The 141,739-nt window shown below is 48.8% G+C and overlaps 7 protein-coding genes across 10 annotated transcripts in view; 3 read left to right on the top strand and 4 right to left on the bottom strand.

Annotated features, from left to right (window-relative positions):
* Positions 1-34,152, top strand: part of ANKRD27 (ankyrin repeat domain 27) — a 47,284-nt gene extending 13,132 nt beyond the window's left edge. The window contains exons 7-29 of one of the 2 annotated variants that reach the window (XM_040409588.1): positions 2,003-2,056; positions 2,134-2,199; positions 2,867-2,943; positions 3,142-3,263; positions 3,565-3,643; positions 4,544-4,676; positions 11,983-12,072; positions 14,282-14,409; positions 15,592-15,674; positions 16,221-16,336; positions 17,291-17,383; positions 18,271-18,468; positions 19,284-19,334; positions 19,423-19,548; positions 21,526-21,570; positions 21,773-21,892; positions 22,161-22,358; positions 23,322-23,441; positions 23,521-23,679; positions 24,423-24,522; positions 24,851-24,920; positions 31,233-31,302; positions 32,937-34,152. In XM_040409588.1, coding sequence (XP_040265522.1) covers positions 2,003-2,056; positions 2,134-2,199; positions 2,867-2,943; positions 3,142-3,263; positions 3,565-3,643; positions 4,544-4,676; positions 11,983-12,072; positions 14,282-14,409; positions 15,592-15,674; positions 16,221-16,336; positions 17,291-17,383; positions 18,271-18,468; positions 19,284-19,334; positions 19,423-19,548; positions 21,526-21,570; positions 21,773-21,892; positions 22,161-22,358; positions 23,322-23,441; positions 23,521-23,679; positions 24,423-24,522; positions 24,851-24,920; positions 31,233-31,302; positions 32,937-33,413 — 2,775 coding nt within the window. In that variant the 3' untranslated portion in view covers positions 33,414-34,152. The remainder of the gene's footprint in view (positions 1-2,002; positions 2,057-2,133; positions 2,200-2,866; positions 2,944-3,141; positions 3,264-3,564; positions 3,644-4,543; positions 4,677-11,982; positions 12,073-14,281; positions 14,410-15,591; positions 15,675-16,220; positions 16,337-17,290; positions 17,384-18,270; positions 18,469-19,283; positions 19,335-19,422; positions 19,549-21,525; positions 21,571-21,772; positions 21,893-22,160; positions 22,359-23,321; positions 23,442-23,520; positions 23,680-24,422; positions 24,523-24,850; positions 24,921-31,232; positions 31,303-32,936) is intronic. The other variant, XM_040409589.1, reaches the window with a different exon arrangement.
* Positions 34,153-37,539: 3,387 nt separating this feature from the next.
* Positions 37,540-43,307, bottom strand: PDCD5 (programmed cell death 5). Its single transcript, XM_040410283.1, has 6 exons — positions 43,142-43,307; positions 41,882-41,922; positions 41,527-41,588; positions 40,969-41,060; positions 38,796-38,867; positions 37,540-37,969 (listed from the first exon to the last, which is right to left on the bottom strand). The coding sequence occupies exons 1-6, from the start codon at positions 43,211-43,213 to the stop codon at positions 37,925-37,927; spliced, it is 384 nt and encodes a 127-aa protein (XP_040266217.1). The 5' UTR covers positions 43,214-43,307; the 3' UTR covers positions 37,540-37,924.
* Positions 43,308-60,356: 17,049 nt separating this feature from the next.
* Positions 60,357-71,037, top strand: DNAJA2 (DnaJ heat shock protein family (Hsp40) member A2). Its single transcript, XM_040409028.1, has 9 exons — positions 60,357-60,531; positions 65,632-65,691; positions 66,056-66,276; positions 66,356-66,436; positions 67,375-67,508; positions 67,863-68,059; positions 68,205-68,349; positions 68,435-68,562; positions 70,374-71,037. The coding sequence occupies exons 1-9, from the start codon at positions 60,454-60,456 to the stop codon at positions 70,560-70,562; spliced, it is 1,233 nt and encodes a 410-aa protein (XP_040264962.1). The 5' UTR covers positions 60,357-60,453; the 3' UTR covers positions 70,563-71,037.
* Positions 71,038-79,638: 8,601 nt separating this feature from the next.
* LOC120980087 (borealin-2-like) lies at positions 79,639-82,887 on the bottom strand. Its single transcript, XM_040408959.1, has 9 exons — positions 82,749-82,887; positions 81,517-81,645; positions 81,151-81,194; positions 81,011-81,071; positions 80,854-80,939; positions 80,708-80,772; positions 80,199-80,313; positions 79,840-79,926; positions 79,639-79,701 (listed from the first exon to the last, which is right to left on the bottom strand). The coding sequence occupies exons 1-9, from the start codon at positions 82,885-82,887 to the stop codon at positions 79,639-79,641; spliced, it is 789 nt and encodes a 262-aa protein (XP_040264893.1).
* A 6,813-nt stretch (positions 82,888-89,700) lies between these two features.
* LOC120980086 (borealin-2-like) lies at positions 89,701-102,464 on the bottom strand. The gene is made up of 10 exons (XM_040408958.1): positions 102,322-102,464; positions 101,391-101,515; positions 100,896-100,939; positions 100,756-100,816; positions 100,599-100,684; positions 100,455-100,522; positions 100,128-100,211; positions 90,346-90,463; positions 89,858-89,944; positions 89,701-89,763 (listed from the first exon to the last, which is right to left on the bottom strand). The coding sequence occupies exons 1-10, from the start codon at positions 102,462-102,464 to the stop codon at positions 89,701-89,703; spliced, it is 879 nt and encodes a 292-aa protein (XP_040264892.1).
* Positions 102,465-110,629: 8,165 nt separating this feature from the next.
* Positions 110,630-122,746, bottom strand: GPT2 (glutamic--pyruvic transaminase 2). The gene is made up of 11 exons (XM_040409481.1): positions 122,514-122,746; positions 119,463-119,552; positions 119,281-119,389; positions 118,921-119,054; positions 118,280-118,523; positions 118,122-118,201; positions 117,831-117,967; positions 117,206-117,380; positions 116,971-117,126; positions 114,395-114,507; positions 110,630-110,935 (listed from the first exon to the last, which is right to left on the bottom strand). Exons 1-11 carry the CDS (start codon positions 122,724-122,726, stop codon positions 110,845-110,847), a joined length of 1,542 nt encoding a protein of 513 aa, XP_040265415.1. The 5' UTR covers positions 122,727-122,746; the 3' UTR covers positions 110,630-110,844.
* A 4,049-nt stretch (positions 122,747-126,795) lies between these two features.
* On the top strand, positions 126,796-140,721 carry C10H16orf87 (chromosome 10 C16orf87 homolog). 3 transcript variants are annotated; one of them, XM_040410026.1, is made up of 5 exons: positions 126,796-126,909; positions 134,296-134,392; positions 135,127-135,309; positions 137,618-137,728; positions 140,223-140,721. In XM_040410026.1, the coding sequence occupies exons 1-5, from the start codon at positions 126,844-126,846 to the stop codon at positions 140,339-140,341; spliced, it is 576 nt and encodes a 191-aa protein (XP_040265960.1). In that variant the 5' UTR covers positions 126,796-126,843; the 3' UTR covers positions 140,342-140,721. The 3 variants fall into 3 exon arrangements, with proteins under 3 accessions (XP_040265960.1, XP_040265959.1, XP_040265961.1); XM_040410025.1 differs by having other exon boundaries at positions 137,615-137,728; XM_040410027.1 differs by lacking the exon at positions 137,618-137,728.
* Positions 140,722-141,739: the final 1,018 nt, after the last annotated feature.

The following is a 141,739-nucleotide window of genomic DNA, read 5'->3' as shown; positions in this document are numbered from 1 at the left end:
AGGCCTGATCTTGTGCGCACACTTGCGTTCAGTCCGCCCCACCGCAGTGACAGAATTTTTATTTTTTCTGATCACTGCAAAAACACCGTAAAATCGCTGCGGCGCTATAAAAAGATCACTTTTGAGGGGCATGGCGAGTTCATAGAAGACTTTATTTTTTTGGCACAAGTTAGCGGAAATTAATATATATTTTTTTTTTTCTTACAAAGTCTCGTATTCCACTAACTTGTGACAAAAAATAAAATCTTACATGAACTCACCATACCCCTCACGGAATCCAAATGCGTAAAAATGCCCTGTGAAATCCTAAAGGTACTCATTGGAATTTGGGCCCCTTTGCGCATCTTGGCTGCAAAAAAGTGTCACACATGTGGTATCGCCGTACTCAGAAGAAGTAGGGCAATGTGTTTTGTGGTGTATTTTTACATATACCCATGCTGGGTGAGAGAAATATCTCTGTAAATTTACAATTTTGTATAAAAAAATGGGAAAAGTTGTCATTTACAGAGATATTTCTCACACACAGTATGGGTATATGTAAAAATACACCCCAAAACACATTTCCCTACTTCTCCTGAGTACGACGATACCACATGTGTGACACTTATATTCCAGACTTCTTCTCACGCTTTAGGGCCCCTAGAATGCCAGGGCAGTATACCCCACATGTGACCCCATTTTGGAAAGAAGACACCCCAAGGTATTTCGTGAGGGGCATGGCGAGTTCATGTAAAATTTTATTTTTTGTCAAAAGTTAGTGGAATATGAGACTTTGTAAGAGAAAAAAATAAATAAATAATCATTTTCCGCTAACTTGTGCAAAAAAAAAAATATTTGAGGAACTCGCCATGCCCCTCACGGAATACCTTGGGGTGTCTTCTTTCCAAAATGGGGTCACATGTGAGGTATTTATACTGCCCTGGCATTTTAGGGGCCCTAAAGCGTGAGAAGTAGTTTGGAATCCAAATGCGTAAAAAATGCCCTGTGAAATCGTAAAGATTCTCATTGGAATTTGGGCCCCTTTGCCCACCTAGGCTGCAAAAAAGTGTCACACATGTGGTATCGCCGTACTCAGGAGAAGTAGGGCAATGTGTTTTGGGGTGTATTTTTACATATACCCATACTGTGTGTGAGAAATATCTCTGTAAAATGACAACTTTGTATAAAAAAAAATGGGAAAAGTTGTCTTTTACAGAGATATTTATATTGATGACCTATCTTCAGGATAAGTCATCAAAATCTGATCGGGAGTCCATCTTCCGGCCTCCTCCCAGCATACCAAAAACTGCACTGTACATTTTATAGTTGCTTTGCTTGGTATTGCAGCCCAGGCCCATTTAATTTAATGGGACTGAGCTGCTCATAGGCCACGTGACCGATGTACAGTGAGATCATGGACTTGGTGCTCTTGCACATGGCCGTATGCCCTCCTACACATATGGTCCGTGAGCAGCATTGATCGTGCGCACGGGAGTACACAACTATTGTCCCGCACTCATATGATGTTATGAGTGCGGGACAATAGCCCCGCGGGCGGCCCGACGTGCACAGCATCATAGTAATCCATGATGCTGTGTACTCCCATGTGCACGATCAATGCCGCTCACGGACCGTATGTCTCGGAGGGCATAAAGTCGTGTGCAAGAACCCTTAGGAAGAGGGTGTGATACTCACAAGAGCGCCTCTGCCTCTTCAGATGGCTGATTGGAGTCCGACCCCCACCGATTTAATATTGATGGACTATCTTCAGGACAGGTCATCAATATCAAAATAACCACGCACGGAAATAAAAAGTGGAGAGCGCGGCGTGAACGTGCACACTTTTGAGCAAGCCCTTCTAACGGCGACCTAAAACCATGAAGCGAGACTTGTCGTGCTGCTTCCTGACGCAGGCAGTTAAAGGCAGGATGTGTTAGGTGCGTTCTTGGCCATCAGAGGACGCTCTGTCGCCTTCGTCCGTTCACACTGCTGGTTATTACTGAGGCTTTTTCTTACGTTTCAGAGAACCATTGCCAAGCAAGAAACTCAGATGAATCTGATGAAGCAAGCCGTGGAGGTAACGGGATTATCGGTGACCCTGTTGCCTATGGATAATAAGTCTTTGCCCGTCGCTCACACTCTCTTTCTGTGCAGATGTACATTCACCACGGCATCTACGATCTCATCTTCAAGCAAGTGGGGACCATCGAGGCGAGTGAGGTAAGTGACGAGCTTCAGAAACGGTAATGAAAGCCCTGGTGTGTGTATGACATCGGATACTGTCAGCAGAATACAGACCGCCTCATTTCCTTGCAGCTTTATTGCATATAAAGGCAGAGCTCCTGATAATATGTTAGTAAATTGCCCATAATGCATCTCTGCAAAGCGCAGATCAGAAGCGTTACTGACCTATAGGGCTCTGTTCACACTGCAGCGTACTTTGGAGGTACATGTCTGAAAATCCTCTTGCGCTATTCTATACAAGAGGAAATAAAGGGGAATGCTGACCTATATCGGTTTGGAAGGCGTCTGCCTGGTGAATAGTGACATATGGATTTGTTTGACTTGTGCGCATGCGTCAAAGGAATACTGCAAATGCAGTGTGAATTCAGACTTATGGAAAATAGCTGAAAAAATGCAGTAAGCTACGTCTAGTGGTGGCTGCAGGCAACCAGAATTTTCCAATTTAGAGGGATTTACCGTTCATAGGATTGAATGGGGTGGGGGAGGCTGGCTGCCGGGAGCGGCTGGAGCCGTGGTTTACTGCTTTGGCCCCCTCAAAGTCTTTCCAGTGTTTCCTGCTTGCAGATAGCTGAGACCATGCCGACCTCGGAGAACGTGGCTTCCTCTGCCTCCTGCTAATTATTAGTCTTGATTTAATTGTCAGGATGCTGCCTTTAACAAGATTACGAGAAGCCTTCAAGACCTGCAGCAGAAGGATATAGGCGTGAAGACCGAGTTCAGGTAAGGAGGAGATGAGGTGATGTGAGGGGAACGCCATCCGGATCCAGTTGTCCTTAACTTTAGCTAAACTGGAGCAATGCAAAAAGTGCACACGCCCTTTACACGTTGGATCTCTACAGTGCGATGGATGCCTTGTACTGGTGAGTGGGGTGCTAATGGACCCAAGTGCAATAATGGGAATGTTTGTGTCTCCTGCAGTATTAACATTCCTCGCGCTAAGCGAGTCTTGGGTCAGCTGAACCGCTGCACGTCCCCCCAGCAAAAGCTGCTCTGCCTGAAGAAAGTGGTGCAGACCATCATGCATTCTCCCAGCCAGAGAGGTACGAGGTGCTGTTGTGACTGTGCCTCACATTACTGAGCGCCCTTTGTGCAACCTTAACAGCTGACCGCCACTGTGACGTGACCGGACTTGGTCATGTGACTCATTCATTTCAGTAGGAGATCTGTCACTTTCTTTAATCAGGCGACAGATCATCGTAATAATTGTATTGGATTTTATCAGATTCCTTCCTGGCCACCCCCTGGTTAAACCCACGGATTAAGCACTAATCTCTTGTGGCGTTGGGAAGTGACTTTCACCATTTCTTGCACTTCTTTATATATATTTTTTATCTCGTGTAGTGAACATGGAGACGATGTGCGCCGATGACCTTCTGTCTGTGCTGCTCTACTTGCTTGTGAAAACTGAGATTCCAAACTGGTAGGTATCAGCAACTTATATTTTGAGGGTTTTTACTTGAAAAAACAGCCCATAAAAATGTAGAACCAGCTAAAGGGATTTCCCATCGTTGAATGTGTCTCTTATTGTATAGATCTTAAAAAAATAAGCATATTTCCTTAACTAGTGTGAGGCCACCTGGTGTCCATTTACCTAAATAGTATGTCGCCACCTCTCGTCCTTTTACTTACATACTATGGCATCACCTGGTGTTCATATACTTACATAGTATGGCACCACCTGGTGTTCATATACTTGCATAGTATGGCACCACCTGGCATTCATTTACTTACATACTATGGCATCACCGGGTGTTTATATACTTGCATAGTATGGCACCACCTAGTGTTCATTTAATTACATAGTATGGCACCACCTGGCCTTCATTTACTTGCATAGTATGGCGCCACCTGGCGTTCATTTACTTGCATAGTATGGCGCCACCTGGCGTTCATTTACTTGCATAGTATGGCGCCACCTGGCGTTCATTTACTTGCATAGTATGGCGCCACCTGGCGTTCATTTACTTGCATAGTATGGCGCCACCTGGCGTTCATTTACTTGCATAGTATGGCGCCACCTGGCGTTCATTTACTTGCATAGTATGGCGCCACCTGGCGTTCATTTACTTGCATAGTATGGCGCCACTTGGTGTTCATTTACATGGATTTGTCAGGAAGGAGCTGCTTCTGCAGTAACATGGCAGTATAGCCGAGAAGACTCCTTGGGAATTAAGAGGGGACTAATTGTTGGCTGCCAGAGGGGGAAGGAGAGACATGTTCCTATTGATAGCCTTTCAGGACTTTTGGTGTGAAAATGATTCGTGGTACCCATGTAAACTCTACAGGAGCTAAGTCTTCTCCTTTTTATGTTTTTTACAAGGACGGCAAACCTGAGTTACATCAAGAATTTCAGATTTTGCAGCAGCGCCAAGGATGAGCTGGGGTACTGCCTGACGTCCGTGGAGGCGGCCATTGAATACATCCGGCAAGGGAACCTGTCCCAAGCAGCTGCTGTGAGTAGGACGGACACTGTGGGTTTCCTCACAAGTGACACTTGCCACCCATCCACAGGAAGGTGACAAACGTACCATGGTCGTTGGGCTCTACCAGTCACTGGAACAGGGGTCATCAGTATCCGATCGGTGTGGGTCCAACACCCGGGACCCCCACCGATCAGCTGTTTTAGAAGGCACCGGCACTCGCAGTAGCACCGCATCCTTCTATGCCGTACATCGTATAGGAGCTGTGTTTGGTATTGCAGCTTAGCCCCATTCTCCTCAATGGGGCTGAGCCGCTCCTAGGTCATGTTCACAATGATCGGGACGTCACTGGCCTAGGGAAAGGTGAGAGAAGGCCACAGCGCCTCTCTCCAGAGGATAGGTCATCAGTAAAAATATCTCGGAAAACCAATTACATTATAAAATAGTGAAACTTACAGCTTTGAAATACCCGAAAGCAAGAGAGGGGAAGGTGGATTTCTCCTGTCCCGTCCTCGTGTCCATTGAGAGATATGGGGCATCAGAGGTGCACGACGACCGCTTATCTCCTTGTATAGAAGCGGTCACGTATTACTTCTCTCTCCGCTGGCAGCCGGCTACGGTGACATCACTCATCCCTGTCTGGTAGGTCATGGCGACTCGCCTGAAGTCTCTTCCTTTTCAATCAACTCATGAAGGCAACGATGCAGCTTTTTAATGCAAAGCTTCGTACAAAAATGGATATTTAAAGGGCCGAATGTTTCATCCGGGTACTAGTGCATAACATCGATTGCCATTAAGTCGGCGCACGTGAGGAGCCGCACGAGGAATGGGCCTGAGAAAACGGCAGTGTCTGAAATGTTAATGGGCAGCGTTCCATAAAACCGAACCTGATGATGGGGGTTGTAATGTTGCATTAGCCAGGGGGCGTGGCCTAGCGGAGTATGTGAGCGGACGTGTGGTGCAGAGCTCCTCCGCTACCTCGGCTAATTTATCCTGTTAGACTCCTGAAGTTGAACTTCTCCTTGATTGCTGGGGAGACCGTAACAGGTCAGCATGACCCGTAGAAAGGAGCAGCGAGGGCCGGAGAAGGAGAACCAAGATGGCGCCGGCGGCACTCCAGGGCGCTCAGGCCGCGTCACGGAACTCCAGAAAGAAGTGGCGGCCGAGTTAGTGAAATATGCCCGATTATCGATGGCTGCATCTGGTAAAGGTACTCCTAGAAAATCAAGGGTTACTGAAGACATGTCTGATGCAGACTCTGATACTCCGGCGGCTTGTTCAAATCGTTTTGGCGCGCTAGCCGATACACACGAATGTTTGCCGTCAGGAACGCTAGATTCTGATGCAGAGGAGCCGACTTTAAAAGATGTCATGCAAGCCATAGCTAAATGTGGCAAGTCATTGAACACCCTTACCATGCAAGTGGGGGCCATTAAGGAGGATGTCTCAATAGTGAGGCACGATATGAGAAAGCTGGCTGACCGCACGACAGCTCTGGAGGGTCGGATGGGAGAAATGGAGGACGCCATGACACCTCTGACTAATAATGTGAGGGACTACTCAATGAGATTGGACATTATTGTCGCAAAGCAGGACGATCTCGAAAACCGATCTCGCAGAAATAATGTACGGGTGGTGGGAGCACCAGAGAAAGTGGAAGGCGGGAATCCATCAGAATTTTTTGAATCCTGGTTACGGGAGAACTTTGGCGCATATGTATTAACTCCCTTATTTGCCGTGGAAAGGGCCCACAGGGTCCCTACGCGCCCTTTACCGCCGGGTGCCCCTCCCAGAACAGTCCTGATCAAGATCCTACACTTCAGAGATCGGTACATTATTTTAAGAAAAGCGCGGGATAAACCGGATCTGTCTGTTGATGGTCATAAAGTAGCACTCTTCCCGGATTATTCGCAAGAGGTCCAGAAGCGAAGGGCCAGATTTACAGATGTGAAGAGGCGTTTGAGAGCACATGGCGTGTCTTATTCCATGATGTATCCGGCCAAGCTACGGGTAGCCGCATTGGGAGCCACACATTTTTTTCGAGGATCCGAAAGAGGCAGCAAGATGGACGGATCGACATGAGAAACCGCTTGCAGCAGAACAAGGCTGGTCTGCACTAGAAGTGCCATTATGTTTATAGGCTCAGGTCATATGATCCTGTTTGAAGCGGCCTTGTGGTATTTGGGTGTGAGTGTTCAGGTGTGGTGTTATGTATGACGTGGGTATGTGAACAAGAGTCTTACTGTAATATTCTATTGGAATGTATAGTCTGATAGGTATAATCATTCCTTAACTGTTTTCTCATATAATTGTCCGAGGAGTAATGTGAGGGAGGTTCTGGGCCCTTTTCTGAGCTCACTACCTAATGGTTGCGCACCCACAGTTATTTCTAGGTACGCTTCAACCTCTTCTCCAAGTGACTGGAGGAAGGTTCTCAGCACGCGATTAACTTCAATAGCGGGTTGTGTACCCTTTTTCCCACAGGCCTTATATAGGTGTTATTGTGGGGCCCGTTGTTGGGGTGATCGCTGTGTTGAGTAATAACTTGGAAAGTTTTGGGGAGTGGGAGGGGGGTGTTATGTTTAACCTAAATGCACGCACTGTATATGAGGATGTAGGTATAAGTCTACGGTCTGAATATGATATGTCCTACTACTATGTCTGTTCTCTTAATGCTATTAGTCTGGATGCTAGACTTACACATTCTAGGATATACAAATATGGCGGGGAAGGTTAATGTTCTCAGCTGGAATGTACGGGGGATTAAAGATGTGATTAAAAGACGGGCGGTTATGGACTGCTTAAGTCTTACCTCAGATCAGACTAAATTGCTTACCCCTAGGTGGGCAGGACACTGTTACCATTCCACCTTCTCGTCCTATGCAAGGGGGGTGAGTCTCCTGATACACAGGTCAATTGCGTTTCAATGCATTGCTAAAAAGGTGGACAAAGAGGGGAGGTATATCTGTTTACATTGTGTGATTTTTTGCAACTACATGTGTTCTAGTAGGAGTGTACATTCCACCGCCATATTCACCAGTGGTACTTAAAAGCATTCTACAGTTTATAGCAGATGTGCCTGATATTCCAGTCTTATTGTTGGGGAACTTCAATAATATTCTCAATCATGACCTGGATAGAATGGGGTCGGGTCAAACGCCTCAAGTGAAAGGGATGACGCCTTTTGGGGTTTTGATGCAGGAAGCTATGTTGTTAGATTTTTGGAGGTTGAAAAACCCGTTAGTAAAGCAATTTTCATGCTGCTCTAGTACATATAATTCCCTATCCAGGATAGACCTCATTCTTGGAAATGCCCTTATAGGACAATACGCGAGGGACGTGCAATATTTGCCACGCAAGATCTCGGATCACTCACCGGTAATAGTGGTTCTTGACCTCCGTAAAAAGCGGAGCAATAAGTGTGGGGGTTGGAAGTTTAATCCTTACTGGTTACCTCTCCTACCAGATGCTGGCGGAATTGGCGAAAAACTTAAGGAATTCTTCCAGATTAATTTACCGTCCGCAACCAAGTCAGTAGTGTGGGAGGCATTGAAAGAATTTTTGAGGGGTCTGCTTATAGCGGAAGTAAACAGGAAAAAGAGTGAATCTAGGGCACACACGAGAAAGTTAATCATGGAAGTAGAGGCAGCTGAGGCGGATTTTATCCTACAACCACAAGATATCACTAGAGAGAAATGGAAAGAGTCCCAACAAAAATTGAATGACCGGTTACTGATGCAGGCAAAAAATAAACGATTCTTTCAAAAGCAAACCTTCTATGAGGAGGGGGAGAGAGCGGGTAGACTTTGGTCACTAATATCTAAAGCCCAATTACAGTCTACGTACATTGAGAGATTCATATGGTGTTATGCAAACTGAATCACCACATTTGCTCCAGGTCATGTATTCCTTCTATTCCACACTATATAAATCTAAACTGAAAGTTACAGATGGGGAGATAGGTCAGTTCTTGCAACCCCTAAAATTGCGTACCCTATCAAATGAACATAAAGCACTATTGGACGGTCCCATTACTGTTCAGGAGTTAGAGGTAGCATTAAGTACAATGTCTAATAACAAAGCCCCAGGAAGGGATGGCCTACCGGCCGAGATATACAGACGTTATTCCGACATTCTCCTCCCTCAATTACTGGAGGTTTGTGATGATGCCAAGCGGAGGGGTCGGCTCCCGGACTCCATGAATGAAGCGGTCATCGCGCTCTTGCCCAAGCCAGGTAAAGATGTGCTTGAAGCTGAATCCTATAGACCCATTTCTTTACTCCCAGTTGATATTAAACTTTTAGCGAAAGTATTAGCGAATCGTCTGAACTCAGTGATAACTACCTTAATATGTCAGGATCAAGCAGGCTTTATGTCGACGGCGGTAAATATCAGACGTCTATTTCTGAACATTCAAGCAACACATGTCCACGCCTCGACCGCGGCAGTCGCATCTCTTGATGCGGCCAAAGCGTTTGATAGCGTGGAATGGCTTTATTTATGGTTGGTACTTGAAAAAATGGGCTTTGGAGTTGAATTTATTTCATGGGTTCAACTACTGTATGCATGCCCTAGAGCGGCAGTGAGGGTTAACGGGGACCTGTCTGATCCGTTCATGTTGTTTAGAGGAACTAGACGGGGTGTCCACTGTCACCGCTTCTCGTGGCGGTGGAGCCCTTAGCGGAAGCTCTGAGAATGGCTGCTACTGTCAAAGGACTTCAGTATGGACCTAGAATAGAAAAAGTGGCATTATATGCAGACGACTTGCTTTTATTCTTGGACGACTGGGAGCAGTCTCTCCCTGCTGCTATGGCAATCATTAATCAATTTGGGGCTATGTCTGGGTTAGTGATTAATTGGTCAAAATCTGCCTTATTTCAACCCGGCAACGGCCTAAAACACAAGGCGGACTGGCAGTACCAGACCCTTGGTCCTATTATATTGCAGCCCAGTTACAGCATTTTAGAGGATGGGGGGGATGTGACACAACTGAATAGTGCGGGTCGTATTGTTCAACATTTGATACATCGTACGTGCTTATTGTCGGCTCTAGAGGATGGTTCGTTTCATTCTCATGGTACTCAATATCCATTGGTAAGCATGATGCATAAGATATGGTGGAAAACTAAAGAAAGAATGAGTATAACCGGGTATAGTACTCACACACCTATATGGCCCAATTGCCTATATTCTGAATTGAATAAGATCAGTAGAGTGCAACAGTGGGAGCAATATGGGTTGGGGAGGATGGCTCAACTGTTTTCGGATGGGTCATTGAAGAACTTTGAGGTATTGAGACAGGAATTTAGTATTCCACATAAATATTTCTATGTGTATTTATGGTTGAGGCACGCTATTCAAACTCGGGAAAAGAAGGGGAAGATCCAACAGGCAGCCAGATGTCCTATCATTGACTACACAGCAAGGTCAGGGCCCACTAGTGGGGTGATATCCATTTATTACAACACACTCAGGGAGGAAATTGATAAATCCAACCCACTGAAATTGTATGAGAAATGGAAGAAGGATATTGAGGATCTAACTGAGGAGCAGTGGAAGGAAATTCTCACCGACCTACCGACGCTGTCATTGAGCGAGTCATATAGGATCTCACAATTATATCTCCTGCATAGGGTCTATAGAACACCTGCACTACTATTCAGAATGGGTTATAGGGAGAATGATGTCTGTCCACGTTGTAATATTAGTAGTGCAAATTTGATCCATCTTATGTGGAATTGCCCACGATTAAGAAGGTATTGGGTTGAGGTAGTGGAACTTATAAAATGGGGTTTTTCAAATCAATCTAGAAGTTGGACCATTGACCTGTTTACTTGGTTTTGTGAAAGTGCCAAGAAACATGCTTAAAAAAAGGTGGCCGTTATGAGGATATTGTATCAAGCGAGGAAGTGCATAGCATTTCACTGGATTGCTGAAACTGCTCCTACGATTCAGGAAGTAGTAGGTAGGGTGCACACACTGGTTAAGCTGGAGGAATAGGTTTATTTGAAAAGGAACTCGAGAATTTTTTTTTGAAGTGATATGGTCCTCGTGGATTACACATTATAACTTTGTCTTAGAGTATGTCTGCAGGGTATGAAAGGAATGTTAGAGACGGATGTGTATGATAAGATATGGGATAGTAGATTATGATGGTATGTTTGTGCCGGTATACTATGTGGATATATATTTAGAAGTACGGAAGCTCTGTGATGCCATGTACTATGATTTAAGAGAATGGACTGTGATGTTTCCAGATGGACTTTCCAATCACAGTTATGGACTGTATACTGCTTCTTCTAGATGGTCGTGCTTAGGGGTGGGGTTGGGTGGGAAATTGTTGTAATTGTATTACAAATTTTCTTTAAAAAGCAATAAAAAATTATCGGATTCAAAAAATGTTACATTATCCAGCTGTACACCGATCATCTATAACATTAAAACCAGCTACCTGATATTGTGTAGTTCCCCTTGTGCCTGTTGAGGAGGAGTGGATTCCACAAGACCTCTGAGGCGTCCTCTGGTACAATCACTCAAACTTTAGCAGTAGATCCCTTTTAAAGGGGTTGTCTAATCTTGTACATTGGGGGCATATCGCCGCCCTTAGAACGGAGCCTGCAAAGTAACAGATGGCGCACAGAGCATGTACGGCCGCCTTCCATTCATTCCTATGGGAGTGCCGAAAATATTTTCGGGATCCCATTGAAATGAATGGGAAGCATAAGCGCGACCACCGCTCCATTCGCTTCTATGGGAATGACGGGAATGGCTATTTTTGGCAATCCCATAGGAATGTATGGAGGGTGGTCGCGCATGCACCTTGTGGGCTCTGTTCTAGGGATAGGTGCGGGTCCCAGAGGTGGCGATATGCCCCCAATGTCCAAGATGAGACAACCCCTTTAAGTCCTGTAAGTTGCTCAGTGCGACCTCAGTGGATCAGGCTTGGTGTCATTTCTTCCCCAGGTAAGTGACGCACACCCGGCCGTCCACGTGATGTAATGTGATTCATCAGACAAGGCTGTCTTCTCCCATTGCTCCGTGGTCCAGTTCTGCCCCTCACATGCCCGCTGTAGGCACTTTTTGGTGGTGAACAGCAGTCCGGTCAGGCAGTGGCGCTCTGACTGCTCTGCAGCTATGATGTATCCTGACACCTTATTATCACAGCCAGCAGAAATGTTGTCAGCTGTTTGTGCTACAGTATCTCTTCTATGGGATCGGACTGGATGGTGCTAGCCTTCACTGCCTTCACGAATCGCTGAGCCTTCGACACCCACAGCCTTGGCTTTGACACTTCCGATATTGAAGTATTCCAAACTCATCATTGCATTTTGTATTCCAGGATCCTGATGGGAGTGATAAATCTCTGCTGTGGCAGAGAATGAACTTGCTGTCTAGGACCTCCTCTGCCCCCATAGACTGCTTATTCCAGGTGAGTGGCATTGATGTCAGGTAGGCCATCCAATGTACATTTACGTCACGGGGATGGAGCGGGCTCAGAAGCTGAGCCCGCACGGTCTACAGTATTACAGCTGCAATGGCCAGGATTGGAGATAACCCTCCGATGATCCCGGGCATTTAGTCCCTTAGATGCCACAGACAACAGAGACTGCAGCATTTCGTCAGTTGGACAGAAGAAAGGGTCGGGGGGGGGGGGGGGGGGGGGGTTTAACAGGTCTGCCATGTTTGAAAGCTTATTAAGTGCTGACAGATGCAGGACCCAGGTTTTTTTGGTACCTAAAATGGTATCAATCAAACTGCAGCTCATTCTGCAAAAAAATATGCAGCTCCAGCAATGGAAGAATAAAAAAAAAAAGTTATGGCTCCCAGAATATGGCGACCCAAAACTAATCAAGATAACACCATTTACATCAAAGTTTTCAATACATTATATGGTGCTATTAAAATATGACTACAAAACAAAAAAACTGCCCTCAGATGGCCGTGTCAGCAAAAAAATTGAAAAAAGTGATGCAAAAACAGAAAAAAAAATTGCTGTCATCTGTGCCCATAGCTGCAGCACCAAGGGGTTAAATGATTTTGCCTATGGGGACCTCATCTCTCCATATTGCCTCTTAAGCATCATAGCGTGTGACCCCTTTTAGGCTGCATTCACACGTCTGTGCTGTGTTGCGGACCCGCAAATTACGGGTCCGCAACACACCCGCCCGGCACCCCCATAGAAATGCCTATTCTTGTCTGCAAGCTGCGGACAAGAATAGGACATGCTCTATCTTTTTGCGGAGTTACGGACCTAAAGATCGGGGCCGCGCACCGCAAATGCGGATGCGGACAGCACACTGTGTGCTGTCCGCATCCATTCCGTCCCCATAGAGAATGAATGGGTCCGCACCCGTTCCGCAAAATTGCGGAACGGATGCGGACCCATTTTGCGGACGTGTGAATGGAGCCTTAAAGAGGATATTTCATGTGTGTTGTGTGTTTTTTTTTTTTTTTTTTTTTTTTATTTAATCGAGATAAATACCTTTTACTTGAGCTTTTTTTTTCTCCCTGGCTGTGCCGCCCTCCGCTGTAATTGGACCGCGGCACTGCCAGGGAGAAGGAGACACCCATTGAGAAACCCTGGCGCCGCCTCCTCCCTGTACCGATGCTCAGTATTAGCATACTGAGCATCCTAACCTCAGTATCTGAGGAAAGGGATTTAGGGGTCATTATTTCAGAAGACTTAAAGGTAGGCAGACAATGTCATAGAGCAGCAGGAAATGCTAGCAGAATGCTGGGGTGTATAGGGAGAGGCATTACCAGTAGACAGAGGGGGGCGCTCATGCCGCTCTACAGAACACTGGTGAGACCTCACTTGGAGTATTGTGCTCAGTACTGGAGGCCATATCTCCAGAAGGATATTGATACTTTGGAGAGAGTTCAGAGAAGAGCTACTAAACTGGTCCATGGATTGCAGGATAAAACTTACCAGGAAAGATTAAAGGACCTTAACATGTAGAGCTTGGAAGAAAGACGAGACAGAGGGGATATGAGAGAGACTGCTAAATACATAAAGGGAATCAACAAGGTAAAAGAGGAGAGAATATTTAAAAGAAGAAAAACTGCTACAAGAGGACATAGTTTTAAATTAGAGGGGCAAAGGTTTAACAGTAATATCAGGAAGTATTACTTTACTGAGAGAGTAGTGGATGCATGGAATAGCCTTCCTGCAGAAGTGGTAGCTGCAAATACAGTGAAGGGGTTTAAGCATGCATGGGATAGGCATAAGGCCATCCTTTATATAAGATATGGCCGGGGCTATCCATAGTATTCAGTATATTGGGCAGACTAGATGGGCCAAATGGTTCTTATCTGCCGACACATTCTATGTTTCTATACTGAGCGGGAAAAGTACAGGGGGGCACAGCGGGGCATAGGAGCCAGATTTTAAAAAAATCAGGCAGGGTGGCAGCATCGCCCCCACAAGTAAAGGTATTTATCTCAATGAATAAAAAAAAAAACATGAAAGGTCCTCTTTACAATTGGGGTAGGGAGCTGCCGCTGCAGGGTGGTCCTCATATATTACATGGTCACCCGCTGGTGAAGGCGTCGTGTCCTCTCCAGTGCAGGGAAATGTTATGCCCTGTCCTACCTCTGCTTGCTTTTAATTTGCCTTTTCACATTTTTCTCCAATGTAGCACATTGCTTCTGGGAATCAAGAAGAAGTGGAGAAAATGCTGAACCAGGGAGACGCAGATGAGGAAGTCGTCCAAAAAATGTGTCACCCGCTCTGCTCCTGCGACAGCTGTGATAAGATGGCTTCTGGGTAAAGACTCTATTAAATATCCTATTCATTGTATGGGTCCTGAATGAAGCATGTCCGCCACTTACATGATGTTAACTAACTCTGGTGAAGATTTGACATTTACTTACAATGCATGGCGCCACCTGGTGGGCATTTACTTACAATAAGTGGCGCCACCTGGTGCGCATTTACTTGCAATGCCTGGCGCCACCTGGTGCGCATTTACTTGCAATGCCTGGCGCGCATTTACTTGCAATGCCTGGCGCCACCTGGCGCGCATTTACTTGCAATGCCTGGCGCAACCTGGTCCGCATTTACTTGCAATGCCTGGCGCCACCTGGTGCGCATTTACTTGCAATGCCTGGCGCCACCTGGTGGGCATAGTGTTTAGCAATATGCAGATCCACATACTGAGCTGAGTGCTGGTGGACACACATGCTCAGCCACTCTCCCCACTGCCAGGTAATATGACAGTATAGCTCAGACAACTTGTACAGCTTTTCAGCCTGTAGATGTAAAGAAGTGTGTCCTGATTCACTGACGGCAAGCAGATATGTTGCAAATGATGAGGAATTATGTAACATCCTAAAGTATATTAAAAGTTGCAGAAAATTTCCTTCAGCAACAATTTAAAGAGATTGTCCAGGATTTTGTTATGGCTGGCCTGTTTTCCCAAGATGGGCCACCAATATTTGGTTGACACCCCGCACCCCTGCCGATCAGCTGTTTCAGTGTATGGAGCTGATTACTGCTGCCACTGATGTGAATGGTCACCAGCTCCATTCACTGCACCATAGACAGGTGTGTATTTCCAGCTCCAGAGTTGCACTGATGCAGCTGATCGGCAGGTGGTGCGGGGTGTCGTACCTTCTCCAATCGGATATTGATCACCTGTCCTGAGGATGGGCCATCGATAAAAATCCTGGAATACCCCTTTTAAGCATGATCTGATAATTTCCAGGAGTTGTGTATTGGTCTTGGTTAGCAGATTGCGGGGTGGAGCGCCGCGTGCAGCTCCGTCCATAGAGTCCTAATAACTGCGTGATGCTTTGTGGATTTATATGCTCCATTACTGCCCTGTAATGCATTCTACATTATCCTGTACACCCCGAGCTGCTCATCCCAGGATTATTCCTAAATGATTTACTCCTAATGGTTGCATATCTGTCTGATTGATTTTTATATATATTTTTTTTAACCTAGAAAGTTAAATGACACTTCCATTGTTACTCCACTTTCTCGAGACGATCGCGGTTACACCCCCCTGCACATTGCCGCCATTTGTGGTAAGTCAGGCCCTGTTAATTGTCTCATCAGGACACCCCCTTTTCTGATGGATGCTGGCGGAGGCTGTCGCCCGCCTTACAGGGTAGCAATTCAGATCTGTGGCTGATGGGTTGGACTGGCCCAGCGTTGTTGTCAGAAGTACACAGCTTTTTAGTGGACACTGCTGGGGTGCAGGTTGTCAGACTCCTGCTGATCAGCTAGTGATTGCCTATCCTGAGGATAGGCAATCAGTTGGTAAAGCCTGGACTACCCCTTTAACTTTGAAACTCTACCCCTAGTCTGATCAGTGGGGGCCGGACTGCAGGGACACCCACTGGTCAAGAGAATAGTCCCCTGTCTCCCCATATGAATGCAGTGCCGATCGTGCATGTCCGCTACTGCTCCGTTCATCTCTGTGGGACGATGGAGATAGCCAAGCACTACCCCCGCCTTCTTTCCAGCAGTTCCATAAAGATGAATGGAGCTGCCACCTAAGGGGCGTTCACATGGTGGAAATCTATGCCATGTATATGTAGCAGAAACCTTCACCTCTTTCATCTTTTTAGGTCAGTCTCAGTTTATTGACCTCCTGATCTGTAAAGGAGCAGCGGTGAACGCCACCGATTATCACGGCTCTACGCCTCTTCACCTCGCCTGCCAGAAAGGTCATCAGAAGATAGCGGTAAGTTGGGGATGGGCTCTGCATCAGTCCTGTGCACATTGACAATAATTGTGCTGAAGGGTTAACGTACAGTCACACACGGCAGAGTTGTTCACTTGAATGGGTCTGCAATACGGGAGGTGCGGAATGGAAGCACGGATCGGAAGCACTACGGAGTGCTTCCGTGGTGTTTCTGTCCGTGCCTCCGCACCGCAAAAAAATAGAACATGTTCTGTTTTTTACAGTGCGGACGGATCACTGACCCATTCAAGTTGATTGGGTCTCAATCCGTCCTGGCCACCGCAAATTGCAGTCCCCAATGCACAGGACGGCCGTGTGCATGAGGCCTTATGGTGACATGTGACTGCGCACCATTTAAGAGGTTTTTCCGAGAGTTAAATATCGACCTGTTCTTGTCGGTGGCGGTTCCGACTCCTGGCACCTCCGCCGATCTGCTGTTTTTTGAAGGGGCTGCAGCCACTGGATGAGCGTTGCTGTCTCTTCATAGTATTTCAAGCACAGCGCCCACACGTTGTATAGTGGCTGCTCTTGGTATTGCAGCTCAGTCACATTCATTTGCATGGTACAGAGCTGCAGAAAGGCCACACGACCGATTAACGGCACCTCGCTGGCCTAGAAAGGGGTCGCAATGCCTGCTGAGTGCTGTGGCCCCTTCCAACGCGGGTGCCTGGAGTCAGAAGCGCCCCCCCCCCCCCCCCCCACTGATCAGATATTGACGACCGGTCCTCAGGACAGCTCATCAATATTTAAGTCTCAGAAAACGCCTTTTTAAGATTATAAATGTAAGGCAGCCAGTCAGACCTAATGATCAGACAGATCTAGATTTCCGCTGATTGTCACACCTGACATTCGGCGCAATGTTTTAGCGCCGGGTCATCTAGCCCGAGTCTAAATGTCATTCTCATCCTCCTGTTTCCTGACATCTCTTCTGTGTCCTCTCCCTTTTTTTTTAAGCTGCTCTTGTTACATTATAAGGCGAGCAGAGACATCCAGGATAATAATGGGAACACCCCGCTGCACTTGGCCTGCACCTATGGACATGAGGATGTAAGTATGAGCAGGATGGACAACATGGCGGAGCAGCGTAGATACTGCTGGTGTAAATCTAATCCTATGGGGAGATGAAGCCGTATCTGCCACCCACCCCATTTCAAGCGCTCACTTGCTGGGAATAGTTGGCCATTTTGCTGTGATTACAGTAGTACATACCTGTGACCTGTAGGTGGCGCTCTTATGTTACTATCACTCCCCAAATGCAGGTTATACCATTTCTGTAGTTTTGTGTTCACTTTGCACCCATTGGGCTTACACTTTAACGACCCCTGAACCCTTAAAATAAAAAATAAATCCCCTAAAATATAAGCTTCTGAGATGTTAACACTATAGCAGTTTCTCTGTTGTACCCATTTCTGGGAAAGCTGGGTGGCCACTAGTACGGCCTTTATCTCTACGGTCACTCAGCTTTCCTATACTCCTGAATGTCACCTAGTGTTAGCTCGATATGGAAGCGTCCTGGAATAACTGGGCAGATTAGCCATTCAGGAGCTCCGGAAAGCTGGGTGTCTGCTAGTATCCTCATCGCTTGTCACTCCTAGAGTCCTCAGAGGCAAATATGCCTAGTAATACTGCAGTATGGAGGTATTCTGGAGTGCAGGAAAGCTGAGTGATTACCCAGCTTTCCTAAAGTCCTGAACGTCCGTACCTCATGGCGTAGTAAGGCTGTATCCTGGGATAACTAGGTGTACATTAGCCATTCAGGAGTGTAGGAAAGCTGGATGGTGATCCCGGTGGAAGCTGAAGGCAGCCATTGTGACCCAGCTTTCTTTAGGATCGGATACAAGTGATAGCATTGTGTGGGGGGGGGGGGGGGTGTATTACTGGGGGTGTCTGTACGTGGTGCCAGCGTGTGATACCTGTAACCTCTGTTCTTCCAGTGTGTGAAGGCTTTAGTCTATTACGATGTAAACTCTTGTAGAATGGATTGTGGTAATGAGAAGGGCGACACAGCGCTCCACGTCGCCGCCCGCTGGGGGTACCAGGGGATTATTGAGGTGCTGCTACAGAATGGAGCCGACCCCAACGTGTCAAACAAGAGGAAAGAGACGCCACTGCAGTGCGCCTTGAACTCTAAGGTAAGGGGTCCCGGCAGTGCCAGACTATGGAGTCTCCGAGGGCCTTAAAGGGGTTATGTAAGAATCTGTGAAGGGAAGATGACTTACCTGCTTCCTGGCTCTGGCTCCACGCTTTTTCTCTCTTCGGACTGCGATGCTCTGCTGGGGTCCCTCGCTGTAAACGTCCAGTTTGACATTGCCTGCAGCCAATCAGTGACAAATGGTCACCTTCGCGGCCACTGATTGGCTGCGGCGATGTCAAAATGGATGTTTTCAAACTGGGAGCCCAGCGGAGCAACACAGGCCTGGAGGAGAAGGAAGAGGGGAGCAGGTAAGTTATTTTCCCTTTCTTGCACAACCCCCTTTTAAAACCTACTGGTTTTCACATCTGAGGGTTTGTTACTGCTGTATCCAGACTTGCTAATACATTATACCAGCACTGCTACATTGTAACAGACGAGAGACTAGTTCTGCTGATGGGCTTAGCTCACAGAGGATTGTATAGGCTCGACACATTGTAGCATACCTATAGTTGTGTAAAGTATTAGTACTGTACTGGTTTCCAGCTTCAGAGGGTAGGCAATTTTTCCATTCACTGACTGCAAGCAGAAAACTGTGGATTTGAACTGAGTGATATAGGGAAGGGATATACAATCGTACAACTAGATAGATTTGCTATTTGGGAGTCTGGGGAAGCTTGGTTAAACCCTGTAGGAGCTGTTAGAGCGGCCATGTTGGACGTCACGGCCTTTAGCTGGATGTCTGCCCGTCACTGGCCTGATGTGATGTGGAAGTCGCTCCGCTTCCAAATTGATCGCCCTTCTATTTGTACCTAGATCCTGTCCATCATGGAATCTGCACGTGTGGGGGACGGCAGGAGGTCGGAGGTAAGGAGCGGCTGCACAGCAGCGCACTGAATGCGAGCTCTGCTTCCTTCCCACGTATTCATGTGTCCCCTTGTGTCTCTTATTGTGGGTCGTGTTTCAGTCCCTCAGCCAGTCCCCTCCTCGCTCCGCGGACACCATCAGCCGAGACTCGTCCGAGTCCAGCCTCTCGTCGCCGTCCACCAGGCAAGATGACGTCAAAAGCAAGTATAAAGATGTAAATGTCTACTTCCATTGAAAACAGTAGCTAGGACTAATTCCTTTTATCCGACAATAGTGGTGCCGAGCGGGTTAGTGGCCAAGCGAAGGCCTCCCCCAATGCCTGCCATCTTGGTACTTCCATTACACAGTATATCCGGACGATGCTGCAGATACCGTACACTGCAATAAAGAAGTATTGTATATTATAGAAGTGATTGCAGGTTAAAGTGTTCTTCCCACAAATAATATTCTACATTTTTCAAACCAGCACCTGGATCTGAAAACTTTTGTAATTGCCTGTAATTAAAATTAATTATAGCTACTGAGTTATTCAATGAAATCTACCTGTATAGCGCCACCTGCTGTTAGTTCTTTTTCTAATTTCTCTGTCCTGCTCACTGAGATGGAAGCACATTATTTTTATTAAAGCGCCATTCATTCCATAGCGCTGTACATATGATAAGCGGTGCACATACATAATACAGACAATTGCACTAATCATAAACCAGACTAGTTACAGACTGGTACAGAAGGAGAGAGGGCCCTGCCCGTGAGGGCTTACAATCTACACATGCTCAGTTTCATCTTTCAACTGCCACCAGCTGCAGCAGAAAGGACATGCCCCTTGAGCTTCCGGCTTCAAATGAATATAGCAGAGCAATTGAGCAGCACATGGTGGGGGGGGGGGGGGGGATTTCTGAATCCATGTGAGGTTCAGGCTGGCTCTAGCTTTGCTCAAGAGTTGTCCTGTACTAGATCATACATAATTTTCACTTTTTAATATTGATCATGGGATAACCCCTTTTAAGTAAAAAAAAATAAAAATTTAAATTAAAAAAATCTTAAAACGTAAAAGAAAAATACTATTATAGACAAATGTAAACAATAAAAAAAAATACCGTATTTTTCGCCCTATAAGATGCACCGGCCCATAAGACGCACCTAGGTTTTTGAGGAGGAAAATAAGAAAAAATATTTTTTTGAACCAAAAGGGGTGCTTTTGGTGGGTTTGAACTAATGGCGGTCTGTGCATGACACTGTTATGGGGGATCTGTGGATGACATTATGATGGGGGGGGGGGAAATCTGTGGATGGCACTGTTATGGGGTGGTGGATCTGTGGATGACACTGCTATATGTGTCATCCACAGATCATCCCCCCCTTCCCCCATAACAGTCCCATCCACAGATCCCCCCCCCCCCTCCCCATCATAATGACACACACACACGCGCACACGCACACGCTCCTGTAGTAAGCTGCTAGTGCTTACTACAGGAGCGGGACATGTATCGGTTAGTACGGTACGCAGGGGGAGCGCATCATTATTCAGTTTAGATCTGATGATTAATGTACGTATAATACAGTACATACTGAGCGGCGGGGCCAGAGTATTGCGGCCGATCTCCCCGCCTACTACAGTCCCTCCTCACTAATACATCGCAGTCTGCGATGTAAATTGCCAGCATTCGCCCCATAAGACGCAGGGGCACTTTTCCCCCACTGTTGGGGGGGGGGGGGGGGGGGGGAAGAGGGGTGCATCTTATGGGGCGAAAAATACGGTAATCATCAGTGTCCAAAAATGTCTGAAATATTACCGTATCCCGTTATTTATCCTGCATGCCGAACACTGCGAATACAAAAATTGTACAATGTAATTGTAAAAAATTATTATTATTATTTTTGCCTCCAAGTTATGGCGGCACAAAGCATTCCGATCCCACTACATTACCCTTTTGCTTGTAATTTCAGTAGAGGTCAGATAGCAGCCTAAAGGCCCCAGGCACCGCTTAACTTGTGTGAAACAACAGTGTCGGACATTAATAATCCTGTCCGTCAGGTCCCTGGGCAGATCCCAATGATCTAGGCTGGATCTAATGTGTATGTCCCATGTTACAGAACCCATAGGGTACACTTACCTGCAGTGGTGCAGTAGAAAGGCGACGGCGGGTCAACGTGTAAATTGTGCATCAGAGGATTTCTTTGTCTTCCTCAGGTGGAGAAGCTGTTGCGAGCCATCTCTGATGGAGACCTGGAAATGGTACGACATCCAAGGGTGTTGCTCCCTCTGACATCTGTGGGAGATTTTCTTGGAAATGTAGTGATGATGGTCGAGTATGCACGCTGCCGCTCCATTCATCTCTGCGGGACTGCTGGAGATAACTATGTAGAGGGGAGGGGGTGAAGGACCCTCATTCTCAAAATCCAGCCTGTATCACCTTGTCTGTTATCTGCCCCTGCAGGTTCGTTACCTCTTGGAGTGGGTGGATGATGACTATGATGATGAACTGGAAGACTCGCTGGTTGGGAAGGAGTTTTGTCACCCTCTGTGCCAGTGCCGCACATGTGGTCCTGTTCAGAAGGTCAGTCCATTATAGGGACAACCACTTTACATATGGCGGTAATCGCCACTTATGTCCCCCTCCCCCAGAGTTTCTGCAAGCAGTAGGTCATTGATTCCTGTGGGCAGCACGTAAGTCATCACATTCCCATTAATGTACCCCACATGACCAGCTTGTTACCAGGGTTGTCTAAAGGGGGCCTCTACTTGTAACACTCGCCCACTTCATAACTCTTTTTCTATCAGCCTAGGGAGGTGATATTTTATTTTTATTTTTTTTTGGATTTCAGAAGCTGAACAGGATTCCCAGTAATGGTCTGGGGGTCAATGTGACCAGTCGGGATGGATTCACACCGCTACATATCGCAGCCTTAAATGGTCACTCCGTTCTTGTGACTCTGCTCTTGAAACACGGGGCCCACGTGGATGCAAAGAATGGGAACCGGGCCCTTCCTCTGCACCTGGCCTGTCACAAGGGACATTTTGAGGTGAGTTTAAATCCTGGGAATGAAATCGCAGGAAGAATGTTCAAGGTGGGCACTGGCTGGGGCTTAAGTAGGTTCTACGCTTTGGACAATGCCTAATTGTTAGAAAAGAAACGCACCAAGAGGTGCTCTGCGGTGAAGTAATGCAGGGGCAAAATACATAGAGCTGACAGGCACTCGCCAAGGGGGGTTGTGCAAGGACAGGCACAGCATTGGGAAAAGCATGGCAGATAACACTGGATGCCTGGCGCACTGCCCTAAGATGATCCAGCAAGTGTCCCTCGGCAGCTGGAGTAAAATGAGTTAAAATAAAAAACGGCTCTGGAGATCAGGAAACCAGTTTAAATGTTTAATAAAAAACAACCATATGACTCATTTCAGAGGTGGCTGTTTTAACGTGAATTCAATGATTTGAGAATAAATAGGCTTAAACAGGGTAAGTGATAGAAATATTTATTAAGGGGACAGAACCAATCAGTACTTAAGTATGTAAAATACCCTTACAACACAGTGGCCTACCCCCGAAACACGTCAAATGGTTGTCTTTTCATAGACTTTTAAACTGGTTTCCTGAGATCACTACAGGGTAAATGAGGCATTACACTGTGTCCATTGATGTCAATGGGTTATCTGTGCATGTGGCATGAGTATGGCTGACCGTTGCAGTGGCCATATTGACAAAAGTGCATCTGCCTCCTGATCATTTTAGTGCATCTATAAGATGCAGTTGTGCCCACTTAAAGGTACTGGAACGGGCGGTGAGAAATTTACAGGCATTCCAGGTAAGATGGGTTGGTAAGACGAGCCAGGAGCGATCATGTGACATCTGCTTCTGACTTCGTAGACTCCTTCACCTCTGACCAAGAGGCTTCTGCCTAGAGATCAGAGACTTGGCGGTACAAAAAGCTTGATGTTCACTTTAAGAATCTCCCAGATCGCTGAATTATAAGAGAATGTATTTTCCAGGTGGTAAAGAGTCTGATGGAGTTCAGCACGGGGAAGAACAAGAAGGACATGAACGGGAACACGCCCCTAATCTACTCCTGCATCGCAGGCCACCCGGAGATGACTTCCCTCTTACTGGAGGTAGAAGATGTTTGGTATCTGCTGGAATCTCCAGTTATATAACCCCTCAATGACCAGTTTATTTCTATTCCTTTCCCAGCAAGGAGCATCTGTCAATCTCAGCAATGTAAAAGGGAACACTGCCCTGCATGAGGCCGTCCGCAGGAACCATGAAGGATTAGTCAAGCTGCTGTTACTGTACGGTGCCTGGGTGGACGTGAGGAACAAGCGTCAGTATTGCCCACTGGACTTTGCAAAGGTAGTATGTGTCAGGGGGTCAGAGAGTGCTTTAACCACCTAACTGGGCTGTGGGAAAAGTGCATAACTCTTCTGCCCAAACTGGGCTCGGGCATATGTGGAAGGGGGGGCTGCTTTAGCCACTAATATCTCCTGAATGTTAGCAGCTAGAGGCATGGGCCTGGTCTTGTTTGAAATTTCCAGGTTTTCATACAAGACCAAAACGACAGCATTCGCCCAGGATAAGCAGGAGATATCGCTGTTAGAAATTTAGTCTGGAATAATTGCGGTAAAACCTGCTTTTACTTTCAGCTGCATTCACTGCATCCCGATTTTCTAACAATACTATCTTCCCATATAGTGAAGATAATGCTTTTGGAATGTTATCTTTCAAACAATACAAAGCCCACATCTCTAGCTGCTACCAAACCAGAGATATGAGCAGCTAAAGCAGCCGTTCCCTTCATTCTGGAGGGGGAGCATTTGCAGAGCTGACAGGCTGTAGGAGGAAAGACAAAATGCTGAAAATATATAGAATGTGGCATTATTATCACTATACGGACCCACAGCATATAGTTATGTTCTATTGACCCTTGCATAGTTAGAGATATGTGACGTCCTATCTAACACAATCCCTATTCGACCTCACAGCAGCAGGGCTGTAGCTGACCTGTTGTGTTGGAGACTTCCAGGCATGAGATGACGGTTATAACGTGGTTTTCTCAGTCCATATAAAACAGCAGTCGATTGTGTGGTTGTTCACAGAACAGCAGAATCCGACAGCTTCTTCTCTCCGCCTCCAGCCACGTGACAGACAGCGGGGCAGCAGCGTCCGAGGAGCAGCCCGGCCACATCCGGAAAAAATGTGAGATGATGGGGGATAATGCGCTTTAATATATGTCCGTAAAGTCCTTTTTATAATATATAGGGGGAGATTTATCAAACTGGTGTAAAGTAGAACTGGACTAGTTGCCCCTAGCAACCATCAGATTCCTCCTTTTATTTTTCACAGCTCCTTTGCAAAAATGAAAGGTGGAATCTGATTGGTTGCTATGGGCAACTAAGCCAGTTCTACTTTACACCAGTTTGATAAATCTCCACCACAATCCTTATTGATCATTCCCCCATTATCTGTGTTAATGGCAATAAGAGACGTAAACCTGTTACCAAAATACTGTCTCCCCTCCTTCCAGCAACGACCTCTAGTCCGACCAGCTCAGAAGCTCATGTAACTCCCAGAAAATCTGATGTCACTCCATCGAAGTAAGTTATAATGTTGTATAAGCATGTAATAATGTACCCTTATATAAGTTTAATATAGCAACACATCCTGTACTGATCATGTATTATACTCCAGAGCTGCACTCACTATTCTGCTGGTGCAATCACTGTGTACATACATTACTTATCCTGTACTGAACCTGAGTTACATCCTGTATTATACTCCAGAGCTGCACTCACTATTCTGCTGGTGCAATCACTGTGTACATACATTACTTATCCTGTACTGAACCTGAGTTACATCCTGTATTATACTCCAGAGCTGCACTCGCTATTCTGCTGGTTTTGAAATCCAGATCACTAGAGCAAACACTGTGCAGACATGTAACAAGCAAGGGAAACTGGGATATTTTCGCTTTGAAATCGGCAGAATTGTGATTGCAGCTCTGTATATTGTGATTGCAGCTGAGTATAATAAAATGTGCTGTAAACTGTCACTTTGGGGCCGGTTCTGTCTGTCTCTTTCAGTCTCTTGCCCGGTCCCATATATATATATATATATATATATATATATATATATATATATATATATATATATATATATATATATATATATATATATATATATATATATATATATATATATATATTCCCTAATAGGAGATTTGATCTGCTGCAGTCTCAGGATTAATGGGATAGAATGATAGAAGTGGCTTTTTATTCCCTCGCCGATCCCAGCAGATGGCCTTATCCTGTATGAGAAGAAAAGCAGATTTGGTCTTTTTTTTTTTTTTTTTTGCACTTACTGCAATTTTGGGGGAAATGACCGGATTAAGTCATTACACAAGATGAAGAGGTGACCCTGAGGTCAGACACGACGGCTCCCTGTACATTAGGAAATAATCTGCGCTTTTCCTGTATGTATCGGCAGGTTCTCAGCCCCACTTCCCAGTTTGGTTTGATGGGGGAAGTGGCATATAAGAAACGGAATTGTCCAAAGTGGTCGACCCTTTTAAGAGGGGAATTCATAGGTCACCACGTTGTTCCCTCAGACCATCTTGGCGACATCTGAAGTAGCTCTCCATTGTCAGGACCCTTTCAGACGGCTCTTTATATTTCGTACTGTGCCCTTTCACTTTCGCATCACTGTGTGACAATCCAACCCAAGAAGCTGAGATATGGGGAGCTGTTTGGGGCTCTCACACAGGAGATCCACTTTACATTCACAATTTCCTCTAAGCTGCCCAGCAAGGAAAGACCGCTCCCACAGGGGCTACCTGAGCTTATCCCTTAAAGGGGTCGTCTGCTTTTTTTTTTTTTTTTCTATTGATGACCTATCCTCAGGATAGGTTATCAATATCAGATCAGCTGTTTGAAGATAAAGCAGCGCTCGTACCGTCGCAACCGGAGTGGTGAGCGGATGTAATGACAAGTATGGCATCCCCATTCAATTCTATGGGATGGCTCGTCTCTATTCAGATTGGTGTGAATGGGGACACCACACGTGTCATTACACCTGCTCCCCGCTGCAGCGAGCTGGTAAACAGAGAAGGGAAGGCAGTGCTTGTACGAGTGCTGTTTTCTCTTCAAAAGCTGATCAGTAGGGGTGCCGGGAGTCAGACATCCCCACCGATCTGATATTGATGACCTATTCTGTGGATAAGTCATTAATGGAGAAAAGCAGACAACCCCTTTGTTAATCGGGTAAAGTGTTTGTAAATAGCTCTGCTCGACCATAGAGAAAACTGTGCAGCCTTTTAGTTACAGCTGCACAGTCCTTTCTATCCTTTCACTGCACTTATCTGTATTAATGGTGCGGGAAGAAGGAAACAGGACGTTACAGGGAGAAAAATAACTGGAGAGGTAAGTAACCGCTACTAACCCTTCTACTGCCACCATCTCCGATTTACTGTTTCTCTGCCCTAGACCACCAGGGATTCTTGCATTAATCCTTTCACTCCCTAACACCACTAGAGATATTTACATTAACCCCTTTCACTGCCCTAGACCACCAGGAATATTGACATTGACCCCTTAACCGCTCAAGAGCACCAGAGATACTGGAATTAACCACCTCACTGTTCAAGACTACTGGGTATAGTAGCTCCTAGACCACCAGGAATACTGGCATTAACACCTTTCACTGCCCTTAACCTTCAGTTATATTAATACATGTGGACACACCTTCTTCCTAGACCACCAGGCATAGGGATTGCTTATTATCCTGCGGGTTTTGTTTAATCACCATCTGGTTATTACGGGGCCACCTTTGTGGAGAGGGGTCTTTTCCCCCTCCCCTGATCAATATCGCACAGTGGAGTGTTGCACTGGGGTGTATATTGTGAGGGTTAGCTCTCTTTCCGGGGTCACGCTTACAGACTTCTTCTCAGACCACGTAGTTTTCATATTAAAACTGTGCTTCAATGTGACACAAGCACCAACAAAAACAATACAAAATAAAAGCCTGTTGTCTGGGCTCTACCTAAACACGTTAACTAAAGCCCTGACTAAACCACAGGTTACAATTCATACCTGGCATCAGGCCCGGCTTTCCCAGCCAAACAGTTCTCCAGCCCCCATGCTGCACAAATACGAGTCCCTTTTGGGGGATCGTGGCCCAACAGTCCTCCAGACTTTGGCCTTGTGACCCTTGTACCGCAGGCGTCACTGTGTCCCCCCGAATTACAGGCTGTCACTTAGCCTCGTGGTCCCTTAGCCTACCAGTCTGAGATCACTCCAAACATCTGTTGGTCTCTGGTCCCGGATAACACATTCCCCCAGACTGACACCCTGGGAGGTGCTTTATCCCAGCCTGATTATTGCAGAACTCACCTGCGATCCTCTCTGGACCAAGGGAACACCCGTCCTGGAAGGGTGTGGATTGGCAGATCCCACTTCCGGTCCTATCTGCCAATCCAACTAAAATCCAGCCGAGAATATACCGAAAACAACCTTGTCTCAGCAACCTACATGCTGCTGAGACTATTGCATCCCGGATTTTAGCTATCCCACCCAGCTGAGGTATCTGAGTGGGATATACAAACCTTCCTGTACTGTCCACAATATATATAGAGACACTTATATATATCTCATCCTCCTAATTTTGGTCTGTTCTTGCCTCATACGTAATTAAAGAGGCACAGAAGAAACAAAAAAAAAAGCTAAGTGTATCTCCGGTTTCAAAAAATTACCGGACGGTTACCCTAAAAGATCTGCAGGGATTGTATCTCTAACATTGTCCGGGAGGAATGGGTCTCTCTAACGGACGAGTTCCGTTCCATGATTCAGGAGGAGGTCAAGGCTACATTATCCCAGCGGTCGGAGTTCCTCCTTCTCTGATTCAGAATGCATGGGTGACGATGCTCCCTCTTCCAGGCAGTGGGAGGAGGACCCCCTTTTGGAAGGAGAGATCACTGAGGGCAGTAAAAAATTCTACTTTACCACTGATATGTCGGACCTCCTAAAAGCTGTAAGAGCCACCACGGGGAGTGGAGGACGTTCAAAAACCTTACTCCATTCAGGAGAAGATGTTTGGGGATCTAAGAACAAAAATAGCCAGAGTATTCCCAATTAAGTAAACATTAAAACATTAGAGATGTGATCTTAGAAGAATGGTCAGACCCTGAGAGGAGGCTAGGGGTGTCCAGAGAATACAAGAACCGCCTGTTTCATCCGGCAGAGTCTAAACTATTTGACGAGATCCCCAAGATGGATGTACAAGTGTCAAACGTCAATAAAAAAAAAAAAAAAATAGTTGCCTTTCGAGGACACATCACAATTGAGAGACCCCATGGAGAGGAAAGCTGATGGCTTATTACGTAAATCTTGGGAGGCGTCTATGTTAATCTCCTCAAATCTAACATCGCTGCGACCTCAGTAGCGAGATCTACGTAACTTTGGCTGAACGAGTTAGAATCCCAATTGAGGAATAAGAAATAATAAACTCTATCCCTCTCCTTAAATCAGCAACGGCCTTTTTTAGCGGATGCTTCCGTGGAGTCCATCAGATTGGACTGAAGAATTTTTTCATTTGCCTGGGAAAAGATAACATCAAAGCCCTCGGCCCAGGAGGTAGTCAGAGCGGGCTACAAGATAGAATTCTCTTCAGTCCCCCCCCCCCCCCCAAAGAGATTTCTTTTATATCAAATCTGGGGTCAAGGAAAGCTCAGAGCGGCATTTGGCAAAGTATCAAGGACCTCATAGGGCTAGGTGTCGTAATTCAGGTCCCAGTCTCAGAACAGGGCCAGGGATTTTACTCCAGTCTCTTTCTGGTAAAAAAAAAAAGGATCATTCCGTATGATCATAAACCTGAGATTCCTCAACAAGTACATTGCCTACAGGAAATTCAGGATGGAATCCCTGATTCCCCTAATAAAAAAGAACGCATGGATGTGTACTGTGGACTTAAAAGACGCGTACTATCACATCCCGATCCACCACAACTCTCAAGAAATTCGCCATAAAAGACCAGCATGGCAACACTTGCCATTTTCAATTTACGGCTCTTCCGTTTGGAATTTCCTCGGCTCCCAGAATATTCACAAAATTGGTGATAGAGATGGTCGTATTCCGGAGACGGAAGGAGCTGAATCTGATCCTCCTATCTAGACTATTTCCTATTAGTGGGCGATACGGTAGATCAATTACTGACCGATCTAGACACGTATTTTTATCCACTCTAGAGGAGCTGGGCTGGATCGTCAGTCCTCAGAAATCCTGTCTGCATCCATCGACCAGAGTAGGGTTCCTGGGTGTCATCCTGGACTCGCAGTCACAGACCACCTTCCTGCCCATAGACAAGATTCAGGCTTTGGGGGAAAAAATCGTGACCTTCCAGAGGAAGAGAATCCGCTCTGTGAGAGAAGCTATGAGTTTGCTGGGAACATTGACGGCCTGTATCCCATCAGTAATGTGGAGCCAGCTCCATTCCGGTCCCATGCAGTCCTGGATTTTGAACATCTGGGACAAACAACAGAAGTCGCTCGATCGCAAGGTTCACATTCCAGGCTACGTAAAGACCTCACTTAAACTGGTGGAAGGTGAGCAGCAATCTCTCACAGTGAGTGGTCTGGAGGAGGTCTCCGTATGTCCAGATTATAGGATAGTACTCAGACTAGACCCAGGGTTCCTACCCAAGGTGGTATCTAACAGAGATCAAGAGATCCTTCTCCCGTCATTTTGCAATAATCCAAAAAATAGCGGGGAGAGTTCTTTTCACTCCTTGGACGTACAGTTTTAAAATACTTGGAGGTCACAAAAAAATGTCAGGAAGTCCGATAGTCTTCTGGTTCAGTTCTCAGGAAAGAACAAAGGGAAGAAGTTATCTAGGTCTTCCGGTGCTAGGTGGATTAAGTGCACAATTTCCCATTGCTATACCGCTCGGGGAGTTTCTTGTCCAGCGAATTTAAAAGCGCGTTCAACTAGAGCTATGTCCTCTTCTTCTCAGGCGGAAAGAGCAGGTGCCTCCCTGGAAGACATTTGTAGAGCGGCAACCTGGTCCAGTGTACATACCTTTTTTATGAAGCATTACCACCTAGATTTTTCTAATACTGCTGATCTGTCTTTTGGACGTAAAGTTGTGGCCATCATAGTGATATGGAAAATCGGAATTAGACTTACCGGTAATTCGGCTTCCATGAGATCACCATGACGGTCCGTTATTCTCTCCCTAATTTCTTTTTCTTTTTGCTGAGTACGGGTATGAGTCAATACCTGCTAATCAGATAATAAGAAAACTATAGATGGTCTCCAAAAATAAGAAAATAATCTCCCTGACGAACAGGGAGACCTCTCTCTGCCCTGGCCTCTGTAGGGACAGGAAACACTGGTGTATGGTGGAGGAAGGGGGTGTTTTAACCTTTTTTTCTGTTCCTGCCCCTACAGAGGTCAGGGGTCAATCTCCTTGTGGCCGTCGCGTTGATCTCATGGAAACCAAATTACCGGTGAGTCTAATTCCAATTTTTTTAATGTGGTTTTCTATTGCCTGGCTGAGAGGAAACAGGCCAAAGGCCTTGGGAAAGACTGATGATTGACGTGAAATTCTGTAGGCCAAATTGTGTGGACCCGGTTATACCCCTGATATGTACCCGCTGTGGAGTGAATAAAAGAATGGGAATTTGTCCCAAGGCAAGTGCCGTGCTGTTTCTTCATAACTTTTATACCCTGTGAACTTATCGTTTTCATATGCCTATGGACTTAATGGAGAGGGGTTCCCACACTATGGGGTGTGTAAGAACACCCGAGCGATGCATAGGGACAGTACCAGGAGCACACGGTCTTCTCCTTATTGGATTTATAGTCAAGTTTATTTAGTTTCAGACCTGACATTTACTCACGTTCTTCCTTTTCTCACAGATCTATAAATGAGAAGAAAATTAGAAGAGATAAGAGTATGCCCAACTTTGACGAGGATCTAATCCATCAGGTCTGTGTCTTACTAAAACTCTAAACTGCAGCTCCTGGCTTTAAAGGGAACCTGTCACCGGGATTTTGTGTATAGAGCTGAGGACATGGGTTGTTAGATGGCCGCCAGCACATCCGCAATACCCAGTCCCCATAGCTCTGTGTGCTTTTATTGTGTAAAAAAAACTATTTGATACATATGCAAATTAACCTGAGATGAGTCCTGTCCCGGACTCATCTCACCTCAAGTTAATTTGCATATGTATCAAATCGGTTTTTTTTACACAATAAAAGCACACAGAGCTATGGGGACTGGGTATTGCGGATGTGCTGGCGGCCATCTAGCAACCCATGTCCTCGGCTCTATACCCAAAATCCCGGTGACAGGTTCCCTTTAAGCTATGAGGGTCTGTGCTGGGGACGTGTCAGGAGGGTTCTCTGCTCTAGACGCCCACTTTCTAGATACCTTTTTGATTGCAATTTATAGAAAGGAGGGTCTCTGGACCCCCACTACTAGCCAGAGCAGAGAATGGCACCAAAGACTAGGCCTCTTTTCTCTCTGTAGGATGGGTATCAGAGTGAAAGTAGATTACGTGAGCTGGTCCCCCACCCAGTGCCCACCCAGTGCACCTAATGTCCCCTTACAGCTGGAATCACATTTGCTGTTTTGGCACAGTTTTTCTTTAACCAAAGCCAGGAATAGATTAAAAAGGAATGGGAGAGATAAGGGAAGGAATTAGACTTATCCTTCCTGCCAGATCCGCTTCTGGCTTTTGCTCAAAAAACGGCATCATAAACTGCATGTGTGATTCCAGCCTTAGGGCTCATGCACACGACTGCAGTCCGCAAAACACTGATACCGGCTGAGTGCATGCTGCCATCTGATGCAGAGTGAACATACGGTCGTGTGCATGAGCCCTTAATGTTAATGAAGGCTATAAGGATAGTGTTTTTTGAATCCAGAGCCAGTGACGAGAGGGGAACCCACTTCAAACTTTGAGATTCACAGGCGCCATTTAATTTTGGTGATATCAAAACAGTGAACCTTTAGGGTCCATTCACACGTCTGTGTGTGTTTTGCAGATCCGCAAAACATGGACACTGGCAATCTGCGTTCCAGCACTTAATAGAAAATGCCTAATCTTGTCCGCAATTGCGGAAAAGAATAGGACCTGTTCTATTTTTTCTGGGAACGGAATTCCGGACCCGGAAGTGCAGATCCGCAATTCCGGATCCGGGCAGCACACCGTGCGGGCCCCATAGAAATGAATGGGCCCGCAATTCCGTTCCGCAAAATGCGGAACGGAATTGCGGACGTGTGAATGGAGCCTTAAGTGATCTGAGCTGAATCTGTAGCTGGCCCAGTGTCTGGACTCCCTGGCATCACCAAGGAACCTACAACATAGGGGGTTGCCCAAGGTTAGGGGAAAAAAAGCTTCCCCTTCCCACAAGCTGCGTGACTCTGGGCCATAGGCTGTCTGGTATTGCAGCTCTGCTCCCTTCACTTGAATACTGCATTACCAGAGGCAGTCTTAGAGTGGCGCTGCTTTTGGGGGGGGAGGCACAAACTAGACCTGCACTTTAAGGTTACATCGGCAACAGCCCCCTATCAGATGTAACTGATTCAGTCCTCACAATCTGCTCCTTCGCTTGCAGCTCTCCATCAGTAGACTGGAGGATGGGAACCCGAAACCACTTGGTGTCCGGAGTTTTGCTGAATTCACGGAAGGTGGAAAAGATGAGTTGGACTCCAGTCTAAAGGCTAAATATACCGTCAGAAGGCACAGCCTTAACGTAGCCTGTGTAACGGACACTGACGAGAACATAAGTGACATCAGTGACACTGTGAACGGGACAGACGTCAGCTCTCCGCTGTCTGAAACCTGCAACCTGGACCTGGAAGAAGCCTCTAACCAGGAGCTGTCAGAAATGAACGCCTGGAAGGATCCAGCCAATCCTCAGACCACAGATATTACCCAAAAGCTGGATGACTTGGACTGTTCCGGGGGCCCGGAATGCTGCTGTGTAGCTTGCACGTTGGCACTAGAGTCGTCTTGGTCTTTGGTTGACTCATTCAGTCAGGGCTGCTGTGATGGTCCTGAACAGGAGGACCCCAGTGCGGTCAGTCCTTAACCATCACTAGTAGGGCTTTGCTGACATGGCGATCAGGACTCCTCTGATGTAGAACTAACCTGCGGTGTATGTAATGTCGTCTGTGGACTCGTCCAATTAATGTGTCACTAAGCCAAACACTGTTTACTGATGACAGAATGGAAGCACAAGAAGGGAAATATAAATCACTGAGGGCATCAACTGCTTACTGACCAGTCACTATGATTATGTAAATGTTGGCATTGGGTGTGATACCCTAATACAGGGGTAGCCAACCTGCGGTTTACCAGCTGTTGCAAAACTACAACTCCCAGCATGCCCAGACTGCCTACAGCAGGGCATGGTGGGAATTGTGTTTTTACAACAGCTGGGGAGCTGCAGGTTGGCCATCCCTGCCCTAATAGTTATACCTGTGTCATTCTGTCCACTTGGAGCTAATCAAGAGGGAGGGGGGGCAAAATAAAATTCTTCAGATTCACATGATCCCTCTTAGCCAGTAAGAATCTCTGAAAATAATCATAGGACGTGCACTTCCCAGAAACAGTTCAGACTGCACCATATGATCCTTTTCAGAGCTGCCGATTGGCTCAGAAACACAAAACATATGACTTCAGGAAGCGCTCTCCAGTTCAGCACTTAAAGGGGTTGTCCGGGTTCAGAGCGGAACCCGGACATACCCTTATTTTCACCCAGGCAGCCCCCCTGATGTTGGCATCGGAGTATCTTATGCTCCAATGCTCTCTTTTGCCCTGTGCTGGATCGCGCAGGGTTCGGGCTCTTTTGCTTACAATAACACACGGCCGGGCGGAAGCTTCCCCCCTGCAGTGTGTTTGGTGATGTCACCGGCTCTGATGGGTGTGCTTTAGCGCTGCCCTAGCTGTTTTACTGGCTAGGGCAGCACTAAAGCCTGCCCATCAGTGCCGGTGACGTCACCGGGTTTCCTGGCAGCCCCATGGAGAGCCCCGGTACGTCACCGGAACTCTTTAAAAAGGCCTTTGCCCTGCGCGATTTAGCTCAAGTCAGGGGGGCTGCCGGGGTGAAAATAAAGGCATGTCTGGGTTCAGCTCTGAACCCATACAACCACATGTGGTGCAAAAGAAGCAGACTCTCTCCTGTGGAAAGTCTGCAGCATTTCCAACTAAGTGGATTATACTTCAAAAATTGCACTGCAAACTGATTTGCATACAGGTTTTCAATTAGCTCCTTTCCAATGCGAAGACCTGCTTTGATTCCTAAGGCCTTTTTCACACGGGCGGGTTTTCCATCACGGTGCGGTGTAAAGCGAACGCTCCTGACCCATTCATTTTAATGGGTCTGTGTTTTTCATGCATCATTTCTGCATTCAGGAAAAAAATCTCATGTCCTATATTGTGTTTTTCACGCAGCTCTTGTTCCATAGAAGTGAATGGGCCTTCAGTGAAATCAGGATACAATGCGTTTTTCGCTGATGGGTTGCTAGGATATGTGGATTGTTTATTTTTTTTCCACGTGTCTGATTGCATTCGGCGGTTCAATTTTTTTTTTTTTCCAAAGTGGGTGCAATCGCTGACAAAACTGATTGAACTTGCCTGCCAAACCATCAGTTTTTCCCTGAACAGATCCCGACACAATCCGTAACGCCCACGTGAAAGAGGCCTAAAGCAATGCTGCTGCAAAAACCAACCGATTTGGGGCTTTTTTTTTTTGCATCGGTGGACTTTGGCCAGATTCGCTGAGGAAAATCTAGTGATCTTTCTAGTATAGCTGTACCCTTTGGGGGAATCACATGGGTGTCATCATGCTAACAGAGCAGTCATAGTGACGGGTATCTGTTAAGTTCCAACCACTGCTTTTTCCCTTGTCTTAGGTGTATAGCACAGGTAACTTTTTTTTTTTTTTTTTACGCAATTTACCATTTCTACTAATATTTGGTGGCTTTTTACCCCCAACACTAAGACCTCATTCAGACTGCTGTAACGTGGGTGCATTTTACTGGCTGTATTCTGACCACAGGTCCCATAGGCACATATCTTGTATAGGTGCAGGGATCGGCAACCTTTAGCACTTTTCCAGCTGCTGTAAAACTACAACTCCCAGCATACAAACATGCTAGACTGTTCGTCTAACACCCATAGAAGTGAATGAAGCATTCTGGGAGTTGTAGTTTCTGAACAGCTGGCATGCCGGAGGTTACTGATCCCTGCCATGGAGGATGTGTTGCTGTGGTTTTCATCTATTTTGGGTGTTGAAGGAGTTAGTTTGCAATCCATGCGCTGTAAACCCACAGTCCTTGGGCTGGGACTCTGAGCGGCTCTCAATATCTGCCACACATAGGGTGAAGTGTGCAGAGAAAATACATGTCACCCATGCAGATTTTGCCACGGATTTGTCATGTAATCTGTGGCAAAAATCTACTCCTTGTGGCAGCACCCCCAACATTGTAGGCAATACTGCAGTGTTCCTTCTTCAAAAACGAACGTAGCCGATAGCCAATGAGGATCCTTGCTGCACAGTTACCTGCAGGCGACTCCGTGGAGCCCCAGTGCTCACGTCTAGGAGCAATTTTAAGTGAAATTCTCATTAACCACTCATCTCCAGGCACAGGATCGGTACTGCCCCTCTCTTTCCAACATTTCGCTGTCCCAGTCCAAGGTCCCTTTCACAAGTAATGATGTGCGGCTATTTTTCTACGTAACTCATGAACGCAGAGTGTTTCTGATGTGCCTTTCACCTGTGCCAAATACTAAAGGTTTAACACAATAAAGGACTCTACAAAATGTGTCGGTGCTGTCTGTGTGGGGAGGGGATCACACTCCATTATGTACTAACACTGGTAGGGAAAGAGATCAGACAGTCCTGACCCATTTTGCTCTGGTCTTGACCCAAAAGCTCAGACTAATCTACTGCGATTGCACCAAAAAACGTTTGGCAATAGGTGCATTAAATTGCCCTATTGCATCTGGCATGAGGTAGCTTTACAGTAGGTCTTATTTGCAAGTTTCTAATCATTTGGGGTCTACAGCTCTGTTGAGATCTATGTGTCTCCATGGCAACAAACAAAAACCCCTGTATTGTCCGACCCTGCGGTCATTCTTCCTCCTGTCCTCTATGCTAGCAAACATTCAGTAGGTTACTAAGACACAGGGGGCTGATGGAAGGACATATGACAGCATACAATGCAGGTTAATGCGTCTCCATGGTAACTGAAGGCAAGCCATTCCTGTATGATCTGATCCTGCATGGTCAGACTACTCCAAGCATGTTGTCCGTTACCATGGTGATGCACAAGTTTGCATAGAAGCCGTGAAGAAGAGATGGGACGTGTTTAATCAAGACCTATCACAAAGTGGCTTCTTTTTTTTTTTCATTGCAGGTGCATTGGCATGATAAAAAAATAAATAAAAAATAATTAATTAGGGTACTTTCACACTTGCGGCAGAGGATTCCAGCAGGCAGTTCCGTCAAAATGTATGCCAACTGATGGCATTTGTCATCACCGTATGACAACTGCATTGAAATGCCAGATCAGTTTCTCTGGTGTCATCGGGAAAAACGGATCCAGCATTTTTTTTTCAAATTTTTGGCGGTCCGAGCATCCGCAGACCGCAATGCCGGATCCGTTTTGCCGGAACAGTCATTAATGCATGTCAATGGGGAAAAAAATGCTGGATCCGGCGTTCTGGAATTTTGGACGGAGATAAAACTGCAGCATGCTGCAGTATTATCTCCGTCCTGAAAAGTCAAAAAGACTGAACTGAACGGATTGCTCTCCATTCAGAATGCATTAGGATAAAACTGATCAGTTCTTTTCCAGTATTGAGCCCCGAGGACGGAACTCAGTGCCGGAAAAGAAAAACGCTAGTGTGAAAGTACCCTTAGACAATTTGGGTGGGGGAGGATTAGAGGTACACTAACCTTACTGCAATTCTGTAGCCAAATAAAGAGCATTTATAAGAAGGTCACTGTTACCTGCACATTATGGCACCACCCAACCTGCTTGGTGGAGGAGCTTTCACAAGTGGCATCCAATGCATAGTCCCAAACTGGAGTACGGGGAGTAGTTACCATGATCGGTGTAGCACCCGCTGAATCACTGCACTACTGGTCTGGTGATAGGTCCCCTTTATATTACCAACCCACAAACCATCAGGGCAATACTCATCACAAATACAGCACAAAAACAAAATGTTTTTAATTTTGCATGTTTCTTGAGAACAATGCTCAGCTATCGCTGTGTCACATCCACCCCTCTGGTACAAAAAGTTGTCAGAGCAACATCTCGTAATAAACAGTCCAAATAATTTACTATTTAAAAAGAGGGTACTACTTGAGTAACTGCAGGGGGTGTCGCATCGAGTGCTGCGGGGTGTGCCCAGGCCCTATGGCAACTGGAAATGAACGCAGCAAATGGATGCTCAATATAATAAAAAAAAAATAATCATAACCACAATCATCATTGACCGGGGTCTCCCTCGGGAAGTCGGATTAGTTCAGTGCTTCTCAATGTAACGCAAGTGCTCCGGGTGCAGAGTCTGTACCGGGCCGGCCTCACCTCAGTCGTCTTCCTCGTCCGAGTCCATCACCTTCCTTCTGTTAAACTGGAAGAAAAAGAAACCATTGCATGAGCTTAGAATGGCGCAAAAGTCCAATCACCTGCAAAACCACAACGCCCAGCAAGATCTGACAACCGGTGGCCATCAGGGCATGCTGGGAGTTGTAGTCCTGCAACAGCTCAAGAACCAAACCTTGGAGACAATTGATTTTGAGGACCCTATAACTACTGCCCCACAGTCTAGGTAGAACTTTCCAATATAGCCCCCTAACCAGAGGACAACGTCTGCCGAGGGAGGGGATATCGGCTATAAATGCGCACTTCAGCCAAACTGTGGGATTAGAAAAGACAATTACTCCTACCAATAACTGGATTTTCTATTTAGCTTCCACAGGAACAGCTTAATACCAGTACTGTAGGTGAGGCGTATGGAAAAACATGGCTGCCTTCTTCCAAAAACAGCACCAACCCCGTCCATGGGTTGCATCTGGTATTGCCACTTGGCTCCATTGGACTCAAAGGGGGCAGAGCTGCAATACTGCCCACAACCTGTGGACGGGGTGGTGTTTTATTTATTTTTTTGTAGAAAGCAGACATTTTTTTAATCCTGGACAGCCCCCAAGTGACACTACAAAAGTGTGCAAAGTGTCCGATAAGGGATAATTCAAACAAGCCAAGGCAAGATCCCCCATTTTTTTAAGTAGTAATTTTATCAAATTATAATGTCAGCTGCACAAAGGATATTTTAGAACCACCATGCTTTATACTGCATGTGATATTACATGCTACACTTTTGGCTGCAGCTACTAACAACCCCTCTCCTCATATAGATTCTCTCAAAAGTCAGTGGGTGTTCAGCATTGACCTCTTACCTTCACCGTTGTCTTCTTTTCCGTCTGCTGACTCACTTTCTCCAAAATCTCTATTAGTCCTTGCTCAGAAAGCTGAGGAGAGCAATAGGGGAGGGTTACCGGTCAGCAATGCAGATACACAACAACCCCCAGCACTTAGAACGTACAACATTCATTTTACTCTGCGCAGTTACAGCCTGGAAACCATCACATAGAAACATAGAATGTGTCGGCAGATAAGAACCATTTGGCCCATCTAGTCTGCCCAATATACTGAGTACTATGAATAGCCCCTGGCCCTATCTTATATGAAGGATGGCCTTATGCCTATCCCATGCATGCTTAAACTCCTTCACTGTATTTGCAGCTACCACTTCTGCAGGAAGGCTATTCCATGCATCCACTACTCTCTCAGTAAAGTAATACTTCCTGATATTACTTTTGAACCTTTGCCCCTTTATTGGGGTGTGTCCTCCACATTATACACATGAATGGCCAGTTTAAAGGGCATCTGTCAGCAGTTTTGTACCTATGACACTGGCTGACCCGTTACATGTGCGCTCAGCAGCTGAAGGCATCTGTGTTGGTCCCATGTTCATATGTGCCCGCATTGCTGAGAAATATGATGTTTTAATATATGCAAATGAGCCTCTAGGAGCAACGGGGGCGTTGCCGTTACACCTAGAGGCTCTGCTCTCTCTGTAACTGCTGCATCCTCTGCACTTTGACAGGACCAGGCAGTGAAAACATCACCACATCTGGCCAGCAAGGTGGAGAAGGTCTGGCAGTTGCCGAGAGAGCAGAGCCTCTAGGTGCAATGGTAACGCCCCCGTTGCTCCTAGAGGCTCATTTGCATATATTAAAAATACAATTTTTCTCAGCGATGCGGGCAAATATGAACATGGGACCAACACAGATGTCTTCAGCTGACAAGTGCACATGTAACAGGTCAGCCAGTGTCATAGGGACAGATCTGCTGAAGGATGCCCTGTCATACTGACAGTTTTATGTCAGTATGATCCTGTAGCAGTAAGGTCATGCAGAGGCACACAGCATGAAAAATCATGAGAATGCCATACTCTCCTGCAAGTCCAGAACAGAGGATCACGCTCACACACAGAGTGTGGACTTACACGTGTGCAACAGTCCCGAGATGCCCCGTGAGGAAGCGCATAGCGAAACGATCGTCGGGCGGCGCGCTCCAGGCTGGGTCAGTAACCTTGATTGTTACGATTACGGTTAGCGATAATGTATTCGGCTATGCAGATGTACGTCACCGTTCTTCACTATTAGTATTGAGCGGTGAATTGCATTATATGGGCGCACGGTTGCTACACGGAGCCTTATATAGGATTATATTGCCATTTATAACTGCACTAGTGCCTTATTCTAATTGTCATACTCCAGTTTATCTCATGTCTGCTGCTATATGTATTTTATGATAATTATGTTATAGATGTTTATGTGGATTGCTCAATAAATTATTAAAGTTTATACTAAATTTTGCGTGGTAGCGTTTTTTTTTTTAGCTTAATAGGAGTTGTATGTATGATTCCATGCGAGATACTTATGGTATTTAATCTTTGGTGTTTTACATGTCAATAAGACTATAATCTGTTAACCTGCTTGTTGACTGTTTCCGCATGATCAAAAACAGTAAAAGTAAGGCCTCTTGCACACAAACTTTTTTCCCCCCGTTTACGTTCCGTTTTTTGAGTTCATTTCAACGGATCCGCCAAAAAAACAGAAGGTGCTCCGTATGTCTTCCGTTTCTGTATGTCCGTTCAAAGACAGAACATGTCCTATTATTGTCTGTATAACGGACAAGTATAGGACTGTTCTATCAGGGGCCAGCTGTTCCGTTTGGCAAAAAAACAGAATGCACACGGACGTCATCCGTATTTTTTGCGGACCGCAAAATACTGAAAAAGCCACACGGTCGCGTGCAAGAGGCCTAAACGTGATAAACAGCAAAAAGGTGAAGACAATATATTCGTGGGCTGCTGGACTTTGTCCTTGCATATGGATTTTAACACTAGAGATGTAGTTTGCATTTGTGTAGCTTGGGGGTTGTAGTACCATCGATTGGTAGGGACCCCAAGATAGACAAACTAGAAACATGATTTTATTTCAATTTTTGCCTTTTGCCTTATAAGGAAACATTCTATAGAATAACATGGAGGAGGGCACTCACCTTGCCACCCAGTTGCCCAAATTTTGCCATCTGTATAAGGTAATTTTCCACAGCTTTGGCTTTTTCAGGCTTCACTAGCGCCAAATTATTCACTGTGTGAAAGAAAACGAGATTAGAATTTTTTATTTTATTTAACTGGGGTTGTTTAAAGCCCCCTGCTCATTCCAGTGAGCCCCCTAACAGGGTATGAACACAACTGTGCCAAAGTCAGGAAGGAGGGGATGGCATGTCTGCAGGATGTGATTACAAAGGGTCTGTAGCATGCTACCTACCATGGAGCTGCATAGGTCTGCATAGTAGCTGCAACCCTAAAACAGGAAGAGGATATCTGCAGCACTGCACAGTTGCAGAAGTTTGCATAGCCCAAGGGCTTCCCCGTCCAGGATTGGATTTACCATATGAACGCCGCCAGCCTGACCACTGGGACCTCCACAGCACCTGGTCAGTAGCATGGCAGTAATGGGTGAAGGACAAAAGGACCGAGGTGTTTTACCTACTGCCAGAGCACTCACAGGGGTCACACCCTCACTACCCACATTATTGACGAGTGATACTCACGCCTCGCCCGGGCAGCCTGGCTCAGGACCTGCGACAAGATGCTATTCCTCATCTCGTCCTCCCTGTAATTTAAAGGGACGTCAATTACCGGTACGGTCTCGTTACTGCACTGTATACCAGATGGCTCGGGGGCTGCCGGTTCACAATTACAGTCCATTTACACACAGGTGGGACCCCCGCCAATCAGACAATTAACCCCATCCTGTGGAGTAGCTTGAGTTGTGTCAGGACATTACGGTTTTGCATCCGACCATTATCCGTAGCCATATGCTCAGTCAAAGAACCTGCACCTGGACGTAGGGTCACCCGACTTCCGATGAGGGTTGTAGTAGCAGGTTCTCACGTATACTATTACCTTTGTTTGGCTTCTTGCTGACTCTGATCACTCCCAGCATCCTGGAGGCAGAAAGAACAAAACAGCGTCAAGACTCAGGGCACTTTCACACTAGCGTTTTTGTCTTCCGGTATTGAGTTCCGTCCTAGGGGCTCAATACCGGAAAGAAACTGACCAGTTTTATCCTAATGCATTCTGAATGGAGAGCAATCCGTTCAGGATGCATCAGTTCAGTCCCTCTTACGTTTTTTGGCCGGAGAAAATACCGCAGTTTTCTCTCCGGCCCAAAATCCTTAACACTTGCCGTTCTTCCGGTCCGCGCAGATCTTCAAATCTGTGAAAAAAATAAATACCGGATCCGTTTTCCCGGATGACACCAGAGAGACGGATCCGGTATTTTAATGCATTTGTCAGACGGATCCGCACCCAGATCCGTCTGACAAATGCCATCCGTTTGCGTCCGGATTGCCGGATCAACGGAACTGCCTGCCGGAATCCTCTGCCGCAAGTGTGAAAGTACCTAAAATAACGTGAACATTTATTTTCTTGGTGCAATCAGTTTGGGGCTTAGAACACCCTATAGAAATATGGGAAGAGGGGGGGGGCAGTGAATGACAAAAGGTAGATGTGGGGGAGGTTGTCCTGTGCTGCAAAAATCTATCTAGACCAGGGGTGCACAACCTTTTCTGGTTAGGGGGCCACATTGTCAGCCTGAACCGATTCCAAGAGCCGAAAATATAACTTAAAGGGGTATTACCAACTGAAATACTATATATCCTAAATGTCTTGTTACACTTCTAGTCCTCGCATCTAATGGGAGAATACATGTGAGCAGCCACAAAACACGGACATACACGTCTGTTACCGGATGGTTGGGGGCCGCACAGAATGCTATTGAGGGCTGCATGTGGCCCCCCAGCCGCAGGTTAGGCACCCCTGATCTAGACCCTGGCCTAAGTGTAATCATTTGTGGGGGGCAGGACAGGGAGGATACAGATTTCGGGGGGGGGGGGGGGGCAGGGAGTATACATTGTTATTGGGGGGGGGGGTCAGGACAGGGAGGATTCAGATTTTTGGGACAACAGGGAGGATAGAGATTGGGGGAGGGGAGGGGGTGGCAGGACAGGGAGGATAGATACTTGGGGGGGGGGGCAGCGAGGGTATAGATTTGGGGGGGGGGGGGAGGGAGATTTGGGGTACACTTGAGCATAAGCTCGGGGTGCATAAAAACCCGTAATCCTTGGTGCACCCAACTGACAACCCCCCACTGTGTCAGCTCACCCCACGTCTGCCCGTGCCCTGCAGCTCTGCCAGCCGCTGCTGCCTTATAGCTTCCAGCTCCGGGTCCGCCATGCTGCTTACACCCCGAAATCCGCTCCTCGGGCCTCCTCCCACCCGTTGCCGTCCGCGCCTTACGTCACCACGCCGCTGACGTCACCCGCTCACAGAGCACGCTAACTACACAACAACAGACATTACTAGTGGATCGGTAAAGGCTAATCCCATGAACGGGAAGGACCTTCTGACGTCAAGGAGGCACGTGACATACTGAAATCACGTGACCGCAAAGCGGACCCATCCTCATCCAGACTTCAGAGTGATGGGTCTGAAGTGAGAGAAGAGAAGAACCAGCGCCTGTCTGTGTGTGTAGGGGGGGGGGAGAACATGGCGGTGTGGTTAGAGCTGGGGATGCAGATGGGAGGCCTGTGTACATTGGGGAACAGTGGGATACGCTTAAAGGGGTATTCTCATCCTTATGACCACAGGAATTGTGGTGGCCGCGCGTGCGCAGACGACTTCCTCTCTTCTCCCGGCTGGCCGCGCGCTGTACTGAACGCGCACGCCGAGGCCGCGCATGCGCTATGGTGATTTCTTCCTGGCCAGTATAGTATACTTGTCAGGAAGAAGTCACCAGGGCGCATGCGCGGCCTCGGCGTGCGCGTTCAGTACAGCGCGCGGCCAGCCGGGAGAAGACTTCAATCAAGATGGAGCCCGCCCCCTGCCGAGTGCCGAAACCAGGAAGTGGACAGCGCGCCGGGAGCAGGTAAGTATGAAATAGCGTGTTGAGAATACCCCTTTAATGGCTCGGTATCTGTGGGATGCTAGTTGGGTTTCTTGCCGACGAGCACTAGTGTCTGGTAGCGGACACAATCATACTAGTGATGCCGCTCCGTGAAATATGGCCTGTCCTCGGGCAGCATATGCTCGTCTGCAAGAGGCCTCCGGTTGGGAGGGAGGGAGGGTTACTCTGCGTTGGAAGACTGCAATATAATGTACCGTATTTTTTTGCCCCATAAGACGCACTTGGGGGAAAAATTATGGTGTGAATACTAATGAGCGCTTCCAATATGGAGGCGCTCATTAGTACTGGAGGACCAGGAAGCGGTGAAGGCTCTGTACTCACCGCTTCCTGGTCCTCGGCTGTGAAGGCTGCGGATAGCGTGAGGGGCGTCGCTCTGTGCGCCCCAGAGCACAGCACAGCCGACAGCAGGAGGAAGAGGATCGCGTCCAGGAGCCGGAGAGGTAAGTGGGTTTTTAATTTATGTGATCTGAGGCTGAATTATGGCCCGGGGGCCTCTCACATATGGCTGGGGGCTGCTAAGAGGCATGGGGGGTCTTATCTGAGGTCTGATTGGGGGTCATTTACATTGGGGTCTGATCTGAGATCTGATTAACATTGGGGGTCTGATTGCTGATCTGAAATCTAATGAAAAATATTTTTTTCTTATTGTCCTCCTCTAAAACCTAGGTGCATCTTATGGCCCGGTGCGTCTTATAGGGGGAAAAATCCGGTATCTGTTAACTGCTTGTTTCAGCAGAAGTCTTAGGATGTGAACACGCGTAGAAATGCTCCAGATTTTGACCTGCTGTCTACCTCAGTGCTTTGTGGCCTGGGGCAGGGGAGCACCTATCCTTTCTGCTGCCGGAGGTAAAAATAAAAACGTCATCCACTTGCCAAATTTTCAAGCTAACCCATTCCCACTAGATTGGCGGGGGTCCGATAACCGGTTCCCCTGCCGATCAGCTGTGCGAAGAGAAGGCAGTGCTCATATGTTCACCTGATCACTGCAGCATTTGCAGTGGTGAGCAGGTAAACAGAGCAGAGAAGGCAGCGCTTGTAGGGGGGGGGAAAGCGGACAACCCCTTACATCCAGGGTAATACAGTGCCTCATACCTCTTACATTCAGGGTAATACAGCGCCCATACCTCTTACATCCAGGGTAATACAGCGCCACATACCTCTTACATCCAGGGTAATACAGCGCCTCATACCTCTTACATCCAGGGTAATACAGCGTCTCATACCTCTTACATCCAGGGTAATACAGTGCCTCATACCTCTTACATTCAGGGTAATACAGCGCCCATACCTCTTACATTCAGGGTAATACAGCGCCCCATACCTCTTACATCCAGGGTAATACAGCGCCCATACCTCTTACATCCAGGGTGATACAGCGCCTCATACCTCTTACATCCAGGGTGATACAGCGCCTCATACCTCTTACATTCAGGGTAATACAGCGCCCCATACCTCTTACATCCAGGGTAATACAGCGCCCATACCTCTTACATTCAGGGTAATACAGTGCCTCATACCTCTTACATTCAGGGTAATACAGCGCCCCATACCCCTTACATCCAGAGTGATACAGCCCCACATACCTCTTACATCCAGGGTAATACAGTGCCTCATACCTCTTACATTCAGGGTAATACAGCGCCCCATACCCCTTACATCCAGAGTGATACAGCGCCTCATACCTCTTACATCCAGGGTAATACAGCGCCTCATACCTCTTACATCCAGGGTAATACAGCGCCTCATACCTCTTACATTCAGGGTAATACAGCGCCTCATACCCCTTACATCCAGGGTAATGCAGCGCCTCATACCTCTTACATTCAGGGTAATACAGCGCCTCATACCCCTTACATCCAGGGTAATGCAGCGCCTCATACCTCTTACATTCAGGGTAATACAGCGCCCATACCTCTTACATCCAGTGATGTCTCCTCTGATGTAGATGTTCTTTCCTCCTCATCTCCTTTCAGACCAGACCGCCATAGGGTTGAGCGATATACGGTGATATATAGATATGGTGATATCGCTGTTTCCTACTAACCGCAGTATTTTGTGATGTCAGAACCGGACATGTGCGCAGACCAATTCAGAATCTGCGTCCGCCCGCCCCTTCATCCGTGCATACCACATATGGGAGCCCCCCGGCTCCTCCCAGCTCCCATAATGAAGTCTCTGCCCACTAATGTCAGGATCAGATAAGTGAGCGGAGCGATGAGGCGGGTAAAGTCTCACTCCGACCCCCACAGAGTTCACCTGTGAGTGATTGTCCAAGGTGGAATAAGAGGAGTGTGAGTGACCCGACTGTCTTAAATAAAAAGGTGTTATGTCTGTCTATGACCATGTATGCTATATGGAGGAGAAGGGGGGGTGTCTTGTGGCTGCCCCCACACAGTATAACGTCTCCTTGTGGCTGCCCCCACACAGTATAACGTCTCCTTGTGGCTGCCCCCACACAGTATAACGTCTCCTTGTGGCTGCCCCCACACAGTATAACGTCTCCTTGTGGCTGCCCCCACACAGTATAACGTCTCCTTGTGGCTGCCCCCACACAGTATAACGTCTCCTTGTGGCTGCCCCACACAGTATAACGTCTCCTTGTGGCTGCCCCCACACAGTATAACGTCTCCTTGTGGCTGCCCCCACACAGTATAACGTCTCCTTGTGGCTGCCCCCACACAGTATAACGTCTCCTTGTGGCTGCCCCCACACAGTATAACGTCTCCTTGTGGCTGCCCCCACACAGTGTAACGTCTCCTTGTGGCTGCCCCCATACAGTGTAACGTCTCCTTGTGGCTGCCCCACACAGTATAACGTCTCCTTGTGGCTGCCCCACACAGTATAACGTCTCCTTGTGGCTGCCCCCATACAGTGTAACGTCTCCTTGTGGCTGCCCCCATACAGTATAACGTCTCCTTGTGGCTGCCCCCATACAGTAAAACGTCTCCTTGTGGCTGCCCCCACACAGTATAACGTCTCCTTGTGGCTGCCCCCACACAGTATAACGTCTCCTTGTGGCTGCCCCCACACAGTATAACGTCTCCTTGTGGCTGCCTCCACACAGTATAACGTCTCCTTGTGGCTGCCCCCACACAGTATAACGTCTCCTTGTGGCTGCCCCCACACAGTATAACGTCTCCTTGTGGCTGCCCCCATACAGTATAACATCTCCTTGTGGCTGCCCCCATACAGTGTAACGTCTCCTTGTAGCTGCCCCATACAGTATAACATCTCCTTGTGGCTGCCCCCACACAGTATAACGTCTCCTTGTGGCTGCCCCCACACAGTATAACGTCTCCTTGTGGCTGCCCCCATACAGTATAACGTCTCCTTGTGGCTGCCCCCATACAGTGTAACGTCTCCTTGTGGCTGCCCCCACACAGTAAAACGTCTCCTTGTGGCTGCCCCCATACAGTATAACGTCTCCTTGTGGCTGCCCCCATACAGTGTAACGTTTCCTTGTGGCTGCCCCCATACAGTATAACGTCTCCTTGTGGCTGCCCCATACAGTATAACGTCTCCTTGTAGCTGCCCCCATACAGTATAACGTCTCCTTGTGGCTGCCCCATACAGTATAACATCTCCTTGTTGCCCCCATACAGTGTAACGTCTCCTTGTGGCTGCCCCCATACAGTGTAACGTCTCCTTGTGGCTGCCCCCATACAGTGTAACGTCTCCTTGTGGCTGCCCCCATACAGTGTAACGTCTCCTTGTGGCTGCCCCCATACAGTATTACGTCTCCTTGTGGCTGCCCCCATACAGTAAAACTAAAATACTGGTACCACACAGTGCGCCAGTACAAAAAATACCCCCTTACCTTTAAGATCAGACCCCACATGAGACCCCCATTAAGCCTGCATATCAGAAAACCCCCATGTATCAGACCTTAGACCAGACCCCTATATCAGACAAAACCTCCAGACCCCCATATCAGACAATACCTTTAGACCCCTATATCAGACCTCCAGGCCCCCATTAGACTTACAGACCCCAATAGATGTCAGACCAGACCCCATTAGACTTTAGACCAGGCTTTCAGACCTCTATATCAGACTCCCATTAGATCCCCAGAGCCCCATATCAGATCCCCTTTAGACCTCAGATCCCCCATATCACACCACCGTTAGACTTCCAGACCCCCCATATCGGACCTCCAGATTCCACCATATCCCCTCCAAACCCCCCCTCCCCCATATCGAACCTGCAGACCCCCAACCCCACCATTTCAGACATAAAGATAAATAAATGAACTTGCCTCTCCTGCCCCGCTGCTTCTCTCCCGATCCAGCGGTCTCCCCGTTCTCTTGTCTTCTCAGGGCCCGCGCTGCATGGTCACCTGTACATCCAGGACACAGCAGCGTGGGACCTGAAAAGAGCTTCGCTCCCCCGCCTAGTGACTAGTGAGCGCCTCCATAATTCCGCTAAAGGATAGAACATGTCTTATTATTGTCTGCAAATAAGGTTCCGTCGCTCCATTCGAGTCAATGGGTCCGCAAAAAATACGGATGGCATACGTATCATCCGTATTTTGCGGATCCATACTGTACAAATGCTAGGCCCAGCCCATTTTGCCCATGTGTTTGGTGATTAATAAGTTCCTGTTTCCGTTTGCGTTCCGCAAAAAAAAAACGGATCGCACACGGAAATCAAACAGAGTTTTTTTGCGGGAAATACGGAACAGAAATGGAAACACTACAAATACAAAAAAACGGAACAACGGATCCGTGAAAAACAGACCGCAAAATACATACGGTCCTGTGCAAGAGGCCTAAGGCCCCTTTCACACGGGCTTGTTTTCAGCGCGGGTGCAATGCGTGAGGTGAACGCATTGCACTCGCACTGAATCCCGACCCATTCATTTCTATGGGGTTGTGCACATGAGCGGTGATTTTCACACATCACTTGTGCATTGCGTGAAAATCGCAGCATGCTCTATATTGTGCGTTTTTCACGCAACGCAGGCCCCATAGAAGTGAATGGGGCTGCGTGAAAATCGCAATAAAGTGCGGATGCTGTACGATTTTCACGCATGGTTGCTAAGATGACAGTCTATTCACTGTATTATTTTCCCTTATAACATGGTTATTAGGGAAAATAATAGCATTCTGAATACAGAATGCATAGTAGAAGGTCAATTGAGGGTTAAAAAATAAAATAAAAATTAACTCACCTCCTCCAATTGATCGCGTAGCTGCCGGTCTCCTGTTCTTTCTTCAGGACCTGTCAAAGGACCTGTGGTGACGTCACTGGGCTCATCACATGGTCCAATCACATGGTCCTGACTTGTCCCTGATCCACAATGATGGTCTACAATCTGAGACCGGGCAGAATGCAATTTCTGCTAATGGGACTCGGGTGACGAAGGGTTACTGGACGGACTCGGATCTTTTACTCAAAAGCACTTGTTTGTTTTTACAGGTCTGACGAGAGCGAAGGATGACGAGCCTGTCTGCGCAGAGGGCGGCCAAATGTTATTACATGTTAGATATATTCTATGTAATTAAATGTTTTATTTTAAAAAAAAATAATTGTGTATTTTTATTTATAAAAAAAGATGAAAATAATTTATTTTAATAAATACGGTAGCACATAGGGACTTTTAGATTTAGTTTACAATAACCAGAGGTCGCAATAACGCCTGTGCAAGCGTCATCGATGCCTGTTCAGACCATTTTACTCCCTATCTACAGTCTAAGGCCTCATGCACACGACCGTCGTTATGGTCCGCATCCGAGCCGCAGTTTTTGCGGACCCATTCACTTCAATGGGGCCGCAAAAGATGCGGACAGCACTCCGTGTGCTGTCCACATCCGTTGCTCCATTCTGTGGCCCCGCAAAAAAAAAAAATATAGCATGTCCTATTCTTGTCCGTTTTTGCGGACAAGAATAGGCATTTCTACAATGGGCCGCCCGTTCCGCAAATTGCGGAAGGCACACGGGCGGCTTCCGTTTTTTGCGGACCGCAAAAAACGGCACGGTCGTGTGCATGAGGCCTAAGGCGTACCATTACACCTTAGACTTTTCCCTGCTTTTCATTAGCGTAGGGCGTGCTATGAATGGCACAGGCAGCACAGCGAGCTTTGCTATTGGTTACTTTGGGCGGGCGATGGAAGGAGGATGGGCTGGCTCCCGGGGGATGCACTACATATATCACACATGTATACATCATACATTGCACTACATACATCACACATGTACACGGTGCAATATGTAGTGAATGCAGACAGGCTATTATAGCCAAGTGATAAAGTACAGGGAAGATCCGCCATATTGGACTGGACTTTATAACTTTGCTATAATAGCTTGATGTTATTTAGACCAGTAATGGACCTCTGTAGGGATGAGCGAATTTAATGTTCCGAAATTCGTTTGTGCTTGGTTTGGTGGTAAAAGCAGAATTGCGTTATGGATTCCGTTACCACGGACCATAACGCAATTCTATGACGGAATGCCTTTAGAGGAATTCCGTTATTCATTCCGTCATAATAAAAGTCTTAAGGGCTGCAAAACGGATCCGTCCCATTTCCGCTATGCAGGGGAGGACTCAGGATCAGTAGAGGACTCCCCTGCATCCGTTTTGCAGCCCATAGACTTCTATTATGACGGAATTCCTCTAAAGGCATTCCGTCATAGAATTGCGTTATGGTCCGTGGTAACGGAATCCATAACGCAATTCTGCTTTTACCACCAAACGAATTTCAAAATATGAAATTCGCCCATCTCTAGACCCCAGCACAAATCCCCACCTCTCAGGCCCCGTTCACATTCGCCACTATTTATTTCTATTGTTCTGCTCATCTAACGGAAGTACTGGATCGGGCAGGTAAGGCCGGGTGTTTGTCATACGATCAACATACACAACAGATGCCGTACTGTGACATCCATCGCCATGGAGTTCCATAGGGGGGAAAAGCCTAACGTATCTTTTTTTTTTACAATGGAATTCTATGGTCACAGATGCCACAGTATGGCGTCTGTTAATGTATGTACGTTTTTTTGTGTGTACACTAAATATATGGCACAAATGTCATGTGAACCCGGCCGGCCTGGGAAGAAGCTGAACCGACCCCGCTCACTATGATGGAGTCCGGTCAGTCTTTTTACCAGACCAAAAAAAAGTGCTGCATTATTGTCTGGTCTCAAAAATGGTCGGAGGAGTAATTTTACTCTTCTGGAAAAAAATGTAGAGCGACCTGTGACAATACCTGTATGTCGGCACACTTCTTCATGCATCATGTTGTGGTTGTGCATAAAGAAACTAACCAGTGCATAATGGCCTCCAGTTCCAGCGATGATGGCAGAGGATAGGACATTGCGTCATTATAGAAGAGGACAGTCTATGGGTGCGAACACACGTGACGGAAAAGCAGCAGGTTTTTGCTGTTCCCTAAGCAAGTCTGTTAGCATGTGAAAATCTGCAGCATGTTCACATCCCATGTGTCAGTGCAAATTGTGAGTAATGAGTGCAGCACTAAGGCTGAGTTCACACGGGCGAGTATTCCGCGCGGGTGGTGAACGCATTGCACCCGCACTGAATCCGGACCCATTCATTTCTATGGGGCTGTGCACACGAGCTGTGATTTTCACGCATCACTTATGCGTTGCGTGAAAATCGCAGCATGCTCTATATTGTGCGCTTTCCACACAACGCAGGCCCCATAGAAGTGAAAATCGCAAGCAAGTGCGGATGCGGTGCGATTTTCACGCACGGTTGCTAGGAGACGATCGGGATGGAGACCCGATCATTATTATTTTCCCTTATAACATGGTTATAAGGGAAAATAATAGCATTCTGAATACAGAATGCATAGTACAATAGGGCTGGAGGGGTTAAAAAAAATAATTAAACTCAGCTTAATCCACTTGCTCGCGCAGCCGGCATCTCTTCTGTCTTGTTCTGTGAGGAATAGGACCTGTGGTGACGTCACTGCGGTCATCACATGGTCCGTCACATGGTGATGGATCATGTGATGAGCGTAGTGACGTCACCACAGGTCCTTTTTCCTCACAGAACAAGACAGAAGAGATTCCGGCTGCCTGATCAAGTGGATTAAGGTGAGTTAAATAAAAAAATTTAACCCCTCCAGCGCTATTGTACTATGCATTCTGCATTCAGAATGCTATTATTTTCCCTTATAACCATGTTATAAGGGAAAATAATACAATCTACAGAACACCGATCCCAAGCCAGAACTTCTGTGAAGAAGTTCGGGTTTGGGTACCAAACATGGCAATTTTTCTCACGCGCGTGCAAAATGCGCACTCGCGTGGAAAAATCGCACGTGTTCCTGCAACGCCTGTGTGAACTCAGCCTTAGTCTACTTTCATACTGGCGTTTTGGCTTTCCGTTTGTGAGATCCGTTCAGGGCTCTCACGGTCCAAAACGGGTCAGTTTTGCCCTAATGCATTCTGAATGGAAAAGGATCCGCTCAGAATGCATCAGTTTGCCTCCGTTCCGCTCTGGAGGCTGCCTGCAGCGTTCTGGCGTCCGTCTGACGAAACTGAGCCAAACGGATCCGTCCTGACACACAATGTAAGTCAATGGGGGACGGATCCGTTTTCTATGACACAATCTGGCACAATAGAAAAGGGATCCGTCCTCTATTGACTTTCAATGGTGTTCAAGACGGATCCGTCTTGGCTATGTTAAAGATAATACAAACGGATCCTTTCAGAACGGATCCGCACAAAACGCGAGTGTGAAAGTAGCCTTAGATGTGGACTGGTAAGAGCATGACCGTATGTGGCATAAATGGAAATCTAGTATGACAGCTAGGTAAATTGTAATGAACTGCCTAAACGAACCTACTGCGGGTTGTATCACCTAACCTGGAGGAGGTGACGGCGGACCAGGCAGAACAGAGTCCATAGAAGAAGTCTCAAAGGGTCAGGCAGGAGCAGTGTCTGAACACAGGCCGAGGTAGTCAGTCCTCGAGTCAGGAGCGGGATATCAGAACAGGGATTATAGGTCAAAGAACAGGAAGACAAGCCGGGGTCAGGTACACGGAAAAATAGATAGAATTTCTCCCTCTTATTAGTACATGCACTTTCCTTATAAATATCAGGAAGGGAGCACACGCCACCCCACGGGCAGACGCTGTGCATGGAGGAGCAGTGAACACACGGCATGTATGGAAGTTAACAGGGTTAGGGTCCATTCACACGTCCGCAACGTGTTTTGCGGATTCGCACATTGCCGGCACTCATAGAATATGTCTGTTCTTGTCCGCAAATGCGGACAAGAATAGGACATGTTCTATTTTTTTCGGGAGCGGAAGTGCGGGTCCGCAATCCCGTGTCCGGGCAGCACATCGTGCTGCCCCATAGAAATGAATGGGTCCGCAATTTCGTTCCGCATTTTGCGTGTGAATGGAGCCTAAGTGTGTCTGCTGGGAGAAGTAGTACGCCGGCTGGCACAGACTGCCGAAACTACATCAATATATCTGTCTTTGAATAGATGAGTTAATGTTGCAAATCCATTTTTAGAAGGATACCCACTCTGCCTAATTCGTTTGTATTGGACGCCGAGAAATAGTAAATTTAAAAGGGTTTTTCCAGTTTATACAAGTGTGCCGCGTACTATGGGGTCACTACCATAGACTTCTCCGGGAGAGAGCAAGCTATCTATCCCATAGAAGTCTATTGAAGAGCGACTGCAGTACACAGACACAGCATCGTAGATGGGGTCTAGTCTAAGAACACTCCTAAGGATACTCGCTTGTGAAAACTGGAAAACATCTTTAATGATGTACAAGGTTGACCACATTTCAATGGTATGTCCTTCAGAAGCTCAGGTTGTTCATAAGGCCGAGTTCATAAAGTGTATCATCGGTGAATATACATGATGGTCAGAGGAATCCGGGCCTAACCACCAGTAAAAGAATGAAAAGGGAAAAGGTCCTTCTGGAGTCTGCGATATAGTCACTTTTATGTGAGCTAGCTATATCCCATCACTCAGAGGGACCTCTCCTACATGACACCTTCTCAGTATACACTCACCTAAAGAATTATTAGGAACACCTGTTCTATTTCTCATTAATGCGATTATCTAGTCAACCAATCACATGGCAGTTGCTCCGATGCATTTAGGGTTGTGGTCCTCGTCAAGACAATCTCCCGAACTCCAAACTGAAGGTCAGAATGGGAAAGAAAGGTGATTTAAGCAATTTTGAGCGTAGCATGGTTGTTGGTGCCAGACGGGCCGGTCTGAGTATTTCACAATCTGCTCAGTTACTGGGATTTTCACGCACAACCATTTCTAGGGTTTACAAAGAATGGTGTGAAAAGGGAAAAACATCCAGTATGCGGCCGTCCTGTGGGCGAAAATGCCTTGTGGATGCTAGAGGTCAGAGGAGAATGGCCGACTGATTCAAGCTGATAGAAGAGCAACGTTGACTGAAATAACCACTCGTTACAACCGAGGTCTGCAGCAAAGCATTTGTGAAGCCACAACACGCACAACCTTGAGGCGGATGGGCTACCACAGCAGAAGACCCCACCGGGTACCGCTCATCTCCACTACAAATAGGAAAAAGAGGCTACAATTTGCACGAGCTCACCAAAATTGGACTGTTGAAGACTGGAAAAATGTTGCCTGGTCTGATGAGTCTCGATTTCTGTTGAGACATTCAAATGGTAGAGTCTGAATTTGGCGTAAACAGAATGAGAACATGTACCCATCCTCTGATGGCTACTTCCAGCAGGATAATGCACCATGTGACAAAGCTCAAATCATTTCACATTGGTTTCTTGAACATGACAATGAGTTCACTGTACTAAAATGGCCCCCACAGTCACCAGATCTCAACCCAATAGAGCATCTTTGGGATGTGGTGGAACGGGAGCTTCGTGCCCTGGATGTGCATCCCTCAAATCTCCATCAACTGCAAGATGCTATCCTATCAATATGGGCCAACATTTCTAAAGAATGCTATCAGCACCTTGTGGAATCAATGCCACGTAGAATTAAGGCAGTTCTGAAGGCAAAAGGGGGTCCAACACCGTATTAGTCGGCTAAATCCCATCAAACAGAGGGACCTCTCCTACATGACACCTTCTCAGTTTATAATAGTTGGAGAAGGTCCTTCTGGAGTCCGGGAAATAGTCATTTATATGTGAGCTGGCTAAATCCCATCACTTACAGGGACCTCTCCTAGATGACACTGTAGTGTCCCACTAGGTAGGGGTGGGCACTACACAAGGGTCAATTGGGTCACGTGTTACTCCTACTCCTAAGGGACAGTGATATTATATTTGACCATGTATGTTAATGTATTTTCTGTGTGCTTTTGTATGCAATGTTTCCCCTGTGTCATGCATAGCAGGCCTATGAGGGTGTAGTTAGGCATCCTAGACACTAGAGGGCGATAGGGAGCCCCTAGTATAAATGTTCAGGCCCAGACAGGGAGGAGTTAGTCTGCAGTCAGGAGTCTGTGGATACAGAAGTGAGAAGGCACCAGCCGGAGATATGCTGAGGGCCTCCTCCTGACATGCAGCTTGATAGTCCAGGCTTCTAGTGGCTACCAGGAGACTAGTGAAGAACCCTAGCCTGCCTGTAGATAAAGTGAGCCTCAGTTAGCTCAGAAGATTACCCCAGTAGTAGGAATGCACCTCCTAGGAGAAACCTGCAGCTCCCGTCACAACAGGAATAATACAACCAGTTCAGATAAGTAACCTGATGAGCAGGAGTACTATAAGTTAAAGTCAAGAGTCAATACTGGAGGAAGGATTTATTACCAAGGATTAAAGCCAGCATTTAGGCATCCGGGCCTTGGGATCCAGACAGCTAGAATAGCTGTGGGGATAGTGCAGCATAGGTCTGCTAAGCATTAACTTTATACCCTCCAAGTATCTTGCAAGAATATACCTGCCATACTAAGAAGTAAACCTGCTTGTGAATTATATGATTCAAGGGACTGCATCATCTTAATCCACTGTATGTACAAAGTTGAACTGTTCAAAGTAAAGCAACGTTTGGTTCACTACATCATCTGTGTACCTCGTTTACTACTTCTGCAAATCGGTGTGCCACCGTTACAGGCACTGGCGTCACGATCCTTAAAGGGACCTTGCCTCAGGCACTCAAAACACCTGCAACACCCAGGGCACCTCATTCACCATCAGGCCTGGTCCCTACATACGGAGTGTGCCCCAGAGGAACTTGTGTCTGCCTCTCCTTCACTGCCGCATGCCTGCCCAGGGTCCTCCAATACAGTGAGCAACCCTCGATTGCCCATAACCGTGACCTCACTATCGCAATACCCTGCAGGTCTGGCGTGCTGCAACACCTTCTCAGTTTATAATAGATGGAGAAGGTCCTTCTGGAGTCCAGGAAATAGTAATTTCTATATGAGCTGGCTAAATCCCATCACTCAGAGGGACCTCTCCTACATGACACCTTCTCAGTATATGATAGATGGAGAAGGTCCTTCTGGAGTCCGGGAAATAGAAAATAACTCTAAAGACTTTATTATCCACCGTTCACCTGTTACTTTAGTCAATGCTACAAAGTGAAACAAATAATAACGTCACCGAGGCTGTAGGCCCCTTCACACTTGCGTTCTTTTCTTCCGGCATAGAGTTCCGTCGTCGGGGCTCTATGCCGGAAGAATCCTGATCTGGATTATCCTAATGCATTCTGAATGGAGAGAAATCCGGTCAGGATGCATCAGGATGTCTTCAGTTCCGGACCGGAACGTTTTTTGGCCGGAGAAAATACCGCAGCATGCTGCGCTTTTTGCTCCGGCCAAAAATCTGGAACACTTGCCGCAAGGCCGGATCCGGAATTAATGCCCATTGAAAGGCATTAATCCGGATTCGGCCTTAAGCTAAACGTCGTTTCGGCGCATTACCGGATCCGAGGTTTAGCTTTTTCTGAATGGTTACCATGGCTGTCGGGACGCTAAAGTCCTGGCAGCCATGGTAAAGTATAGTGGGGAGCGGGGGAGCAGTATACTTACCGTCCGTGCGGCTCCCCGGGCGCTCCAGAGTGACGTCAGGGCGCCCCAGGCGCATGGATGATGTGATCACATGGACACGTCATCCATGCGCATGGGGCGCTCTGACGTCATTCTGGACGGACGGACGGTAAGTATACTGCTCCCCCGCTCCCCGCTCCTACTATGGCAACCAGGACTTTAATAGCGTCCTGGCTGCCATAGTAACACTGAAAGCATTTTGAAGACGGATCCGTCTTCAAATGCTTTCAGTTCACTTGCGTTGTTACGGATCCGGCGGGCACCTCCGGCAAATGGAGTACACGCCGGATCCGGACAACGCAAGTGTGAAAGAGGCCTTACCAGAATGGTTCTTTCGGAAAGAATGGGATTTAGCTAATTCACTGTGAAGCTAAATACTATGATAGATCAGGTCCAGGACAATAGAGGAATAAATGGTCCCTGCAGATTATAGGAGATAGACGGCTGCTATAGAGCTGGCCATTCTCCATTATCAGTGAGGACCAGGTCCTTCTGAGTCATGGGAAATACCCGATTCACTGTGACATGGCTAAATACTGTATCTGTGCAGGACCTCACCACTAGGGGGCAAAAGGTCCTTACCAGCTGCAGTAGAGCCTGCGTTCTGTCAGAAAACCTTAAAGGGAACCAGGATTTTGTGTATAGAGCTGAGGACCTGGGTTGCTAGATGGCCGCTAGCACATCCGCAATACCCAGTCCCCATAGCTCTGTGTGCTTTTATTGTGTTAAAAAAACGTTTTGATCCATATGCAAATGACCTGATATGAGTCCTGTGTCCGGAGATGAGTCCAGCGGAAAGGAGCCCAGCACCGCCCCGCGTCCTCCGAATCTCCTCCTTGCTGGCTGACGTCACAGAGCTGGAGCGCCGAAATCTCGTGATGCGCGAGCTAGCGTGTGCGTAGTTTGTTCCTTGTGCTGATGCCAGCACAGGGAATGAACATGATGCCGACACTGCGCATGCGCTAGCTCGCGCATCGCGAGATTTCGGCGCTCCATCTAGCAGCCCATATCCTCAGCTCTATGCACAAAATCCTGGTGACTTCCGGGGGGGGGGGGGGGGGGGGGGGTGCGCCTCCGTGCAAGTGCAGTACCACGTCGCGGCGCCTCCGCGCAAGCGCAATACCAGGGCATGGGTAAGAAGTTAAAACTACAGTGAGCGTTGACTCATGGACGCGTGCACGGACACCATGCGTGCACCCAACCGCGCGTGCGCTCTCAGGGGTAAGGAGATCTGACGGTCTTTTGTCTTGTTACATCTCCTTACCCTCACACTGCGCACGCACGGATTGTAAAATCTCCTTACCCTCACTACACAGCGCGCTTGAGATTCATTGCTGGCTGGCCTTAATCCACGCGTGCGCAGTGTGGGGGTAAGGAGATTTAACAAGACAAAAGACCGTCAGATCTCCTTACCCCTGAAAGCGCACGCACGGTTGGGCGCGTCGCGTGTCCATGAGTCAACGCTCACTGTAGTTTTACCTTACCCATGCTCTGGAACTGTGCTTGGACGGAGGCGCCGTGCCGTGGTAGCGCGCTTGCGCGGAGGCGCACACCCCCGGAAGTCACGTGGGTTAATGGAATCTGACAAGTTAAGGTTTTCTGACAGAACACCGGCTATTTCCCATGACTGGGGAGCACCAGGTCCCTGAGTCATGGGATTTAGTCACAGCCGGATCTAGGGGATCGGTTATGGCTACTCCCTGTGATTCAGCAGCCGGTTTCCATAGAAGCCAGTATTTCTGCAGAGATGTGCAGTGTAACGGATTCTACCAAGAAAGTATGAAATGGGACACGTGACCTGATTGTATGCCATGTGTCATGTGATGCAGTACTACAACCCCCAATATTATATATATCATCAGTTATGATATATAATGGGGGTTGTAGTACTACAACACATGATAGCAAAGGTTATGGGGCACTGTGGCTGTCACTGTTATGATTCATAAGACATAGGTGCCTCCATAACAATGACAGCCACATTGCCCTATAACAGCTGCCCGGCACAGTGCCCCCACAACAGAGTCAGGGACAGCAAAAGTGGTCCTATAACAGTGACAATGGCACATTGTTATAGGGGGTCTGTGGGTGACACTGTTATGGGGGGGTCTGTGGGTGAAACACTGTTATGGGGGGGGGTGACACTGTTATGGGGGGGTGACACTGTTATGGGGGGGGTCTGTGGGGGACACTGTTATGGGGGGGTCTGTGGGTGACACACTGTTATAGGGGGGTGACACTGTTATGGGGGGGGGTCTGTGGGTGACACTGTTATGGGGGGGGTGACACTGTTATGGGGGGGGTCTGTGGATGACACACTGTTATGGGGGGTCTGTGGCTGACACTGTTATGGGGGGGTCTGTGGGTGACACTGTTATGGGGGGGTATGTGGATGACACACTGTTATGGGGGGTCTGTGGATGACACACTGTTATGGGGGGGTCTGTGGGTGACACTGTTATGGGGGGGGGGGCTGTGGATGACACACTGTTATGGGGGGGTCTGTGGGTGACACTGTTATGGGGGGGTCTGTGGATGACACTGTTATGGGGGGGTCTGTGGATGACACTGTTATGGGGGGGTCTGTGGATGACACACTGTTATGGGGGGGTCTGTGGGTGAAACACTGTTATGGGGGGGGGTGACACTGTTATGGGGGGGTGACACTGTTATGGGGGGGGGTCTGTGGGGGACACTGTTATGGGGGGTCTGTGGGTGACACACTGTTATAGGGGGGTGACACTGTTATGGGGGGGGTCTGTGGGTGACACTGTTATGGGGGGGGGGGTGACACTGTTATGGGGGGGTCTGTGGATGACACACTGTTATGGGGGGTCTGTGGCTGACACTGTTATGGGGGGGTCTGTGGCTGACACTGTTATGGGGGGTCTGTGGATGACACACTGTTATGGGGGGGTCTGTGGGTGACACTGTTATGGGGGGGGGGGGTGTGGATGACACACTGTTATGGGGGGGGCTGTGGGTGACACTGTTATGGGGGGGTCTGTGGATGACACTGTTATGGGGGGGTCTGTGGATGACACTGTTATGGGGGGGTCTGTGGATGACACTGTTATGGGGGGGGTCTGTGGATGACACACTGTTATGGGGGGGTCTGTGGGTGACACTGTTATGGGGGGGTCTGTGGATGACACACTGTTATGGGGGGGTCTGTGGATGACACTGTTATGGGGGGGGTCTGTGGATGACACACTGTTATGGGGGGGTCTGTGGGTGACACTGTTATGGGGGGGTCTGTGGGTGACACTGTTATGGGGGGGGTCTGTGGATGACACTGTTATGGGGGGGGGTCTGTGGGTGACACTGTTATCGTCTGTGGGTCTCTACATCAGGGGTCACTGCTCCCCGCACACAGATGTCACCCTCCGGTAAGCAGGGAGGTGGGCGGCGCTTGGTGACGTTATCTCATCACGTGGTGTCGTGACGTCGCTCTCTGGTTTCCGGCCTCTTTCTGTCCTCGCTGCCCGGGTCTCTCTCCTCCTGTCCCCGCAGCAGCTTCCCCGGTACCGGCCATGTCCAACGTCGTCGACACTAAGCTCTACGACCTGATGGGGGTCCAGCCCGGCGCCACCGAGAACGAACTAAAGAAGGTGAGTGAGGGGACGGCGGCAGACGAGGCCTACGTACCGGCCCCGGGAGATAGGGGGAGGTGCGGGGCCTAGGGGGGGTCAGCCGGGGCTGTGCTGAGGGCGGAGGGCCCGGATCACCACAGGCCGCAGCTCCTCCTCTGTGGGATGTTATTACTCAGCTGCTTCTGCCGGGCCTGCCTGGGGGGTAATAACCACCAAGTGCCCCCCACCAGGCCTGTCTGGGGGGGGTAATAACCAAGTGCACCTCACCAGGCCTGTCCCTGGGGGGTAATAACCACCAAGTGCCCCTCACCAGGCCTGTCCCTGGGGGGTAATAACCACCAAGTGCCCCCCACCAGGCCTGTCTGGGGGGGGGGGGGGGGGGGGTAATAACCACCAAGTGCCCCTCACCAGGCCTGTCTGGGGGGAAGGGGGGGGGGGTAATAACCACCAAGTGCCCCTCACCAGGCCTGTCTGGGGGGGGGGGGGGGGTAATAACCACCAAGTGCCCCTCACCAGGCCTGTCTGGGGGGAAGGGGGGGGGGTAATAACCACCAAGTGCCCCCCACCAGGCCTGTCTGGGGGGGGGGGGGGGGAATAACCACCAAGTGCCCCCCACCAGGCCTGTCTGGGGTGGGGGGGGGTAATAACCACCAAGTGCACCTCACCAGGCCTGTCTGGGGGGGGGGGTAATAACCACCAAGTGCCCCCCACCAGGCCTGTCTGGGGGGGGGGGGGGAATAACCACCAAGTGCACCTCACCAGGCCTGTCTGGGGGGGGGGGGGGGGGGGGTAATAACCACCAAGTGCCCCTCACCAGGCCTGTCTGGGGGGGGGGGGGGGGTAATAACCACCAAGTGCCCCTCGCCGGGCTTGCCCCGGGGTAACAACTGCTCACTGCTGCACCTCATTGGGCCCATGAGGGTGTCACCGCCAGCACCCCGATGTTACCCCCGCACTGTGACCTCCCCCAGCACCCCGATGTCACCCCCGCACTGTGACCTCCCCCAGCACCCCGATGTCACCCCCGCAGCGTGACCCCTCCCCCAGTACCCCGATGTCACCCCCGCGGCGTGACCCCTCCCCCAGCACCCCGATGTCACCCCCGCGGCGTGACCCCTCCCCCAGCACCCCGATGTCACCCCCGCGGCGTGACCCCTCCCCCAGTACCCCGATGTCACCCCCGCGGCGTGACCCCTCCCCCAGTACCCCGATGTCACCCCCGCGGCGTGACCCCTCCCCCAGTACCCCGATGTCACCCCCGCCGCGTGACCCCTCCCCCAGTACCCCGATGTCACCCCCGCCGCGTGACCCCTCCCCCAGTACCCCGATGTCACCCCCGCCGCGTGACCCCTCCCCCAGTACCCCGATGTCACCCCCGCCGTGTGACCCCTCCCCCAGTACCCCGATGTCACCCCCGCGGCGTGACCCCTCCCCCAGCACCCAGATGTCACCCCCGCGGCGTGACCCCTCCCCCAGCACCCCGATGTCACCCCCGCGGCGTGACCCCTCCCCCAGTACCCCGATGTCACCCCCGCGGCGTGACCCCTCCCCCAGTACCCCGATGTCACCCCCGCGGCGTGACCCCTCCCCCAGTACCCCGATGTCACCCCCGCGGCGTGACCCCTCCCCCAGTACCCCGATGTCACCCCCGCGGCGTGACCCCTCCCCCAGTACCCCGATGTCACCCCCGCACTGTGACCTCCCCCAGCACCCCGATGTCACCCCCGCAGCGTGACCCCTCCCCCAGTACCCCGATGTCACCCCCGCGGCGTGACCCCTCCCCCAGTACCCCGATGTCACCCCCGCACTGTGACCTCCCCCAGCACCCCGATGTCACCCCCGCAGCGTGACCCCTCCCCCAGTACCCCGATGTCACCCCCGCGGCGTGACCCCTCCCCCAGCACCCCGATGTCACCCCCGCGGCGTGACCCCTCCCCCAGTACCCCGATGTCACCCCCGCGGCGTGACCCCTCCCCCAGTACCCCGATGTCACCCCCGCGGCGTGACCCCTCCCCCAGTACCCCGATGTCACCCCCGCGGCGTGACCCCTCCCCCAGTACCCCGATGTCACCCCCGCGGCGTGACCCCTCCCCCAGTACCCCGATGTCACCCCCGCGGCGTGACCCCTCCCCCAGTACCCCGATGTCACCCCCGCGGCGTGACCCCTCCCCCAGCACCCCGATGTCACCCCCGCGGCGTGACCCCTCCCCCAGTACCCCGATGTCACCCCCGCGGCGTGACCTCTCCCCCAGTACCCCGATGTCACCCCCGCGGCGTGACCTCTCCCCCAGTACCCCGATGTCACCCCCGCGGCGTGACATCTCCCCCAGTACCCCGATGTCACCCCCGCGGCGTGACCCCTCCCCCAGCACCTACCCGATATCACCCCCGCGGCGTGACCCCTCCCCCAGTACCCCGATGTGACCCCCGCAGCGTGATCTCATACCCAGCCCCCCCCCCCCCCCCCCCCCATGTCACCCCTTAATCTATACTGCCAGCACACTCCTTACAAGGCACCCCAATGCATGTTGTCTGGTCTGGAGATCTTCCTCTCTTAGGATCCGGCAGATTTTCCATTTGTTCTGGGGCATAATCCGCGTGGAATCGACTTGAACTCCGCCTCCCCTTGTAGTGTATCCGCCATGGATTTGAGATGCGCTTATCAGGAGTTGGGGGCACATGCACTCTGGACACAGCCGAGCATGCATGTATTCACTGTGGGGATATGGCATGTTGAAATCCAGCATCTGCTGCCGGGGTAGAGTCGGGGGCACTCCCTGCTTACTGTGTGATGAGGGCACCCAGGACGGGCGATGGCCCCCTCTCCGAGGGCCTCCATTGGTATGAAGTGTGGAGGTAAACAAGACGCGAGGAGGAGCCGCCATCTCCCTGCCTTCACCTGGGAATGAAACAGTGATGTCACAGCAGGAAGGAAAACCCATGATGTCAGCGCTGGCCACGGCTCTGCAGGGATTTAGCTGCATCTGTCGTATCCTAATTATACTCTGTCTTTGGAGTAACATTGTGCCCGGAGCTCGGGACTGCGGCGCCTCTTCTCCGTTCTGTGCCTCTCGTATGGGAGTAGTAAGTTTACTCCGCTGGCTAAGCCTGGCACGATGGCACCAAAAGACATTGGCGCAGAAACGGTCATGTCCTTTATAAAGGGTGAGAAATGAAACCCCAGAAGCTCGGTGAAGAGAGGCGCCTGTCCGGGGGGGTGACCCGCCCGGTTATTCAGGATGGTCCGCCATCTGTGACACCTGTAATTAGTGGTGATGTTTGTGCTCAGTCACGTGTCCTGCACGTTACCTCCTGAGTCACACAGCAAATACGCAGGGTGACATCACCGAGCGCTGCCTGCCAGTGCTTTGTCTGGGGTGCCACTTGTCTACTACGGCTTGGCATCATTGCTAGGGAACTGCCGCTACTGCCAACAGGGCACCTTAGGGCAGGGGTCCGGCACTCGGCCAGTTATACGGGCGGCACATAAATATTTTTTACAGTTGACACTTTTCACGTTCATTTGGAATCCAGGGACGTCTCCTCTGATGTAGACCTCTTTCCTCATCTTCTCCAGCCAGACCAGACCGCCATGACGACTTCCAATACTGTGCCCGCTGCACTCCACAATGCCCATATACAGTGTAGTGCAAAAATAATGGTGTCATCCAGATACCCCCCCCCCATAGTAATACTGCTCTCAATAGTAATAGATGCCCTCAGTGCCCCACTATAGCGATCAGGCGCCCCAAGAGTGCCCCTCCATTAGTAGTTCTCCATAACATTCACAATTATAATGCTCCCACTGTGCCCAGTAGTAATGGTGCGACCAAAGAGCCACCCGTATAAATAAGCCCCCCCAGCAGAAACAAGGCCCCTCTACAAGACACCCCTTTAGAGCCCCCAGTGGTAATAAGGCCCCCTAGAGTGGCCCAAGTATTTATTATGCCCCCCGCAGTAACCCCAATAATTATAAAGCCCCTCTGCTGTGCTCCCATAGCTATTATGCAGGGGGCCCCAGTAGTTATGCTGGTGGGGCCGACATATAGTCCGCTCTCTGCGATTCTGAGTTGCCGCTTCCGGGCAATGGTGCTCGCAGTGACATCCCCGCGACCTCGGGTTCCAGAGCTCGGGAGCCACGACCAGGTGATCAGACACCTGCCTCAGGACACACGTGACCACGCCATCGCAACCTTCTGCGTCCTTCTACTTCCGCATAGGCTTCAGGCCTAGTGAACTGCAGCAGGCATGGGAGCCAGGGGCATGTCATAAACTGCCAGAGACAGGTCGGTCACCACCCGAGGCGAGATGTGTCCCTGCTGGTCACGGGCCGCAGATAATTTCTTCAGGGGGCCGTGTGTTGAGCCCCCCTGCCTTAGGGTGTATTTCACGTCTTTTAGTTTTGCGCACCAGTTTTCGTATTGTGGCCAAATTGTTCTATTTCTGCAAAAAGGTTCCCGTCTCAGACAATGTTGGCGTGTCTCTAGAATGTGCCACCTACCTCCAGAACGGGCCCCTCGAAGTGAAGGAGAGCACCCTGCGCAAGCGCGTCTCGCTCTCCAACGCTATGAGAGTTCCGATATTCCAGCTGTCAATTATAAGTGAATGGAGCTGTGGCGTATCCTAGCGACATGCCAGCAAGGTCTGAGATGAGACCACCCTTTTTAAAGGGATTATTCCTCTCTGGCAGAGCGCTGGCATGTTGCTAGGATATGCCATGATTTATTATTTCTATTTTTTTGTCCTTTTTGCAATTTTTCTTGATGCTCCCACTCCCGAGCCGAGCGCACTCTTGGATGATCGAGTAAAATCAGTGGGTGCTGCAGTCAGCGCTCTAATGTATACGGCCAGATTAAGGCCGCTGGCACACTGTAAGGTGGGCGATGTGCCAATGAGCCTGACGCAGCCTGTAAACATAATGGAACTGAGCGGGGTCGTAGTCGTGTCACAGATTTCACTCATTGCCATGGAAAAGGTCAGATCCGCCGCTACATAGTCCACCTGTCACCTGCAGAAATGTGAGAGGCGTCCCCAGATTCTGATAAATGAGGTTCAGGGGCTGCCCCCTCTAGTTATCTATATATTGTGTAATAATCCGTATGTCTTCCTCTTGAACAGGCGTATCGCAAGCTGGCGAAGGAGTATCACCCGGACAAGAACCCCAATGCCGGAGACAAGGTGGGTCAGCGAGGGTCCCCGGTCTTATGAATTATACGGAGATCTTGGTCCAGTGAGCGATCGGCTCTCCTGTGTATGGCCACCCTAATATTGACCATGCAGCTGTGTGAGCGGGACTAGGACTGTTTCAGCCTCCTGGTCATTATACAACCATTACATAAAACCTCTTTGACCCCAGAGTAGACCAGCTCACCTCCATGCCCCAATGTCTCCCAGATCCATCATCATCTGCTAGCTACAGATATATAACAAGCGGACTCCCCCTCGAAGGGTAGATGTCCCCCGATCATCTCTCCAGAGTGTTTTTGCACGAGTTTCGGGGAAGGTTTAGATCTTGGCCTCACGCAGCTTCTTTTATTTCCAGTTCAAGGAGATCAGCTTTGCCTACGAAGTCCTATCCAACCCAGAGAAGCGCGAGCTGTACGACCGGTATGGGGAGCAGGGCCTGCGGGAAGGAAGCGGAGGCAGCGGCATGGATGACATATTTTCACACATTTTCGGCGGTGGCCTCTTTGGGTTCATGGGTGGACAGAGTCGAAGTCGCAACGGCAGACGAAGAGGAGAAGACATGATGCACCCTCTAAAGTGAGTCTCGCTGCGTGTGTGTGTGCTGGACGACGACAACGCCGGACCCCCGATATAACCGCTGTGTTTTCCCCCTTAGAGTCTCATTGGAAGATTTATACAACGGAAAGACCACCAAACTTCAGCTCAGCAAGAATGTGCTGTGTGCATCCTGCAGCGGGTCAGTCTTTGTTTCATTTCTTTACCGTTTTCAAGATCTCTGCTTTCTGTCGGTCAATAGAAACATTCTTGTTTACACCGAGAGGTTTATTACTGCTCAAGGCTGAGGGTTTGGTGCAATGTGTCCGGTCTCTGTGAGCTAAAGCCATCAGTAGTCCACCTTTCCTCCCCATCGGTGCAGGTGTATAACGTCACTTCACAATGATTCCCTTACGGCAGGGTGCTCAACCTGCGGCCCTCCAGCTGTTGTAAAACTACAACACCCATCATACCCTGCTGTAGGCTGTCCGGGCATACTGGGAGTTGTAGTTTTGCAACAGCTGGAGGGCTGCAGGTTGAGCATCTCTGCCTTACGGGATGCTTTAGATGGAGACAGTTGTAACAAGCTTCCAGCTGGGAGAAGTAATGGGTCTGTATAGGGGGATAAGTCTGATTTCTGGGGGTGCCACCACTGGGGCCCCCATCAATCATGAGAACAAGGGTCCTATGAATGGAGTCACTTCCATTCCAAAGTATATGGAACTGCCAAAGACAAGCGGACTACAGCGCTCAGTCTCCTAGATGTGAATGGAGTGCACCCGTGTGACCACCGTTTCTACAGGACTCGGGACCCTCATTCTTAAGATTGATGGCACTTTCCAGAGATCAGACGCTTGTCTTGGATTTTGTGGATAGGGGATAAGACTTGATGAGCCCTTGTGTATTCCCCATAATCCTAGGCCGGCATATTCTACAGTCCCCTGTAGGGGTGGCACTCCGTATACTCCCGTGACTCATTGGTGTCATCGCTTAACCCTCACCTAGCAGTAAAACGTCTTCAACCTCTGAGGGTGGTCTTGGATCGTAAGAAAAAGCACCCAGAGGGGGACAGAATGACCCACTAACGTACATCAAGCACTATACATTAGCAGAGTCTAATACGACCATTTATTTCCTCAGACAAGGCGGTAAGAGTGGAGCGGTTCAGAAGTGCACAGCTTGCAGAGGTCGGGGTGTGCGTATAATGATCAGACAGCTGGCTCCAGGCATGGTACAGCAGATGCAGTCCGTCTGTTCTGACTGCAATGGGGAAGGTAAGAAAAATGAGGTTCTGTGTAGAGAAGCGTCCGCTGGGTGTTTCCTTGTCCTGACTTCTCTAATCCGTCCCCTTTCAACCTGAGTGACTGGTCTAACGTTCCTGTACATCAGCATTGGTATCGTTAAAATCCTGTGCGTTCCAGAGGTTGCACATGCGCAGTGACGGTCTCTGCAGAGAGAGCAATGGCCGCCTTGATGGCCCGCGCCACTGTTTGCTGCGTCCATGGTAAACCAATCAGGATAAAATGGGACGGATCACTGATGAAAAGCCAAGGCCGCCTGACATTCTGCATGCTGTTTGCAGCTGTCGGCATGGGAATTGCACTTTTCTTATGCGTTTTTGTCCTTAGGGGAAGTAATTAATGAAAAAGACCGCTGCAAAAAATGTGAAGGCAAAAAAGTTCTGAAAGAGGTGAAAATTTTGGAGGTTCATGTGGATAAAGGCATGAAGCACGGGCAGAGAATCACATTTGCCGGAGAAGCAGATCAGGCCCCTGGGGTTGAGCCGGGGGATATCGTCCTGGTCCTGCAGGAGAAAGAGCACGAGGTAAGAGACGGGGGAGGGTGGGGGTGCTCCTTGATCATTTATGGTTAACTCGTGAAATACTCTGCGCTGCTCCTGCCATTATCAGCCGATGATCTTTCATTTCCTTGAGCTCTCCGTCATTATTAACCATGTATGTTGTCTGCAGTCTTTTCAGAGAGACGGCAACGACCTGCACATGACGCACAAGATCGGCCTGGTTGAGGCTCTGTGTGGCTTCCAGTTCGCGTTCAAGCACCTCGACGCACGGCAGATTGTTGTCAAATATCCCCCAGGAAAAGTCATTGAGCCAGGTAATAAGGGCGCCCCCTCCTGGTCAGTTACTCCCACTCTTTCTACATGACTTGGGGTTTGACTCCTGTGTTCTTCATTGACCAGGCTCAGTTCGTGTGGTTCGGGGTGAAGGCATGCCTCAGTACCGCAATCCCTTTGAAAAAGGCGACCTCTTCATCAAGTTTGATGTCCAGTTCCCAGAAAACAATTGGATTAACCCAGAAAAACTCACGGTGAGTCTAGCCACATGATCGCCGCGGCATGCCTGCTTACTATGGTGCCAGACACCTGTGAAGGTCCAGCTTTTAATCCCTGTTTTTAGGTTCAAAGTAGAGGACAAAGCTCCAGATCTGCTGGTCTGAAAATTCCTTCTGCCTGTAGCCACCACTAGAGGGCGACTACTGCATAGTGTGGAATTATGGGAGGGGGAGTTATCATTCTTCCCTATGCCGGAAGGCATCAATTTGCTGTTTGTGACCTTTTCTTTTTTTAATGCCATTTGTGACACACTTTGTCACACGACGTTTCTCCACCGCCACTTTACTGAAAAGGGGGCATGATGATGCCATATTTTCATTTACAGTATTTTTCTGGTGAAAAAGACTAAAATCTATGGCAGGTAAGGAAGGGTTGGCATAGATTTCAGGTTAGGCGCACTGACTGGCAACACAAGGGGGGCTATCATAGACTGGCATAAAACGCCGCCCTATGATCAATTCCTCCCCATTGAGTTCATTGTGTAAACTGTATGCAGTGAGCTCCCCCTACTGGTGGCTGCAGCCACCTAGAATTTTATTAACACTAGGTCTAGGCAATTGAATTGGACCTCATTAAATTAAAAAAGTAACAGTTTTAATTGTTACAACAGTCACATCAGAAGGTAATGAAGTAACTGGAACTTAAAGGGGTTGTCTAAGTTCAGAAAAACATGGCTGCTTTCTGTTTGTGTGGAATTGCAGCTCAGTCCCATTTACTTCCATGGAGTGAAGTTGCAAAACCTATCAACAGGTGTGGCGCTGTGAAATAAATCAGTCCCTTTTTTTGTGTTCCTCGGCAACCGCTTTTAAAGGGTTGTTCCAGACCGTTATCCCCCATCCACAGGATACGAGAGTGCTGCACTCAGTTATGTATGGCAGTCCCATAGAGAGTGAGTGGAGTGTTGCATAACCCTCTGCTCCATTTATATGGGGGCATGTAGATTGGTGGTTGTCCCAGTGGTCAAACCCTTGCTGACCAGCTACTTAAAGGGGTTGTCCGCTTTTTACTATTGATGACCCATCCTCAGAGGGTAGGTCATCAATATCAGATCAGCGTGGGTCCGACTCCCGACACCCCTGCCGATCAGCTGTGGCGAAAGAAGTGCTCGTACCGGCGCTGCCTTCTCTGCTCTGTTTACCTGCTCTCCGCAGCACTTGCAGTGGTGATCAGGTGTAATTACAAGTGTGGCGTCCCCATTCACTGCAATGGGACGGCTGCGTCTGTCCAAGTGAGTACTGCAGAGTTGTCCCATAGAAGTGAATGGGGGCGCCATACTTGTAATGACACCTGCTCACCATGCAATTGCTGCGGCGAGCAGGTAAACAGAGCAGAGAAGGCAGCGCCAGTACGAGCCCTGCCTTCTCTTCAAACAGCTGATCGTCAGGGGTGCCAAGTGTCGGACCCCCAACGATCTGATATTGATGACCTATCCTGAGGATAGGCCACCAATAGTAAAAAAAATTGGACAACCCCTTTAACTCTAATCCTGTGGATGTGAAAGGTTTCTCGCTTGGCACAACCCAATTTAATAGGATTGTAGGGGAGGTAAAAGTGGACCGTAGACTTGCAGTACTCTGTGGTTCCCAACCTGCTGAAGCCTGTGCCATGGGCTGTTAGGACATCCGGGGGGGGGGGGGGCGCATTGCATTATATTCTGTTACCCACCCCTAATGGTTACATCTGCCATATTTGGTCCCCAGTGACTTCCAGTTGGGGTGCAGTGGATACCAGTATATATGGGTGTCCCCTTACATAGCAGGTCATTGAAATATCTTTTTATCCACAGGAACTCGAAGATTTGTTGCCAGCCAGACCAGAAAGCGCCAACATCACCGGAGAAACAGAGGAGGTAGACCTTCAAGAATTTGAGAACACCCGTGGCTCCGCAGGAGGACAGAGACGCGAGGCGTACAACGACAGCTCAGATGACGAGAGCAGCCACCACGGCCCCGGCGTGCAGTGTGCGCACCAGTAACCATTTCTACACACAATTGCACAAAAGGATTTTTCTTTCGAATAATTGTTTTTTTTGGCTGTTTTCTTTGTTCCTTTTTTTTTTTTTTTTCGCGATCCAGCGCAACGCCCCAATCAATCCTTCTGACGGACAGCTGTCGCTCTACATGTTCCTTTTTAAATTGGTTCTATAGTATTTTCCGAGTGATTCATTTAAGACGTAAAACTAACCACAAGGCTTTACCTGCAGATTTGACTGTTCTATAGCGAAACAATAAAATCCTCCCTGAAAAGGAAGCGAGGACGAGGCCTGAATCTGCTGCTCTTTGTACCGACCGCTTGAGTTGTTATCAGTCCGTGTAGTTTTACGTTTCCTGTTTTACGTTCAGACCTGTAAATGTGTAATTCTTTTTTTTTTTTGTTCTGGAGCTGTGTATTTGGCTGCACTTACATGACCTGCTACGTATAGAATAAACAATTTCGTGGTCTGTACTCTGCGGCAGTGTGACATCTGATAGATGAATGACCCGGCAGTATGTCTGGTGGGGGGGAGCTTCTGATACCCTTTCAAAACTAGAGAAAAAAAGGGGGACTGAAGGATCAGTGATGTTGCACGGTTACCACTGCGTCCTATAGGGAGCAAGGGAAAGTCCGTATATCCAAATCCCTTGTGTTGTGGCTTAAAGTGTTATACAGGAAAAGATATTTGAGGTCATCAGATCTACAGGGGGGGGGAGACACCATGGACCCCCGCTGATCAGCTGTTAGACGATGCCTTGAGAGCCGCAGCCTCTTCCTGACATCGCTGTACATCCGTCATCTGGCCTAGTTGTAGCTCAGCCACATTCAAGTCAATGGGACTGAGCTGCAATACCAGTCACAGCCACTATACTATGTACGGCGCTGTGCTTCGAATGCCACATCGCTGATCGGCAAGGGTGGCGGGACTTGGACCCCTGCTGTGTGATGACCTAATATTATCTTTTCCAGGATAACCCCTTTAAGAAGATTCATAGGGATGTGCCCGTCACCAGCCAAACATGTATCCCTAACTGTGGGGAGTTGTAATTCATGAATTTTTTTATTTTTTTTTTCTGCATGGAAATTGACATGTGGAGTGGATTTTTTAATTCAAAATAATTAATTTCTATTGTAGGTTTTCACCCCCCTCAGTGTAGCGCTGTTCAGTCCTGTGTCACACGTGGTTTTTGCTGGGACTTGTCCATCCTGTGTCAGTATACACTAAGGGTATGTTCACACTGCCACCGTTGTTCACTTTGGATGCGGTGGACGCCTTCACAGCTTAACTCCATTGAATAGAGCTAAACCGCGAGCAGACATCCGCCGCAGCTCCGAGCGGGGTCTGTGCACAGGCTGGCCGCACAAATTGCAGCGCTGAAGGCAGACGCCACATCTGGAATTTTGGCATGGATTCTGTTCCAGAATTCTGGCAGCATAAACCGCCGTGTGAACGTCCTCTAGAGGTATGTTCCCACGGGGCAGGTCCCTCTGCCGAAACACCAAATCGTGCAGGTTTCATCCTCTGCCTTGTGAGCAGTGAAATTCCACAGCAGAAATCTTACCACTCTGCGGCTTCAAACTCTGCGCCGCGTGTCACGATATCTGCAGTTTATCGGTTACCTGCATGTAAAATCTGTAAAAGAATGCATCTGCTGCATATTAGTGAATTGTCCGAGGCCCTCCTGTCTGCCCTTTACGTGTGGATGGGATTTTTAATACCCCATTGCCAGGTGACCCAAAACACCACGCAACAAAAAATAACTTTTCGTCTGCTACTGGGCAAAAACCATTTGTCCGGACTTGTAATCCGCACACTCGATTTAGTATAGAAGTCGGAATTGTTGGAACACGTCACGAAATTTTGCTATGCATAAGTATGCCTAAATGAATCAAGCACTTGGAAAGCATTACATAATTTTGAACAATTCCCTGATCTACATCAAAGTTTGCATAATAAACAGTGTATGAAAATGTAATGGAATAACAACATTTCTAAAAGTCTCGTTTTTCAGTTTAAAAGTCTTACTTGAGCGAGGCCCAGTACTGTTACTGCTTCAGGCATCTGCTTTTGTGTTTGTGAACGGTCATATTTTCCCAGCAGTAGTCCGCCATCATGTTGGGATTCCAGCGGCCTTGATACCTGTTCTCAATTGTAGAAATATCTTTATGGAACCGCTCTCCATGCTCGTCACTTACGTGTCTCAAATTGGGTGGGAAAAAGTCAAGATGGGAATGTAAGAAATGCACTTTCAATGACATCCGGCAGCCAAGTTGTTCATGTGCTGTAAGCAGGTTGTCTACTAATTCTGCAGAGTTTGCAGCTCGTCTGTTCCCAAGGAAGTTCTGCACAAATTCATCCCCAGCTGTAAGACGCCCTCGCTTTGTCAGATTCCTGCGCTGATCAGAAGTAGTGTATTTGCCACATATGTAGCAGAAATTGTCTGGATCGTTAACACATTTGCGTTTATCCATGTTAAGTTTCAAAACTGATAGCACTATAACAGATCACTTTATCAAAATCTGTCCAGCTTGCCTTATATACTTACTGCTGACATCAGCCTGAGTGCGTTCGAACAGGTCTGGACAGGTTTATTGGAATATCTCCAATATAATGGATTAATATTATAACTGAATAGGCTTTGCATGTATAACTTTACCCTTTAAGGACCTCCGCCGTACATGTACGGCGGAAGTCCGGTCCCCAAACATGGCGCCCCCTCGCACCTGCAGCGGGCGCCATAGCCGCCGGGTTTCTGCTATTTTAAATTGCAGAGACCCGCGACACATGTATGCGATCAGCCATACATTTTCCCTTTCAGATGCAGTGGTCAAATGTGACCACGGCATCTGCGCAGTGTGGAAGTCGCACACTTCCGCTCCAGTAACAGCGTTCCCCGGCTGAGATCGGGGAACCTGTTACATTGATCTAATAAGCTAAAGCCTCAAAGCAGGCTTTGGTGCCTATTAGATGACTATACCATAACAGGCCACTAGGTGGCAGCATTGTATTGGTATAGTGCAAATGAAGTGTTCAATGGTGTCTATATAGACAATAGGCAATCTAATGATTGCCAGTTACTGTCACCCAAGGTGACTTAAAAAAAGCTTTACATTTTTTTTTTTTTAAAGTTTAAATCACCCCCTTTCCTTAAAATACTTAAACAATAAAAAAATAAACATCATGGGCATCGCTGCGTGCAAAAATGCCCATACTATTAAAATATAACAATATTAAAGGCAAATAAAAACGGCCAATTTTTTGTCACTTCAACTACCCAATATATTTTTTTTTATAAAAAGTGATCAAAAAGTCGCACACACTTCAAATTGGTATCACTGAAAAGAACAGATATAGGGGTCAGAATGTGGTTCTAAAAAAAAAAATTTTTTTCCTCCAAGGTTTTAATTTTTTTTTAAAGAAAAATTATAGAAATGTGGTATCGTTGGAACCGTACTGACCTGGAGAATGAAGAGAACAGGTCAATTTTACTGCATAGTGTACAGTGTAAAAAAAATAAAATAAAAACCTTTTACTGCCGACAGGACTGTTTTCCGTCTTGCATAACGGGACCCAGACGGTTCCGTTATGTTTTCCCATAGACTTCTATTAGGACGGAAAGCAAAATGGAATGCCCCTTTAAAGGCTTCCATTTTGCATTCCATCCTATGGATTCCGTTATAACCATGTTATAACGGAAAGCCATAACGCTAGTGTGAACCCACCCTAATTTGTGCAGATTTAAACAGTTGTATGAAACATTTTTGTGGTGGATTTCAGTGCTTAAAGTGGTGTTTCCGTGCAGCGGACTTCAGGGGAAATTTTGGGGGCATTTGCTGCCCATTTCCCCTGAAGAAGTAAGTTATCTGGCGAAACATGTCGGGGGGCAGTTTGTTGTTTTAATGTGCGGTCTCCTTCCTGATAGTGTTTAAACTGTGGTGCTTTTGGCTGTTTAGTTTTCAGCTGATTAGCTGTGTGTATGGGAGCCATTGTTCTCCCTTTACAGAGGGTTGACGTCGCATAAGTCCCCTCTGCTTTACACTGCCACGGACAGCAGTATAGAGCTAATATCAGCCCTGCAGACGGCGACACTGTGATTTATCCGTGAGAAGGTGGGAGATAGTACGCTCTCCCGGTCCTCCTCAATCTCATTCATCAAGTCTATTCCTGTGAAGTTGAGACTGTAATTTTAACCTTAGGCTTTTAATTTGTAGAAAATTAATAAAGACGAGCATTTTTTCATTCACCTGTTGTGATTTAGGTTTTAGTATATTCAGAAATAAAAGTGAAGTTTTAAGTAACACCTGGGTCAAGATGGGTCTCATTGCCTTGGTTGGCATTAGTTAATTTAGCTCTATAAAAATGTCACATGACCTAACTCCTCAGGTGAACGCTGTAAAAATAAATAAATAAAAACGGTGCTAAAACAACCAATTTTTTGGTCACCTTGCCCCATAAAGTGTAATAATGAATGATCGAAAAATTATATGTACCCAGAAATGGTACCAATAAAAACGTCAACTCTTCCTGCAAAAAACGAGACACTTTACAAGACAATCGGCAGTAAAATAAAAATATGGCCTTCAGAAAATAGAGACACAAAAAACTATTTTTATTTCAAAAACGCTTTATTATGTAAAACTGAAACAAGCAAAGAAAGTAGACATATTGGATATCATTGCGTCCGTAACAACCTGCTCTATAAAAATAGCACATGATCTAATCTGTCAGATGAATGTTGTAAAAAATAAACAGTGGCACTTTTTGGTTACCTTGCCTCACAAAAAATGTAATATAGAGCAATTAAAAATCATATGTACCCCAAAATAGTACCAATAAAACTGTCACCTTATCCCCTAGTTGCCAAAATGGGGTCATTTTTTGGGAGTTTCTACTGTAAGGGTGCATCAGGGGGGCTTCAAATGGGACATGGCATCTAAAAACCAGTTCAGCAAAATCTGCCTTCCAAAATCCATACGGCGCTCCTTTCCTTCTGCGCCCTGCCATGTGCCCTTACATCAGTTTACGTCCACATGTGGGGTGTTTCTGTAAACTGCAGAATCAGGCCTGTTTCACACGACCGTATGGCTTTTTCAGTGTTTTGCGGTCCATTTTTCACGGATCCGTTTTTTGTTTCCATTGTGTTTCTGTTCCGTTTTTCCGTATGGCATATACAGTAATTACATAGAAAGAATTTGGCTGGGCATAAAATTTTCAATAGATGGTTCCGCAAAAACGGAACAGATATGGAAGACATACGGATGCATTTCTGTATGTGTTCCGTTTTTTTTGCAGACCCATTGACTTGAATGGAGCCACGGAACGCGATTTGCGGGCAATAATAGGACATGTTCTATCTTTCAACGGAAATATGGAAACAATGCATATGGAGTACATTCCGTTTTTTTTGTGGAACCATTGAAATGAAAAAAAAAAAATAATGGTTGTATGAAAGAGGCCTCAGGGTAATAACTAAATGGATTAAAATGGAAAATCTGCCCAAAAAAGTTAAATTTAGAGTACTTTCACACTTGCGTTGTTTGATTCTGGCAGGCAGTTCCGTTGCCTGAACTGCCTGCCTGATCAGGCAAACGCATGTCATTTCTGATCAGTCAGAAAAATGCATTGCAATACCGGATCCGTTTTTTCCGGTGTCATCTGGCAAAATCGATCCGGTATTTATTTTTTTTCTCATTTTTAAAGGTCTGCGCATGCGCAGACCAGAAGGACGGTTCCGGCATTCCGGTATTTTGAATGCCGGATCCGGCACTAATGCATTCCTATGGAAAAAAATGCCGGGTTCCGGCATTCAGGCAAGTCTTCAGTTTTTTTTCGCCGGAGCTAAAACCGTAGCATGCTACGGTTTTATATTTTGCCTGATCAGTCAAAATGACTGAACTGAAGAAATCCTGATGCATCCTGAACGGATTGCTCTCCATTCAGAATGCATGGGGATAAAACTGATCAGTTCTTTTCCGGTATTGAGCCCCTGTGACGGATCTCTATGCCAGAAAAGAAAAACGCTAATGTGAAAGTAGCCTTAGAAAATTCATCTCTATTTTCCTTTAATTCTTGTGGAACACCTAAAGGGTTAACAAAGTTTGTAAAATCCGTTTTGAGTAAGGCCTCTTTCACACTTGCGTTGTTGGGATCCGGCATGCACTTCCGTTGCCGGAGGTGCCTGCCGGATCCGGAAAAACGCAAGTGTACTGAAAGCATTTGAAGACGGAACCGTCTTCCAAATGCGTTCAGTGTTACTATGGCAGCCAGGACGCTATTAAAGTCCTGGTTGCCATAGTAGGAGCGGGGAGCGGTATACTTACAGTCCGTGCGGCTCCCAGGGCGCTCCAGAATGACGTCAGAGCGCCCCATGCGCATGGATGACGTGATCACATGATCCATGCGCTTGGGGCGCCCTGACGTCACTCTGGAGCGCCCGGGGAGCCGCACGGACGGTAAGTATGCTGCTCCCCCGCTCCCCGTTACACTTTACCATGGCTGCCAGGACTTTAGCGTCCCGGCAGCCATGGTAACCACTCTGAAAAAGCTAAACGTCTGATCCGGCAATGCGCCGAAACGACGTTTAGCTTAAGGCCGGATCCGGATCAATGCCTTTCAATGGGCATTAATTCCGGATCCGGCCTTGCGGCAAGTGTTCCGGATTTTTGGCCGGAGCAAAAAGCGCAGCATGCTGCGGTATTTTCTCCGGCCAACAAACGTTCCGTTCCGGAACTGAAGACATCCTGATGCATCCTGAACGGATTTCTCTCCATTCATAATGCATTAGGATAAAACTGATCAGGATTCTTCCGGCATAGAGCCCCGACGACGGAACTCTATGCCGGAACACAACAACGCAGGTGTGAAAGAGCCCTAACTTGAGGGGTGTAGTTTCTACAATGGGGGGTTTCCACGATCTGCTCACATAGAGAGGAGCCTCCTGTCTATCATCACACGACTAAGGCTACTTTCACACTAGCGTTAGCAGGGTCTGTCAGGCTGTTCCCCTGCCGGATCCGTGCTAACGATAGTCCGCTCCGGCCCCATTCACATATGCCCAGCACGCTGCGTTTTTCTGCATATCCGCCGTGCTGCGGCAGCATCTCTGACCTGTCCCCATTAAAGTGAATGGGGCCGGAGCGGACTTCCGGCGGCACTCGTGGGCTAGTGTTACCACGGATCACTGTATACAATGTAGAGAGGGTCACGGATCTCTATATGCAGTGGTGGTGGTCGCATATCACCATATACAGAGTGCAGGAAGGAGAGGGCACACCTTTATAGATGGTGAAACCAGTGACTGCTGCTGATATCACTGACCTCAGCCATACTGACAGCTCACAAGGGGTTAAAGCACCTGAACTGGGCATAGTGAAGAAACTATTAACCAGCAGCAGCTAGACCTGGAGCAGAACCTGAACCAGCAGGTGGTGGCATACTTGGAGTGCATCCTGCCCTGCCAGTAGTGTGGCATCAGAGCGGGTGTTCAGTGCAACGGGGGCCATAGTTACCCCAAATAGAACTCGCCTGTCCACCCAAAATGTGGAGAGACTGACCTTTGTCAAGATGAATCAGGCGTGGATCAGCCAAGATTTCCACCCACCAATGCCTGAGGCATCAGACAGATCATCCATGGTGCCACACCAACACTTTGACAAAAGAGACCAGTTTCTTCTGGATACCTGCCTCAGCTACTATTCTGATGCTGCCACCCGCCTGATGCCAAGTGCTCCTTCTTTCACCCACCATCTTCAGCGAGTACTGGTATTGCCACCTACCTTCCCATTTTGTGGTCTCCTGATGCTGCAGCCACCTCCACACTGTCACCTTGCCACTCTGTGGTCTCCTGATGCTGCCGCCACCTCCACACTGTCATTGTGCCATTCTGTGGCCTCCTCATGCTGCTTTCACCTCTCCACTATGTCATAGGGCCACTCCGTGGACTTCTCAAGCTGTTCCCATCCTCCCCACTTCATGACTGGGCCACTATTTTGCCTTTTCGGCCTGGCTGACAATCATTTATTTGACTTTTCTTCTGATCTGTCAGAAGGAAGGGAAAATGAGACGCACAACGGATCCTGTCCGTGTAGCAGCTGTAAGGCCTGTATGGTCCCATCAGAATTGTCTTGTGATTTGGTAGCCAAAAGCAGGAGTGGGTACAAAACACAGAAGACATGCAAATATTCCGTTCACGTGTCATCTCTGTTTTGGATCCACTCCTGTATTTTTGGCTTTAGCAATACTGATGGATTACTGACCGAGTGAAGGCGGATGCTCCACAGACAGGATCCATTTTTTTTTGTGGGTTATTGTTCTGACAGATCAGAGGAAGGGCAAAATAATCTGTGACGTCAACACAAACTTACTGCTGACCCCCTCTCCACTCTGTCGGGGGGATGGGGGGGCTCTACTTGTATAACAGAACCGGTTCTGTAGACATCTATGTGGAATCAGCTGCCGACGGTGTAAAAGGAGCGTGCTTATGAATGCTTGTTAGCGATTATCAGTGGCGTCGCCAGAGGGGGCCACAGCCCCCCCCCCCCCAAATCAGCTTTGGTACACAGTGACTGCACCAGCAGAATAGTGAGTGCCGCTCTGGAGTATAATACAGGATGTAACTCAGGATAAAGTAATGCACACAGTGACGGTACACCAAATTATATGCGTGTGCAAAGTTAAAGTAATTCAATTTAATTCTTTATGTAAACGGAAATTGTGCTCAAAAAGGTAAACCTACCCATTAGGTTTGTAAATACTGGTGTCTGGGATTAGAGGGATGCCGTCTTCTCAGTATAAGAAATAAGCAGACGGCGTCCTATACTGTCACACAATCATGGGGCTTACCCTCCAGCTGAACCCCGGGACATTGAGTATTTGTCGTCTGCCTGGGGTGGAGTACTGGGTGTAAGGACCCCCCCCAAGATGGTGAAGGTCTCCAGGAGGCTGTAGCACGTGCAGGACATGGGGTACACAGCGGTCAATGCTCAGGACTGATGTTCACATGGTTTTTATTAGTTATAAAGACAGTCACATAAATAAGACATTAAATATAAGGACTCTGGGGGCGACCTCCTGAGGTTCACACATGGCCACCTGCAAGGTGCTGCGTTGGAGCTTTGGCATACAGGTTGGTGAGCTGACCCTGAAGAGACAGGAACAAGTGTCTAAGTTTCCATTCACTCACAGCAAGCAGATAGCTTAGAAATCCATTCCAGGGGGGGGGGGGGGGGGGGGGGGGGTCACATGACTGGATTCCAAATCACTGCACATGACGGCTTACCACAAGGGTGTATATGTTCTGCACGATGTCTTGTATGAGCAGCTCCACATGCAGGGACTCCAGGTCATCATACGCCGAGGATAAGGTCTGCAGAGGAAGAAAACCAGGATGCCAGCCTATAAATGGGGCAAAGGATGCAGCTATGGGGAAGTGGGCAATCTGGTGGGTCACCTCCTCTTTGATAATGGTGGCAAGAACCTGTGCAGGACACCCCCCATGGACCTCCATTGTAACCAATGAAGGAAAAAATAATAATAAACACACAACTATGTAAAATCCTGACCTAGGACATGTGGCATAGTTGTAGTTTCATCACAGCTGTAGTGCTGGAGGTGGTGACCCTGGCACCACACTATTACCTGCCCATCCACTGAGGGTATATGTACGAAAGGAAGGCCTTCATGCAGCGGGAAGTCACCCAGTGAAGAGACGCCGCAGCTTCTCGAGGAGCGGGTGGAATATGCTGTCGCAGTTCTGTCAAATGGAAAAAAATAAATAAAGGAATATCCCTCTGAAATAAGCTGCAGCTCCCTGCCGAGGTCCGACCCCTATATCATTCCTTCCTAAGATGGGAATACCATCTATTTTACAAGGAGCGGCCACCAGAGGGCACCCACACTGCTGGGGGCATTAACACACAGGTACCTGGAGGCCGAGGATACAGGTCTGAAGGACGAAGCCAACGTCCTCTTCATGGGAGCTTTATTTAGTGGAGGCTTCAGGTTTTATCTAACCTCCCCAATATCTTCCACCCACTAAGGCCAATGCAAGGACTGATGGACAGACGAACACCATGCAGATGTCGTCCCAGTCAGATTCCAGCCCAGGACCCCCAGAGGGTCAGTGCTGACCTGTGAACTGGTGTTACCTGGTTAAAGACGTTTTCTTTTCAGCGTCATTCGTTAGAGAAACAAGAGATTTACTTTTTGGAATCTATAAGGGAAAGTATACGATATTGGCATGTCAGCCGTCACGGGTCTCCGGTCCAGGTCTTGAAGTCACGCCTATGCCCACCTTTTGGACGGACCCGTCTTCCTGTGTCGTGGTCATCACTTTACAGCCGACAGCTTCATGATATTCCACAGACGTGGTCATCTTCACTGAGAGCAGAGTCATCTGGTGAACCCTTAGGTATAATACACAGGTCGTCCAGCAACTGGCGAACACTTACCTTTCCTGCTGGTTTTTCTTACAAGTTTGGCCTCTCGCAGCTCCTCATCCAGACTGTCCACCTGCAACAGAGGAAACTGCAAATAACAGAGCGCAACGTACAGGAACCAACAGCAGCAGGGATACAGAGGAGATCCTCACCTTCACTACAGGAGCCAAGTCTGTCTTGTTCAACTCCATCAGCTCTAAAAAGCAGAAAGATGAAGTTTAAGTCAATAACCACCAATTATCCGGTATCATACTCCAGAGCTGCACTCACTATTCTGCTGGTGCAGTCACTGTGTACATACATTACTTATCCTGTACTGATCCTGAATTATATCCTGTATTATACTCCAGAGCTGCACTCACTATTCTGCTGGTGCAGTCACTGTGTACATACATTACTTATCCTGTACTGATCCTGAGTCACATCCTGTATTATACTCCAGAGCTGCACTCACTATTCTGCTGGTGCAGTCCCAGTGCACATACATGCCATTCCTCCTATACATTGGGTCTACTCACTGTTATATTCTCCAACCTTCATCTGTCTTAAGGACATTGGCATCTTCAGAAGCTCCACTTCCAGGATCTGGTCTGGGAGCATGCTGAGGACCTCCAGCTCCTTCTTCACCTCCTTCATACGTTCTCTCTCTGGGATAATAAGGAATAAGACAAAAAACATCAAGGGAGAAAGACAGGACACGCAGGGAGCACAACAGGGCGCAACGTGCACCGATCAGCCAGAACATTAACGCCACTGACCGCTGAGGTGACCAACATGGGTGCTATCATTATAAGGGCACCTTATCACTTACCTGGGAAATTGATGGCACCAGGTGCATTATGGGAGGAAGAGAAGCTGGAGGGGGCAGTGTGATGCTCTTGGACACCTTGGGTCCTGGCATCATGTGGATGTGATGAGTACCACCTACTTATACAGACCAAGTACTTCATGCAGCGATGCCCCTTAATGGGTAACACCCCAGCCACGCTGCACACACTGTCCAGAAATGAGGACCATGACAGACCCAAGTGATGGCCTCTCCAGATTCCCAGATCACCATGTGCTGGAAGACAAGTCCGATCCATGGAGGCCGCACTGAGCAGCTTACCGGATCCGCCACCAGATACCGCAGGACTCCTCACAGGTTTTGCGGAGTCCATGCCTTGCCGGGCAGCACAAGGTGAGGGGAAGGGTCCTGCTAAATAGGAGGCCGCTGGTTGTAATGCTTGGCCTTTAGGATTGACCCATTACACGTGTAAACTTTTCCTACTTCTCACTGCTGGGAGCTCGTTACAATGTATTCAGTCTAGACCTCCTCAGACTTCAGGCTGATACATTGTAGCAAAGTATCAGGACAGGAAAGGTGCTGCTGATAGAGTCAGCTCAGAGTAGACTAGATGGGACTGGCACAAACCCTCAGCTGTGAGAAGTATTCTGTATAGATTTAGCACCTTTGCATGGTGCTATCCACTGACAGCAGGCACAGATCTTGAAATCAGTGAGGATATTAGTGCATATTTTCTCCCAACACAACTATTAACCCTTTGTAATGTTGGGGTGCAGAGCTGTGGCCAGTCATGAAATATGTCCATATTACTCCAGACTACTACTCTCATCAGTTATAGCTTCCCAATAGCCATGAAACTACAACCCTCATCATAACACACGACAGTCAGGGCATGCAGAGAGTTGCTGTCTCATACTAAGGGTCGGAGGGGCCCTTTAAGAGTAATTTCTGGGTGACACTCACTCTGCTGTATGAAGTCGTCCATGAAGAGTCGGATCTTCTCGTTCTTCTGCTCCTGCAGAGGATCCACCATCCCCAGCCCGGAGTCTGCGCTCCCCTCCGCCCTGGACCCCAATCTTTTCCTGGTTCTCTTTGGGGGCATTATTCCAGAGACAGCACTGACCACTACACAACCTGCCAGAGAGCTGCCCTTTATATAATGAGGGGGCGGGGCTGCAGGTGACACCTGGGGCTGCTGATACAGGGGCGGGGCCAAGCTAGCCAAGGGCGGAGCCTAATCAAGGGGGACCTGCCGGTTAGGCTAGGTCTACACGACGACATTTGTCGCGCGACAGATAGGGCACAACTACACTGCAACATTTGTCACGCGACATTTTGTTGCACCAATGTCGCGCGCCAATTTTTATAATGGCAATCTATGGTGTCGCACTGCAACATGCAACAGTCGCAGAAAAATCCAGTTGCGCCGCAGTCACAGCATGTTGCAGTGCGACACCATAGACTGCCATTATAAAAATTGGCGCGCGACATTGGGGCAACAAAATGTCGCGTGACAAATGTTGCAGTGTAGTTGTGCCCTATCTGTCGCGCGACAAATGTCGTCATGTAGACCTAGCCTTAAATGTAAAGCCTCACTGAGGCTGCAGATTCATCAGTGCGGATTATGGCCCCAGAACAGGGAGCAGTCACACACCTGGACACAGACCCATTCAGTTCATCCATGTGGCCGGGTCGCAAATTATAGAACGTATCCTGTTCTTGTTCATTTTGCGGACAAGAATAAGAATTGTGCTGCACTGTGGTATCTGGTTCTGCTGGGGCAGTATATTGTGCTGCGCTGTGGTATCTGGTTCTGCTGGGGCAGTATATTGTGCTGCACTGTGGTACTTGGTTCTGCTGGGGCAGTATATTGTGCTGCACTGTGGTATCTGGTTCTGCTGGGGCAGTATATTGTACTGCACTGTGGTATTTGGTTCTGCTGGGGCAGTATATTGTGCTGCACTGTGGTATTTGGTTCTGCTGGGGCAGTATATTGTGCTGCACTGTGGTATCTGGTTCTGCTGGGGCAGTATATTGTGCTGCACTGTGGTATCTGGTTCTGCTGGGGCAGTATATTGTGCTGCACTGTGGTATTTGGTTCTGCTGGGGCAGTATATTGTGCTGCACTGTGGTATTTGGTTCTGCTGGGGCAGTATATTGTGCTGCACTGTGGTATTTGGTTCTGCTGGGGCAGTATATTGTGCTGCACTGTGGTATCTGGTTCTGCTGAGGCAGTATATTGTGCTGCACTGTGGTATCTGGTTCTGCTGGGGCAGTATATTGTGCTGCACTGTGGTATTTGGTTCTGCTGGGGCAGTATATTGTGCTGCACTGTGGTATTTGGTTCTGCTGGGGCAGTATATTGTGCTGCACTGTGGTATCTGGTTCTGCTGGGGCAGTATATTGTGCTGCACTGTGGTATTTGGCTCTGCTGGGGCAGTATATTGTGCTGCACTGTGGTATCTGGTTCTGCTGGGGCAGTATATTGTACTGTACTGTGGTATTTGGTTCTGCTGGGGCAGTATATTGTGCTGCACTATGGTATCTGGTTCTGCTGGGGCAGTATATTGTGCTGCACTGTGGTATCTGGTTCTGCTGGGGCGGTATATTGTGCTGCACTGTGGTATCTGGCTCTGCTGGGGCAGTATATTGTGCTGCACTGTGGTATCTGGTTCTGCTGGGGCAGTATATTGTGCTGCACTGTTGTATTTGGTTCTGCTGGGGCAGTATATTGTGCTGCACTGTGGTATTTGGTTCTGCTGTGGCAGTATATTGTGCTGCACTGTGGTATTTGGCTCTGATGGGGCAGTATATTGTGCTGCACTGTGGTATTTGGTTCTGCTGGGGCGGTATATTGTGCTGCACTGTGGTATTTGGTTCTGCTGGGGCAGTATATTGTGCTGCACTGTGGTATCTGGTTCTGCTGGGGCAGTATATTGTGCTGCACTGTGGTATCTGGTTCTGCTGGGGCAGTATATTGTGCTGCACTGTGGTATTTGGTTCTGCTGTGGCAGTATATTGTGCTGCACTGTGGTATTTGGTTCTGCTGTGGCAGTATATTGTGCTGCACTGTGGTATTTGGTTCTGCTGGGGCAGTATATTGTGCTGCACTGTGGTATTTGGCTCTGATGGGGCAGTATATTGTGCTGCACTGTGGTATTTGGCTCTGCTGGGGCAGTATATTGTGCTGCCGGTGGTATTTGGTTCTGCTGGGGCAGTATTTTGTGCTGCCGGTGGTATTTGGTTCTGCTGGGGCGGTATATTGTGCTGCACTGAGGTATCTGGTTCTGCTGGGGCAGTATATTGTGCTGCACTGTGGTATCTGGTTCTGATGGGGCAGTATATTGTGCTGCACTGTGGTATCTGGTTCTGTTGGGGCGGTATTTTGTGCTGCGCTGTGGTATTTGGTTCTGCTAGTTTGTCATCCGTGTCCGTGATCCGTGTTTCCAGTCCGTCAAAAAAATAGGACCGGTCCTATTTTTTTCACAGACAACGGTTCGCAGACCTATTCAAGTCAATGGGTCCGTGAAAAAACACAGAGGCACACAAGATTGTCATCCGCGTCCGTTTTTTTCCTATCATTTTCAAGGCAAACTTGACTTAGATTCTTTTTTCACTTTTCATGTCTGGTGATCCTCCACAAATCAAGGGAGACACACGAAAAAGAAAAAAAAGGAACCCCGTTTTGCGGACCGTGAAAAAATACTGTCGTGTGCATGAGGCCTAAGGCAGATTTCATCCTGCAAAGTGTACACTCTGATAATTTGTGCAGATTTCACCCCCCCCCCCCTCCCCCCTTGGGGCCTAGGTAAATACAGTTCTGGTTACTCGCGGTTATGTCGTCCCTGGGCAGGCTCGCATAAGTGAGGAGAATGGCACGGGAATTCTCTGGGGCACACTCTGGTGTAAGGGACACTGGCCGGATGGTGGTTCGAGGTGCCCTTGGTGGTCTGTATTAATGTGCCAGTGGCAAGGTCCCTTGTAGTCGTGACGCCAGTACCTTTTGTGGTGGTACAACCATTTACTGTAGTGTTAACTGAGGAAATGGAGACTGAGACGAGCAACTTCTACTGAACGTTGCTCCTGGTAACGGTTACATCCCAGTATAAACCAGTCTCTAGTACATGCAGATATGAAATACAGTCTCTCATGCATACGGGGGTAGGATATCGTAAGTCCTAAGATAAAACAGGCTCCCTGTCTTATATATATGAAAGCTACTGCTTCAGACTCGGCTTTTGAAGTATAAACGGTCTTAGGCTGGTATTAACTCTCACCTTATTCTAACCTGAACTAGAGGCGGTTTTCAGAATCCTTGACCCTCTATTTCCAGGGCTTTTCTGGCAGTCGGCCTATCTGTCCTCGGGGTTTAAACTGGAGGTGAGGATGCCGGAAGCTGTGTCCTACACCGGATTGCAAAGGTGCCTGGGAAGCCTTTGAGTACGGCCGTCTGCTATCCTTTGACTTGAATAAAATATACTAGTCCCCTTGAGAAGTGGATTTCTCACCTCTAGGCTGAATCTTGTAGGCTTTAACCCTGGACTGTGGAGCCGACAGGGAGAGAGCAGAGAGGCTAGGAAGGGGCAGCTACATCATGGCTGCTCACTGACTAGACTTCAGGGAAAGACTGTCTAACTAGGCCTGAGCTAAGCTATATATACACTGTAACACTGCCCCATCTAGTGGAGAAACTAGTGTAGTGCACACTAACTAGGCCTGTATAAAGGATCTTACTCATAAAATCACATAGTGACATGGGAGAGTATGAGATGAAGTACAGCATACAGGCATAAGATATGACAAACTAGTTTGCGGTGCCCACGATCACAAGTCACGACACTGCAGCCTCACATCAATCCCTCAATGTTGTTTAGACGCTGCCCTCATGCAACGCACCCACAGGGAGGCGTCTGGGGTATCCCTCGCCCCTGAGGAGGTTTCTACGAAATATGTCCCTCTTATGGAGCAAGTAAACGTGACGCCAGACACTCAAGGCTCCCTTTGTAGTAGGTAATGTTGGTACCCAGAGCGGTGTAGAGTAGCCTACAGTCTCTGTAGAGGTTATACAGTGGCGTACCGCCAATATAGGCAGACCACACCGTTGCTATGGGGCCCGCAGCACGTGGAAGGCCCCGCCCCCTATGTATACTCTGCTCAAGACACTGTTTAATCATGGGGTAGTGAGGCGACCCGCTCACTTGTGTTCTCCCACTATGTCCAGGAACTGACCCTTTTCTACTTATCTCCTGGCGATGCAGAGTCCGGACAGCCAACCTAACCGCCTCCCGTTAGCCCATACATTCTATTGAACCTCCTCCCGTTTGCCCATACATTCTAGTAAACACCTCCCATTTGCCCATACATTGTAAGCAAGAGAATTGAACGGTGTTCCGTGATTTTTCCCTACCCTTGTCACTTCCTGTTATGACGCGGCCGCACCAGACATGGCGTTCCCAGCTTTCACACCAGACTTGGGGAGAAGGGGCCACCTAATGCGCTTGCACCTTACCTCTCAGCTGGCTCCAGATGATCAGACACCGCTCGTGCGCAGCGAGTAGTAGGGAGATTTAACAGAACAAATGGCCATCAGATCTCCCTACCCCCACACTGCGCAGGCGCGGTGATCGGATGGATGTTCGGTATAAGATCTCCCTGTCTGCTGGTGCATCCCGTTGGGAGTAGTTAGCTGTGCTTGCGCACTGGCCCGTCATTTTTCCCTACCCTCTAACCGCTGCTGAGGCTCCCGGCCGGTGTCCAGCTGAGGGGTGTGAAATTTCCCTACCCTGTCGCCGTGCGCCTGCGCGGCGCACACCTCCTTTCAAAGCTGGGAACTTTATGTCCGGTGCGGTAGCGTCGCAACAGGAAGTGACGAGGGTAGGGAAATTTCACGGAACAGCACTCCTCTAGGATAGGTGGTGCTCAGTGGTAAGGGGGGCAATAGTATTGATAGAAAACCACGGCACTCTGAAGAAATTTTTTGATTTCATTATTTTAATCCATCCGCATAAATAAGCACTGGCCAACGTTTCGGTCCTACAAAGACCTTGTTCACGGCCTTAGTTTCTTAGGTAATGTAGATGGCGTCACCATCCGCCATCTACATTACTTAGACACTCACTACTAACTAACTTCTCCCCCTCTAGAGAGGGCTGGAAGGAACCAAAAGGCTCCTCTCCAGGGAAGCTAATACTGCCAATGTTGCTGCCGCCATCTGCTGGTGGACCAGGTTATTACACTTGAACACAAGTTTCAGGAATAAATCTGCACATTATAGGAAATACATTAGGCAATATAAATTAGCACATGGAAATGGTAGCAAGGCGCTAAAAGAAGTGGTAATGGTACTCCGGGTCATTACACTTGTTCTTACTGTGAGGGACAGGTTCATTATCTGAGAAAAGTCTTTATACAAATCTCTACTTAAGTGCAAAGCAGCAAGATCCGGCCTGACTGGCAGTAATGACTAGCACTAGAGCCAGGCGGCCGTACAGGGGCACAGGTCCAGCTCCTCTCCAGTTTGGCCGTTTACATTGGTGAAGGAACACATGCTTCCCCCAGTAGAGAGGGGGGGCGACACGGGTTGGTAAGACTAGAGTCATTCCTATGGCCCCTTTACACTTCTAGATTAAGCAGATTAGAAAGAAGCGATCCTTCCTGACAAGCGCCTGCTCGTTAGTGGAGGAGACATTTACATACAGCGATCTCCTCCACAGTATGGGGAGCAGTGATCACTAAGGCCATCGCTCATCCCCATACAGAATCACTATTTGCCAGGAGCAGAGGCTGTTTAGCCGGCACGATCTGCTGCCGACGAACGATCATATTACCCGATGAATGTGCATTTTGCCTGTACATCAGGTGATCGCGGGACTTTCACATGGCAGATAAAATGGTAACAAGCGTCCCTATGAATGCTCGTTAGCGATTATCAGGCTGATGCGTCACCTAACAATTTGGCAGCTGCAGTATTTATTAAATGGAAGAAATCCCAAAAGATAAACTGATACCCAGAGCAGTCTGCTATTGCGGACAAAAATAGGACATGTTCCTTTTTTTGCTGAGCCGCGGAGCGGAAGTGTGGATGCGGACAGCACACTTTCTGGCCCCTTTGAAAATGAGTGGGTCCACACCTGTGCCACATAATTGGGTAACGGATCTGGACCATTCATACGGACATCTGAATGGAGCCTTACACGGCTTTTTGCCTCAGCAACCATGGATCACTGTGTAGCCAGTGAATAGGATCACAGCAATGGCTGCACAGCTACAGAGATCCCTGTTTCTACAATGGGGGCACTGCCAATATCTCAGTCTAGCCCCAGAAATATTGTAGAGTTTGAGGATCCCCCCAACACTGAATACATCTGGAGTATAATGCAGGATGTTACTCAGGATCAGTAATGTATGTACACAGTGACTGCACCAGCAGAATAGTGAGTGCAGCTCTGGAGTATAATACAGGATGTAACTCAGGATCAGTACAGGATAAGTAATGTATGTACACAGTGACTGCACCAGCAGAATAGTGAGTGCAGCTCTGGAGTATAATACAGGATGTAACCCAGGATCAGTACAGGATAAGTAATGTATGCACACAGTGACTGCACCAGCAGAATAGTGAGTGCAGCTCTGGAGTATAATAAGCAGACAGCATCCTATACTGTCACACAATCATGGGGCTTACCCTCCAGCTGAACCCCAGGACATTGAGTATTTGTCATCTGCCTGGGGTGGAGTACTGGGTGTAAGGACCCCCCAAGATGGCGAAGGTCTCCAGGAGGCTTGTGTAGGACATGAGGTAAACAGCGGTCAATGCTCAGGACTGATGTTCACATGGTTTTTATTAGTTATAAAAGCAAACATTTACATAAATAAGACATTAAATATAAGGACTCTGGGGGCGACCTCCTGAGGTTCACACATGGCCACCTGCAAGGTGCTGCGTTGAAGCTTTGGCATACAGGTTAGTGAGCTGACCCTGAAGAGACAGAAACAAGTGTCTAAGTTTCCATTCACTCACAGCAAGCAGATAGCTTAGAAATCCAATCTCATGGGGTCACATGACGGCTTACCACAAGGGTCTGTATGTGCTGCACGGTGTCTTCTCTGAGCAGCTCCACATCCAGGGTATCCAGGTCATCATACGCCGAGGATAAGGTCTGCAGAGAAAGAAAACCAGGATGCCAGCCTATAAACGTGGCAAAGCAAGCAGCCATGGGGAAGAGGGCATTCTGTTGGGTCACATCCCCTTTGATAACTGTGGCAGGAACCTGTGCAGGACACCCCCAACCCCCCCCCCACCCATGGACCTCCATTGTAATTAACAAAGGCAAGAAAAAAGAAAAAGAAAAAAACTAACGCATATCTATGTAAAATCCTGACCTAGGACATGTGGCATAGGTCTCATTACAACAGGCACTCCAGCTGTTGTGACACTACAACTCCCAGCATGCTCCATTAACCTTCATGGGGTTCTAAGAACAGCCAGACAAGTGCGCATGCTGGGAGTTGCAGTGCTGGAGGTGGTGACTGGCACTAGATCTGGGTACCACACCATTACCTGCCCATCCACCAAGGGTATATGTACGAAAGGAAGGCCTTCATGCAGCGGGAAGTTATCGCTCAGTGACGACATGCAGCGTTTTCTCGAGGAGCGGGTGGAAGGGGCTGTCGCCGTTCTGTCAAAGGGAAAAAGGGTTAATTACTCTTACCGGTAATTGGTTTTTCCAATAGCCTCCCCAACGGCACTCACAGGAGGGGGTCCCTGCTCCCAGCACATGATTTGCCTCCTCCCCTTACCTATTCAGTCAATAAGAGAGGACACGGAGGTGATACAAGAAACAATATGTATTAAACAAATTACATCGTTTGCAAAGACAAAGAAAAAGGGAGGAAAGTCCCGCTGCCGTTGTGGAGGTTATTGGAAAAAACAATTACCGGTAAGAGTAATTAACCCTTTTCACCGGCGCCTCCACAACGACACTCAGGGGGATTAACAGTAATCAATATTAGGGAGGGACCACGGCAGAAAGGATTCTGTGGCCAAAAGACAAGTCCTTGTTCTTAAGACTGTCTAATTTATAATGATTGAGAAAAAAAAGTCATAGGGCTGCCCTGCAGATCTGGTCTAACGAGACTGAAGTAGACTCGGCCCAGGAGGATGACACTGCTCTGGTAGAACGGGCCTTTATCCCGGAAGGGGGATGAAGATTCTTTTGGACATAAAGCAAAGGCAATCACCTCTCCGATCCATCTTGCAATAGACTATTTGCTGGCCGCCTGTCCCTTATTTTGACCCTGGTATTGGAGGAAGAGATGGTCTGACTGCCTTAAGTTACTGGTGGTATGTAGGTAGGATTACACGCTCCTCATCACATCCAGGTTGTGGAATTTCCTATCTTTCCGTAGTTGGAGATGGAAGGAAGGTAACAAAAACTTCCTGTTCACAATGAAACCTGGAAGCCACCTTGGGAAGAAAAGCAGAGCAATGTCTGAGAATTATGCGGTCGTCCAGGACCATAAGATACGGAGGCTTGGAGAAATTCAGGCGCTCTCAATTCTCCTAGCAATTATTGCTACAAGAAAAACCTGTATTGTAGGTAAGCATCCTTAAATAAATCCATTCAAATGGAGGTTTCATTAGGACTGAGAGGACCAAGCTCAGGTCCAAGTGGGGAATGATGGAACGGCAGGTAGGTAAACTTCTTGTCGCCCCCTTTAAGAAACACCTGATGAGTGGGGAGTCTGCCAGTATTTTATCCAGAAAGGCACTTAAAGCTGACACCTGCACCTTGAGGGTTGCAGGCCGGAGACCCTTATCTAATTCCGACTGCAAGACACTTAGAATTCATTTGAGGAATGTCTGGACTAAGGCGATTTGAGAAGGACAAAAAAACCAAAAACAAATCCAGGTTCTTAAATAAATTTTTGATATTATGGGCCTTTGGCTCATCATTGTAGACATTGCCACATCAACCCTTTTAGGGTAGATACTACCCACGGGGAGGCTCCTATTTTTTCCCAGGCCGAGGTGAAGAAAGTTAATCTTCCCCCAACATGGCATCATTGGGACTGGAGGAGTTCAGGATTGAATAGGAATCCTTTTCTTCTGCCCCCTCCTTGACCCCTTTCTTCTTATCAGCCTCAAATTTTCTCGTTCTGAAAGCATTGTCTTTGATGAAAGTAACGGTTTTCAAGGGGGAAATCTTTCTTATCCGAGGACCTTTCGAGAAGATCTAATCCATCTCCTTCACAGGGGATCAAGCAAAGGACTTTGATTGGATAGAGCAGCTGACCTGGTGGAAAATCCAACTAGGTCTGCATATGCATCTGCTAAAAAATATATGTGCCGCTTTTTTATTTTTTTATTACAGGCAGGGAAGATAAGATTTCCTCCCTCGGGGTACCAGCTGCCAAGTGCTCTCCTAACTGATCTAGCCAGACGGATAGAGATCTAGGTGTGCAGGTAAAAGCAATACTGGGACGGGGCAAAGCAGTATTTGTTTCCCAGGCCTTCAATAAAACTGACTTTTCCATGGGATCTCGCAAGAGACCCGTGTCCTCGAATAGCGAAGGTCTTTTTTTTAAATGTGGGCAACAATCTTTGGCGTTTTGTCCCACAGATTAGATTCAGTGTCCACAAAGGGATATTTCCTTTTAAAAGGAATTTGTCAGTTTTTTCAGGATCTCTCCATTCTTTGGATATCAGGGATTTTAGGTTATGAATGGGAGGAAAACCCTTTGTCTCCTTTCCCCCCCAGCCCCTGGAACATTTGATTCGGAGTGAGTTTTTCATCTCCTCAATGTCCATAGTGGCTCTTCCGGCAGTAACATGGCGTACATACAGGGGTCGCAGGGAGTTGCGACCGGGCCCGGCACTCCAGGGGGCCCGGCCGCCTGTGGACCACTGGCCCATGCAGTAGTGCCACTCAGACTCAGGTGTGGGCCCGCGGCAGGTGACAGGGAGACGAGCGCCTCCATTGTGGAAGCATTCATCTCCATAGTGATCTGTATCGCCGTCCTCCGGACAGCGATACAGATAGCTGTGCTGCGGCAGGGGAGGGAGGAGTCTCCCTTCCCTGTTCCTCTGATAGGCTGCGGGCACAAGGCCCGCAGCCTATCAGAGCGGTGCAGGCAGCACGATGACATCATCACGCCGCCTCAGCCGTACAGCGCAGGACACAGGCCAGAAGAGGCCTGCATCGCATCGCTGCTAAGGAGGTAAGTATAAGGGTTTATTTATTTATTTTAAATACCGGACTTTACTGGGACATGAGGAGACACTTGATACTGGAAAATGAGGGAAGGCGGTTGGCACTTTATACTGGCACACGGGGTAGTTGGCACTCGATACTGGCACAATATTGGGGACCACAGGGCACATTATTGGATGGTAGGATGGAAAAGTAGTAAACTAAGATTTTTTTTTAGAAGCAGAGTCTGGATCAGATACAAGCTCTCCTTCATCCAGCTCAAGCCTCTAGTCAGAAGTAAAGGATCTATGATACGTGGATGGGCGTGGGGATCGAGGCGTCATCTTTGATTTCCCTGCCGCATTTACTTCTTCCTTAAACACTTCATATCTGCCCATAAGATATAAACGTCCTATGGGTGGATGTTTATCTTCAAATGGACGTTCAGAGATGGCAGCCGCGCGCTAATCGTGCAGCTGCAGAGCGAAGGGCCACTGTCAGTGACAGCAGGCCACCCCAGAGAGAAGGCAGGGACAGTTCCCAGGTGTCCCTTCCTTGTTGACCGCTGTGTATACAGCGATCTAGGAGCGCCATGTATACAGATCAGGAAGCGCTATGCACTTCCTGGTCTGGCAGTCATGTGACCTTCAGGGCCAGGAGAGTGCAGGAGCTGTCGGGTCTTCCATAGACCATGGCTACTATGTCAGCCCCAGTTACAGGAGAAATCAATAGTGGGGGAAATCTAAAAAGTCACATGTAAAAAAGTGATTTTGTATTGCCGCGTCCATGACGGCCGTCTCTATGAATATATCACATGATTCATCCTGTCGGATATACACCATATAAAATAAGTAAGCCATTTTTGTCACCTTACATCACAAAAAGTGCAACACCAAGCGATCAAAAAGTCATCTGTACCCTAAAATAGTACCCAACTGTCATCTCATGAATGGATTAAAATGGAAAATTTGCCAAAAATTTAAAAAAATTCTGAAATGTAATCTTCATATTCCATTAAGGGCTCGTTCACACGAAGCCTGTGCCGTGGACCACACGGGCATAGTCCGTGGGGCAGGCGCATTAGCTTGAATGAGTCCACGACCTCCGTTCCACAAAAAGAGCAAATTCTATCTTTTTGAGGTGCGGAAGCACAGAACGGAACCCCAGGAAGCACTCCGTAGTGTTATGCATCTCCAGATTTGCAAACCCATTAAAATGAATGAATCCGTATGATGCGGAATAGCCACGGAACGGTGCCCGTGTATTGCGGATCCGCAATATGGAAACGGGCAGCACATGGTCGTGTGAACGAGCCCTACTCTTGTGGAAACCCTAATGGGTTGCCAAAGTTTGTAAAATCTGTTTTGAATACCTTGAAGGTATATATTTTCCAAAATGGGTCACTTTTTTGGGGTTTCTACTCTAGGGGTGCATCAGGGGGGGGCTTCAAATGGGATATGGTGTGAAAAAAATAAATAAAAGCAAAATCTGCCTTCCAAAAACCGTATGGCGTTCCTTTCTTTCTGCACCCTGCCGTGTGGCCATACAGCAGTTTACAACCACATATGGGGTGTCTAAACTACAGAATCAGGGCAATAAGTATTGTTTTGTTTGGCTGTTAATCCTTACTTTAACGGAAATTATTATTATTTTTTATTAAAATGGAAAATCTGCCAAAAAAGTGAAATTCTGAAATTTCATCTCCATTTTCCATTAGTTCTTGTGGAACACCTAAAGGGTTAACAAAGTTTGTGAAAATGTGTTTTGAATACCTTAAGGGGTGTAGTTTATAAAATGGGGTCACTTTTGGGTGGTTTCTATTATGTAAGCCTCGCAAAGTGACTTCAGACCTGAACTGGTCCTTAAAAAGTGGGTTTTGGAAATTCTGAAAAATGTCAAGATTTGCTTCTAAAAACTTCTAAGCCTTCTAACGTCCCAAAAAATAAAAGGACATTCACAAAATGATCCAAACATGAAGTAGTCATATGGGGAATGTAAAGTAATAACTATTTTTGGAGGTATTACTATTATAAAAGTAGAGAAATTTAAATTTGCCAATTCTTCCAGATTTTTGGTAAATTTGGTATTTTTATATAAAATTAAAAATGAACATTTTTACTCAATTTTACCAATCTCCGAATGGCCTGGATAAGTAAAAAAGAGTTTTAAAGTTATTACCACATAAAGTGACACATCAGATTTGCAAAAAATGGCTGTCAGGAAGGAGGAAATGGCCCGATGTGAAGTGGTTATTTATAGCTCTTATGGAGTCAACCTTCTCTGTATTTTGGACATAGACTTTTTTTTTTTTTTTTTTTTTTTTCCTCTAAAATGAAAGTCTTCCTGCAGATGGCGCACTTCTTGCATCCCAAATATCCCAGCTAGTTTAGGTGCCATGGTCTCTGGGCCCCAAGAAAAAAATAAAAAGGGACTGTAGGCCCAGGAAATTAAAAAGGACCATGACCTACACCAGGGGTAAAATACTGGGAAAACACCACTGCCACCATGAAATGAAGAAGCCAACCACAGTGCATAATCATTAGGCATATAGAAGAGAAAAATAAGAGTAGGGAGAAAAACACAAAACCCCCCACTCAGGAGAAGGCTTGCTGGGCTGAGGGAGCAGGATCTCCAGGCTTCCTTGCCGAGTCTGCATCCACCGGGCAGGCATGCTGATTGCTCCTTTTAAACTTCCCGCCGGCCGCGGCACCCAGAAGTGGACGTTAGAGCGCGAGATTCTCTTGCCCAAGGAGAATATCGCCTGGTGATGTCAGCGCATCAGATCCTGCGCGATCTCCCCTTACCCGGGAGTATTGTGAGCCTGGGGCAGCTTAGACCTAGGAATGGGTAAGGGAGGCGGTGGTTTGGGGATTCCCGTTCCCTGCTCCAGCCCTCCCACAAAGTGTGGGGAAAGGAATCAAGGCTGGGCGAGAAGAAATTATTCCTGGCACTCCAGGAGAGGCTTCCATGCATCCTGAGGACAGTAAAGAACGACTGAATAGGTAAGGGGAGGAGGCCTTTTTAAATCGGGTTCCTCTGTGTAGTTTCCTGTCCTGGGGGTGGGGACACCCTTCTGCGAGTGCCGTTGTGGAGGCGCCAGGGAAAAACAAACAAAAAAAAAAACAATTAGACTTACCGGTAAATCTGTTTCCTTGAATCCACCATGACGGCTACACATGAGAACTAACAGATTAAAAACGGTAGGGAGGGGGCACTACTGCTTGCAGAACTTTCTGGCCAAAAGGTCAGATCTGTGGAGCAGAGACATTTAGACGATGACATTCGATGAACGCATTTATAGTTGACCAAGTAGCGGCCAGACAATTCTTGTCGAGATACCAGCTTTTTCTGCCCAAGAAGATGCCATTGCCCTGGTGGAATGGGCTCTAACATTAGAAGGACTTGTAAGACCCATTATGGAGTTATAGTAGGACATCATGGTTTTTATCCAACCTCTTATGGAAGCTTTGGAAACCTTCTTCCCATTATTGTGACCTGCAAACTGAATCAGAAGATGTCATCCTTCCTAAACGCTTTAGTGGCTGCCAGGTACTGGATAAATGTCTCCCTTACATCTAGGAGATGGAACTGTTCTGTCAGGTTTTGTGGGTCAGTACAAAAAGGCAAGATGATTTCCTGGTCTATGGAAATCAGAGACTACTTTGGAAGTAAGCCAGGATCTAACCTTAGCACTATCCTGTCAGGGAATATAGAAAGATAGGGTTTTCTGCAGGAGAGGGCCTGAATTTTCCCCCAGGCATCTAGCTGATGTTATAGCCATCAGGAACGCCATTTGAGAGGTGTTTAATTGAAATGTCCAATATAGGGGTAAAGGGAGACTTAATTTATTCTCTTAAAACCACGTTTAAATCCCATTGGAGGAACTTTTGGAATTAAGGATGGTCAGTCTGGATGCAGCTCTTATCAATCTTTTTATCGATCTATGATCGGCTAGGTTTATATCATAGAAGGCCCCCAAGGCGGAGATCTGGACCTTTAGTATACTTGGTCTAAGACGACGTAGAGCGATGAATTGAAAATGATGGTTATGCCCACTTAGCTTTTTAGCACAAATCTGAGATATTTGTGATTTTGCATGGATGGGAACATGGTAGTAAACATCTTTTAGGTCAATGGATGTCATATTGGCTCCTTTTGTGATTAGGGGGATGATTGATGAAATGCTCCATTTGAATTTCCTGCAAGTTATTGATTTATTAAGACCCTTTAAGTTTATAATAGTCCAGGAAGAGCCGTCAGGTTTCTAGACTAGGAATAATTTTGAATAGGAGCCCTTTCCGATTCAGGTACTTCTATCACTACTCCAGATTTTGGATAACACACTGACTGTGGGACGCGATTTGAAGTTTTTTTGGAGGGGCTAAGGAAAAATTCTATCTTTTAACCAATTTTTTAGATGTCTAAAGCCCAGGGATTTTGGGTCACCGCCTCCCACTGGGTCAGAAAATTCTTCAACCTTCCTCCTACCCTGGCATCATTGTTTTTCATTTTGTTTGTTTTGGGGATTAAGGAGAAATACTCTACCTTTGCCCCCTTTTTGATAGCGCCAACGTCCCGTTTTGCCCTTCCCCCTGTAGGATTTGGACCGGAAACTAAAGTGACGAAAAGGTTTACTCTCGTTCTCCTCTGGGAACCCTTTCTTTTTGCCGGTTGCCTTCTTTAAGATTGCATCTAGTACGGGCCCAAACACTTTCTCCTGAAAAGGCAATAAAGCACAATTTTGCCCTGGAGGTCCCATCACCTCCCGAGGATTTCATCCAAAGTGCTCTTCTTACCGAATTCGACAGAGCCGCATCTTTAGCAGCAAATCTGACCGATTCTGCGGAGGAGTCAGACAGAAGTGCTGTGGCAGACCAAAGGGCGGAGAAATGGAGTTTAAGACTTCCGCTCTAGGAGTTTTTTTTTTTTTATATGGTTCTGATTTGTTGAGCTAAAAAAAAACACATGGCTCTAGCCGCAGAGGTAGCCGCTATGTTTGTTTTTACCCCAAACATGGAGACTTCAACATTTTCTCAGGAGGGCATCTGCCTTCCGCTCCATGGGATCCCTTAGCTGTGACGAATCCTCAAATGGCAGAGAAGTTTTTTTTTGCTTTTGCCACCTGAAAGTCAATCATTGGGGCCTCAAAGATTTTTATTTCAGCCTGGTCAAATAACAGCCCATTTTTAAACTCCTTGGAGACTCCCAACCTTCTTTCTTGATCAGTCCATTCGTCAAGGATCATGTCCTTAATGTTTTCGTTTATGGGGAATGCCTTAGATTTTTTTTCACACGTAGTCCCAAACATCTCATCCTGTACTGACCGGGGGTTTCTGGATATGCTCAGACCATGGTAACCATTAGCAACTCCTCCATATCCTCAGATGAAAAGTAATATTTATTTTAGTCTTCCACAAGGTCTTCCCTCTGACAATACATCGTCTTAATATTACACCTAGAGGTGGAAGCCTCCTCGTCCATGTCCTCTGCCTCAGGATGGAACTGACAACCAGTTTTTTTTGGCAGGAGGAACTGGCGTAATGGAGGATTTAATTTCACCTCCATATATCAGAATTTTTTATTTTAAAAAAGATTTTTCCCCACAGGGGAACTCACAGCAGGAGCAGCCAAAGGTGGGTCTGCATTTTCCATGTGGCTTCAGGAGCAGACATTGTAGCTTCTCCGGGAGCAGGAATCCGTGGAGACAGAAGTGGACTGAATCGCCTGTTTACTCCCAGAGCCGCGACCGACATCACAAGCGCGCGCCCGCACGTTCCCAGGCCCTGCCCACTGCTGGGACAGAGCTCTTTCCTTCTGGTCTGCTTCCTCACTAGAGGGAAGGAAGACCATGCGGCAAGGAGTGAATACAGGCCCCCGCTCTCAGGGACCAGAAGAGACTCCTGTATTTTCCCCTGTCCAGCTTTAGCAGTCGCCGCAGGAGGGCAAGGAGGGAAAAAGGTACTTGAAGGTACCTGTATAAAATAAGGTCCCTTGCAGACGAGCGTGTCCGGATTAGGTCTGGATGCGTTGCATCTGCGATCAGGGAAAATCATGCGAGTAGGTACGCAATTGGTCGGTTTTGACTGCGATTACGTTCCGATGTTCAGTTTTTTTTCGCGCAGGTGCAATGCGTTTTGCACGCGCATGATAAAAAAAAAAAAACTGACTGATACCCAGACCCGAACTTCTTCACTGAAGTTCAGGATCGGTGTTCTGTATGTTTTATTATTTTCCATTATAACATGGTTATAAGGGAAAATACCATTCTTTAATTCAGAATGCCAAGTAAAAGGTCCATTGTGGGGTAAAAAAAAAAAAAAGTAACTCTCCTCATCCACTTAATCGCGCAGCCGGGCTCGTCGTCTTTCTTCTTGCAGGACCTGGCTGGAAAAGGGCCTTCGGTAAGTGGATGAGGCGAGTTACTTTTTTTTAACCCCACAATGGACCTTTTACTTGGCATTCTGAATTTAAGAACGGTATTTTCCCTTATAACCATGTTATAATGGAAAATAAGTAAATGGGGTTCCGGGTAACTCATCCCTCATCTCCTTAGCAACCATGCATGAAAATCTGTTTGCATCCGCACTTGCTTACGATTTTCATGCATCCCGATTCATTTCTATGGGGCCTGCGTTGCGTGGAGAAAAAAATAAAATACAGAATATACAACATGCTGCGATTTTCACGCAACGCACAAGTGGTTGTGAAAAATCACTGCTCATCTGAACAGCCCCGCTGAAGTGAATGGGTCCGGATTCAGTGTGGGTGCAATGCGTTCACCTCGCGCATTGCACCCATGCGGAATTGAAAAGGGGCCTAAGAAATAAACAAAAAAACTCTTCAACTCCCATAGGAGGTCTCTGTAGTGCCCCGTAGGGACAGGAAACACTGAGGGGTGAGGGCTTTTAAACTGTTCCTGACCCCTTGACCTCTGTAGGGACAATCTCATGTGTAGCCGTCACGGTGGATGAAATTGAAATAAAGGAAAATCCCTCTGTAATAAGCTGCAGCGTTCTGGTAAATGGAGCCCTGCTGAGGTCCGACCCCACCGGTCACCATCATTCCTTCATAAGATGGGAATACCATCCATTTTACAAGGAGCGGCCACCAGAGGGCACCCACACTGCTGGGGGCATTAACACACAGGTACCTGGAGGCCGAGGATACAGGTCTGAAGGACGAAGCCAACGTCATCTTCATGGGAGCTTTATTTAGTGGAGTGGCAGATATCGACCTGTGTAAGGAAACACATCACTAGGCAGTCGTCACACAAAAGGGGCTGGATGGTGGAATGGGTTAATATTCATTAATAATCAATATTCATGGGGTGGATGTCTGATTAATAACAAACATACATATCTAAATGGCAGGGGAAGGGGGGGGGGGGGCACACTTGGGCAGCTCAGCCTCTGTCCGTGGTGGACCTTGTCCCAGCCCTGAGCCCAGGGCCCCCAGAGGGTCAATGAACTGGTGTTACCTTGTAAGAGATGTTGTTTTCTTCCCAGCGTCATTAGTTATCGAAACAAGAGATTTACTTTTTGGAATCTATAAAGGGAAAGTATAAAATATTGGCATGTCAGCCGTCACGGGTCTCCGGTCCTGAAGTCACGCCTAAGCCCACCTTTTGGATGGTCCTGTTCTTCTGCATCGTGGTCATCGCTTTAGAGCTGACAGCTTCATGATATTCCACAGACGTGGTCATCTTCACTGAGAGCAGAGTCATCTGGTGAACCCTTAGGTATAATACACAGGTCGTCCAGCAACTGGCGAACACTTACCTTTCCTGCTGGTTTTTCTTACAAGTTTGGCCTCTCGCAGCTCCTCATCCAGACTGTCCACCTGCAACAGAGGAAACCGCAAATAACAGAGCGCAACGTACAGGAACCAACAGCAGCAGGGATACAGAGAAGATCCTCACCTTCACTACAGGAGCCAAGTCCGTCTTGTTCAACTCCATCAGCTCTAAAAAGCAAAAAGATCCTGAGTTATATCCTGTATTATACTCCAGAGCTGCACTCACTATTCTGCTGGTGCAGTCACTGTGTACATACATTACATATCCTGTATCATACTCCAGAGCTGCACTCGCTATTCTGCTGGTGCAGTCACTGTGTACATACATTACTTATCCTGAGTTACATCCTGTATTATACTCCAGAGCTGCACTCACTATGCTGCTAGTGCAGTCACTGTGTACATACATTACATATCCTGTATCATACTCCAGAGCTGCACTCACTATTCTGCTGGTGCAGTCACTGTGTACATACATTACTTATCCTGTACTGATCCTGTGTTACATCCTGTATTATACTCCAGAGCTGCACTCACTATGCTGCTGGTGCAGTCACCGTGCACATACATGCCATACACAGGGGGTCCTAGTGTCCTCCTATACATTGGGTCTACTCACTGTTATATTCTCCAACCTTCATCTGTCTTAAGGACATTGGCATCTTCAGAAGCTCCACTTCCAGGATCTGGTCTGGGAGCATGCCGAGGACCTCCAGCTCCTTCTTCACCTCCTTCATACGTTCTCTCTCTGGAAGGATCAGGAATAAGAGAAAGACAGGACACGCAGGGAGGACAACAGGGCGGAACGTGCACACTGTCCAGAAATGAGGAACATGACAGACCCAAGTGATGGCCTCTCCAGATTCCCAGATCACCATGTGCTGGAAGACAAGTCCGATCCATGGAGGCCGCACTCAGCAGCTTACCGGATCCGCCACCAGATACCACAGGACTCCTCACAGGTTTTGCAGAGTCCATGCCTTGCCGGGCAGCACAAGGTGAGGGGAAGGGTCCTGCTAAATAGGAGGCCGCTGGTTGTAATGCTTGGCCCTTAGGATTGACCCATTACACGTGTAAACCTTTCCTACTTCTCACTGCTGGGAGCTCGTTACAATGTATTCAGTCTAGACCGTCCTCAGACTTCAGGCTGATACATTGTAGCAAAGTATCAGGACAGGAAAGGTGCTGCTGATAGAGTCAGCTCAGAGTAGACTAGATGGGACTGGCACAAACCCTCAGCTGTGAGAAGTATTCTGTACAGATTTAGCACCTTTGCATGGTGCTATCCACTGACAGCAGGCACAGATCTTGAAATCAGTGAGGATATTAGTGCATGTTTTCTCCTAACACAACTATTAACCCTTGTAATGTTGGGGGTGCAGAGCTGTAGCCAGTCATGAAATATGGACTACTGTACTCCAGACTACTACTCTCATCAGTTGTAGCTCCCCAATAGCCATGAAACTACAACCCTCATCATAACATGCAGAGAGTTGCTGTCTCATACTAAGGGTCGGAGGGGCCCTTTAAGACTAATTTCTGGGTGACACTCACTCTGCTGTATGAAGTCGTCCATGAAGAGTCGGATCTTCTCGTTCTTCTGCTCCTGCAGAGGATCCACCATCCCCAGCCCAGAGTCCGCGCTCCCCTCCGCCCTGGACCCCAATCTTTTCCTGGTTCTCTTTGGGGGCATTATTCCAGAGACAGCACTGACCACTACACAACCTGCCAGAGAGCTGCCCTTTATATAATGAGGGGGCGGGGCTGCAGGTGACACCTGGGGCTGCTGATACAGGGGCGGGGCCAAGCTAGCCAAGGGCGGAGCCTAATCAAGGGGGACCTGCCGGTTATATGTAAAGCCTCACTGATGCTGCAGATTCATCAGTGTGGATTATGGCCCCAGAATAGGGAGCAGTCACACACCTGGACACAGACCCATTCAGTTCATCCATGCGGCCGGGTCGCAAATTATAGAACGTATCCCGTTCTTGTTCATTTTGCGGACAAGAATAAGAATTGTGCTGCACTGTGGTATCTGGTTCTGCTGGGGCAGTATATTGTGCTGCACTGTGGTATCTGGTTCTGCTGGGGCAGTATATTGTGCTGCACTGAGGTATCTGGTTCTGCTGGTGCAGTATATTGTGCTGCGCTGTGGTATTTGGTTCTGCTGGGGCGGTATATTGTGCTGCACTGTGGTATTTGGTTCTGCTGGGGCAGTATATTGTGCTGCACTGTGGTATTTGGTTCTGCTGGGGCGGTATATTGTGCTGCACTGTGGTATTTGGTTCTGCTGGGGCAGTATATTGTGCTGCACTGTGGTATTTGGTTCTGCTGGGGCAGTATATTGTGCTGCACTGTGGTATGGGGTTCTGCTGGGGCGGTATATTGTGCTGCACTGTGGTATTTGGTTCTGCTGGGGCGGTATATTGTGCTGCACTGTGGTATTTGGTTCTGCTGGGGCAGTATATTGTGCTGCACTGTGGTATTTGGTTCTGCTGGGGCAGTATATTGTGCTGCACTGTGGTATTTGGTTCTGCTGGGGCAGTATATTGTGCTGCACTGTGGTATCTGGTTCTGCTGGGGCAGTATATTGTGCTGCACTGTGGTATTTGGTTCTGCTGGGGAAGTATATTGTGCTGCACTGTGGTATCTGGTTCTGCTGGGGCAGTATATTGTGCTGCACTGTGGTATTTGGCTCTGCTGGGGCAGTATATTGTGCTGCACTGTGGTATTTGGCTCTGCGGGGGCAGTATATTGTGCTGCACTGTGGTATTTGGTTTTGCTGGGGCAGTATATTGTGCTGCACTGTGGTATTTGGTTCTGCTGGGGCGGTATATTGTGCTGCACTGTGGTATCTGGTTCTGATGGGGCAGTATATTGTGCTGCACTGTGGTATCTGGTTCTGCTGGGGCAGTATATTGTGCTGCACTGTGGTATATGGTTCTGCTGGGGCAGTATATTGTGCTGCACTGTGGTATTTGGTTCTGCTGGGGCAGTATATTGTGCTGCACTGTGGTATCTTGTTCTGCTGGGGCAGTATATTGTGCTGCACTGTGGTATCTTGTTCTGCTGGGGCAGTATATTGTGCTGCACTGTGGTATTTGGCTCTGCTGGGGCAGTATATTGTGCTGCACTGTGGTATTTGGCTCTGCGGGGGCAGTATATTGTGCTGCACTGTGGTATTTGGTTTTGCTGGGGCAGTATATTGTGCTGCACTGTGGTATTTGGTTCTGCTGGGGCGGTATATTGTGCTGCACTGTGGTATCTGGTTCTGATGGGGCAGTATATTGTGCTGCACTGTGGTATCTGGTTCTGCGGGGGCAGTATATTGTGCTGCACTGTGGTATCTGGCTCTGCTGGGGCAGTATATTGTGCTGCACTGTGGTATTGCTGCCCCTGCCTACATGTGCTGCCCCACTTTCTGTCAATTGGAACCTACCTACTACATGGGGCCACGTTACGTTTCCCCATCCGCCCCTGCACTGAGGACATCATTGAGCCCCCTCCCCCTCCGCCTGGATCCTGCGGCGGAATTCCCATTCTATCTTGCCACCGTTGTCCAGGGGGCAGTCACATTGTGCCCGGCTAATGACCCCCGTAGATTTACCACTGATGAATTCTCGGACAGTCGGCTGGTTTTTAACAGTGAAGCTTGATAAACATTGTACTATGTGATTGATGGCCGTGCGATCGCCGTGTCCGCGTCCCTTGCGGTTTTCGATCACGCCAAGTTAGAGGCCAATTACCAGGAGATCTTGTACAGTGAAGGTGATCTCCGGTTGGTCTCCCAGGACCCTTGCCAGGTCTGGGTTGGCACAGAGGACGTCCCCGTGGTTTTTTAAGGACCTTTCTTTTCATTAAAAAAAATTATTTGTTAAATTAAATTCCAGTAGTTTCAACACAAACTGGTTAGGGTGGCTGCCCAGTTTTAGGGCCCATTTACACGACCGTACGGCTGTGATGCCCGTAACGCGGTCCGCAATGCTGAACTCCGTGCTGCAGATGCAGGCCCATTGACTTGAATGGCTCTGCGATCCGCAAAAGATGACATGTCTTATCTTTTTCGGAGCGGAGGCACGGATCGGAAACGCTTCTGTGGGATTTCAGGTCCGTTCTTCCACACCGCAAAAGATAGGACGACCACGGGCACGGCGCCCATAAGGTCGTGTGAATGAGCCCTTATGTATAGAAAATCTGCACAAAAAAATGCATATAAATCTGCACTATTTATTGTGTGTTTTATGCCGTTTTTGGTGCAGATTTTCCGCAGATCTGAAAAGGGTGAAATCCACACAAGAAAAACGCACCTGGCGTACTACAGATTTCAAAATCAAAATCCGCACGGCAGGTTTATTTCTGCACATAAGGCTACATGCACACGACTGTATGCATTTTGCGGTCAGCAAAAAAAAAAACGGATGACGTTCCGTATGGCATCCATTGTACTAATGCCTATCCTTGTCCGTTTTTTGCGGACCCTTTGAAATGAATGGGTCTGCATCCTATCCGCAAAAAAAAAAGGAACGGAAACAAACAACATTCGTGTGCATGTAGCCTAAGAAAAAGCAATTTGTACATGAGATTTATCGGATCTCATACGCTCTGCTGGGAATGTATTATGCTGCTGTTTTTTTTTCCGCGCAGAAAAACCGCACTTAATCTGTATCATGTGCAGCCCCCCTTATGACGATGCATTATAACGTTTAGCTTTTATTTTGCCCATAGGTCCGGATTGTGGATTCTCTACAAGAAATGCGCAGCAAAAATCTACTTGTGTCACGTGGGGATTTGTCGCGGAGTTTTCAGCACATCTGTCACGGATTTAACCCTGTGTATTGAAGAGGAGGAAATCTGCAGCTAAATTTGACCTCCACTTTGCTGCTGCAATGTTACAGATTTTGCGTGGACAATTCCGTGGTGCATCCGGCATGTGCGAACGTATACACTAAATATCATGTGGTCTCATTGTTGATACTGGGTCACTGTGACAAAGAAAAGGTGCGCCGCAGCGCCTCCCATTATGAAACTGTAACGGTATGACCACACAGTGCAACAGGTGCAGGGTCCGAAACCTATTTCCCCATTGACTACTATTGCAGGATGCACGACCGCACCGCGTGCTCATTCCCGTACCCAGCGATCTTCCACCTGTAGCTTTCCTCCATGCTTGGAGTTCCTGTTCCAGGGGTGGCAGCCCTCTGCTCTATCTTTTAGGCTTCATGCACACAGCCGTGCCCATATTTCAGTCCACAAACCACAGATCCGGATACCTGCCACGTGCATTCTGTGTTTTCCTAACTCCCATCAATAGAAAGGGCGATCCTCCTCCGCAATATGGACCTGAAGAATGCCCACACGGGTCTGCAAAAATTAGTGTCCGTGGCCCCACAGACTTGTATGGGTTAGGGTACTTTCACACTTGCGATTTTCTTTTCCGGTATTAAGTTCCGTCCTAGGGGCTCAATACCAGAAAAAAAACCAGACCAGTTTTATCCTAATGCATTCTGAATGGAGAGCAATCCGTTCAGGACGCATCAGTTCAGTCCCTCTTACGTTTTTTTGGGCCGGAGAAAATACGGCAGTTTTCTCTCAGGCCAAAAATCCCAAACACTTGCCGGAATCGGCATTAATTGCCATTGAAATGTATTAATGCCGCACTACGTTTTGCGATCTGCGCATGTCTTTAAAAATGTGAAAAAATAAATAAATACTGGCTCCGTTTTTCCAGATGACCACCGGAAAGACGGATCCGGTATTGCAATGCATTTGTCAGACTGATCCGCCTCACAAATGCATCCGTTTGCGACCGGAACTGCCTGCCGGAATCCTCTGCCGCAAGTGTGAAAGTATCCTTAGAAAAACTATTCCTTACCATTCTAGATGTTTGCTTGCAGTCAGGGAATAGAAACGTTCCTGTTTTGTACTCGGAGGATAGACCTAGCTGTGCTTTTGTCATCCAGCACATGTAATATTTCTGCAGGAATCCTCCTGGGAGGTGACGATCACTAACTGCAGGGGGAGTGGCTAATTGCAACCAATCAGATTTCACGCTGTAGCCTGGCCCTTTAAAGATGGCCGTAGAACATCAATGTGGATACCTGGGATCAAATATACAGTGATGATGTAGAATTTCAATCTGTATCACATGTATCCTCAATCCTGGGGGCATCCATACAGCGTCCTGTAAATACTCCATGTTACCAGCCCCGCACGGCTGCTGCATTCCTATATAGGTAGGTTACTGTGGTGAGGTTAGGGATGCCCTATCACTAACCTCTGGTGTCTTCCCCTCCATTACACCCATCCTCAAAAAGCCCATCTTCACTTGACCCATCTTCTTTGTCCAGTTATCGCCCCATATCACTTCTTCTGTATGCCTCAAAGCTACTTGAACAACATTTCCATTCTGAACTGTCCTCCCACCTCTCCTCCTGCTCCCTCTTTGACCGCCTACAATCTGGCTTCCGACCCCGCCATTCGACTGAGACTGCCCTCACCAAAGACCTACTGACAGCCAAAACCAAGAAACAATACTCTGTCCTCCTTGACCTGTCCTCTGCCTTCGACACTGTTGACCACTCCATTCTGTTGCAAACTCTCTCATCTCTTGGCATCACTGACCTGGCCCTCTCCTGGATGACATCATACCTCACAGACCGGACGTTTAGCGTCTCCCACTCCCGCACCACGTCCTTGTCTCATCTCCTCTCTTTTGGTGTCCCGCAAGGCTCTGTCCTAGGACCCCTGCTCTTCGCTATCTACACTTTTGGCCTGGGACAGCTCATAGAGTCCCATGGCTTTCAGTATCACTCCTACGCTGACGACACACAGATCTACCTCTCTGGTCCAGACATCACCACCTTACTATCCAGAATCCCACAATGTCTATCTTCTATATCATCCTTCTTCGCCTCTCACTTTCTAAAACCTAACATGGATAAAACAGAATTCATCCTCTTTACCCCATCTTGCTCAACCCCCCCCCCCCCCCCCCCCCAACAGACCTATCTATCACGATCAATGGCTGCACTCTCTCCCCGGTCAACCACGTCCGCTGCCTCGGAGTGACCTTGGATTCTGCCCTTTCCACCACCAACTCAAAAACATCTCCTGCATCCGCGCTTTCCTTAACTTTGAATCTGCGGAAATGCTTGTACATGCCCTCATCATCTCCGCCTAGACTACTGTAACACTCTCCTCTGTGGCCTCCCATCTAGCACTCTCGCACCCCTCCAATCTATCCTCAACTCTGCTGCCCGACTAATCCACCTCTCACCCTGTTACTCCTCTGCCAATCCCTTCACTGGCTCCCCATTGCCTAGCGAATTCACTTTAAAGTACTAACAAATACATACAAGGCCGTCCATAACCTGTCCCCTCCCTACATCTCTGCGCTACTTTCCTGATACATCCCCACACGCACTCTCCGATCCTCACAAGACCTGCTTCTCTCCTCTTCCCACAATCGACTCCAAGATTTCTCCTGTGCATCCCCCACACTCTGGAACTCTCTACCCCAACATATCAGACTCTCACCTACAGTGGAATCCTTCAAAAGAAACCTGAAAACCAACCTCTTCAGACAAGCCTACAACCAGTGACCCTGCTGCCTCTATACCGCCACGAACAGCTTCACCCGCACCTACTATGTCCTTCTCCCATACCATGTAGATTGTAAGCCCTCTCTCCTTCTGTACCAGTCTGTAACTCGTCTTGTTTATGATTATTGCAGTTGTCTGTATTATGCATGTGCACCGCTTATCATATGTACAGCGCTATGGAATGAATGTCGCTTTAATAATAATAACCAGAACTACGACCCAGTAACTGTCCACGTGCTGGATGACTGGAGCATTGCTATACAGCAGCCTGCAGGTAATACTACATCAGACAGCTAGGTGGCAGCAGTGAGCCAGAGATACACAGAGCAGCAATCACCCCTTTAAGGGCTCATGAACACGACCGCGCCTTGTTCTGCAGTCCGCAAGTTCCGATCTAGCTGAGTGAACGCCGTCTGTAGGTATTATATGAGATATACGCTTCACTGTACGTGTGAACACAGACCACGGTGGCAGTGCAGGTAGGTAGTCTCACCCATCAGGAGGGTGCAGAAGTGGCTCCGTGGACTCAATTATAAGACACGTCTCTGGTTTATTCTCAGATGATGTAACAGACAATTAAGGCCGAGGTATCATTAATCTTAGGGCTCTTGCACACGACCGTATGCCCTCCGAGACATACGGTCCGTGAGCGGGCCATATGTCCCGGAGCGGCATACATCGTACGCACGGGAGTGCACAGCATCATAGGTTACTATGATGCTGAGCGCATCGGGCCGCCCGCCAGACTATTGTCCCGCACTCATATGATATTATGAGTGCGGAACAATAGCCCCGCGGGCGGCCCGATGCGCTCAGCATCATAGTAACCTATGATGCTGTGCACTCCCGTGCGTACGATGTATGCCGCTCCGGGACATATGGCCCGCTCACGGACCGTATGTCTCGGAGGGCATACGGTCGTGTGCATGAGCCCTTACAATGTAAACATCCGACATACACCGGAGGGGCGAGTTAAAATCCTTTAACCCAGATAATGCTGATCCCAGCCGTTTAACCCCTCAGATGCTGCAGTCAACAGCACCCTTGGTATCTGCAAGGTTAGGAAGAAGGAGGGGTCTCTCTCTCTCTCCTCCGATCAGGAATTCTGCAACACTTCCTATTGCAGCCGGGGGGGGGGGGTCTTCTGAAGGCCCCCCAGACCTGCTGCTATTGGTATGCCTCCTATTAAACCCTGCCGCTGGGAAAAATAGCAAGGACAGGACCTGTTCCATCACTAGCAGAACGGACCAAGGGTCAGTCTGCTATCCGCAAAAAAAAAAATGCACCTAGCGCACAGACGAAAAATACAGCAGGGTGCGCGAGGCCACGGGGGACTAAAAAAATGTACACATGGGTTCAATAGAGATTTTGTAAAAATATAAACAAAAACACTAAGATGTTAAAAATGCAAAAAAAACGAAAACATTTTCTCATATTAAATATAACACCGCCGGTCAGCTGTATGAAGAGACGGCGCGCAGTGTGCATATGCCGTCTCGCTTCCTGCTGCTATGTCTATGGCAAAGCAGCAGCGCGCAGGAATGGAGACCGCATGTGCGCACACCTTCCCTTCATGCAGCTGGTCGGCGGATGATCTATCCTGAGGATAGGTCATCAATATTAAATGCCCAGAGATCCCCTTTAAAACATTGCAGTCAGCGAGGGGTTAATCCGGTGTGGAAGCGTAACGTGGGATGTATAAACCGAGCAGAGGAAACCGTAACGCATGTCGTGATCAGATCTTCCTTCCCAATTTGTTACAACCGTCCGATAATCCAGAACATTTGATAATCTGGCACAGGTCAGGCTGCGCAAATGGCGGGTGAAATGTTTTTGAGGGCAGTTCTTGACTTTTTTCTCACCCTGTAACAGTCAAATTAATATTTTTTTTTTTCCCATATAAAATATGGCCCCTGAACATTTTGTAAGATAATTTAACACAAATCGTATAAAAAAATAAAAAATAGCCAGGAGCTGACGCTGCACTGACACATTGTAACAGCCCAGGCGAGCACCAGACAGTAAGTCAGTAACGCAGCAGAGGTCGGGGGTCACAGGTTAGTTCACTTTTTGCTTTCGGGAAACATGTGACCCTGGGCTGCCCCCTGAACACGATTTAAAGGGGTATTCCGACAAAATAAAAATGGCTTCCAGCAACGACCTATTGCTGTAGAAAAATAAACCAGCCTCCCCGATCCTCTGCTGCTGCGCTCCTCTTCCTGCTCCTGTCCCGATGCGGCAGGGAATGCTGCTCAGCCAATCACAGGCTGCCACGATGACCCGCCTCAGCTAGGGATTGGCTGAGCAGCATTCCCTGCCGCATCGGGACAGGAGCAGGAAGAGGATCGGGGAGGCTGGAGGTCACTGGAAGCCATTTTTATTTTGCTGGACTACCCCTTTAACCCCTTCCCTGCCGTCACGTTCAGTTAAGGTGAAGGTGGTGGTTTACATTCGGCGTCGTTGGCGTAAAGCTCAGGAGAATTCATCCAGGAAACGAACGTGAAAATCCTTCACGCTCTGCAACAGGAGTCTCAGCTTCTCCACCGGCGGAAGAATGGTCATCCTGGAAAAGAAAGGAGACGCCCGTCAGGGGCAATTCACACTGCGCACTGTAGGGTCAATGGAGGTCTATGGATACGTTTGACATATGTGCCGAGAGCTTTTCCAGAGCTCATGTCAGAGTGGACAATGCAATACAATCTACTGCTCTCTGGTATCAGCCGGCCGGGGACAGGGTGACTCTACGGGATGATGAGGATCCGACTGTAGGGCTGGTGCATACAATCTACTGCTCTCTGGTATCAGCCGGCCGGGGACAGGGTGACTCTACGGGATGATGAGGATCCGACTGTAGGGCTGGTGCATACAATCTACTGCTCTCTGGTATCAGCCGGCCGGGGACAGGGTGACTCTACGGGATGATGAGGATCCGACTGTAGGGCTGGTGCATACAATCTACTGCTCTCTGGTATCAGCCGGCCGGGGACAGGGTGACTCTACGGGATGAGGAGGATCCGACTGTAGGGCTGGTACATACAATCTACTGCTCTCTGTTATCAGCCGGCCGGGGACAGGGTGACTCTACGGGATGAGGAGGATCCGACTGTAGGGCTGGTGCATACAATCTACTGCTCTCTGGTATCAGTCAGACAGGGATAGGGTGACTCTACGGGATGAGGAGGATCCGAATGTAGGGCTGGTGCATACAATCTACTGCTCTCTGGTATCAGCCGGCCGGGGACAGGGTGACTCTACGGGATGAGGAGGATCCGACTGTAGGGCTGGTGCATACAATCTACTGCTCTCTGGTATCAGTCAGACAGGGATAGGGTGACTCTACGGGATGAGGAGGATCCGAATGTAGGGCTGGTGCATACAATCTACTGCTCTCTGGTATCAGCCGGCCGGGGACAGGGTGACTCTACGGGATGAGGAGGATCCGACTGTAGGGCTGGTGCATACAATCTACTGCTCTCTGGTATCAGCCGGCCGGGGACAGGGTGACTCTACGGGATGATGAGGATCCGACTGTAGGGCTGGTGCATACAATCTACTGCTCTCTGGTATCAGCCGGCCGGGGACAGGGTGACTCTACGGGATGATGAGGATCCGACTGTAGGGCTGGTGCATACAATCTACTGCTCTCTGGTATCAGCCGGCCGGGGACAGGGTGACTCTACGGGATGAGGAGGATCCGACTGTAGGGCTGGTGCATACAATCTACTGCTCTCTGGTATCAGTCAGACAGGGATAGGGTGACTCTACGGGATGAGGAGGATCCGAATGTAGGGCTGGTGCATACAATCTACTGCTCTCTGGTATCAGCCGGCCGGGGACAGGGTGACTCTACGGGATGAGGAGGATCCGACTGTAGGGCTGGTGCATACAATCTACTGCTCTCTGGTATCAGCCGGCCGGGGACAGGGTGACTCTACGGGATGATGAGGATCCGACTGTAGGGCTGGTGCATACAATCTACTGCTCTCTGGTATCAGCCGGCCGGGGACAGGGTGACTCTACGGGATGATGAGGATCCGACTGTAGGGCTGGTGCATACAATCTACTGCTCTCTGGTATCAGCCGGCCGGGGACAGGGTGACTCTACGGGATGAGGAGGATCCGACTGTAGGGCTGGTACATACAATCTACTGCTCTCTGTTATCAGCCGGCCGGGGACAGGGTGACTCTACGGGATGAGGAGGATCCGACTGTAGGGCTGGTGCATACAATCTACTGCTCTCTGGTATCAGTCAGACAGGGATAGGGTGACTCTACGGGATGAGGAGGATCCGAATGTAGGGCTGGTGCATACAATCTACTGCTCTCTGGTATCAGCCGGCCGGGGACAGGGTGACTCTACGGGATGAGGAGGATCCGACTGTAGGGCTGGTGCATACAATCTACTGCTCTCTGGTATCAGTCAGACAGGGATAGGGTGACTCTACGGGATGAGGAGGATCCGAATGTAGGGCTGGTGCATACAATCTACTGCTCTCTGGTATCAGCCGGCCGGGGACAGGGTGACTCTACGGGATGAGGAGGATCCGACTGTAGGGCTGGTGCATACAATCTACTGCTCTCTGGTATCAGCCGGCCGGGGACAGGGTGACTCGATGGGATGATGGGGATCCGACTGTAGGGCTGCTGCATACAATCTACTGCTCTCTGGTATCAGTCAGACAGGGATAGGGTGCCTTTAGCCGTACCTGGCCGATACAGTCATCCTCTCGCTCATATCACTGAAGAACATTACAGTCAGTCAGCCTCCACTCCAGTCTGAGGTGGCTGATAACAGAGAACAATCCACTGCTCCCCATTACCAGCCATATCAAACTGGTTATCACTATAGTGTCCTTCCATAGGAGGAGTGACAGGGAGTGCAGGCTTCATGTCACATACCGCCAGCACTGTGAGAGCCCCCCCTTATACACAGGGGTGACTGGGACCAGAGGCTACGCCGGCCAATAATCAGATGAACGAGCTTTCTAGACCAGTGTCAACGTGGCGTCAGTCGACCGACAAATGTCCAAGCAGCAAAAAGCCATTTAATCTAGCGCTGATCAACTTGTTATGACATCAATCGTCGCTCGTTATGGCCAGGCATTAGTCTGCGTAAAATAACCCTTATCCTCCCACCCCTTTAAGAGCAGCCATCGCCATTTCCCAAAGGAAATAAGACCCGAAGTAAGGCCTCTTGCACACAAACGTTTTTTTTTTCCCGTTTCTGTTATGTTTTTTGCGTTCAGTTTACGGAACCATTCATTTCAATGGATCCGCAAAAAAAATTAAAAAATAAAAAAAAGCGGAAGGTACTTCAAATGCCTTCCGTTTCCGTATTTACGTTCAAAGGTAGAACATGTCCTATTATTGTCCGCATAATGGACAAGGATAGTACTGTTCTATCAGGGGCTAGCTGTTCTGTTCCGCAAAAAAACTGAATGCACACGGACGTCATCTGTATTTTTTGTGGATCCATTTTCTGCGGACTGCAAAATACAAAAAAAAAAATATACAAAAGTCATGTGCAAGAGGCCTATGGCTGTACAACTAATCCGGGACGGCTCTTCCTGGGAGTAGTCAAAGTGCTGGGTAGGTGACTACTCCCCATGTTCCAGGCTGGGTTTTGCCAGGCCTAAAACCCAGCCAGAACTGCCAGGTGAGGAGGATTACCTCAGTCTGACAGTGGAGCTCAGGAGGTGTGTGTGCTGGGATCTGAGGCTTGTGCCGTGCTGGAGGGCTGAGGCCCGTCTGTAAGGGAAACAGGCCCCCTAAAAAGCCTGCTATGGACTGCTGGAGGCAGAGCTGCCAACAAGGTGAGTTTTGCTATGTGGACTTTCCATTGTGTGTGAACTTACACCAAGTTACAAAGTGACGTTTTGTTTTTGCTTTATGTGTGAATAAACACGGAAGTTTGATTTAAGAACTGGTAATTTCCCTCTGTACTACGTCCGCACACCCTGTCTACCAGAGCGAATCCCCACAATATATGAAAAAAATAAATAAATAAATAAAATAAACTTACCTAAAGTGATAAGTCCCCTCTCTCTGTCCGAACCCGCTTCCAGGAACGACGCAGATCCCGGTCTCCTCCAGCAAGCGCATGCAGTAAAACATATCCGGGGCCATCTGCAGCTCCTGCGGACATAGAGAAGGCAGTTTCGTTTTATATTTAACCCCCTAAGTACAATCCCTGGGTGACTCTGGCCATGTCGCTAAGGCTACATGCACACGACCGTATGTGTTTTGCGGTCCGCAAAAAAAAAAAAAATGGATGACATCCGTTTTTTTTCTGGATCCATTGTAACAATGCCTAAAACGGACAAGAATAGGACATGTTCTATTTTTTTTGCAGGGCTACGGAACGGACATACTGATGCGGACAGCACACGGTGTGCTGTTCGCATTTTTTGTGGACCCATTGAAATGAATGGGCCCGCATCCTATCCGCAAAAAAAAACTAACAAAACGGACACGGAAACAAACAACGTTTGTGTGCATCTAGCCTAAGGCCTCCTGCACACGAACGTATTTTTTTGCGGTCCGCAAAAACGGGTCCCGTTTTTCCGTGACCGTTTTTTCGTACGTGGGTCTTCCTTGATTTTTGGAGGATCCACGGACATGAAAAAAAAGTCGTTTTGGTGTCCGCCTGGCCGTGCGGAGCCAAACGGATCCGTCCTGAATTACAATGCAAGTCAATGGGGACGGATCAGTTTGACGTTGACACAATATGGTGCCATTTCAAACGGATCCGTCCCTATTGACTTTCAATGTAAAGTCTGGAGTCCCTTTTATACCATCGGATCGGAGTTTTCTCCAATCCGATGGTATATTTTAACTTGAAGCGTCCCCATCACCATGGGAACGCCTCTATGTTATAATATACTGTCGGATACGAGTTAGATCGTGAAACCTCATTTCCGACAGTATATTCTAACACAGAAGCGTTCCCATGGTGATGGGGACGCTTCTAGTTAGAATATACTACAAACTGTGTACATGACTGCCCCCTGCTGCCTGGCAGCACCCGATCTCTTACAGGGGGCCGTGATCAGCACAATTAACCCAATTAAATCGTTGGTGGCACAGTGTGCGCCCCCCCCCCCTCTCCCTCTATAGCATTAACAACATTGGTGGCCAGTGTGCGGCCTCCCAGCTAACCCCCCCCCCCCCCACCGATCATTGGTGGCAGCGGGTTACTAGCAATAGTACAATAGTATAAGATTCAAACTTACCTGGGAGCTGCGATGTCTGTGTCCGGCCGGGAGCTCCTCCTACTGGTAAGTGACAGTTCATTTAGCAATGCGCCGCACAGACCTGTCACTTACCAGTAGGTGGAGCTCCCGGCCGGACACGAACATCGCAGCAGCCACCAGCAGGTAAGTATGAATCTTCTACTATTGTACTATTGCTAAGTAACCATGGCAACCAGGACTGTAGTAGCGTCCTGGTTGCCATGGTTACCGATCGGAGCCCCAGCGATTAAACCGGGACTCCGATCGGAACTCCGCTGCCACCAATGATGGGGGGGGGGGGGGGAGATGGGAGGCCGCACACTGGCCACCAATGTTGTTAATGCTATAGAGGGAGGGGGGGGGCCGATGGGGGGCGCACACTGTGCCACCAACGAATTATTACAATAGAGGGAGGGGGGGGGGGCGCACACTGTGCCACCAACGAATTATTACAATAGAGGGAGGGGGGCCGCACTGGCCACCAACCTATTATTACAATAGAGGGGGGGCCGCACTGGCCACCAATGATATTCAAACTGGGGAGGGGGGGGGAGGGTCTGCCCCCTGCTGCCTGGCAGCCCTGATCTCTTACAGGGGGATATGATAGTACATTTAACCCCTTCAGGTGCCGCACCTGAAGGGGTTAATTGTGCTGATCACGGCCCCCTGTAAGAGACCGGGTGCTGCCAGGCAGCAGGGGGCAGTCTTGTACACAGTTTGTAGTGTATTCTAACTAGAAGCGTCCCCATCACCATGGGGACGCCTCTGTGTTAGAATATACTGTCGGTTCTGAGTTTTCACGAAGTGAAAACTCAGCTATGAAAAAGCTTTTATGCAGACGGATCTTCGGATCCGTCTGTATAAAAAGTAACCTACGGCCACGGATGCCAATCTTGTGTGCATCCGTGTTCTTTCACGGACCCATTGACTTGAATGGGTCCGTGAACCGTTGGCCGTGAAAAAAATAGGACAGGTCATATTTTTTTCACGGCCAGGAAACACGGATCTCGGATGCGGCTGCAAAACGGTGCATTTTCCGTTTTTTTCACGGACCCATTGAAAGTCAATAGGTCCGTGAAAAAAAACGGAAAACGGCACAACGGCCACGGGTGCACACAACGGTCGTGTGCAGGAGGCCTAATACTGTGACTTTACCAGTCAGGGTCCGCAGTAGACAGAAGTGGGAATCATCATGACACCAGCAGCATCAAAAAAACGGAGATGTAATTTCCTTCAGTGCAATGCCTTGCTAGAACCACCAGGTTGCGCTTTAGTGCCTGCGATTTGTGGATCATAGAAGCTACTGCAGCCACTCATCTACCTGGATCTGAGGATGATACATCACAGTATATGGCGCCACACTGACCTCAGCCTTTTCTACAGCGCGGGGAGGGATGACGATCTGGGGAAAGGCGTACATGGCGCCCTGCAGAGGGTTGCACCGAATGCCAGGAACCTGGTTAAAGAATTCCTCCGTCAGCTTCGCCTTGTGCGCCAGGGTGGAGAGAACAGCTTCCTTCTCCTGAAAGGACAGGACAGACAAGTGACCGGCCGACACCTGCAGCAACAACTCCCTGCGATAATCCGGTAACCAGACGTACCTGGCTGAACTGCTGGTAGGACTCCTCGTCAGGCTGCGGAGGGTTCACCACCACGTCTATGGCTGCCTGGCCAGACACTGGAGGACACAGGCGCACAGACAGCATCTTCACCAGCTGCGCTTTAACGTCAGGGTGCAGGTTCAGCACCTCCATGTACCCCGCACGGTATCCACACCTGAAGAAGACACGTCCAGTCACAAGGTGGTACCCGAGGTCACCACAGTCTAGTGGTCTCCAACCTCCGACTCACCAGCTGCTGCAGAACTACAATTCCCAGTATGCCCGGATGGGTCAAAAGGACACACTTGGTCTCCGTAGGGTTAATGAAGGCCTATGGATACGTTTGACATTTGTGCTGGGAGCTTTTCTGCAATACAATGCAGAATACAGTCTACTGCTCTCCGTTATCAGCTGGCTGGGGACAGGGCGACTCTCGGTCCACACGGTCAGCCATAAGCCAGTCATGGCTGACAACAGGAAGAAGTAGACAACTGGGTGTCAGCTGTGGACACCCCCTGCTGATGGCACAAGCACCGATCATACCTTTAGCCACCGGGCAGATAGGCGCGGTGCGGCTGGACGGGCAGGCGCGGCGCAGTTTACCCTCCTCTAAGCTGGCACTTACTCTCCCATGTAACCTTTAGAGGTGGAGTGGAAGGAGGCGAGCTCTACGTCGCTGCTGTATTCCGGGCCCATCTCATGCAGGACTTTCTTAAAGGAATGGAACTGGCAGTCCTGAGAATAGACATTGTCCTGATAGACCTAGAAATACACTGAATGAAGAGGGGTGAGTGGTCACTGCCGGCGGTGAAATGCTCCGCCCTCTCGGACACAGCACAGCGGATCTGTTCTGTTCGGGGCGATCCTTTCCATTACTGCAACGTCACCAATAGGTCAATGCAAAGACGCTTCCCACCTCATCGGCCAGAAGAAACAGTCCCTCCTCCCGGGCAAAATGGATGACTTCTTCTACACAGCGCTGGCTCTGCACCTGTCCTGCACCAGGAAGACACCGTGAGCTGTAATAATCTTATCCACAGCACATAAGGACGCCCGTGCCCCCTGTTTGCCCACCTGTGGGGTTCCCTGGGTTGATGATGCACAGCACTTTGGGGTTGCAGTACTCCTTGGCCTGGTACAAGGCTCTCCTCAGCTCGCCGACATCCAGGGCCCAGCAGTGCTCCTCGTCCAGGTAATAATTCACCTGCACTGCGTTCAGCTCAGATATGGCGGCGGAGTACAGCGGATACTGGGGGATGGGAATCATAACCCCCGTCCGGGACCTCCCCTCCCCCGACACAAGGATCTTCAAGATGTTCTGAAATGCACAAAGAACTATAATAAATGGAGATGCATAATGTGATGAGAAGGCCTCTAACCCCTTCAGGACCTGCCTTTTCTGATGCTTAAAGGGGATGTCCGGGATTCATAAAATGTTTTGGGCAAAGGCGGACAATGTGATAAAATGACAAAATAGCCAATACTCACCTGCTAGCTCCCCCCGCGGATCCAGCGCTGCTGCTCCCCGCAGGCCTACGTTTAGATTGCTGCAGTGAGGATGTGACTGCTGCAGCCGATCGTTGGCCTCAGTACAAACAGGCAGGTGAGCATAGTTATTTTATCACATTTAAAGGGGTTGTCCAGTATTTTGATACTGATAGCCTAAACAAAAAGGCCCCCAAAAAAAAAACAGGTGGTAGGTCGGCAGAACTTACAGCGATGCCCTCGCTAGCTCCCGTGGTGAGATAAATATTTTCCGGATCTGCGGGAATGCCGCCATCCCTCCGCTCGATATACCGGGCGACATCTTCCCGGATGCAGGCGATCCCCTGGCTGGTGCTGTAGGAGCCTGGAATTAAAGGGAGAGAGACCAAGAGAGTCGGCCGGATCCTTCTGCAATCTTATAAATAAATAGACACTAGTATGGGGGGGGGGGGGGGGGGGGGAGAACCCTCCATTCCTCCTCACCGGCATGTCCGCAGGGTAGGGGTGGAATGGAGCGCCCCTCGACCACGTCCACCACGACTCCATACGGCTACAGCGCCCCGGGGCTCTAACCTTGTGATGTCACTCACCGAGGCTTTGTCCTCCGCACGACTCCAGAATGCGCCGGGCCCTGTCCTTAGCATCTCGTGGAAATCGCGCGTCGTCCAACAGATCGGGATACGTGCAAAGCGCGACGACCTGCAGTAGGAAGAGTCAGGGGTCAATGCAAATATACAGCCAAGGAGGTGACGAGCCACAGACGGGCACTCACCTGCCGGAGGAACGTGATTGGCTGCTGTCCCATGGCATGGGCATCTCCGATATTCGCCTTGATGACCTCACTGAACGGTTTCTTGATTCCCTATAGACGTAACATATCGATGTTAGACGGTGTCCCCCAAAATGGACCCCAGGGCCTTATGCTCCTCAAAAACCTGGGACCTTGACCTTTGTTTATCCTGGGCTTCCTGCTTCACGAATAGAATGCAAGAACCCTACACCTGCTACTGTGACATGTTCCAGCGTGGCGGGAGGAATATTCTTCCCTGCGGAGAGTTAGGGCACGGTAATGTTTTACAATCTGGACCCCCCGGTGTCAGGCCGCGACGCCCCCCCCCCCCCCCACGTTGTGATTTGCATGTGTATGTGATGGTGCGGGGCCCGCCTGTTACCGTGGTAACTGCATTTCTTACAAAGAGCCCATTGTGGAGCCTCCAAAATCTCCAAGAATATTCAATTTTTTCTCAGATCTCGTTCTTCTAAAAATACATTTCTAAATCTGCACAAAACGGTCACATTTCAGAGCCTTTAACCCCTTAGCGACCGCCAATATAAAAAGGAGGATTTCTTGAGTCTGAATTATTTTTGTCGTTGTTGCGCGAGTGTCAGCTTGTAGAACGATGGCTGGGGGTCAATTTAAAAAATATAAAAAAACATAAAATCCAAATAGTTTTTGTATATTTTTAATTTTCTCTTTAAAATCAAAATCTGCCCGGATTTACAAGTCTCCCTCTATTCCGGTCGTCAGCACCCATCCGCAACCTTCGGGACTCGGGGTGCTGGGAAACTACAACTCCCAGTATGCAAACATACACTCCCATAGTGAACGCAGCAATTCGGGAGTTAGGGCTCATTCACACGACCGCGTGAAGCCCGCGCTGTGGACCGCAAATTGAGGTCCGCAATGCACGGGCACCGTCCGTGGGGGCAACCGCATGGGGATCGCGGACCCATTCACTTGAATGGGTCCGCGATCCGTCCGTTCCGCCAAAAAGATAGAGCAAGTTCTATCTTTTTGCGGTGCGGAGGCACGGAACGGAACCCCAGGAAGCACTCCGTAGTGTTCCGCATCTCCGGACCCATTGAAGTGAATGGGTCCGCATCCGTGATGCGGAATGCACACCGAACGGAGCCCGTGTATTGCGGATCCGCAAAACGGCAACGGGCAGCACATGTTTGTGCGAACGAGCCCTTATGGTTTCAGAACATCTGGAGTGCCGGAGGTTGCTGATCCCTGCCCTAGAATCTGAGCAGCAAACGCCATCTACGGGTCTTTAAAGCTGATCGGTGGGGGTCCCAGGTGTCGGACCCCCCACCGAACAGATACTGATGACCTATCCTGAAAATAGGTCATCAGTAAAAAAGAAAAAAAAAAGCCTTTTAAGTGTCAGTCTTCACTACAGTTCTAGGATTCTATTCGTGACCGGCACACATTCAGAGAGAACTTGGCTTTGAAGTGGTCCTCCAGGCAGGGGCGGATTGGCCATAGACCTTACAGGGAAATTTCTATAATGACGGAATGAATAATGGAATGGTCATGGTCCGTGGTAACGGAATCCATAACGCAATTCAGTAAATACCACAACACGAACTTCCAAATATGACATTCGCTCATCCCTAGTTGCGCCCCACTGACTCCAACACTGCTGCTGTTTTTGAAATAAAGCAGCCACGTCCTCCTTATTCTGGACGACCCCTTTAATAGAGGGGCTCCCCCTTTTATCCACCAGAACAGAGCGTCCCTTCCTCCGGAGGACCCAACACATCCGTGCGTCACACGGGCAGCCCATTCAATTCAATGGAGACTGTGTAATTGGTCATTTGCCCTGTGGAGGCGCTGCTGGGGTTATACTCGTCTCTGACATTCTTGGCACGTCGCTAGGATATGCTGCTCCTATCTCCTAACAGGCTCCGCACAGTAGCGACCACCTCTACTATGGTCGTTCCAACAATACCGGTGCGCCGGCTCAGTTACTGCCAGCAGTCCCATGTCAGTGAATGGAGGAGGGTTGTGCTTGATGTGACCATCTGAAGAAATCCAACACTGCTGAATTTCTTGCACCGGGTGTGGCGACCCCATTTATTTCTGGCACTGCCCGGAGCTGGGCCCTCTGTGTCCTATCGCACCGCCAACTTCTGCGGAGGAGCGGGCAGCAGTTCAAGGAGACACAACAGCTGCCGCTCGGCCAAGGAGTGATCTCATTCACACCCAGGAATAGAAGACGTCCTGGCAGCTCCTTCTCTGCCAAGTTATTTCCTGAGACAATCCGGTCTCGTTCACACGTCAGCGAATCACGGACGCCGCGCGGATCTACGGGTTTTAAGGTGCTTGCTCGCACAGCAGTGGTCTCCCACGGACCGTGGGTCGGAGACGAGCGCTGCTCTGGTCTGAGGACGAGCGGTGAGCGAATCGGGTTTGGATCGCCGTATCAGAAACCGACTTGTTTGCAAACAATATAGCCTACGTCCTACCGTAAAATGTATGGGCTCCTACGCCGGGAGTTGCAGTTCTGCAGGCTATCACACACACAAGCTACGCCGGGGGTTGCAGTTCTGCAGGCTATCACACACACAAGCTACGCCGGGGGTTGCAGTTCTGCAGGCTATCACACACACAAGCTACGCCGGGGGTTGCAGTTCTGCAGGCTATCACACACACAAGCTACGCCGGGGGTTGCAGTTCTGCAGGCTATCACACACACAAGCTACGCCGGGGGTTGCAGTTCTGCAGGCTATCACACACACAAGCTACGCCGGGGGTTGCAGTTCTGCAGGCTATCACACACACAAGCTACGCGGGGGTTGTAGTTCTGCAGGCTATCACACACACAAGCTATGCTGAGAGTTGTAGTTCAGCAGGTTACCACACAAGCTACGTCGGGGGTTGTAGTTCTGCAGGCTATCACACAAGCTATGCTGAGAGTTGTAGTTCTGCAGGCTATCACACAAGCTATGCTGAGAGTTGTAGTGCTGATGTCACTTGCACTTCTCCCTTCTTACCGGCCCGGTCACGCTGATCCTTGTAGTGCCCCCACTGTCTCACCTGCTGCAGCTCCTTCTCGATCTCCCCAGCCTTCGTTACGATGGGTCCCCGCACCGCGTACTCCACCGCCCGGACCTGCGGGTTCATGGACTGCAGGGTGAGGACCCTGTCCCGCGACGGGCGGACAGCCTGGGCCTCGGCGGCGGCGGAGCTGCTGTACAGCCGGGGAGCATGGTCCCGCAAAAAGTAACGGAGCACCGACCGCATCCTCATCTTCTCCCGCACTCACTGCGTGACGTCACGCCCACGTGGTCTGTCAACGTGGACCGTACTCATCTGCCGGGTATGAATAGGAATATAAGTGATCGCCCTCTAGAGGCGATCTGTATGAACTACAGGCCGTGGTGTAAAACTAGCTCAAGAGGCGTTGTCTGTGGTAACCAATCACAGCCCAGCTTCTATGGAGCGTCCGGATCGGTTGCCATGGGCAACTGCGCCCCTTCCTGTCTGCAATGGACGAAAATACTAAAGAAAAAACTATGTTTAAGCATTAATAATAATTAGGAATATCATCAAATGCCAGGGTGCGACACCCAGAGCCGCTACTACAGGGCCCAGTATTACAGGCTTAAGTGGTCCTGGAGTCAGAGTGTTTAAAAAAATTTAATATGGTTTCTGACATTAGAAAAGATCTATTTCATTGCAAGTTTTTTTCTTATTTCCCTCCATTTTTCCCATATAGGCCCTGTTCACATGGAGTCTTTTGTCCCCAGAAATGTGGTGCAGCTGCAGCACGCCAGACCTGCAGGGTATAGCGAAGCGAGGTCACGGTTATGGGCAATCGAGGGTTGCTCACTGTATTGGAGAACCCTGGGCAGGCATGCGGCAGTGAAGGAGAGGTAGACACAGTTCCTCTGGGGCACACTCGGTATGTAGGGACCAGGCCTGATGGTGGATGAGGTGCCCTGGATGTTACAGGTATTTTGAGTGCCTGGGGCAAGGTCCCTTTTGGATTCGTGACGCCAGTGCCTGTAACGGTGGCACACCGATTTATAGTTGGAATAACTGAGGTACACAGGTGGTATAGTGAACCAAACGTTGCTTTACTGAACAGTCCAACTTTGTACATACAGATGTTAACACAGTCCTTTAGATCAGCGGTCCCCAACCGCCGGGCCGCGGCCCAGGACCGGGCCGTGGAGGATTGTTAGCCGGGCCGCGGCGATCAGGGCAGTCTTTAACTCTGTACTAATGAAGCGCTTCCATTATGGAAGCGCTTCATTAGTACAGAAGGACCAGGGAGCGGTGAAGGATCTGTACTCACCGCTTCCTGGTCCACGGCTCGGCTATCGGCTGTGCAGGGCTGCGCACAGCGTGAGGTCTCTCTGTGGGGGGCTTATGGCTGACCTGAGGGGGGCTTATGGCTGACCAGAGGGGGGCTTATGGCTGACCAGAGGGGGGCTGATGGCTGACCAGAGGGGGGCTTATGGCTGACCAGAGGGGGGCTGATGGCTGACCAGAGGGGGGCTGATGGCTGACCAGAGGGGGGCTGATGGCTGACCAGAGGGGGGCTGATGGCTGACCAGAGGGGGGCTGATGGCTGACCAGAGGGGGGCTGATGGCTGACATGGGGCTGACATGAGGGGGGCTTATGGCTGACCAGAGGGGGGCTTATGGCTGACCAGAGGGGGGCTTATGGCTGACCAGAGGGGGGCTTATGGCTGACCAGAGGGGGGCTGATGGCTGACCAGAGGGGGGCTGATGGCTGACCAGAGGGGGGCTGATGGCTGACCAGAGGGGGGCTGATGGCTGACCAGAGGGGGGGTGATGACTGACATGGGGCTGACATGAGGGGGGCTTATGGCTGACATGAGGGGGGCTTATGGCTGACATGGGGGGGGCTTATGGCTGACATGAGGGGGGCTTATGGCTGACATGAGGGGGGCTTATGGCTGACATGAGGGGGGCTTATGGCTGACATGAGGGGGGCTTATGGCTGACATGAGGAGGGCTTATGGCTGACCAGAGGGGGGCTTATGGCTGACCAGAGGGGGGCTTATGGCTGACATGGGGCTGACATGAGGGGGGCTTATGGCTGACATGAGGGGGGCTTATGGCTGACCAGAGGGGGGGCTGATGGCTGACATGGGGCTGACATGAGGGGGGCTTATGGCTGACATGAGGGGGGCTTATGGCTGACCAGAGGGGGGCTTATGGCTGACCAGAGGGGGGCTTATGGCTGACCAGAGGGGGGGCTGATGGCTGACATGGGGCTGACATGAGGGGGGCTTATGGCTGACATGAGGGGGGCTTATGGCTGACATGAGGGGGGCTTATGGCTGACCAGAGGGGGGCTTATGGCTGACCAGAGGGGGGCTTATGGCTGACCAGAGGGGGGGCTTATGGCTGACCAGAGGGGGGGCTTATGGCTGACCAGAGGGGGGGCTGATGGCTGACATGAGGGGGGCTTATGGCTGACATGAGGGGGGCTTATGGCTGACATGAGGAGGGCTTATGGCTGACATGAGGGGGGCTTATGGCTGACATGAGGGGGGCTTATGGCTGACATGAGGGGGGCTTATGGCTGACATGAGGGGGGCTTATGGCTGACCAGAGGGGGGGGGGGGTTATGGCTGACATTGGGGGGGTTATGGCTGACATTGGGGGGGGTTATGGCTGACATTGGGGGGGGTTATGGCTGACATTGGGGGGGTTATGGCTGACATTGGGGGGGGGGTTATGGCTGACATTGGGGGGGGTTATGGCTGACATTGGGGGGGTTATGGCTGACATTGGGGGCTGATAGATGGCTAAAGGTTTGGGGCTTGATCTGAGCCATTGGGGGTCTGATCTGAGGTCTGATTAACATTGGGGGTCTGATTGCTGGTCTGACCTGAGGTGTAATGGTTTTTTTTTTTCTTATTGTTCTCCTCTAAAACCTAGGTGCATCTTATAGGGCGAAAAATACGGTACAGTGCAGCAGAGACCAGTGCAGCAGAGACCAGTGCAGCAGAGACCATAGTCAGTTTATATAGTCATTATATAGTGTTATATATTTTAATATGCACCTTGTGTTTTGTTATGCGCGTGAATCAGTCAGCCCCGCCCACCCACTAAGCCCCGCTGAAAGCTGTAGGCAGTCTGGGCATGCTGGGAGCTGTAGTTTTGCAACAGCTGGAGAGCCTCAGGTTGGCAATCCCTGGCGTAGACGGTATGCGGGGAGCGGAGGCGTAAATGGACCTTCATGTGAAATCCACGGAAAACCTGCAACAAAATCCGCTCCAAAGGGTACGGCCGACACCTGGCGTAAATGCTATGGATTCTCTGCAGTTGCGGAAAATCGGCAAAGTGTACCAGCAAAGCGTTGGAGTGAACGGAACGTGCTGTGGGCATATTAGGCCTCGTGCACACGACTCTATCCGTTTTGCGGCCTGCAAATTGAAGATCCTCAAAATACCAAAGGCAGTCCGCATTTTATTTGCGGACCCGTTTTTTTTCAACATTCTGTCGACATATTCCATCTTTCTGCAGAACGGACATAGGGACGCAGAAAGCACACAGATGATCCATGTGCTTCCCGCATCCGTTCTGCAAAAAGACAGAACATGCACTTTACCTGTCCTAAAAATGAGGACTATGGACGCATGGAAGTCAACTGGCTGCCCAAAAATGCGGATGCAACGCAGACCACATCTATATTTTGCGGATCCACAATTTGTGGACCGCAAAATGGATACGGTCGGGTACAGGAGGCCTCAGGCCTCGTTCACATTTCTGTGCAGACAGCACATGCAGCCATTAATTTTAATGTGATTGTTCAAGCACAGTCGGTCAGTGAAAAAAAATCATGGAGGTGTGCAGTACTTTGGTCCATGATGTGGACCAGACATGCCCATTAAAGTCTATGGGTCAGTGAAAAATCCCTGACACAACACAGATGGCGTCCATTTTTTGTGCCGCCGATTCATTCCCTGTGAAATCGGTTGCAAAAATCAACTATGGTCTGTGGCATGTGGATGAGATCTATAAAATCTCATTCACTGCCCTTGCACTGTAAGCCACCATATTGGAAATGAGCCTATCAGTGCTGCTCACAGCAGCCAATCAGATTCCAGCTTTCATTTTCTCCTGAGACAGTTGTACAATGAAAGCTGGAATCTGATTGGTTGCTATAGGCAACACTCTAGACTGGCTTCTCTCTCTTTGTCTTATACACGCCCCTAAGCGAAGTTTGATTGACTAGCAGAACTCCACGCCCATTCCACTCTCCTAAACCGATTCTGATTGGACGCCTGACGTCATCGCTAAAGCGCGTTCACGAGAGGGGGCGTCTATGCGGGGAGTGCGGTGTCGGGGACGAGCCTTGTGGACGCGCCCTGTGAGAGGGAGCATGTCCGCGGCCAGAGCCAAGAAAGTGAAGATGGCCACCAAGTCCTGCCCGCGGTGCGACCAACAGGTGAGGGCTGCCCGCAGCTCCAATGGGCGCAGAGCCCGGCCGCAGCCTGGCATTGCTGGGCGCTGCAGGCGGTGATCTGCCCGGTGATAATGCGGCGGAGAGCCGGTATTCTGTATCGTCAGCATGTGTTATCGTAGGACGTGTGATATTACCTGCAGTGTGGGGGAGGGGCGCTGTCTGGCATCACCTTATCAGGGGGCTGTACATCAGCAGTGACCAGTCCTCTCCCAGTATATCTATCTGTATAACCAGTCCTATCTGTAACCAGTGCTCTCCCAGTAACCAGTGCTCTCCCAGTAACCAGTGCTCTCCCAGTAACCAGTGCTCTCCCAGTAACCAGTGCTCCCCCAGTATATCTATCTGTATAACCAGTCCTCTCCCAGTATATCTATCTGTATAACCAGTCCTCTCCCAGTGTATCCGTCTGTATAACCAGTCCTCTCCCAGTGTATCCGTCTGTATAACCAGTCCTCTCCCAGTGTATCCGTCTGTATAACCAGTCCTCTCCCAGTGTATCCGTCTGTATAACCAGTCCTCTCCCAGTGTATCCGTCTGTATAACCAGTCCTATCTGTAACCAGTGCTCTCCCAGTAACCAGTCCTCTCCCAGTATATCTATCTGTATAACCAGTCCTCTCCCAGTATATCTCTCTGTATAACCAGTCCTCTCCCAGTATATCCGTCTGTATAACCAGTCCTCTCCCAGTATATCCGTCTGTATAACCAGTCCTCTCCCAGTATATCTATCTGTATAACTAGTCCTCTCCCAGTATATCCGTCTGTATAACCAGTCCTCTCCCAGTATATCCGTCTGTATAACCAGTCCTCTCCCAGTATATCCGTCTGTATAACCAGTCCTCTCCCAGTATATCCGTCTGTATAACCAGTCCTCTCCCAGTATATCCGTCTGTATAACCAGTCCTCTCCCAGTATATCCGTCTGTATAACCAGTCCTCTCCCAGTATATCCGTCTGTATAACCAGTCCTCTCCCAGTATATCCGTCTGTATAACCAGTCCTCTCCCAGTATATCCGTCTGTATAACCAGTCCTCTCCCAGTATATCCGTCTGTATAACCAGTCCTCTCCCAGTATATCCGTCTGTATAACCAGTCCTCTCCCAGTATATCCGTCTGTATAACCAGTCCTCTCCCAGTATATCCGTCTGTATAACCAGTCCTCTCCCAGTATATCCGTCTGTATAACCAGTCCTCTCCCAGTATATCCGTCTGTATAACCAGTCCTCTCCCAGTATATCCGTCTGTATAACCAGTCCTCTCCCAGTATATCCGTCTGTATAACCAGTCCTCTCCCAGTATATCCGTCTGTATAACCAGTCCTCTCCCAGTATATCCGTCTGTATAACCAGCCCTCTCCCAGTATATCCGTCTGTATAACCAGTCCTCTCCCAGTATATCCGTCTGTATAACCAGTCCTCTCCCAGTATATCCGTCTGTATAACCAGTCCTCTCCCAGTATATCCGTCTGTATAACCAGTCCTCTCCCAGTATATCCGTCTGTATAACCAGCCCTCTCCCAGTATATCCGTCTGTATAACCAGCCCTCTCCCAGTATATCCGTCTGTATAACCAGCCCTCTCCCAGTATATCCGTCTGTATAACCAGCCCTCTCCCAGTATATCCGTCTGTATAACCAGCCCTCTCCCAGTATATCCGTCTGTATAACCAGCCCTCTCCCAGTGTATCCGTCTGTATAACCAGCCCTCTCCCAGTGTATCCGTCTGTATAACCAGTCCTCTCCCAGTGTATCCGTCTGTATAACCAGCCCTCTCCCAGTATATCCGTCTGTATAACCAGCCCTCTCCCAGTATATCCGTCTGTATAACCAGCCCTCTCCCAGTATATCCGTCTGTATAACCAGCCCTCTCCCAGTATATCCGTCTGTATAACCAGCCCTCTCCCAGTATATCCGTCTGTATAACCAGCCCTCTCCCAGTATATCCGTCTGTATAACCAGCCCTCTCCCAGTATATCCGTCTGTATAACCAGCCCTCTCCCAGTATATCCGTCTGTATAACCAGCCCTCTCCCAGTATATCCGTCTGTATAACCAGCCCTCTCCCAGTATATCCGTCTGTATAACCAGCCCTCTCCCAGTTTATCCGTCTGTATAACCAGCCCTCTCCCAGTATATCCGTCTGTATAACCAGCCCTCTCCCAGTATATCCGTCTGTATAACCAGCCCTCTCCCAGTATATCCGTCTGTATAACCAGCCCTCTCCCAGTATATCCGTCTGTATAACCAGTCCTCTCCCAGTATATCCGTCTGTATAACCAGCCCTCTCCCAGTATATCCGTCTGTATAACCAGCCCTCTCCCAGTATATCCGTCTGTATAACCAGCCCTCTCCCAGTATATCCGTCTGTATAACCAGCCCTCTCCCAGTATATCCGTCTGTATAACCAGCCCTCTCCCAGTATATCTGTCTGTATGGGCTATATCCTATGTATTATATATTTATAGTCAGTGGCCGCCCCATATTATGCAGTTATTATTATTATTATTCCTTGATTTGATGTCGTTAGATCAGCGCTTCGTATTTATCGCTGGGTATTTATATAATAACCTTCGTAGTGATAACAAGAATTGTAATAGACATGATAAATAGCCTGATTGTTCCTTAAAAAAAAAAAAGTATTTTTCAGGTTCAGTTGATAATCTGGATGTAAAGATTAGATTGGACTGTGGGAATAAAGGGGTTAATTACATGTGGTGGGAATTAAGGGGTTAATCATCACGTGTTGTCTATTTCAGACGGTGGGAATAAAAGAGTTGATGACGTGTGTTGTGTATAAAGGGGTTAATGATGTGTGTAGATTTCAGACTAGGAATAAAGGGGTTAATTACATGTGGCAGGAATTAAGGAGTTAATCACATGTAGTGTAGCGTTCAGACCGGAAATAAAGGAGCTGATGACGTGTGGCGGGAATAAAGGGGTTAATGCCATGTGGTGCAGATTTCAGACTGTGGGAATAAAGGGGTTAATGAGGTGGTGACAGTAGCGGCTGTCAGGGGAGTTCACTTATATTTCGGGGCTGCATTGCTTCCCGGGTGCAGCCCATACACCGTAGGGTTAATGATTGGATATAATATTTGGGCCGGGGGAGGGGTGATAATTGTTGCTGTGGGGCCCATGTGGCACCCGCTGTGGGGGCTGAGCTCAGGCGTCAGGTCCTGTGATTTCTGTGAAGAGTATGTTTTGCCTGGAGCAGAGAGGGAAGTGAGAGCGCTGTGGGGAGGGAGGGGTTAACAGCTCTTACTGTACTGACTGAGGGGCCCTTACCTGGGGAAGGGGGGAATTTTTTGAGCAAGTTTTTGCAATTTTTTTTATATTTTTTTGCTAATTAAGGACTATTTTACACAGTTTATTTTTTAAGGCGCTGTTGTTTTTGCCACATTTAGCTCCAGATGTCTGGGGTAATATGAAACGCTGGACGCAGAAGCGAATTTTTGCTCCTGCAGTTTTTGTTTAAAAGGCAAAGTTTTTTTTTTTCCGTCTTTTCTGCTTCTTTTGAAAAACTTTAGCGTGCCGGAGTCAACGTAACCGTTCGCTCCCTGCAGACAGGCTGGGAACTGCGCTGCAAAACCGTGGTAAAACGTGTGCGCTTTATTGCTTTTATGTTGTGTTTTTTTTTTTGGAAAAACAATAGTTTAAACAGCTACAGGACGGCGCTGGGGGTTACTTGGCCGCGGCACTGATCTGGCGGTGCCCTAGGAAATGTTTAACGCACTGTTATTGTTATAGTGGTTGGCGCAGGGATTCTGTTTGGTCCCTTTGCCATCCTCCACCCCTTTAGACCCTGCACCAGGCATAAGGGTGCTGCCACATGGCTAAAAAAAACACACCAGTAATAAAAACATCCACAAACATTGCACAGGTGGACTTTTAACTCTAAAAACACAAGCTAATGACCTAAGTTTAAAAAAATAAAAATCCAAAAACCCCCACAATTTTATATTTTCTATAATCTTCCATGCAGCCTCTGGAGCTGGTTTTTGCCTTTTGCATAAAAAAAAACACACACACACAAAAAAACAGCCTAAGGTCTCTTTCTCACGAACATGTGCTCTCCGTGGCCGTATTGCGGACCTGCAATACACAGGGTTCGTTCCGTGGGCATTCTGCATCGCGGATGCGGACCCATTCACTTCAATGGGTCCAGAGATGCGGAATGGGTGCAGAACGGAACCCTACGGAAGCACTACGCAGTGCTTCCGTGGGGTTTCGTTCCGTTCCGCAAAAAGATAGAACATGGCCTATCTTTTTGCGGAACAGCCGAATCGCGGACCCATTAAAGTGAATGGGTCAGCGATCCGCTGCGGCTGCCCCACGGTGGATGTTCGTGCATTGCGGCCCGAATTGTTTCCGCAAAACATGGATCCCGCGCCGCCGTTTCTGTAGAAATGTCCTATCCTTGTCCATAAAATCAACAAGAATAGGACATGTTCTATCCTTTTTTGCGGGGCCGCGGAATGGACTTACGGATGCAGACAGTACACGGAGTGTTGTCCGCATTTTTTGCGGACCCATTGAAGTGACTGGATCCGTAAAAAATGCTACGGTCTTGTGCATGAGCCTTTTTACATAGTACCTGTTTTGCCTCGAGCGTTTGCCCCTTATTCCCCATGTTCCTGACTTTGTGTTGTGCCGTTCCTCTATTATTCCTGCTAGAAGTTACGAATGGATTACTATCAGTTGGCAATAAAGGTCCAGATGGGTGTAACTGGTTGGGGGGGGTGTCCCTGCACAGTGTAACACTAGCAGCACTGATTGGATAGAGTCAGACTGTGCAGGGATAAACACCCAATGGGTGACACCCAGCTGGACCTTTAGGTTACCTGCACATGTTGTAGATTCTCGTGTGGAAATGCTGTAATGTAATACAGAACCAGTAGAGTGTATGCGTTTAGACAAATCTCATGGACACTTTCCTTTTGCGTTCCATGCGGAAATTGACCTGCCCCTGTCGTGCGGATTTTGAACGCTCTGTTAATATCCATAGAGCTGCCCCCCCCCCCCTTCCCGATACTTCATTGTCCGGTACAATCTAGTCTCCTTTCTGTACTGAAGGGGCCGCAGCGTCTGCCCGCCTTCCCTACACACTTCTCGCTCTTGTGTAAGACCTCGCTACGTTTTTTCCAGAGCTCTGGAATTTGTTCCGTCCGCAGAGTTTGTTTTCCAGGATCTGTCTCATCCTCGGCCCGCGTTCCAAGAACCGGCGCTGTATGCCGAGCGAAATCACGGAGCAGACGCCAGTAATCCAGCAGGAATCAGACCCTCACCATATCCTTAAAAAAATAAAAATGTTTAAGAATTTGGGCAAATGCTGGAATCCCAGAATTCATTCATTGAGGGAAGGCTGAGCCCGCTGCGACATTCCGTTATTCCAGCACCAAATTCCTTAGAATATCCACTCTTGTGGAAGTCGGCACCGGAGCAGGAAAATGACCCCATAATCTGCCGGAGGGTGTGGGGGTCACCTACATGGTGGATGGGCAAAGTAGGTATGTACATGCAGTGTATGAGGGGGTCACTGGAGGTATGTACATGCAGTGTATGGGGGGGGGGGGGGGTCGTCACTGGAGGTATGTACATGCAGTGTATGGGGGGGGGGGGGGGGGGTCGTCACTGGAGGTATGTACATGCAGTGTATGGGGGGGGGGGGGTCGTCACTGGAGGTATGTACATGCAGTGTATGGGGGGGGGGTCACTGGAGGTATGTACATGCAGTGTATGGGAGGGGGGGTCACTGGAGGTATGTACATGCAGTGTATGGGGGGGGGGGGGTCGTCACTGGAGGTATGTACATGCAGTGTATGGGGGGGGTGGTCACTGGAGGTATGTACATGCAGTGTATGGGGGGGGTCACTGGAGGTATGTACATGCAGTGTATGGGAGGGGGGTCACTGGAGGTATGTACATGCAGTGTATGGGAGGGGGGTCACTGGAGGTATGTACATGCAGTGTATGGGAGGGGGGTCACTGGAGGTATGTACATGCAATGTATGGGGGGGGGTCACGTTGGATAGTTCCGAAATACTGCTGCTCGGACCCTTGTACTGTACGACGCGGGGTCTGTCACAGGAGGCCGCTGACCTGGGGCCCCTGCTCTCTGACCCACGCACTGCGCCTCCCGGATCACCCTGTGACCGTCTGCTGCTCCAGCTCTTGTAGGACTACAGGTTCCAGAATACCCTGCCATCTACCAAGTAAATGGAAAGAAGACCTTCCCTTTGACAAGAACCAGCCCTTGGTAAATCTAAGCTTAGAGGTCATGCAGCTGTATGTGCCCCTGTGCGTGGGCTCCCCCCGCAGACGCCTCTACTCACCGCAGTGTGTGCACCGGGCCCCTGAGAATGCAGCATGAGCACACACAACGCAATAGAGGCTGCCCCTGGGGTATGCTGCTGCTTATTGATGCCACTTGTACTTAACTATTCGTCTGCCGGGGGCACTGCACTAATTATAAGGCGTCATAGTCTGCACACTACAATTCTGGGTATGCGTGAATATTCGTGCAGGCGGCACTTACGTACCGATGCAGGCGGCTGCATCTCTCCCCCCTCCCCCCTTACAGTTTTTGCATTTTCCCTTTAATTTAATGGGCAGGAAGAAACATTTTGGGGGGTATTTATAATGAGTCGAAAATTTGTCAGTTTTGCGTTGCTTACTTTGTGCCAAAATTATCAAATGTCACGCGTTTTCTTAAATTTGGCGTATCTTTAAACCTTAACACTATTGTCTACAAATGGCGCTTCAGTTTTTTTTATATTACTCCTTACTGGAGAGTTTTTAGTAACCCTTTAAAAAAAAAAAAAACGGAGTATTAAATCAGGAGTGAAGCTAATTGAAATAAATATTCACAACCATTTTCGAAAACTGGAGAGAATTGCAGGATCCAAACCTGTCTGGTAGTATCTCCTGTGATGGGCTTAGATACAGCAACGTGGCATGCAGTGTTAGACTCGATGGGCTTAGATACAACAACCTGACAGGTGGTATCACATGTGATGGGTTTGGATACAGCATCTCAGCAGAAAGTATCGCCTATGGTAAGCTTAGATACAGCAACGTGGCATGCAGTGTTAGACTCGATGGGCTTAGATACAGCAACCTGACAGGTGGTATCACGTGATGGGTTTGGATACAGCATCACAGCAGAAAGTATCGCCTATGGTAAGCTTAGATACAGAAACGTGGCATACAGTAGTATCACACTTGATAGGCTTAGATACAGCAATCTGGCAGGTAGTATCACATGTGATGGGTTTGGATACAGCAACTCGACAGACAGTATGATGATGCCCAGCTGTGCTGGGACTTGTAGTTCTCCACGCCTTACTTACCGCCTTTTTGTTGTGTCCTCCAGGTTCCTGTCGCCTGCAAGTCCTGCCCTTGTGGATATATCTTCATCAGCAGAAAACTCCTACATGGCAGACAGATGGAGCGAGTGCCCCCCACCTCAGGTACCCGTCAGGGGGCTGTTATCCACATTTATATCTGCCGTTTCACCGGCCAAGACCCCATTTACCTGACTGGTTGTAGACTGAAGTCCTTACACCTCGTGAGTCGAGCGGCAAGAGCTCGGGATCTGTGCTTCCTTACTTCACCGGAGTTATTGACCTGAATGCAGAGAATTGGGGGAGGGGGTGCAAAAAAAATGAGGCTCACCGCCTCCATCCAGGGGGGGCTGGCACTTATTGCCCCCTGTCTTTGGAAAGGGATAGAGGCAGGTATGTCACTTAGGCTATGTTCACACGCAGCAGATTTCTTCTGAAAATCTGTTCCATCACAATGGGGCTGTCCTGGCGTTACAGGGATTTCTGCGAGTCTTTGCAGCAGATGTGCTGCGTGTGAGAGATGGAGCCCTGCAGAAGTATACACACCCCCTGGGGTTGAGTCGGCCTGTGCAGTAGGTCCCCTAGCGGCTGCGTAAGCCTCTCCTATAAGCTATTTCCTGCAATAACCCTCATCATCCCCCACATTTATAAATGAGGTCATGTCACCCCCCCCACCCCTCTTCTGGTTAGCCTCAGGGGTGCAGAAATGAAGATTTGACTGGCTGATCTAACTGGGTGCAGGTATGTTACCCCGTCCACTGACACTTCTGGGGGTTGCTTCATACAGTTGCAGCCACCAGTTTACAGAACATACCCTTCAGCAGTAATAAAACTGCCCCCCCTCCTTTCACTTCCTACAGAAAACCGCTCTGATCCCAAGAGACGGCGAACAGAGAGAATCAGGAGAGAAAGGACAAACTCCACGGCCAGTCGAGACTCTGAGAACAGGAGAAGGTCGCGATCCAACAGCCAGTCGGACCAGATACGGCGCGGCAGGGGCCGGCCAAAGACGGCGGCCACCAAGAAACAGGAGGAAGAGAAAGGTAAGGGTTAACTTAAAGGGGAAGGACCCTGGAAGCTTTGTTCTGCCAAATGAAACCCTCACCCTCAGGGTCACGACGACGGTTTGTTTTCCTCCATAACGATTGCATTGCTTTCATTTAGAGGGTCGACCTTCGTTTAGCATTTCGAGATCGTAGAGGTAAAAATCAGACTTGAAAACAGGGTGAGGTGCGGCCTCCAGCCTGGGCGCAGGGTGAGGTGCGGCCTCCAGCCTGGGCGCAGGGTGAGGTGCGGCCTCCAGCCTGGGCGCAGGGTGAGATGCGGCTTCCAGCCTGGGCGCAGGGTGAGGTGCGGCCTCCAGCCTGGGCGCAGGGTGAGGTGCGGCCTCCAGCCTGGGCGCAGGGTGAGGTGCGGCCTCCAGCCTGGGCGCGCAGGGTGAGGTGCGGCCTCCAGCCTGGGCGCGCAGGGTGAGACGGGGCCTTCAGCCTGGGCGCGCAGGGTGAGACGGGGCCTCCAGCCTGGGCGCGCAGGGTGAGACGGGGCCTCCAGCCTGGGCGCGCAGGGTGAGACGGGGCCTCCAGCCTGGGCGCGCAGGGTGAGACGGGGCCTCCAGCCTGGGCGCGCAGGGTGAGACGGGGCCTCCAGCCTGGGTGCGCAGGGTGAGACGGGGCCTCCAGCCTGGGTGCGCAGGGTGAGACGGGGCCTCCAGCCTGGGCGCGCAGGGTGAGACGGGGCCTCCAGCCTGGGCGCGCAGGGTGAGACGGGGCCTCCAGCCTGGGCGCGCAGGGTGAGACGGGGCCTCCAGCCTGGGCGCGCAGGGTGAGACGGGGCCTCCAGCCTGGGCGCGCAGGGTGAGACGGGGCCTCCAGCCTGGGCGCGCAGGGTGAGACGGGGCCTCCAGCCTGGGCGCGCAGGGTGAGACGGGGCCTCCAGCCTGGGCGCGCAGGGTGAGACGGGGCCTCCAGCCTGGGCGCGCAGGGTGAGACGGGGCCTCCAGCCTGGGCGCGCAGGGTGAGACGGGGCCTCCAGCCTGGGCGCGCAGGGTGAGACGGGGCCTCCAGCCTGGGCGCGCAGGGTGAGACGGGGCCTCCAGCCTGGGCGCGCAGGGTGAGACGGGGCCTCCAGCCTGGGCGCGCAGGGTGAGACGGGGCCTCCAGCCTGGGCGCGCAGGGTGAGACGGGGCCTCCAGCCTGGGCGCGCAGGGTGAGACGGGGCCTCCAGCCTGGGCGCGCAGGGTGAGACGGGGCCTCCAGCCTGGGCGCGCAGGGTGAGACGCGGCCTCCAGCCTGGGCGCAGGGTGAGACGCGGCCTCCAGCCTGGGCGCGCAGGGTGAGACGGGGCCTCCAGCCTGGGCGCGCAGGGTGAGACGGGGCCTCCAGCCTGGGCGCGCAGGGTGAGACGGGGCCTCCAGCCTGGGCGCAGGGTGAGATGGGGCCTCCAGCCTGGGCGCAGGGTGAGATGCGCCCACACCTGTAATCATTTACTTTATATGAGACATAACTGCATGCCGAGTTTTGCAGCAATCTGACTTTTCTTTCTGGGTGCGGTATTTTTTTTAGTCAGTGAGTGTATATACAATAATATATTCAACCCCCTTTTCTGAACATAGATTTTGTTCTCATTAGTCACCTCCAAAGCTGCATTAAAAATTCTTCAGCTTGCAGGATGGCACATCGCGATCCCCACAGGGCGCGCCTGCTGCACTTTCACGCAGCTCCATGCTTTATCCACATGTCTTTGTGGCAACTCTTTCTCAAAGGGCTTTTGACGAGGAACTAATCTTTCCCTGACTGCATTTACAGCAAAGTCCAGTGCAATAGAGGAGGGAAGCTGCTGGTGTTTTAAGTGCAGCTTTGGATGGGAATGTAGTATAAGACCGGATATAATGGAATATCAGCACGAGGAAGGGCATTGAATGAATATGTTGCCTCTTAGGCAGATACTTGGGAGAAGGAAACAGAGTGGTTGTCAGAGAAATGCTCCCAGGTAATTACTCAAATGGTAATTGCTGCAATATGGTGGCGTTCACCGCTGGATGTGTGGAGGTAAGGGAATCCCACCTGGCCTCCTAATGCTACCCCACAACCCGCGCTCCTTGCATCCTACCCCCAATGACCTCCCTTCTTAATTTTGGGTAGCTCATGGTGGCCACAAGGGGCACTATTCTTCCTACATGACCTTTTAGTTTATAGGTTGTTTTCCATTTGCTGCCTCTGCCTTCCCCATTGGGGTCTTCTAACCTTTAGCATTGTCTAATCCCGCATCCCCCCCCCCCCATCACCACTACACGTCACCTTCTCCTCCCCTCACGCTGCTTAACCCTAACCCATTAGTCTTGCTCGGCAGCAGGGAGGAGCGGCAAGGACTCCGGAGCCGAAGGGACAGCGGCAAGATACGCCGAAGATGTGAGAGCGCAGCGTGGAGACCGGGGAAGCCGGAGGCAGCAGTGGATGGGAGAAGGTAAAGTAGCTGCTTGTGAGCAATTGTACTGGGTCGACAATTGCTCGGTGAAGCACTTGTTGTTTTAGTTTTTGTGCTGGTTTTCTTTTATCCTTGCCGCTCGTTTCCGTTCTCCCCTCATTTGTCCGATAATTAATTCCGAACATAAGCACTGAAGGTGTAGGGGCAAGCTGACAAATTCAGGGGTGAACCCTCACTCACAGGACGCTGAGATATGGGGTGCTGTTATCAGAGCTGCTGGCTGGTTCGTTACGGATCACCGGTGACACAGGGACCGATAGACTGGCTCCGCAGTGTGACGACCATGCAAACAGCTCCTCATATCTCAGCTTTCTAGACACCTGTGAGCATGGATTTTGGGATGTATGGAATTTTTTTTTATTTTTTTATCATAGTTTTTTTTAAACAGCTTTTCCAAAATTATACAAACAATAAGGACTCCTTCTTTACAGATAGTAGTACAGCCGATCAAATGAATGACCTACAGAGCCATTATTTAAACCCACACAAAACAAAAAGAAATAAACCCTCCCAGCGCCCCCCCCCCCCCCCCCCCAGCGAAGAGACGGTCCGCCATTTTTTAATAACCATATCACATCTCAACATACTGTCCAACTGACAGTCAGTAAAAAAAAAACATATCCCTCCCATGTACGTGCGTAGGGCCCATCAATAATCATACCTAACCACTTAGGGTCCATTCACACGTCCGCAAAATGGGTCCGCATCCGTTCAGCAATTTTGCGGCACGGGTGCAGACCCATTAGTTTTCTATGGGGCCGGAATGTGTTTCCAGTCACTCATCCCGGTCTGCCCCCCCACCAGCATAAGTGGAGTCTAGAGCTCTAGACCAGACCCAGTGGAGGAGGACCCGGCCCCAACGGAGAACCACGTCTCACATATTGCTGCAAATTTGGCCTCACACTTCCTCCTAACATGTACTATGTTTAGAAAGGAGGGTGTATCATTCATCCTGTTAAGGAATTCAGCCACCGAGGGAGGCTGTGGGCGAATCCAGAATCGAGCTATCAGTTTTCGGGCTTGAAATAATAGGCGTTGCACCCCAAGACACACCTCATGATGCGCAATGTTCACCACCCCCAGTAGACCACCCCTGGAAGATGTGCTAAATTTATTTTGGGGCCTGTGTCTCTTAGTTAAAGGTCTTGTCTCATCTAGGATATGCTCCCATTGTCTGATTGGGTGCGGGTCCCACCGCTATATCGAGAACGGAGCCCCGAAAGTGGTGGAGGGTGCACTGCGCATGTGCAGTCGCCCTCCATTCATTTTCTATGGAGCCGCCGAAAATAGCCGAGCGCTGGCTCCGCTATTTCCTTCGGGCCCATAGAAGTGAATAGGTGCGGTGGCTGGTCATGCGCGGTGCGCTCCCATTCACTTCTATGGTCAGAGCGCTTGGTGGTGGCCGGACCGGAGTCCTCCAGACACCACTTTGCAGGGCTCCGTTCCCGATATAGGTGCGGCTCCCACCTATAAGACAATGGGGGCATATCCTGGCGATATGCCCTCCTTGAGATGAGACAACTCCTTTTATTTGGCTCATCTTACGCCAATGCACTTCTGCCATATGAATCGCCAGTCTTAGTAAATTCCCCCCATAATATCACCGTCCTTTATCATCTTGTAAGTGACATCCATGACTGTCGCGTCCTCCATTGGTAAAAGGCTTTTCCCATTACAACAACTTATCCCCTACCCACGGGATAGGGCATAAGTGTCTGATCTTCAGGGGTCCGAGAGCTAGGGCCCCCTCCGATCATGAGAACAGGGGCCCATGCTTCTCCGTTTGACGCTGTGGACAAGCACCAGAAACCGCTGGGTGCTTGTAGTTGGCCATCTCCAGCCGTCCTATAGCGCTGAATTGAGCGGCAGAATCGCATGTCTGGTGCTGCACTTAAATGGAGGAACGAGGCCTCCTTTCTCTTGATAGGCGGTCGGACCCCTGCCGATCACACACATCCCCTGTCCTGTTGTAATGGGACAACCTCTCTAACCCCTGTTCATACTGTGCAGTTATGTCAGGTTTGTGTAATGTGTTGATTCCTACAGGTTTCTGTATACATTTTTGAATACGTCTTCTCAGATGTTATAATGTCCGTGTGTGGTCATTGTGTATACGTCTGTGTGATACGATTTTTCCTTAATGGTCAGCGAGACGTGACAGCGGGGGGCGCTCCTCTGTGTTTTATGTGATTTCTGCGGGTCTAGCTAATGATCTGCAACTTCCGACACTCCACGTGTTGTAAAACTACAACCCCTAGCATGCACACTCGCTCAGCTGTTTTCAGGACCTTCACGACCATGCATTTCACAAACGGCCCATTCATCTCGGTGACGACGGCGTCATGCTTCATTCTCCCTGTGGTGGCGCCGCAGGGACCTCTTGCTGACTGCTTCTCCACAGGTCCCTGTTTCTTGGCGTTTAAATGACTGCTTATGAAATCTTTTTCATTTCTTTTCTTTTTTTTTCTTATAGAGAAACAGGAGAAGGAGGTCGACATGTACGCCAACCTCTCGGATGAAAAGGCTTTTGTGTTTTCTGTGGCGCTGGCAGAGATTAACAGAAAAATTATCAATCAGAGGCTCATCCTATGACCGTGGGGGAGGACCGCCGACCACCGCTAATGAATCCACGTAACTGTCTATACCAAAATCCAGACCTCTGCGTCTCTAGGAAACGATACGAGGACGACCCTGCACTAAAGACTTTAATGTCCTGGTTTTTTTTTGTTTGTTTTTTTGTAAAGCAATATTCTAATATTTTACACGTCGGTTTTATTGTTTCCGTTTCTTTACAACATGGTGATTTTATTCTGTTTTAAGAGGCGGAATCATCCTGGCCAGCAGCCAGACTCAATATATTTAAATGCTTGATATAAATAAAGAATATATATATATTGCAATTTTATAAATTAAAAAAAATATTGACAAATGTACAGTTTATATACCCTTTTTATATATTAAACAAGTGTTATCAGAGCAAAGCCTCGGATTTTATTTAATATCTAATAATGTAATACGGCCCCCAATTTACAAGAATGACTACTATAATACTGCTCCTATGTGCAAGAATATAACTACTATAATACTGCTCCTATGTGCAAGAATATAACTACTATAATACTGCCTCCTATGTACAAGAATATAACTACTATAATACTGCCTCCTATGTACAAGAATATAACTACTATAATACTGCCTCCTATGTACAAGAATATAACTACTATAATACTGCTCCTATGTACAAGAATATAACTACTATAATACTGCTCCTATGTATAAGAATATAACTACTATAATGCTGCCTCCTATGTACAAGAATATAACTACTATAATACTGCTCCTATGTACAAGAATATAACTACTATAATACTGCTCCTATGTACAAGAATATAACTACTATAATACTGCCTCCTATGTACAAGAATATAACTACTATAATACTGCTCCTATGTACAAGAATATAACTACTATAATACTGCTCCTATGTACTGGAATATAACTACTATAATACTGCCTCCTATGTACAGGAATATAACTACTATAATACTGCCTCCTATATACAAGAATATAACTACTATAATACTGCTCCTATGTACAAGAATATAACTACTATAATACTGCTCCTATGTACAAGAATATAACTACTATAATACTGCTCCTATGTACAAGAATATAACTACTATAATACTGCCTCCTATGTACAAGAATATAACTACTATAATACTGCTCTTATGTACAGGAATATAACTACTATAATACTGCTCCTATGTACAAGAATATAACTACTATAATACTGCTCCTATGTACAAGAATATAACTACTATAATACTGCCTCCCATGTAGAAGAATATAACTACTATAATACTGCCTCCCATGTAGAATAATATAACTACTATAATACTGCCTCCTATGTACAAGAATATAACTACTATAATACTGCCTCCTATGTAGAAGAATATAACTACTATAATACTGCCTCCTATGTACAAG

The sequence above is a fragment of the Bufo bufo genome, chromosome 10 (assembly GCF_905171765.1).
Source record: "Bufo bufo chromosome 10, aBufBuf1.1, whole genome shotgun sequence".
Classification (NCBI taxonomy): domain Eukaryota; kingdom Metazoa; phylum Chordata; class Amphibia; order Anura; family Bufonidae; genus Bufo; species Bufo bufo.
The sequence above is the reverse complement of the archived record's forward strand: the minus strand, read 5'-3'. Positions and strand labels throughout refer to the sequence as shown.

What these genes read in the sequence shown, in the direction of transcription:
- LOC120980087 (XM_040408959.1), bottom strand. Translation starts at nt 82,887, where the DNA reads ATGCCCCCAAAGAGAACCAGGAAAAGATTGGGGTCCAGGGCGGAGGGG. An exon ending in GGACGACTTCATACAGCAGA is followed by an intron (nt 81,646 to 82,748) that starts GTGAGTGTCACC and finishes TTATTATCCCAG; the next exon opens with AGAGAGAACGTATGAAGGAG. An exon ending in TACCCTCAGTGGATGGGCAG is followed by an intron (nt 79,927 to 80,198) that starts GTAATAGTGTGG and finishes CTTCCTCTGCAG; the next exon opens with ACCTTATCCTCGGCGTATGA.
- DNAJA2 (XM_040409028.1), top strand. Translation starts at nt 60,454, where the DNA reads ATGTCCAACGTCGTCGACACTAAGCTCTACGACCTGATGGGGGTCCAG. An exon ending in CCGAGAACGAACTAAAGAAG is followed by an intron (nt 60,532 to 65,631) that starts GTGAGTGAGGGG and finishes CCTCTTGAACAG; the next exon opens with GCGTATCGCAAGCTGGCGAA. An exon ending in TTCTGACTGCAATGGGGAAG is followed by an intron (nt 67,509 to 67,862) that starts GTAAGAAAAATG and finishes TTTTGTCCTTAG; the next exon opens with GGGAAGTAATTAATGAAAAA.
- LOC120980086 (XM_040408958.1), bottom strand. Translation starts at nt 102,464, where the DNA reads ATGCCCCCAAAGAGAACCAGGAAAAGATTGGGGTCCAGGGCGGAGGGG. An exon ending in GAAGGTTGGAGAATATAACA is followed by an intron (nt 100,940 to 101,390) that starts GTGAGTAGACCC and finishes TTTGCTTTTTAG; the next exon opens with AGCTGATGGAGTTGAACAAG. An exon ending in TACCCTTGGTGGATGGGCAG is followed by an intron (nt 89,945 to 90,345) that starts GTAATGGTGTGG and finishes CTTTCTCTGCAG; the next exon opens with ACCTTATCCTCGGCGTATGA.
- C10H16orf87 (XM_040410025.1), top strand. Translation starts at nt 126,844, where the DNA reads ATGTCCGCGGCCAGAGCCAAGAAAGTGAAGATGGCCACCAAGTCCTGC. An exon ending in GCCCGCGGTGCGACCAACAG is followed by an intron (nt 126,910 to 134,295) that starts GTGAGGGCTGCC and finishes TGTGTCCTCCAG; the next exon opens with GTTCCTGTCGCCTGCAAGTC. An exon ending in GAAACAGGAGGAAGAGAAAG is followed by an intron (nt 135,310 to 137,614) that starts GTAAGGGTTAAC and finishes CTTGCTCGGCAG; the next exon opens with CAGGGAGGAGCGGCAAGGAC.
- GPT2 (XM_040409481.1), bottom strand. Translation starts at nt 122,726, where the DNA reads ATGAGGATGCGGTCGGTGCTCCGTTACTTTTTGCGGGACCATGCTCCC. An exon ending in TCTAAAGGTTACATGGGAGA is followed by an intron (nt 117,381 to 117,830) that starts GTAAGTGCCAGC and finishes TGTCTTCTTCAG; the next exon opens with GTGTGGATACCGTGCGGGGT. An exon ending in CCTACCAGCAGTTCAGCCAG is followed by an intron (nt 117,127 to 117,205) that starts GTACGTCTGGTT and finishes CTGTCCTTTCAG; the next exon opens with GAGAAGGAAGCTGTTCTCTC.
- PDCD5 (XM_040410283.1), bottom strand. Translation starts at nt 43,213, where the DNA reads ATGGCGGACCCGGAGCTGGAAGCTATAAGGCAGCAGCGGCTGGCAGAG. An exon ending in CAGCAAGAAGCCAAACAAAG is followed by an intron (nt 41,589 to 41,881) that starts GTAATAGTATAC and finishes TTTAAATTACAG; the next exon opens with GGAGGACGAGATGAGGAATA. An exon ending in AAAAGAAGACAACGGTGAAG is followed by an intron (nt 37,970 to 38,795) that starts GTAAGAGGTCAA and finishes TTTTTCTTCCAG; the next exon opens with TTTAACAGAAGGAAGGTGAT.